Source organism: Aspergillus costaricaensis (genome assembly GCF_003184835.1).
Source record: "Aspergillus costaricaensis CBS 115574 unplaced genomic scaffold BO79scaffold_21, whole genome shotgun sequence".
Lineage (NCBI taxonomy): Eukaryota > Fungi > Ascomycota > Eurotiomycetes > Eurotiales > Aspergillaceae > Aspergillus > Aspergillus costaricensis.
In genome coordinates, this window is record NW_020291821.1 from 1 (window position 1) to 127,899 (window position 127,899).

General features: G+C 50.8%; 47 protein-coding genes across 47 annotated transcripts; 19 read left to right on the top strand and 28 right to left on the bottom strand.

Moving 5' to 3' along the window:
* Nucleotides 1-1,417: 1,417 nt before the first annotated feature.
* On the bottom strand, nucleotides 1,418-2,884 carry BO79DRAFT_229635 (uncharacterized protein; the record flags this gene model as incomplete). Its single annotated transcript, XM_025684053.1, has 8 exons — nucleotides 1,418-1,618; nucleotides 1,671-1,781; nucleotides 1,829-2,107; nucleotides 2,159-2,436; nucleotides 2,488-2,630; nucleotides 2,684-2,706; nucleotides 2,754-2,806; nucleotides 2,854-2,884. 8 exons carry the CDS (start codon nucleotides 2,882-2,884, stop codon nucleotides 1,418-1,420), a joined length of 1,119 nt encoding a protein of 372 aa, XP_025538104.1.
* Nucleotides 2,885-3,452: 568 nt separating this feature from the next.
* BO79DRAFT_246228 (putative C6 transcription factor) lies at nucleotides 3,453-5,968 on the bottom strand. Its single transcript, XM_025685543.1, has 6 exons — nucleotides 5,666-5,968; nucleotides 5,016-5,600; nucleotides 4,817-4,968; nucleotides 4,597-4,770; nucleotides 4,203-4,544; nucleotides 3,453-4,153 (listed from the first exon to the last, which is right to left on the bottom strand). The coding sequence occupies exons 1-6, from the start codon at nucleotides 5,789-5,791 to the stop codon at nucleotides 3,694-3,696; spliced, it is 1,839 nt and encodes a 612-aa protein (XP_025538105.1). The 5' UTR covers nucleotides 5,792-5,968; the 3' UTR covers nucleotides 3,453-3,693.
* Nucleotides 5,969-6,885: 917 nt separating this feature from the next.
* On the bottom strand, nucleotides 6,886-8,906 carry BO79DRAFT_175502 (NCS2 family permease). The gene is made up of 4 exons (XM_025679806.1): nucleotides 8,782-8,906; nucleotides 7,813-8,733; nucleotides 7,660-7,764; nucleotides 6,886-7,613 (listed from the first exon to the last, which is right to left on the bottom strand). Exons 1-4 carry the CDS (start codon nucleotides 8,869-8,871, stop codon nucleotides 7,005-7,007), a joined length of 1,725 nt encoding a protein of 574 aa, XP_025538106.1. The 5' UTR covers nucleotides 8,872-8,906; the 3' UTR covers nucleotides 6,886-7,004.
* A 454-nt stretch (nucleotides 8,907-9,360) lies between these two features.
* Nucleotides 9,361-11,220, bottom strand: BO79DRAFT_269001 (MFS transporter; the record flags this gene model as incomplete). The annotated part of the gene is made up of 4 exons (XM_025687154.1): nucleotides 9,361-9,598; nucleotides 9,647-9,778; nucleotides 9,824-10,810; nucleotides 10,907-11,220. The coding sequence occupies 4 exons, from the start codon at nucleotides 11,218-11,220 to the stop codon at nucleotides 9,361-9,363; spliced, it is 1,671 nt and encodes a 556-aa protein (XP_025538107.1).
* Nucleotides 11,221-12,034: 814 nt separating this feature from the next.
* BO79DRAFT_197242 (uncharacterized protein) lies at nucleotides 12,035-13,236 on the top strand (the record flags this gene model as incomplete). Its single annotated transcript, XM_025681249.1, has 2 exons — nucleotides 12,035-12,372; nucleotides 12,423-13,236. 2 exons carry the CDS (start codon nucleotides 12,035-12,037, stop codon nucleotides 13,234-13,236), a joined length of 1,152 nt encoding a protein of 383 aa, XP_025538108.1.
* A 763-nt stretch (nucleotides 13,237-13,999) lies between these two features.
* On the top strand, nucleotides 14,000-15,997 carry BO79DRAFT_197246 (C-x8-C-x5-C-x3-H type zinc finger protein). Its single transcript, XM_025681250.1, has 5 exons — nucleotides 14,000-14,334; nucleotides 14,389-14,436; nucleotides 14,489-14,789; nucleotides 14,834-15,123; nucleotides 15,175-15,997. Exons 1-5 carry the CDS (start codon nucleotides 14,137-14,139, stop codon nucleotides 15,805-15,807), a joined length of 1,470 nt encoding a protein of 489 aa, XP_025538109.1. The 5' UTR covers nucleotides 14,000-14,136; the 3' UTR covers nucleotides 15,808-15,997.
* A 452-nt stretch (nucleotides 15,998-16,449) lies between these two features.
* Nucleotides 16,450-18,406, top strand: BO79DRAFT_269005 (uncharacterized protein; the record flags this gene model as incomplete). Its single annotated transcript, XM_025687155.1, has 1 exon — nucleotides 16,450-18,406. A coding segment is annotated over one exon (1,957 nt), but the record flags the coding sequence as incomplete, so codon positions are not given.
* Nucleotides 18,407-19,009: 603 nt separating this feature from the next.
* BO79DRAFT_197248 (putative aquaglyceroporin) lies at nucleotides 19,010-20,705 on the bottom strand (the record flags this gene model as incomplete). Its single annotated transcript, XM_025681251.1, has 4 exons — nucleotides 20,661-20,705; nucleotides 19,975-20,612; nucleotides 19,379-19,920; nucleotides 19,010-19,322 (listed from the first exon to the last, which is right to left on the bottom strand). The coding sequence occupies exons 1-4, from the start codon at nucleotides 20,698-20,700 to the stop codon at nucleotides 19,010-19,012; spliced, it is 1,533 nt and encodes a 510-aa protein (XP_025538111.1). The 5' UTR covers nucleotides 20,701-20,705.
* A 459-nt stretch (nucleotides 20,706-21,164) lies between these two features.
* BO79DRAFT_29662 (uncharacterized protein) lies at nucleotides 21,165-21,692 on the bottom strand. Its single transcript, XM_025689032.1, has one exon. It carries the CDS (start codon nucleotides 21,492-21,494, stop codon nucleotides 21,216-21,218), a length of 279 nt encoding a protein of 92 aa, XP_025538112.1. The 5' UTR covers nucleotides 21,495-21,692; the 3' UTR covers nucleotides 21,165-21,215.
* A 219-nt stretch (nucleotides 21,693-21,911) lies between these two features.
* BO79DRAFT_246233 (short-chain dehydrogenases/reductase) lies at nucleotides 21,912-23,018 on the bottom strand (the record flags this gene model as incomplete). The annotated part of the gene is made up of 2 exons (XM_025685544.1): nucleotides 21,912-22,567; nucleotides 22,667-23,018. The coding sequence occupies 2 exons, from the start codon at nucleotides 23,016-23,018 to the stop codon at nucleotides 21,912-21,914; spliced, it is 1,008 nt and encodes a 335-aa protein (XP_025538113.1).
* Nucleotides 23,019-23,973: 955 nt separating this feature from the next.
* Nucleotides 23,974-28,704, top strand: BO79DRAFT_288421 (ABC transporter family protein; the record flags this gene model as incomplete). The annotated part of the gene is made up of 2 exons (XM_025688681.1): nucleotides 23,974-28,549; nucleotides 28,646-28,704. The coding sequence occupies exons 1-2, from the start codon at nucleotides 24,031-24,033 to the stop codon at nucleotides 28,702-28,704; spliced, it is 4,578 nt and encodes a 1,525-aa protein (XP_025538114.1). The 5' UTR covers nucleotides 23,974-24,030.
* A 365-nt stretch (nucleotides 28,705-29,069) lies between these two features.
* On the top strand, nucleotides 29,070-29,987 carry BO79DRAFT_175520 (putative short-chain dehydrogenase/oxidoreductase; the record flags this gene model as incomplete). Its single annotated transcript, XM_025679807.1, has 2 exons — nucleotides 29,070-29,312; nucleotides 29,379-29,987. The coding sequence occupies exons 1-2, from the start codon at nucleotides 29,115-29,117 to the stop codon at nucleotides 29,985-29,987; spliced, it is 807 nt and encodes a 268-aa protein (XP_025538115.1). The 5' UTR covers nucleotides 29,070-29,114.
* Nucleotides 29,988-30,110: 123 nt separating this feature from the next.
* Nucleotides 30,111-31,202, bottom strand: BO79DRAFT_288423 (uncharacterized protein; the record flags this gene model as incomplete). The annotated part of the gene is made up of 1 exon (XM_025688682.1): nucleotides 30,111-31,202. One exon carries the CDS (start codon nucleotides 31,200-31,202, stop codon nucleotides 30,111-30,113), a length of 1,092 nt encoding a protein of 363 aa, XP_025538116.1.
* Nucleotides 31,203-31,488: 286 nt separating this feature from the next.
* On the bottom strand, nucleotides 31,489-32,490 carry BO79DRAFT_256338 (sugar phosphate isomerase/epimerase family protein; the record flags this gene model as incomplete). The annotated part of the gene is made up of 1 exon (XM_025686186.1): nucleotides 31,489-32,490. One exon carries the CDS (start codon nucleotides 32,488-32,490, stop codon nucleotides 31,489-31,491), a length of 1,002 nt encoding a protein of 333 aa, XP_025538117.1.
* A 589-nt stretch (nucleotides 32,491-33,079) lies between these two features.
* Nucleotides 33,080-33,577, bottom strand: BO79DRAFT_269019 (uncharacterized protein; the record flags this gene model as incomplete). Its single annotated transcript, XM_025687156.1, has 1 exon — nucleotides 33,080-33,577. One exon carries the CDS (start codon nucleotides 33,575-33,577, stop codon nucleotides 33,080-33,082), a length of 498 nt encoding a protein of 165 aa, XP_025538118.1.
* A 1,815-nt stretch (nucleotides 33,578-35,392) lies between these two features.
* BO79DRAFT_269020 (X-Pro dipeptidyl-peptidase C-terminal non-catalytic domain-containing protein) lies at nucleotides 35,393-37,232 on the bottom strand (the record flags this gene model as incomplete). The annotated part of the gene is made up of 2 exons (XM_025687157.1): nucleotides 35,393-35,548; nucleotides 35,604-37,232. The coding sequence occupies 2 exons, from the start codon at nucleotides 37,230-37,232 to the stop codon at nucleotides 35,411-35,413; spliced, it is 1,767 nt and encodes a 588-aa protein (XP_025538119.1). The 3' UTR covers nucleotides 35,393-35,410.
* A 404-nt stretch (nucleotides 37,233-37,636) lies between these two features.
* Nucleotides 37,637-38,820, top strand: BO79DRAFT_269022 (Clavaminate synthase-like protein; the record flags this gene model as incomplete). The annotated part of the gene is made up of 4 exons (XM_025687158.1): nucleotides 37,637-37,914; nucleotides 37,963-38,166; nucleotides 38,219-38,641; nucleotides 38,691-38,820. The coding sequence occupies 4 exons, from the start codon at nucleotides 37,637-37,639 to the stop codon at nucleotides 38,818-38,820; spliced, it is 1,035 nt and encodes a 344-aa protein (XP_025538120.1).
* A 556-nt stretch (nucleotides 38,821-39,376) lies between these two features.
* BO79DRAFT_269029 (MFS transporter) lies at nucleotides 39,377-41,377 on the top strand (the record flags this gene model as incomplete). The annotated part of the gene is made up of 6 exons (XM_025687159.1): nucleotides 39,377-39,524; nucleotides 39,573-39,629; nucleotides 39,685-39,814; nucleotides 39,862-40,060; nucleotides 40,114-40,512; nucleotides 40,565-41,377. The coding sequence occupies 6 exons, from the start codon at nucleotides 39,377-39,379 to the stop codon at nucleotides 41,240-41,242; spliced, it is 1,611 nt and encodes a 536-aa protein (XP_025538121.1). The 3' UTR covers nucleotides 41,243-41,377.
* A 389-nt stretch (nucleotides 41,378-41,766) lies between these two features.
* Nucleotides 41,767-43,523, bottom strand: BO79DRAFT_29682 (F-box domain protein). Its single transcript, XM_025689033.1, has 6 exons — nucleotides 42,987-43,523; nucleotides 42,896-42,932; nucleotides 42,816-42,843; nucleotides 42,727-42,763; nucleotides 42,432-42,669; nucleotides 41,767-42,379 (listed from the first exon to the last, which is right to left on the bottom strand). Exons 1-6 carry the CDS (start codon nucleotides 43,268-43,270, stop codon nucleotides 41,864-41,866), a joined length of 1,140 nt encoding a protein of 379 aa, XP_025538122.1. The 5' UTR covers nucleotides 43,271-43,523; the 3' UTR covers nucleotides 41,767-41,863.
* A 4,069-nt stretch (nucleotides 43,524-47,592) lies between these two features.
* On the top strand, nucleotides 47,593-50,081 carry BO79DRAFT_269038 (ferric reductase family protein; the record flags this gene model as incomplete). Its single annotated transcript, XM_025687160.1, has 6 exons — nucleotides 47,593-48,087; nucleotides 48,140-48,525; nucleotides 48,570-48,802; nucleotides 48,847-48,899; nucleotides 48,945-49,066; nucleotides 49,112-50,081. The coding sequence occupies 6 exons, from the start codon at nucleotides 47,593-47,595 to the stop codon at nucleotides 50,079-50,081; spliced, it is 2,259 nt and encodes a 752-aa protein (XP_025538123.1).
* Nucleotides 50,082-50,315: 234 nt separating this feature from the next.
* Nucleotides 50,316-51,941, bottom strand: BO79DRAFT_229654 (carboxylesterase; the record flags this gene model as incomplete). Its single annotated transcript, XM_025684054.1, has 4 exons — nucleotides 50,316-50,382; nucleotides 50,412-50,786; nucleotides 50,816-50,987; nucleotides 51,062-51,941. The coding sequence occupies 4 exons, from the start codon at nucleotides 51,939-51,941 to the stop codon at nucleotides 50,316-50,318; spliced, it is 1,494 nt and encodes a 497-aa protein (XP_025538124.1).
* An 873-nt stretch (nucleotides 51,942-52,814) lies between these two features.
* BO79DRAFT_197266 (MFS transporter) lies at nucleotides 52,815-54,698 on the bottom strand (the record flags this gene model as incomplete). The annotated part of the gene is made up of 5 exons (XM_025681252.1): nucleotides 54,209-54,698; nucleotides 53,830-54,159; nucleotides 53,574-53,781; nucleotides 53,161-53,522; nucleotides 52,815-53,107 (listed from the first exon to the last, which is right to left on the bottom strand). Exons 1-5 carry the CDS (start codon nucleotides 54,540-54,542, stop codon nucleotides 52,815-52,817), a joined length of 1,527 nt encoding a protein of 508 aa, XP_025538125.1. The 5' UTR covers nucleotides 54,543-54,698.
* A 248-nt stretch (nucleotides 54,699-54,946) lies between these two features.
* BO79DRAFT_29764 (Zn(II)2Cys6 transcription factor) lies at nucleotides 54,947-56,879 on the top strand. Its single transcript, XM_025689034.1, has 4 exons — nucleotides 54,947-54,988; nucleotides 55,078-55,929; nucleotides 55,979-56,341; nucleotides 56,439-56,879. The coding sequence occupies exons 2-4, from the start codon at nucleotides 55,157-55,159 to the stop codon at nucleotides 56,752-56,754; spliced, it is 1,452 nt and encodes a 483-aa protein (XP_025538126.1). The 5' UTR covers nucleotides 54,947-54,988; nucleotides 55,078-55,156; the 3' UTR covers nucleotides 56,755-56,879.
* Nucleotides 56,880-57,018: 139 nt separating this feature from the next.
* Nucleotides 57,019-58,983, top strand: BO79DRAFT_175535 (pepsin-like aspartic protease). Its single transcript, XM_025679808.1, has 3 exons — nucleotides 57,019-57,529; nucleotides 57,580-57,898; nucleotides 57,948-58,983. Exons 1-3 carry the CDS (start codon nucleotides 57,362-57,364, stop codon nucleotides 58,937-58,939), a joined length of 1,479 nt encoding a protein of 492 aa, XP_025538127.1. The 5' UTR covers nucleotides 57,019-57,361; the 3' UTR covers nucleotides 58,940-58,983.
* Nucleotides 58,984-59,036: 53 nt separating this feature from the next.
* BO79DRAFT_197274 (uncharacterized protein) lies at nucleotides 59,037-60,857 on the bottom strand (the record flags this gene model as incomplete). The annotated part of the gene is made up of 3 exons (XM_025681253.1): nucleotides 59,037-60,115; nucleotides 60,170-60,699; nucleotides 60,745-60,857. 3 exons carry the CDS (start codon nucleotides 60,855-60,857, stop codon nucleotides 59,037-59,039), a joined length of 1,722 nt encoding a protein of 573 aa, XP_025538128.1.
* A 398-nt stretch (nucleotides 60,858-61,255) lies between these two features.
* On the top strand, nucleotides 61,256-63,733 carry BO79DRAFT_197277 (alpha-L-fucosidase; the record flags this gene model as incomplete). Its single annotated transcript, XM_025681254.1, has 3 exons — nucleotides 61,256-61,321; nucleotides 61,365-62,392; nucleotides 62,458-63,733. The coding sequence occupies 3 exons, from the start codon at nucleotides 61,256-61,258 to the stop codon at nucleotides 63,731-63,733; spliced, it is 2,370 nt and encodes a 789-aa protein (XP_025538129.1).
* A 17-nt stretch (nucleotides 63,734-63,750) lies between these two features.
* On the bottom strand, nucleotides 63,751-65,713 carry BO79DRAFT_175543 (Zn(II)2Cys6 transcription factor). Its single transcript, XM_025679810.1, has 6 exons — nucleotides 65,593-65,713; nucleotides 65,412-65,537; nucleotides 64,796-65,349; nucleotides 64,526-64,741; nucleotides 64,390-64,476; nucleotides 63,751-64,334 (listed from the first exon to the last, which is right to left on the bottom strand). The coding sequence occupies exons 1-6, from the start codon at nucleotides 65,654-65,656 to the stop codon at nucleotides 63,843-63,845; spliced, it is 1,539 nt and encodes a 512-aa protein (XP_025538130.1). The 5' UTR covers nucleotides 65,657-65,713; the 3' UTR covers nucleotides 63,751-63,842.
* A 358-nt stretch (nucleotides 65,714-66,071) lies between these two features.
* On the bottom strand, nucleotides 66,072-68,077 carry BO79DRAFT_151140 (allantoate permease; the record flags this gene model as incomplete). The annotated part of the gene is made up of 10 exons (XM_025678639.1): nucleotides 66,072-66,319; nucleotides 66,399-66,482; nucleotides 66,537-66,567; nucleotides 66,615-66,865; nucleotides 66,912-67,145; nucleotides 67,192-67,389; nucleotides 67,470-67,623; nucleotides 67,673-67,728; nucleotides 67,775-67,850; nucleotides 67,901-68,077. 10 exons carry the CDS (start codon nucleotides 68,075-68,077, stop codon nucleotides 66,072-66,074), a joined length of 1,509 nt encoding a protein of 502 aa, XP_025538131.1.
* A 769-nt stretch (nucleotides 68,078-68,846) lies between these two features.
* On the top strand, nucleotides 68,847-73,233 carry BO79DRAFT_229661 (5-oxoprolinase; the record flags this gene model as incomplete). The annotated part of the gene is made up of 9 exons (XM_025684055.1): nucleotides 68,847-68,883; nucleotides 68,949-69,059; nucleotides 69,108-69,872; nucleotides 69,920-70,468; nucleotides 70,518-70,637; nucleotides 70,689-71,122; nucleotides 71,174-71,531; nucleotides 71,580-73,081; nucleotides 73,114-73,233. The coding sequence occupies 9 exons, from the start codon at nucleotides 68,847-68,849 to the stop codon at nucleotides 73,231-73,233; spliced, it is 3,996 nt and encodes a 1,331-aa protein (XP_025538132.1).
* Nucleotides 73,234-73,565: 332 nt separating this feature from the next.
* Nucleotides 73,566-74,345, top strand: BO79DRAFT_269059 (uncharacterized protein; the record flags this gene model as incomplete). Its single annotated transcript, XM_025687161.1, has 3 exons — nucleotides 73,566-73,855; nucleotides 73,937-74,218; nucleotides 74,303-74,345. Exons 1-3 carry the CDS (start codon nucleotides 73,608-73,610, stop codon nucleotides 74,343-74,345), a joined length of 573 nt encoding a protein of 190 aa, XP_025538133.1. The 5' UTR covers nucleotides 73,566-73,607.
* Nucleotides 74,346-75,627: 1,282 nt separating this feature from the next.
* Nucleotides 75,628-77,421, bottom strand: BO79DRAFT_269065 (cytochrome P450; the record flags this gene model as incomplete). The annotated part of the gene is made up of 4 exons (XM_025687162.1): nucleotides 77,128-77,421; nucleotides 76,513-77,054; nucleotides 76,121-76,460; nucleotides 75,628-76,052 (listed from the first exon to the last, which is right to left on the bottom strand). Exons 1-4 carry the CDS (start codon nucleotides 77,384-77,386, stop codon nucleotides 75,628-75,630), a joined length of 1,566 nt encoding a protein of 521 aa, XP_025538134.1. The 5' UTR covers nucleotides 77,387-77,421.
* A 2,582-nt stretch (nucleotides 77,422-80,003) lies between these two features.
* On the bottom strand, nucleotides 80,004-80,976 carry BO79DRAFT_288434 (phytanoyl-CoA dioxygenase family protein; the record flags this gene model as incomplete). The annotated part of the gene is made up of 2 exons (XM_025688683.1): nucleotides 80,004-80,756; nucleotides 80,803-80,976. The coding sequence occupies 2 exons, from the start codon at nucleotides 80,974-80,976 to the stop codon at nucleotides 80,004-80,006; spliced, it is 927 nt and encodes a 308-aa protein (XP_025538135.1).
* Nucleotides 80,977-82,405: 1,429 nt separating this feature from the next.
* BO79DRAFT_269075 (proline-specific permease) lies at nucleotides 82,406-84,469 on the top strand. The gene is made up of 7 exons (XM_025687163.1): nucleotides 82,406-82,584; nucleotides 82,634-82,877; nucleotides 82,932-83,021; nucleotides 83,070-83,281; nucleotides 83,335-83,809; nucleotides 83,873-84,114; nucleotides 84,183-84,469. The coding sequence occupies exons 1-7, from the start codon at nucleotides 82,417-82,419 to the stop codon at nucleotides 84,414-84,416; spliced, it is 1,665 nt and encodes a 554-aa protein (XP_025538136.1). The 5' UTR covers nucleotides 82,406-82,416; the 3' UTR covers nucleotides 84,417-84,469.
* Nucleotides 84,470-84,858: 389 nt separating this feature from the next.
* On the bottom strand, nucleotides 84,859-86,145 carry BO79DRAFT_288435 (acetate uptake transporter family protein; the record flags this gene model as incomplete). Its single annotated transcript, XM_025688684.1, has 3 exons — nucleotides 85,491-86,145; nucleotides 85,255-85,429; nucleotides 84,859-85,185 (listed from the first exon to the last, which is right to left on the bottom strand). Exons 1-3 carry the CDS (start codon nucleotides 85,889-85,891, stop codon nucleotides 84,859-84,861), a joined length of 903 nt encoding a protein of 300 aa, XP_025538137.1. The 5' UTR covers nucleotides 85,892-86,145.
* A 3,267-nt stretch (nucleotides 86,146-89,412) lies between these two features.
* BO79DRAFT_197292 (putative catechol dioxygenase) lies at nucleotides 89,413-90,533 on the top strand. The gene is made up of 2 exons (XM_025681255.1): nucleotides 89,413-89,734; nucleotides 89,799-90,533. Exons 1-2 carry the CDS (start codon nucleotides 89,484-89,486, stop codon nucleotides 90,493-90,495), a joined length of 948 nt encoding a protein of 315 aa, XP_025538138.1. The 5' UTR covers nucleotides 89,413-89,483; the 3' UTR covers nucleotides 90,496-90,533.
* A 668-nt stretch (nucleotides 90,534-91,201) lies between these two features.
* BO79DRAFT_229668 (uncharacterized protein) lies at nucleotides 91,202-92,071 on the bottom strand (the record flags this gene model as incomplete). Its single annotated transcript, XM_025684056.1, has 4 exons — nucleotides 91,202-91,372; nucleotides 91,438-91,742; nucleotides 91,823-91,956; nucleotides 91,986-92,071. The coding sequence occupies 4 exons, from the start codon at nucleotides 92,069-92,071 to the stop codon at nucleotides 91,202-91,204; spliced, it is 696 nt and encodes a 231-aa protein (XP_025538139.1).
* A 665-nt stretch (nucleotides 92,072-92,736) lies between these two features.
* Nucleotides 92,737-94,038, bottom strand: BO79DRAFT_151385 (uncharacterized protein; the record flags this gene model as incomplete). The annotated part of the gene is made up of 2 exons (XM_025678644.1): nucleotides 92,737-93,742; nucleotides 93,800-94,038. 2 exons carry the CDS (start codon nucleotides 94,036-94,038, stop codon nucleotides 92,737-92,739), a joined length of 1,245 nt encoding a protein of 414 aa, XP_025538140.1.
* Nucleotides 94,039-97,105: 3,067 nt separating this feature from the next.
* Nucleotides 97,106-100,581, bottom strand: BO79DRAFT_175562 (EstA precursor). Its single transcript, XM_025679811.1, has 6 exons — nucleotides 100,316-100,581; nucleotides 99,910-100,257; nucleotides 98,839-99,861; nucleotides 98,322-98,412; nucleotides 98,115-98,231; nucleotides 97,106-98,058 (listed from the first exon to the last, which is right to left on the bottom strand). The coding sequence occupies exons 1-6, from the start codon at nucleotides 100,553-100,555 to the stop codon at nucleotides 97,322-97,324; spliced, it is 2,556 nt and encodes an 851-aa protein (XP_025538141.1). The 5' UTR covers nucleotides 100,556-100,581; the 3' UTR covers nucleotides 97,106-97,321.
* A 713-nt stretch (nucleotides 100,582-101,294) lies between these two features.
* On the bottom strand, nucleotides 101,295-103,121 carry BO79DRAFT_197302 (uncharacterized protein; the record flags this gene model as incomplete). Its single annotated transcript, XM_025681256.1, has 5 exons — nucleotides 101,295-102,055; nucleotides 102,119-102,480; nucleotides 102,528-102,632; nucleotides 102,694-102,924; nucleotides 102,975-103,121. The coding sequence occupies 5 exons, from the start codon at nucleotides 103,119-103,121 to the stop codon at nucleotides 101,584-101,586; spliced, it is 1,317 nt and encodes a 438-aa protein (XP_025538142.1). The 3' UTR covers nucleotides 101,295-101,583.
* Nucleotides 103,122-103,628: 507 nt separating this feature from the next.
* Nucleotides 103,629-104,208, bottom strand: BO79DRAFT_256366 (uncharacterized protein; the record flags this gene model as incomplete). The annotated part of the gene is made up of 2 exons (XM_025686187.1): nucleotides 103,629-103,706; nucleotides 103,972-104,208. 2 exons carry the CDS (start codon nucleotides 104,206-104,208, stop codon nucleotides 103,629-103,631), a joined length of 315 nt encoding a protein of 104 aa, XP_025538143.1.
* BO79DRAFT_197305 (GABA permease) lies at nucleotides 103,996-106,187 on the top strand. The gene is made up of 3 exons (XM_025681257.1): nucleotides 103,996-104,607; nucleotides 104,678-104,748; nucleotides 104,820-106,187. Exons 1-3 carry the CDS (start codon nucleotides 104,440-104,442, stop codon nucleotides 106,180-106,182), a joined length of 1,602 nt encoding a protein of 533 aa, XP_025538144.1. The 5' UTR covers nucleotides 103,996-104,439; the 3' UTR covers nucleotides 106,183-106,187.
* A 2,326-nt stretch (nucleotides 106,188-108,513) lies between these two features.
* BO79DRAFT_209750 (aromatic prenyltransferase) lies at nucleotides 108,514-110,512 on the bottom strand. The gene is made up of 3 exons (XM_025682659.1): nucleotides 110,305-110,512; nucleotides 108,762-110,200; nucleotides 108,514-108,708 (listed from the first exon to the last, which is right to left on the bottom strand). Exons 2-3 carry the CDS (start codon nucleotides 110,033-110,035, stop codon nucleotides 108,585-108,587), a joined length of 1,398 nt encoding a protein of 465 aa, XP_025538145.1. The 5' UTR covers nucleotides 110,036-110,200; nucleotides 110,305-110,512; the 3' UTR covers nucleotides 108,514-108,584.
* A 4,345-nt stretch (nucleotides 110,513-114,857) lies between these two features.
* Nucleotides 114,858-117,036, top strand: BO79DRAFT_29911 (flavin-containing monooxygenase). Its single transcript, XM_025689035.1, has 4 exons — nucleotides 114,858-115,091; nucleotides 115,154-115,814; nucleotides 115,868-116,028; nucleotides 116,081-117,036. Exons 1-4 carry the CDS (start codon nucleotides 114,963-114,965, stop codon nucleotides 116,924-116,926), a joined length of 1,797 nt encoding a protein of 598 aa, XP_025538146.1. The 5' UTR covers nucleotides 114,858-114,962; the 3' UTR covers nucleotides 116,927-117,036.
* Nucleotides 117,037-118,226: 1,190 nt separating this feature from the next.
* On the top strand, nucleotides 118,227-119,598 carry BO79DRAFT_209752 (uncharacterized protein). Its single transcript, XM_025682660.1, has one exon. It carries the CDS (start codon nucleotides 118,387-118,389, stop codon nucleotides 119,422-119,424), a length of 1,038 nt encoding a protein of 345 aa, XP_025538147.1. The 5' UTR covers nucleotides 118,227-118,386; the 3' UTR covers nucleotides 119,425-119,598.
* A 1,944-nt stretch (nucleotides 119,599-121,542) lies between these two features.
* Nucleotides 121,543-122,520, bottom strand: BO79DRAFT_29935 (gamma-glutamylcyclotransferase family protein). Its single transcript, XM_025689037.1, has 4 exons — nucleotides 122,462-122,520; nucleotides 122,268-122,401; nucleotides 122,173-122,183; nucleotides 121,543-122,086 (listed from the first exon to the last, which is right to left on the bottom strand). The coding sequence occupies exon 4, from the start codon at nucleotides 122,083-122,085 to the stop codon at nucleotides 121,561-121,563; it is 525 nt and encodes a 174-aa protein (XP_025538148.1). The 5' UTR covers nucleotide 122,086; nucleotides 122,173-122,183; nucleotides 122,268-122,401; nucleotides 122,462-122,520; the 3' UTR covers nucleotides 121,543-121,560.
* On the bottom strand, nucleotides 122,179-122,973 carry BO79DRAFT_29920 (uncharacterized protein). Its single transcript, XM_025689036.1, has 4 exons — nucleotides 122,744-122,973; nucleotides 122,462-122,506; nucleotides 122,268-122,401; nucleotides 122,179-122,183 (listed from the first exon to the last, which is right to left on the bottom strand). Exons 1-3 carry the CDS (start codon nucleotides 122,894-122,896, stop codon nucleotides 122,339-122,341), a joined length of 261 nt encoding a protein of 86 aa, XP_025538149.1. The 5' UTR covers nucleotides 122,897-122,973; the 3' UTR covers nucleotides 122,179-122,183; nucleotides 122,268-122,338.
* Nucleotides 122,974-124,108: 1,135 nt separating this feature from the next.
* On the top strand, nucleotides 124,109-126,928 carry BO79DRAFT_197318 (sexual differentiation process protein Isp4; the record flags this gene model as incomplete). The annotated part of the gene is made up of 10 exons (XM_025681258.1): nucleotides 124,109-124,231; nucleotides 124,294-124,592; nucleotides 124,658-124,932; nucleotides 124,984-125,186; nucleotides 125,237-125,395; nucleotides 125,452-125,549; nucleotides 125,607-125,936; nucleotides 125,987-126,169; nucleotides 126,228-126,803; nucleotides 126,863-126,928. The coding sequence occupies exons 1-10, from the start codon at nucleotides 124,165-124,167 to the stop codon at nucleotides 126,926-126,928; spliced, it is 2,256 nt and encodes a 751-aa protein (XP_025538150.1). The 5' UTR covers nucleotides 124,109-124,164.
* Nucleotides 126,929-127,899: the final 971 nt, after the last annotated feature.

The following is a 127,899-nucleotide window of genomic DNA, read 5'->3' on the forward strand; positions in this document are numbered from 1 at the left end:
TAAATTTATATATATATATTTAATTAAATTATATTAATAATATATAGATTTACTAATATTTACTAGAAATAATTAGATATAATTAATATATTTATAGAATTAATAAATTCCAATACTTATACAGTAATATATAACCAGAATTCCCCAGGTCGTAATTTCAATCATTTATTTAATTCTAATTAGAATTTCTAGTAAAAATCAGTAAAAATACTGTAAATACAAGACCTCGCCAGGTTTACCACCTGGTGAGACAGTGTATTTTTACAGCTTAGTTTTTCCGATAGTCAGTATTAGTAATAACTAGGTCCCATACTGGTAAGAACCAAAAATACGTACGACCTGGCGACCTGGGGACCTACACACCCATTTTCTCCCTTTTCTGATTCATTAATATACTGGGTTATGTTCATGTATTTTATTCTTTTCTTCATACATGTATTTTCCCAATAATTTCACTTTGTTCTGTTTCTCGATATATCTCTTTCTTGATGGTTTTATAACTGGCGTTAGTATCTGCCTGTCGATGGTGAGAAAAGTAGAATATGCTAAACTGTGTTGGGTACATGTTGGTATAAGATGATCGAATGCGATACTCTACATAATTAATAATAGTTGTCGTTAGCTGCGAACTACTCGAGAAGAGTGTCTTCATAAAGCAGAAACTGCACGAAAAGAAAGAAATGATACCGGCATTACATATATTCCCCGCTGTGTAGATGATTTATATGGTCAGTAACTATCCATGATGATTCTGTAGACCAAGGATACTCCTCAGAGAATCAATTCTTCATAAGTAGTTTATAACTTACTCATTATACTACGGTTTCTCTAGTATAGGGGTATATTTTGAAATTGATTCATTCTTCACTAATATATATAATACTATTATATGTAACACTAATATACATAATATGTATAATATACATAATATATATAATATCTATAAGATTATATAGTAAAGGCTGTTCTCTAATGCGGCCTTTGTGGTAGAGTATACTTAGTATCTTAGATCTGTTCTGGTAGTAGATATCTCAGAGTAGAATTGTATATCCATAATGGGACCCAGAATCTTGTCTTGTGATGTTCTACCACTACGCCACCTACAAGTATTGAAAGTCTGTATAGCCAGCCAAGTATACTATCGGAGACTTGAACGGACTATGATAGAACTAACCAATCAATCGATGGCCAGCCAGTCGATGCATTCTGCACTAGTAAGGGGGTTTACGGAAACATGGAGGACCATTGTCAAGAAGGGCAGTGTGCTTTGACTTGGCGGAGGACACGAGAAAATTTCCGTCCTACAATTTAATCAGAGTGGCCAATAATCTCATCATGATTTTTCATAACCTCATCCAACATACTCGTAAGTCATATCACATCTACACATAAACCATGCCCAAGATAGACAAGATCATCAGACCTGTGACCCATTAAACGTCATCATTCGTTGTCTTTCTTCCCCCACCACCCTCTTCCTCGGATAATAATGCCAACACGCCCAGACAAACATCGTGATCAAAGTCAATGGGATAGTAATGGCCCAGTAGATCCAGAATGAACTGGTCATGACTTCCTTGCCATTTTCGTAATCAAAGAAGTTCGTCCCGAATAGGCCCTACACTTCTTAGCATCGAGGTATTCCATGGAGCTTCAAGGTTGGAACATACCGATACAAATGTTCCCGGTAGATATACCATACTGACAATGGCAACCGTTCTCATCATTGCGCTGTCAGACTTGGCGTCGTGGCCGAATCGTTGGGAGACGAGGTTGAATCCCTAATACATTAGATTTTATCCGAACAAAGGGATATGTTGATACTTACCAAGTTAATCTCGTTGTGTAACCGCTCCGAGAGCGATCGGCTTCGGATCTTCAGTGAGTGAAAATCCTTGGCCCGTCGGAGCAGGTTCCGTTTATTTTGGAGCCATTCGCCCTTGTTGATATCTGGGTACAGCTCGTAGGAGCGCGCCTGCTCTTCCACCAGGCATTGCATGGTATGTTCTGCGACCTCGAGGGTCTCGTTTGAGTGAAAGACATGTCGTGCGATATCGTGCAAATGAGGGAAGAAGTCAGGGGTCAGGCTCTTTACATCAACTCTCGACTGTATTTAATTTAGTAAACTGCATAGTGATCTTGATCGGAATAATCTTACCTTCTCAGTGGCCCGGACTAGATCTCGAAGCGCCCAGAAAGAATGATCATAGACACCGACCATGGTGTTGGCAATTACAGCGTGCCAAACATACGGGTTACTGTTTGCCTGAGTCGTGGGTAGGATGGCAACCAGCTTACTGGGCGGGTCAGGATGGTCGACAATAAATACGACCTGGATCTGGGTTTCTGGATACCAGGTCACAAAGACGGTAGTTTGGACCCATTCGTATGTATGAGGATCGCGGACATGCTTTATCTTATAACAAGCCCAGGAGACTAATGAACTCATCAACGACACATTCATCCGACCCTGGGGTGGAAACAAACCGTGCTTGATAGGCTTGTCATTCTCGTCGAGAACATCGTCACAAAACAAGGACCCGTTGATGTCCTTACTAATAAGAGGCTGAAATTCATCCGTAAAGAGGCGCAGATACTTCGTCTCATTCAGAGTTTGGCGTTTTGAGAATCTACACGCATTAACGAAAACAAAATTCATTCCGAGAGGACTGGTATATCCTACATAAGGAAGGATTTTGTCGGGTGCTGCTATCGTCAATGCCAGCCATCTAAGGGCACCGCAGAATGCATACCTCAAGATCCAAATCTAGTAAGGATGCCCCAGTTTCCATCCATGGTCCGGTTCCTGAGCTTATCAGCGCTATGGCCACGGCTAAGCAGATACGAACCCACCTCGCTCATAGATGGTAATGCCCTCGGGCATTGTACTCGTGGAGCTCGTGGGAAGCTTCTCCATTTACCGTGTCAGACGGGCCGGAAAGATGGCCCAGATACTAGCATAATCGGCGAATGTCAGACTAACAGGTTGCTTGCTTGCAGCTGACGGTCGACGGAGGATTTATAGCTGGCGATCGACGAGGCTGGATTTAGTGGCGCTGGCTAGCCGCCGCGGGTGGGCACGTAGTCACATCTGTCAAACCATGATGCCCAACCGCTGTGGTGAGGCTTGTGGGAGAGATGTTTGAGTCGCACGGCTGTCTGGTTGATGTCACAGACATTTGATAGGATGTGAGTTGCAGTGCGGACTGACTGCACAGCCCATCTATCTACAGGGGGGAGGAGAGGGAAAGCATCAACATGAGTGGTTGTGTTTGTCTGCCCGGCGGCCTAAGCGGCAGCCCGCAGGCCACGTGATCAGACTGAATTGTGTAGCAAGGGGAGTCTGGATGGCATTGCACGCTTAGTACTGGTGAAGTGTCGGGCGCATCGGTCACCTCGCCTATTCTACACATCGTGGGAGGCTGCATCAACTTGCAGGTTCTATGGGTATTATATTCTATTACGGATATGAACCAATTCCGTCGGCCCGGATCGTGCCTCAAGACGAGTAACATGAGGCTGGCAGGCCGCATGTCACACATCTCAGCCACGCTGGGGTCATCACAATAAGCGTAATGTCACTAAGTACCAGTCCACCCCTCCAGACATCCCTGAGGGTCTATATAGCGCCGTAAGTCAAGAGACAGTGCCAGTTCTGGGTGCCTAACTTGTCCTATGGCATCAACCCTGGTCCTACGCCTCCTCACTGTCATCAAGGAGGTCAACGCTGTCGCGCACGCCAAGCGGCGGCGGTGCAACCGTAATGGTAAACAGCGAGTCGGTTTCCGTGGGCAGTGCCAGCCTCTTCGCCTGGGCGGTCGTGCGGAGCGTGCCCAGGATGGTCCGGCTCGACTCCCATCGTCGCGAAAATGCCTTGGCCGCGATACTGAGGGTGATAAATGCCTCCCGGTTGTTGGGCTCCTCCAAGTCATCCAGCAACGTGAACAAAGCCTCGGTGATACACTGGATGTTGCTGACGGGCATGCGGTCGAGACCCCAGCAAGAACGGTGGATCCGCATCAGGTGGGCGATATTACGCGCCGACGAGAAGCACATCTCACGGGCGCGCACAGGCGAAATAGTCGGAACGGGCAGTGTAGAATATTCTTTCAACGGCTCGTAAATTCTCATGATGATCGCATGGTGATACATACTGGTCCGGTTAGCGGGGGGGTTCTGGCGGATTGGCAATCTAGACGTACTGTAAACAGAGGATATGCGGAGCCTCGAGTTTAGTCTTCAGACACGTGGGCCACCGATCGGAGCAGAGACGAAGACGCTCATAAAGGTCTGCCACTTTGCTTTCCGTCTCCGCCCGTGGGCGCGATGGCGCCTCGCGGTGGAAGAAGGTCGCTACATCGTAGGCAATCAAATTCAAGCCGCACAGCGCGCTGAACAGACAGACAGAATGCCCTTCAGTTCCTTCTGCGTGATCCGGATACGGTCGCCATTCGTCCGAGTCGCCTTCATGGCTGACGAGGGGCAGACTGTGGCGCTGCGGTGGCTTGATCAAAGGGCGGCTCTTGTCGGCCAAGGCGTGACTCCTAGTCCCGGGTTAGTTGCACGATCCCCCTGGAGGGTTGCGCGAAAGCTTACGTGGCCACGTTAAACAGTCCCCATACGGTCCCATTGATAACTCGAACCATGCGGAGCGTATCTTCATCGGCATCGGACGCCAGAACGGAATTCTTCTGCGAAAGTTCCTGGATAGCATAGGCAAGTTGGCCGCGGTGAATCCACCCTTGGCGATCCCGCCCGGTCATCGAAGCACTAGGCAGTCAGTATCATAAGCATCATGGAGTGACATGGAACATACCATGCCCACAATACACCTAGTCCCTGGACGGTTGGAAGCGTAATCCGCCCCTCTTCCTTGTCCAGTAAACGCTTGGCCTCCTCGTAGAAGCGGGCTCCTTTCGAAGCCGCATCTCCCGGTCTCTGATATGCCTCGGGATAATCAGAGTATGCCTGGGACTGTTAGATGAGCCCGGCTAGGATATATAGAAATCACATACGCAAGCTTCCGCTAGGATAATGTTGACCAAGAACGGTGAGCAAAATCGAGCCGACAGCGATCCTGCCTGCATGTCCCGCACAAACAATTCCTTATCGATCCAGTTTCGAAACGGATGCGACCATGTGAGCCATAGCGAGATGAGATGGGAAACGAAATCATTATCGGAGACGACGGTCGTCCAAGGTCGAGCGGGGACCTGAAAGCGAGGAATGTCGGATAACCGTTTGGCGTCGAGAATCCGCCGCATGGACCGCGACTCAGACGGCTGGAGTTGCTTCACCTCCTGGCATACTTCGACTAATTCCGGAGTTTGGGCGAGGTCCAAGCGAGGCAGCTGGTGGTTGATGTAGTAACGGATCTCGTCCAACGAGGCATCACTGCGGATGAGGTTGATCAAGGGAACAGCGCGACGGTTGCCACTCTCGCGGAGAACGCTGACGAGCCGGACAAGAAGATCCTCCTGGTCGGCGAGCTGATCGATTTTGCGTTTGAGGGCGCCCCGACGACGCTTATCGGCACTCCGGTCGAGGGTACATTCGACTTTGCTCTTGACGCAGTTGGCACAGGGCACGGAACCTGTGCACTGGGGGAAATCAGTATTGGATGTGGCAATGGAAGCAACTCATGGGGGCCATGTGCAAAGATTACCTTGAGCTTTCGAGTCTTGCAGGCCGCACAGGCGGTGCCTACATTTTTCCTGCGTTGTTGGGCATCGAGAGCGGCGTTGGCACCCGGCGGGGCGGGAGCCAAAGGGCGCGACTTAGTATCGGCCATGGTGCTCACCCATGGTGGAGGGATGGGGCGAGTTTTGGGGGGGAGGACGAACAAGGGGTGATAAAAGAGAGGGGAATGGTCGAAGGGGGGGAGAGTGGAAGAGGAGGGGGGAGAGAGAGGAGAGAAGAGAAGAGGAGAGGGGGAAAAGGACAGACGAAGGGGCGAAGGGAAGCTAGGAGATGATGAAGCATGGGAACCATGATTGAACTGGGAAGGAGGAACAAGTAAGTAGGTACTTGCTTGCTAGTTAGTAACCACCACTACTGTACTTAGTAGATACCATACCAAACTGGGTCATTGGGGATTTGCTGCCAGGGCTGGAACTTTCTTTGGAGAGAGAAAAAAAAAGGAAGGCAGGGAAGAAAAGATAAACTGTGAGTGGTTGGAAGTCACTTCCAGCTCCAGTGGTGGTGGAAGTATCAAGGCTAATTGGTTGCCGGGTATGCACCGATCTTTCCCCGCCCGGAATTACCGTATCAAGACACTGATTGGCCTGGTTCACCAGGTACCTTCCATGGCTTGACTGGTATTCCAGTGGTATTTCCACCAGTACACAGTGACACACACTCACTTCTCTCCTCTACCACCACTGCTATCTACTTACTAGCACTGAGCTAGTCCCTCTGATCCACTCTTCCCCCCCCCCAATCATCTACCATCTGCCATCTGCCATCTCTCTTCTTCTTCTTTCCCCCTCCACTCATCTCCCCTACATTCTTCTTCCAAGCGTCGCCATTCCCGCTCACCATCCGCACGGTGGCTTGAGTGTCTCCCGGAGGCGAGAACCATTCCAACTCCATTCTAGCTTAGACTGCTCCCTCCCGCAGCATCGCCTTCCCGCCAACCCTGTGCGACCGGAATTCAATTCCTTCGGGTAAGCCGTCCAATACCCTGGTCTATTATAGCATCCTCTTACTAACTCATTTTGTTCGACATGGTTCCCAGTAGACCGTCAGTCAGTCAGTCAGTCAGTCAGTCAGTCCAAGTCCCAACTTCCAATTGCCAGTTCCCAACCCCAACCCCCTCCCGGCCACGTTGTCCCATCGGCCAGCGACAAACAACAATCCACCTCCCCCCGGGCGCTTAGTATCATTGGTGTCCTTACAATCCTCTCCTCAACCCTCCCCGAACGTCATCCGGTCACGCGCGGCAATTGATTCCGGTATATATTACAGCTAGCTTGCGATGAGATCGAATCACGATTAATTACACTTTACATATCCTTGCCCCCCGCCGCCACGTCTTGCTTTTCCGGTCGATCCTGTGACTCAACCGATCCCCCATCCATCACGCTGCGATCCCGTTCGTCCTCCCGCCAAAAGTCCTTCTTTCCCCGAACGGCGCGGCGCAGCCACGGCGGGAAGAACCCCCCAGGTATCCTCCACGACCAGGGCTCCTTTTCATCCTTATTGGGGGGCACGATGCGTCCCCGAGTCACTTTCTCGATCGCCCAGATGATACCGTTCAGTGTGATGTAGCTCAAGATACCCGCGATTAACCCATACGCGATACTGTACGTGAACGGCATGATGGCAATGGTCAGGAAGGCAGGCACCGCGTCCCCAAGGTAGCGCCAGTTGATTTCGGCCGCCGCCTTGACCATCAACGCCCCCACGATCACCAGGGTGCAGCCAGTGGCCCAGGGGGGAATGGAGGCGAAGATCGGGGCGAAGAATACCGCAATGAAGAAGCAGATGCCCGTCATGCAGGAGGTGAGGCCGGTCTTACCGCCTTCGGAGATTCCGGCGCCGCTTTCGACAAATGCTGTGACAGGAGACGTGCCAAAGAGGGATCCGATCGAGACGGAAATGGCGTCCACCATCTGACTAGTCAGTCAAGTTCGGGCAATACACAGGGAAGTCACTTACGTAGGCCAGAGCACTGCCTTCGAAATCCTGCGTGCGAGGATCGACCGTCCCGGCAAATCGCGCCATGGAATACAGCGTACCAGTGGTGTCGAGGATATCCACATACTGCATGGGTTAGCTGCCGTGTTAAGCGAGTGACATCATGCAACCAACCAGGAAGGTAATGAAGGCCAGCCCAAACTGCGACCCGTGTCCTGTGATATCCCAGTCCTGTGCAACCAAGGTGTGCTTGATCGGGTGAAAGGTGACGACTTGTTTGAAGAAGTCAAACATGCTATTACCCAGTTCGGTGTGCGGGAAGTACGTCACCGGGGTCGGTCGCGGCCACGAAATGATGGACACCAGCAAGATTCCGATAATAACGGCGCCTTTCACCCGATACAGCATCAGCAGAGCTGTCAGGACTCCACCGCAGAATATCCCGATCCACATGGTCGGATTGCGCATCTTTGCATCCGACGGACAGAGGCCGGTCGTCGCATCGCGAAGACTATCCACGCAGCCGGCCAGTTCAATAGGCGAGTCCGTGGCGCCTGTTACCAACCCGATTCCCGCACTGTAGGTAAGCCCAATCAACGTAAGATACAGCCCAATGCCCGTGCCGGTTGCCAGCTTGATCGACGCGGGCAGCGCGCGGGCCAACCACTGGCGGATTCCCAGTAGCGTCAAGGCCAGAAAGACCCATCCTTCGACAAAGACGGCAGTCAGAGCCACTCTGTAGGGAATCATGCCAAAGCCGTGGTGTCCGACCACGGTGTAGGCGAAGTATGCATTGAGCCCCATGCCTGGTGCCAGCGCCACGGGCAAGTTCGAGAAGACACCCATAAAGAAGGTGGAGAGGGCAGCAATGGCGGCGGTCGCCGTGACAATATCGCGCTTGACCTCCTGCACGCACAGCAAATATTCGGTGTTGGTGTCGCATTGGTCGGCATAGCTTTCGGGTGGGCAGACGCAGGTTCCGCCCGTGTCGGAGGTAATGGTGGCATTCACGCTAATGATGTAGGCCATGGCGAAGAACGTCGCTAAGCCGGCGCGCATCTCGGTAAAGAAAAAGCTGCCTTTCCGTTCATTAGGCTGCGCAGGATTAGTTCACCGTGTCGTGTGCGCAGCAAGCAAACCTACATGACCCGAGTTTTCCAGACGAAACCACCACCCGACAGGGCTACGAGCCACTGCCAGGTTGACGCGGTGTACCCAGTCAAGATAGCGCATGGTGCTACTACTCTTTGTAGTATGCAAAGTGGGTTGACAGCAGGGAAGAAAAAGGGTCCCCGCGGGCACCCCGGGTTTTATCTGTCAGGGACTTCAGTATGACTGGCAGATAAACCGCAACGAAAAAAATTTACATTAGCGAGCGATAAGCAGCAGGCGTCCGTCATAAATTGACTCAAGCAGTTTCCAATCCTTCGCCAGGATTTCTGAACGCGGACAGCTTGGCAGCTTGGCAGAGCCAGTACCGAGAGTCATTCCGTGGATGGTGCCCTTGGCAGCACCAGCACGAGGCAATCACCATCGAGCACCCAGAGGCCCCAGCGGATTCCCACGACTCACAGCGTCCAGTCGCCAAATGCTTATCAGTCAGAACCAGATGCCTCCCTTGGCACCCTTGGCTTTATTTGTCATCACCACTGACTTATCTACAGCTATCTAAGATTGATATGATGGTGAGTGTCTATCTAACGGACAGTGTTCAGACCCTGACTAGGCCGACTTCTCCTGGAACACCGCTGCGGCCGGGGCAAACTTGCTCCTCCGTCGTAGGGCGGGTCCAAACATGATGAACCCCACGGGGATAGGGATCATAATCGCCGCGAGACACCCTAGCAATGTGCCTGCCCACTGCACCCCCAGGTTGACAAACATCTGTCGCGCAAAGAGAGGGAAGCATGCCCCAACTGCAGACCGCAGGATGGTGTTGGCAGCAAAAACAGACGCGGCGCTGTTCGGTCAGAAGCTTCCAACAAATTGCATCCTGGAAGGCACTCACAATTGCAGATACGAATCAATCAGATAGTTGAAACACTGCAGAAAGATGCAGTAGATGCCGAACCCGGTGAACAGCCCGGACGCCGTCGGGGCCATCCAATGGATCGATCGCGTCCATCCGGTCCAGCCATACCTAATCGCATCAGCCAGGTATTCGCCCAACAGACAGACGCCTTACCAGAAGAGTCCAATGGTGAAAGAGATGCCCCCGACAATGGCCGGGGGCAAACGCCACTCGGGGATGGGAATGTCGTTATTCGCCCTCAACTTCTTGGTATACGAGCCCTGACTCGACAAGACAAACACTCCTCCCAGAATCTCCCCAATAATTAGCCCAATAAACGGTAAGCTGCCCACCCCAAGATTCATGCCATGAATATCCTGAAACACCACCGGATATGCCGCCAGCAAGGCATACATGAGGCCATAAATGAACGACATGTACAGCGTAACGAGAAACACAATCGGCTCCGTAAACAACATCCGAAACGGCCGACTAAAATTCACCGTAATCAGCTCCCGAAAATCAATCTCCACCTCATCCTGCTTCGCGTGAATTCCCCAATTCCTCGTCTGCCTCCTCACCGTCGCCGCCTTCGCCATCAACAACGCTGGCGCATACGTCTCCTTATAAAACAACAGCAACAGCGCCGACCCCAAAAACCCCATAATCGCGGCAATATACATCGTCCACCTCCACCCCAGATAACTCATGACAATGAAACCTCCCGTAAACGGCGACGCAAACGGCCCCACAAACACCGCCATCGCAAACATCGCGATCGCAATCCCCCGCGTCCGATTATTGTAAATATCCGAAAACGCCGCCGGCACAATCGACAACGGACTCGCCGCGAACAAACCCGCAAAGAACCGGGTGAGCATAATCGTCTGCACATCCTTGGCTGTAGCCGTCGCCACCGTAAAGATACTATACCCAAACACCCCAGCAGTAATGGGCCACCGCCGCCCAGACAGCTCCGACGCAGGCGCCCAGAACGTCGGCCCGGCCGCGAACCCGAGCACATACAGCGTCACGCCGAGCGTCGCGACCTCGGTACTAATCCCGTAGTGTATACTAACCGCCCCGACAGTCGAAGAAAAGATCGCACTAGCGAAAGACGCAGTAAACGTCACGTAGGCTAGGATGCTTGAAAGGAGAATCCTACATCATCACCACCAATACCCCCGTTAGCCCTTCTTCCTCACACACAGACACACATACACCCAACCGAGCAAATATACATAGAAAAATACATACTTCGTCCCAATGGGCCAATTATGCGGATGCATCGGATCCTCCTCACCCGTAAACTCAACCACATAGCGATCCGGATCCGGTAGTAACGGGGGAAACTCTTTGCCCCCGCCCATAGGTAACCATTCATCCCGGGGTGTCTGCGGCGCCTTTGATCCGACTGTGGATTCGTGCGTTAGACGGAGTGTCTCGATGCGCGAGACTTCGATGTTGGTTTGCGGCCGGCTTAGGGTTTGGGTGCGGCTCGCGTGGGCGGTTGGGATGGTAGATAGGGAAGAGGTGCTTGAGGGGGAGGGGGATGGTGATGGGGAGGGCATTTTGAGGTGGTAGATGAGGGAGGTGGAGGGTTTTGCATAGGTGTAGAAATGGCATTGTAGCTGGTGGTGAAGGGGTGTATTTATTGTTTCGGTGGTGTAGAGTGATGGTGTCATGGGGAGTGCGATCCATGGTTGGATGGGTAGGGTTCGGTGGGCGGCGGATAGGTTGTTAATAGGGTAGCTGAGTTGCTTGGATGATGTAAATAAAGGAAATGTATAGAGCAGGGAGGCTTTGAGTTTGGGGGTGGACGGATGAGGTGAGATGCTTCGGGGTTCTTTGTCCTTGTTTAGAGGAGATGTGTAGTTGATAGGGGTGTGGTATGTGAGGTGATGTTGGGGTTCCGTGGGAATTTGTAGATGCAGTCATGTTTCTCTTCGTGCACTTTAACTTCGTTTTGTTTTGGAGAGTGATAAGCTTTTTGCTAGTATTAACTAAGCTATCTATTCACTCGTATAGCCGGGGCATACATAATAGTATAGATAGCGTTCGGAAGAATGTATGGGGTCGGAATCCGGCATTGATCACGAGCACCATGTGTCGAGGATTAGATTCATAATTGAACCACTGTGTAGTACAGAGATTAGCTGCCTTGTGGACAATCAAAATCGGTGTGATACACTACCATGTGAAGCCCCGGATCTGGTTCCCGATGACAGCCTCGGTAGACGCAGATCTACGATCGGCTGCTCGCAACGGCTACCCTTTCGGTCTGCGATCTACATGTCGTACAAAAAGTAATAACAGTATCAGAGACGCATATAAGGACGACTAGATCCCACTTTCTTCTTCCAGGCACATCAACACCCACGCACCATGTCTGCCAAGCTGATCCTTCCCGCCCTCAGTCTCTTCACCCTCTATGCCATTTGGTACTACGCCGACGCCAATGGCCTCCTCGAACTAGCAAGACAAAGCATCGAGCGCAAAACACTCCCAGGCAGCGATGCACCTCTACGAACCGTCTACACCGGTCTCCCTCGACTGGACCACCTGCTCACCACCTTGACCACCTTTTTCTGGCCCACCACTGATGGAAGCCACCCCGCCTTGACTCTCCATACGCTCGGATTCGCAGGGACATTCGGCTCCGCCTGGATCCTGATAACCCTAGAATCATGGCGACAAGGAAATGCCTGGACACTGGCAGCATAGTATGTTCACAACAATGTACCCAAGTGCATCAAGCTAACCTCACCACCAGTCCCTTAATATTCGGCCTCTCTGCCCAAACCCTAACCTTCGCCTTCGCAGCCCCTCTCTACTGCGCCCTACAACTCACTACTTCCACAACCTCCACCTCTCCCACAGCAACCAACATCCACATACCCAAAACAATCCTCACCACCCTCCCCTTGATATTCACCGTCTCCTACATCATCCCCAGCGCCCTCATGGTCCTCCCCCTCTCCTCAACCATAACAACCGACCTAAAACAACTCTTCATCGCCCTCTGGCAACCCTTCCCAGCATACATCTCCATCCTTCTCACCCTCTCCCACACCCTCTTCTCCCCATTCACATCCACCCCTAAACCCACCCAGAAGAACCACAACCTCTCCTCCCTCCGATTCATCTACGCCTTTGCCTTCTTCAACACCCTAATCCCCCACCTCGTCACCCTGACCGTCTCACTATCTACTATCCTCGCACCTGCTATTCTCTCCCCAGAATACAGGACCTCGTTGCACCCCAGTCTTGTCTTCGGGATTCCCACGCCGTGGACATCGCCTGTTATACAGGTGGCTAGTTTTGGAGACGGAGTGCATGCGTTCCTGAGGTGGGATTACTTGATTGGGTCGGCGGGAATGGTGATTTGGGCGTGGAGGTTGTATGGGAATGCGGTTAGGATGGATAAAGGTGGTGCAATGGGGTGGTGTGAGTGGGTGTCGTTGGTGGTGAGGGTCGGGTTGTTGGGGGTTGTTGCTGGGCCGGTAGGGGCGGCGGTGGTGTTGGTCTGGGGGAGGGATGAGATGGTTTTTGGGAGGGGCAAGAAGGGGGGTGAGAAGGCGAGGTAGAGACAGAGATATTGAGACATGTGTCGATCTATTTGTTGGTATTTGTCTGAGTACATAGCCATTTGCGGTTGTTGTCTTGACGTGGTAAGCTTGTGGCTTTGTTACCGTAGATCGGTGATAATGACACCAGGGTAATTCAGGGTTATGTACTTGGAAGAGCCATACCAGTGAGAGACTAGCATGCATGCGTGTAAATATAAAATCGGGATCTCCATGAGAGTACTAGTATACCTGTTGTACAAAGCATGTTGGGTAGATAATTGGTGAAATGGTCAATAGAGTCGGATGGCTGCAGAGAACGCCCGCAAGCGTTGGATATCTTTCACCTTCCAACCACAATGATTGGCATGGCTGCTTTCACTGCTCACTGGACTATTCAATTCTTCGACTCTGGAAATTCCAAATGAATGTGTTGTAGACATGTAAGCATGTGCGCATAAGTGGATTATGGTAGCAATGCTTGACATTATACCCAAAGAGGGATAGTCTTCTACCCCGCTCCGATAGCAGCTCCCTCCCACCGCCTGCTATAAACAGATAACCGCTTATCGATAAGCGCAGGTACCGCAGCGGGTAAGCGACGGCCAACACAACAAATCCAAACTAGTTTCCAACTAGTTCCGCTGCTTTGCTTTGCTTTGCTTCTCCTCTTTTCGCTCGTCGACACTTGCCCATTCCTTTGGAGTCTTCACCACCTACCTATCATTACCGTCCCTTACTCGTATTGAGTGAATGTTAGTCGACCCATCCATTCTTATCTTTCGGGATACGCAGCCACCCACCCATGGTGGTCTCCGCAAATCCCTCGACATTATTCCTTAGCGACAGTGTCCCATTCGAGAAAAAAGAAAACAGACGATCCTGCTCCTTCAGCATATTACCATATTACAATAGAACAATATGCTTGGTGATGCCGAGATCCACGCTCTAGATAGCAATCTATCAAGCATTGTGCAGCAGAACCAGCAACACCATGCCGATGTACAGAACCTCCTGGATAAGTTCCGCCAGCTCTTAGACAACTACAACAACCTTAAGAGTGACTATGAGGAGGAGAAAGAGGCTAGAGAGAAGTACAAGCGGATGGCTAGGGGTCAGGTACGCAGAATGATCCGTCAGTATGTACATTGTCCAGCTCTGACGGTGACTTAGGAGCGGAATCCTTTCGTGCTGGTCCTCGTTGATGGAGATGGCTATCTCGTAGGTACATCTGAATCCTTAGGAAAGATCATACTGATCAACTCCGCGGTAGTTCAAAGAGCATCTGCTAAAAGCCGGAGCCGATGGTGGCATTACGGCTGCCCGGATCCTTAACGATTCCATCCGCGAACTACTCCATGATCGACTAGGCCATCAGGCTGACCAGTGCCGTGTGATGGTACGCATTTATGCAAACGTGCTTGGATTGTCAAAGTCATTGGCCCGCTCCGGGATTGTGGGACAGGAAGCCCGCTCTCTGTCGCCTTTTACAGCAAGCTTCACCCGGGCTGAGGATCTTTTCGATTTCGTGGATGCGGGAGATAAGAAAGAGGGAGCGGACTATAAGATTAGGGGTATGAATAGCTCTTTATTTTGGAGGGGCTCGAGCTAACCTCAGTAGAAATGTTCCGCTTATTTGCCGACAACAGCCAGTGCAGACACATCTTCTTCGCTGGTTGTCACGACTCCGGGTATTCTAATCTACTGACACCTTATCGTGGCCGGACTGATCGCATCACCCTTCTCAAAGCTGCCAACTTTCACAGCGAATATGAAAGATTAGGCCTCCCCGTGCGGGAGCTTCCCGCCCTCTTCATGTCTACACCTATTGGTGGAACTGGGAGTCCCTCCAACCATACGCCTTCGATGTCCACAACCTCTAGACCGATTTGCAAACATTTCCAAAAGGTGCGTGGAAATGCATTTGCCATACTTTGACTTTCAACTAATGTTCTTCAGGGCATTTGCCGATACGGCAGCTCCTGCAACAAGGCCCACATACCGCAAGGTCAACAACTCTCTAGATCCGACAATACCCCCTCTCCTCCAGGAAGGGAATCTCCTACGAGTGCTCGCACTCAAGAGTTTTATGCCTCACAACTTGTCACCCAACTTGATTCTAAGTGGCAAGATTATATCCCGATAAACTTGGCCGGAGATCGCATTGACACCTACTGTCCGATCCCCGGCCACGACGCCTGGGAACTCTATACCCGTCGCGCCAAAATCCATAAGCCATGCAATAATTTCCATCTTGGCGGCGAGTGCAGCAACATTGGCTGTGAATACGACCACGGCCGTCTTGATCCAAGCTCGCTGGACGTTATGAAATACATACTCCGTCAGCACCCATGTCAGACGGGCCCTTCATGCCGATCCACTAAGTGCTTCCTCGGCCATCTCTGCCAGAAGGACGGATGCCGAGGCCTCAAGCCGTGCCGCTTTAATCGTCACGCACACACACTTGATTTGCATATTGCAAAATACACGCCGTCCATCAAAAGGGACACTGGTCACTCGCGTGCTCCAAGCGCCGAGGGGGCATATCTCCCAGATACTCCCGAAGAGCCGCAGGGCCTCATTGTATTGTGAACGTCCAGTAGGACTATATTCAAGGCCAACACATACTATTATGTTGTCTTATATTAAGGCAGACCGACTTGTTGGTAGGGTAGGGCCTTAACAATTGGTTATCAATTGTTAGAGAAGAAGATGAAATAGAAAGGAGCCACATCGGAAGGGAGGGAGGAAGCAAGCAAATCGTTTGGATTCTGAAATCACGATACAGGTTAAGGCTATCACTTAACCAGGCGCAAAGCGCGCAATAGTTACTGACGAGGATGACTGAATTTATATGAAGGTATTTCCGCCTCTTTCGTAATACACGTCTCATCTAGGACATACCTGTGACCGGATAATTCCATTCAATGCTGGTGAGACCCATCCAAGTCTCGGTTTATTCCTCTCCATAAGGCGAGCCACCAGCAGATCGGTAGATAGCGACAGCAACATGAGGGAACAACCGATGCCAGGATTGCAACTGCGATCCACCAAAGGTAGCAAAAAGTAGTATATAAACCTCAGTGACAGGTACATCCACTGCTGTCCTCTCCACCATCAGTCACGACAACATCCTTCCAACTGATCTATCTGTTCTCAATCACACCAGAATTACAGCAACTCTAAACCAAATCAAAAAGATAAAAAAAAATAATCAATTCCAAGCTCAGCAATCATGAGTCAGCAGGGGAATCCTATTAACCCTCACTGCATTTTCTGCAACCAGGGACACCCTGAGCCCGCCGGGGACGCTATCTACGAGCACATCGAACAGCATCTCGATGAGCTGAACAGACGTTTCAGGGAGAAAAGAGCCGACAACGAGGAAAACTCTACGATCATTGACTGCGAAGAGTGGCCTGGTTGCCGTCACAGGCCTCTGACCTCAGTAGAGGGGGATGCCCATGCTTTTCATTGGGTATTCGTGGAGATGGCACGTTTGAAGAGGCAGGATCCCGATGAAGAATATATCTCTTGCGATTTATGCGGCACCCGTCATCCCACCTTGGCCAGAGAAGATCTGGAATATCACATCCGCGACTTCCATAACTTATTGTTCAATAATCCCATGGTGGCGCACCCTTCGCCATCTGAATTGTCTGAACTTCCACCGGCGGCGATGACTGGCTCCGAAGCCATGGAGCTTGACGCGGCAGAGGAGGATCAGGATGGCGACTTTGAAATTGACGCGGCAGAGGAGGATCAGGATGGCGACTTTGAAATTGATGATGATGAAACGGAGGAGGTTAGAGCGCAGGGGTCCAGAGAGGAGGCCGCCGCCGAAGCCCAGTACGACTCTGAAGAGGAAGAACCCAAAGACCTACCTCATGACCTCAGACCAGTCATCAGGAGTCTTGAGCAAGCCCTTTCGAATAACATCATGAATATCAACAACTTCCTTCAGGTTATATGCAATATATGCCGTGATCATCGCTTTCCCGTCGAACACCTTCCCCAGCTTGAGATCCATAATGCTCTCCGAGCTAGACTTGCTCCGCTTGTACATCAATTGATGTACATACCCGGGGTCTCCCCATCCCTTCGAGTGTCCCCCCACCATGTTTCGTTGAGACTCCGTGGGTCCACCATTGGCGAAGCCCTCCTTGCAAAGAAGGTCAGGCCGATCCGGGTTCTCTGTGATCTAGGGTTCCCCATTAACGTTGTTATGGAGAGCAACTTGACCGTGCTGGGTGCGGCCATCCTACTCCGGCATAACAAACTCGCCCAATACCTCCTAAACCCTGAAATCAAGGAAAAGTACGGCGTCGACCCTTTCGCTGTCGTGACTACGGACAATAGATATGGCAACGGCTTCACTCCGATTGCTCTATGCGTGTGGAGACGCGAGCACAACACCCTAAGGACCATCCTCAGCTACGAGACGCCCCCTCACGTCATGCGAACCGGGGAGGTAAACCGGCTCTTCCGCTCGCAGACCTGGGCAAACATCAGCAAGACACTGGGCGACCCATACTTCAGAAACGCCATCTTCGCCCCACGCAACCCTCCCATCTCCCCGATCCACTCCGCCGCTGTCAACAGTGACACCGAAGTTCTGCGACGCCTCGTCCAGTACGACAGTTGTCGCGGGGGCCGAATTCCTAATCTATCCTCTTACATCAACTCCGAGAGCAGCGCCATAGCCGCTAACACAACTCCTCTCCTTGTCGCCATGCACTACCGCAATGAACACGCCACGTATGATCTCCTCGCAAGTGCCGACATCGACCTCTCAAAGCAAACCTCCCGCATGGTCACTCCCCTATATTACGCTGCCCGCGTAGTCAATATCGAACTAGTTCAGGCCCTGATAGGCCAAGGTGCTGATCCGAAACAGGTTACAGGCCTGGGCACGCCTATTCATGCACTGGTTCATAATTATAAGGATGCCAAGGATGCGGAGGAGGATTTGCGAAATCCCCGGGCGTTCGAGGCCCTCAAACAGCGGATTTACGAACTTCTGCATCTGTTCTTGGATAGAGGCGTCAACCCAAATGTTAGGGCTACGGCTGGTACACAGGGACCCAGGACGGCTATCGAGGAGGCTAGGAGCGTGGGGTTTTTGGAGTTTTTGGAAGTGATTCAGGCTCGCGGAACTGCTGCTGCTGCTGCCGCCGGCGCCGCGTCGTGAGATGGGCACGATGGTACTCTGATACTGTGGTACTTTGCTTAGGTACTCTTGCTTTGAAATCGTAAAAGATAAAATAAATAAATACACTTTGCTTGCTCATGCTTCCTTTGACACATATCAAACCGTAGTCGGTTAATCCGGCTTCAATAATTATGTCCATGAGCCATCACCGTTCCTACTGACTGGATTTTGTAGATAACGAGGTAGTGAGAACCTTTTAGATTATGCGTTGTAGAGGTAGTTCAGATCCCCCTTTTTGCTATGCTCATCTGGTCGATGATGAATAATGTCGTTAAAGTGCATGATTCAGCTGGCCTCAGATATTGCTGGTCTGGCATTCATTGCCTGCGGTACTGGGATAGGGTTATCTAGAGGTGCGAAAAATCCTATTCTTATTACTACTAGTACTTAGGTATGATTAAGATGACGATAAACGCTATCCCCAACATCAAACACATTGAAAAAAGACATTTTCCTATTTAACTCCAAATACGAAACGAAACAAAAGAAACTCCAGGCTAATGCGACGCTACCGTATACTGCATGCAAACCACACCATAATACACAAACAAGTCCTTCCTTCCCAGATATCCAGTACTAACATCAATCCTGATTCTCCTCCACCGCCCTCTCGATATCCCCGATCTTCCGCCTCCCAAGGCGCAACTTAGTCCGCAAGTTCTTCTCCTTGATCAGCAGAGCACGCTTACGTCTCCTCGGTGGGTAATTGATCGGGCTTTCGCCGCCGGTGAACACCACTAAGTCGTAGATGAACGCGCCGAATAATCCTCCGAAGATGTCGGCGACCCAGGGGCCCCAGATCCACCAGGCATGGTACTCTTTGAAGAGATGTCCGCCCCAGCCGGCCATTACGGCGACGAGACGGGGGCCGAAGTCGCGGGGACCGTTGAATGCTCTGGGTGTTTGTTAGTTGCTGTGTTATGAGGCGGAGAGGGAGATGGGTGTACGTACCCGCCTGTGTTGTAGCCTAATGCTAGGACTAGAACGGTGATGATAATGCCGATGATGAAGGCTTGCATACCTGCTCCGGGGGGAGCGTTGGTGTCGTCTCCCAGTGCCATGATGGTTCCGACGAGGATGGCGGTACCTAAGAACTCGTTGAAAAATGCAGTAGCTGGACTGACGAATTGTTTTGGTAGAGTGAGAAATGCTTGGCTGGCTGTTGTTTCGCTTTGTGGTAAGTTGCTCTCAACGGAGAGGTTGACGATGGCGTCGTGGTAAATGGCGTAGGCGATTCCGCCGGCGGTGATGGCGCCGATCAGCTGAGCAAGGATGTAGATTATGCATCGGCGGGCGGGAAATCCTCGCCAGACAGACATGGAGATTGTGATGGCAGGGTTGAGGTGGCCACCAGAGATGCCACCGACGATGTAGATGCCGATCATAAAACTGAAGCCCCAGCACGCGGCTTGGCTCATCCATGAGCCGGCTTGTTGGTCCGATGTGTAGGTTGCTAGCCCGCCGCAGAGACCGAGGGTGATGGCTAAGGTTGTCTGGTGATTGTGTTAGTTGCTGGATTAAGAGAGATAGTCTAGGTAACTACTCACACCCAGCCATTCGCCTAATGGCTCTCTCAGATAATACCGGATTTTGGACCATTTGTTGAAGAACCCCATCTCGTTCTGCGGCTCCTCGCCATTATGTCTAGCTTCATCCGTCTGCGGGATATCTGTAGGAGGCTCTTCTGCCGCTGGAGGCGGGCGTTCTCGTCCCCTTTCTTCTCTTTCTTCCTTTCGATCCTCTGGCAAGGCTCCATACCGCATTCCGTCTCGGACAACATGGGGCAGCGGCTGCGCTAAACTCCATACAGGCTTGTCCCCTTGCGTGTTTCCATACTGAGGATTGTAAGACTGATACTCCGGATGCATGTAGGCGCCCTGGTGAGGAAGTGATCCGTAATACGCATTCGGACCTGCTAAGGAGAATTGTGCCTGACTCCCATAGCTCTGGTTTCTCAGTGTAGCGGGAGGTTGACTCCGATAACTCTGATTTTGGGATACGCCAGTGCGGTGACTAGCATGACTTTTCTTTCGCGAAACATTGGTACTCTGGGTTCCTTGGCTTTTGTTTCGCGAGACGCCCTTTCTGGGCTCCCTATGGGGAGACTCTTCATCCTGGTCTGCTTTGGAGGATTCTCCCTCCGTTGAGTCGGAAGATCGATAGTCTTTCGACTCGGTGTCGACCTCTACGAGCTGTTAGCGGAATAGTCTGTCTGAAAACATTTCACACTTACGATCGAGTTCCTTGTTGAGAGACCTAATTGGGTGCACCATGGCAGTAGGTAATTAAGGTGTGCAGTCGGAAAATTGTACAATTGCAGTTTTATGAGCCTGCTGTAGAAGAAAAGAACTATCTTATATTTAAGGTGTCTCGTTGGGGATATATTATACGGTGCGCCAAGATTGCGTCACAGAAGCAGACCAGGGAACAGCCGACTACAACCATTGGTGGCTTCACACCCAAACCCTCGAATTTTCCACGCCACACCTAAGTAGCCTATTTGGTAGATTTTGCACGTTTCATCCATAGTTCCTGCTGATAGATCTAGCCGGGTTCCGTAGAGTAGGTGAGAGTTATTCTACCGAGACTGATACCAGCAAGAGCCAGCCACGTTGAGACGATCATTGAGAGACCGCCTTGTTAGTGAGACGCCAGAACCGGGATGATTGCCATCCAGTCAACCACCATGCCATGGCAGAGAATAGAGTAACTTGTTGCCCGCCCCACAGACTTGCGTGAAACTTATGAAGGTGGTGCTCTGCCAAAGGCATAAAGAAGTGGCAGGTCCTCACGGACAACGCAGCCCTCCTCCGATTCTAATTGGCGGGTTGCATAACCTCACGCTGTGCGACCTGGATGGGTGGAAACGGATCCGTTCCTTGCACGATCTCTTCCAGTCACCGATGGCGGCGTTTGATCGGCGGCTTCGGGCCCACCCGTGACATGCTGGCCCAACAGCCTTTGTTGTACTGAGTAAATAGGTTAAAAATGAGCCGCGAGTGACCAACTCAACCTCTGATAAGCCGGGTTTGAGGCCGACACTTCCAGGGGAGTATGGTGAGACCATGTGTCAAGAGGAGGCTATGGTCGTGGTTCAGCTAGGTCGGCGTGGAAAATTGTGCCTGCAGACGTCATTGGGTCGATACAGGTGCCACCAGCTGCGACCTGTCTCTACATTATAGCCTACTCTCAAAGGAGTGAGAAGTGAAGCCATTATGGGAGATACAGAACAAGAAGCAGAATAAAGTTGACGACAGAGAAAGAGCGGAATTGCCTGATCCGGCAAGTGACACACATGACGTCATCACGTGGTCCTGCCTGATCGAGACTCTGCACGTGATTTGAAGATACACTCTTTTGGCTACCGTCAATGACTTCATTTTGAAGTCATCAATTCATGCCATTGGAACTGTTATCTTCACTAACAGTTCGGGAATGATATAAAGCCAATCTCTGCTACATTTCCGACGCAACCCAGCTTACACTATACGGCATTCACCCCCGTGATCCGCTTAAACTGACTCTCCGTATACCTCCAGACAATCTCTCCAATGCCCATCTCTCGCAGGCCTTTCAGAACCTCAATCGCATTATCTGAGCTCTCCCCATCCGAAGTGACAGAATAAACACCCTCTCCCACCTCCCCATCAACGCCCCGCGCAACCGCAACCCCCTCCGACAGCGGCACCCCATCATCCCCATCTCGCGCCAGATACTTCGCACTTGTAGCCACAAAGAGATGTCTCTCTCCGCTCTCTATGGCAGGAATACAGATCCAACGGCCGAAAAGCAGAAGAGCAAGCCACACAATCCACATACGGAGATTATCCACCTCTCGAGTTATCCCGGTCCGGACAGCTCCAGGGTGAGTATTAATGAACGACACGGTTGGGGCCTTTTCAGCTAGCGTTTCCAAAGCCACTGTGGTCAGTGAAGTAATATGCCCGCGGAACAATGGGGCTGACAGCTTTCTGCCCTCGAAGTCGGCGGTGTCAATGGGACCTTCAGATCCGGCTGCCCCGACGGTTATGACGCGGCGGAGGCTGGTGGCTTGTTGGAGGAGAGGGAGGAGGTTTACAATGAAACGCATGCGGGCGAAGTAGAGGAGGGATGTGATCTTGCGGAGTCCTTCGGGTGTTTCTGCAGTATGATAGAAATCAGTCGTTTATTTTGTAACATTACGTAGTTCTAGTCATGGTGCGGCAAGAGATATATATATCCGAACCGGCGACCACCCACCGTTGTGTATAGTCGCTATACCAGGTGTGAGAACGAGGAGATTGAGAGCTCGCTCCTTGTCCTTGATGTGGCGGCAAACCTCATCGACATTGCAGAGCAAGCTAACGTCTGCAGATATGAAGATATACTTCCCCTCGGGGTTCAGGGTTTCGCATTCGGCGATGATGCGGTTGGCTGCTTCTTGTTTGCGACCGACAAAATAGACACGGGGCCGTGCAGCATGCATAGCGAACTGCTTGAGTGTTGCTTCGCCAATGCCACTTGTTGCTCCCACGAAGAGAGCTACCATGCCCTCAGGTAGGGAGGTAGCAATCTGGACATTGGAGGATTGGATGTCGGCGAGGACTACCATTTTGTTAATGTTAAATGATGTGGAAGTTACAGTGAAATGACGGACTCTGAAGTATAAGGGTGGCGACTACACCATGGTTACGGAAAGATTCATTCTTTATATACTTGCAAACGAGGGATTCCATCGTCAGTTTCTTTGCAAGTTCATCCAATCGACATTGGTAATCCGAACAGGATGCTTATGCGATTAACGCTCGGGTTCATCCGTATCCGGCACGGATCACACTTTCCGGGGACCCGGTTGGGCGAGTCGACCCCGGATCATGGAGATTCTAGATACGAGCTTCAGCACGGACATTACATTATTTATTTGCTCGAAGGGAGAAAATATGGATAGGGTTTGCATAGTAGCCTCGTGTTCTCCAGTAACATGCATCCCTGTGCAACAATCCAATCTTCGTGGTACTTTGCCCGTTCGAGTACTGAAGGCCGATGCTCGGTTTTTCGGGCTTGGCGCTTCTGGATTTTATCGCCGACCAGTAAATAGCCCTCCTTACAGTTTCCTGCTCAATCACACAGATTTCGTGTTATCTATGATGTTGAGATATATCGGTGCATGATATTCTGGATGCCTGGCATGTCGTCGCCATTGCCTGTTTCCTCCATATCCAGCAAATCACAATGGTAGCCCCCACTACCTAACTTTGAACTCACACTTGCCACATGCAGAACTAGCCTCAGCCCTAGTAGCAATCGCAAAATGCCCCCAAATCAGATAAAACTATGAAGACAAGCCTGGTTTGCCTGCACCAACCACAGACACAACCATAGCCAAAGTGGGGGGCATTGCGCTGAGTGGTACGTCAGCCGGGCAGCCAAATCAAACCCGACCTCCGACTTTAGATCCACTGTAGCGCTTCCGCCGACGCGACGACCACGAGTCGGCCATCCTATATTAATCCTGCAGCCTGCCATCACCGCACGAGAGACGCTCCGGCGTCTAATCTTCGATTCTTCAACGATGCTCGCTCGGGTAACTGCTACCGAGTTCTTCTCGGTAGTCTCTCAGCAAAATGTCTTCTCAGACGACAAGCGAGGGGCTCCCCCTCGCGGCCAACATATTCGGATTCGGTGTGGCGGCCTTGGTGGGAGGGAGGGCCTTCATCGCCATCGTGAATCGACTGCGACATCGACAATTAACCCTCGACACAATGATTCAAACGGATGGGTATGAAGATTGCGATGGAATTGCACAACCACACTCATTCAAGAAATTTTCGGACAAACCCCCACGCGTCGCACTTGCAATTGGTACCGGCATTGGTGTCTGGCTATCGCTATCGGAAGTTGTCGTGTTTCACATTGTGTCTGCATCCACCGGTGATTTTACACGATGGATGCGACTAGGGGCCTGGGGGACTCTGGCCCTCAGTACAGTCGCAGTCTGGATGGAAGACGAATGCACGCTTCGGTTTAGACACGGTCTCCAAACAAGCATCGGCTGCGTCGCAATGATGGTACTTCTAGTTGAGGATCAGTACAGATGTTATGAGGCGTTGGATTTCTCCTTTCTGCCCTGGTTCTTTCTACTTGGCCAGTGTTGCGCCGCTTTGGGCGCCTGCATGGCCGGCGCAACATTGCCACGTCGACCGGACGTTTTTCGAAATGGAACAGTGGTGGATCGCAAAGGATCGACAACCTTCTTGGACCAATTGTTCTTTGGATGGGTAGGCCAGCTGCTTTCTGCGGGTCAGAAAGATGAGCTGGAGATCAGCCATCTGCCTGAGCTGGAGTACAATAGCCGTTCACCTCAGCTATTTCAAACTTTCAGCCAACAATATACGGCTTCCAGTAAAAGCCTTTGGAAGGTCCTCTTTTTCAGTCATCGGAAAGCGCTATTCATTCAACTTGTTTTGACCTTCTTGAATGGGACCATGGCATTTGTGCCCCAGTTTTTTATCTTGGGAATCTTGCAGCGTCTGGAAACCGACCCTGATGATCCTTGGCTATGGCTATTTGTTCTCGGGCTCGGCGCGTCGACTATCGTATCTGCTCTTATCGAAAATTGGAATCTCTATGTATCGTCAAATCTGATTGCAGTGAGGCTGCAGGAACAACTATCAACAGTGATATATGACAAAGCGTTACGTTGTCGTGCAGTGAACAATGTCGGAATGGATTCGCAGAGTGCCAGTACCACCAGCCCATCCAGTCAGGGTACCATGAATCTGGTGGCAGTGGATGCAAAGAAAGTGGCTGACTTTTCAGCTGTCGGCTTTCATCTTTACGAGGCACCGTTGAAACTCATTATTGCTGCTCTCTCTATCGGCCGGTTGCTTGGACCGCAGTGCCTACTAGTCGGTGGCTTAGTTCTTCTTTTTGTATCTGCAGGAAACTTTTACTCCGTCAGTCAGTTTTCGAAGCAACAAAGAGGTCTCTTGAGATCACGCGACAGCAAGATGGGAATCATTAACGAGGTTCTCCAAGGTATCCGCCAAGTCAAATTATCAGCTTTGGAGGAAAAATGGGAAGACCGCATTAACGAGTCAAGAGGGAAGGAGCTGCACAACCAGTGGCAAGTTTTCAAGTGGGAGCTTCTCATGTTCGTCGCCTATAACATTACACCCGTTGCTGTTTCCGCCGCTTGCTTAGGCACATATGCCCTTTTACATAACGACATGCCGGCGTCTCTCGCTTTCACCTCAGTCTCGCTCCTCGGTGCACTTGAAACCCCCCTTGCAGTTCTTCCCCAGATCCTGTTGAATGCAACGGGAGCACAGATCAGTCTGCGGCGAATCGAACGTTTCCTTCGAACTCCAGACAGGGATGTCGATATTGCGCCCGCTGATGGGGTTGTGCTGGACCAGGCCACAATTTGCTGGAACGAAAATCAATACACTAAATGTTTTTCTCTTAAAGACATGTCTTTGACATTCCCATACGGCGCTTTGAGTATCATTACGGGGCCGTCTGGCTCTGGCAAAAGTCTCGTTCTTGCAGCAATACTTGGTGAATGCGAGTTCCTGCATGGCAGTGTACGACGGTCCCCAAGCCTGGCGGTTGCCTACGTTGCCCAGGAACCGTGCTTGAAAGATGGGACAATCAGGGACAACATCCTTTATGGCCTGCCGTTTCAGCAGGAGCGCTACCGGCGCGTTCTTTTCGCCTGCTCCCTTAATAGCGACATAGATAGTCTAGTGCTGAAAGATGAAACTCCGATGGACGACCAAGGGAGCAATCTCAGTGGTGGCCAGAAATGGCGTATCTCCCTTGCGCGCGCACTCTATTCCGACGCCGAGATAATTGTACTGGATGATATTTTCAGCTCCATTGATTCTCATACGGCGCAGCATCTATATCAATATGCTCTGACGGGGAGTCTCGCCGAGGGACGCACACGCATACTGGCAACTTACCACCTAGAACTGTGCTTACCAAGAGCCGAATACGTGGTTGCTCTTGACGCCAACGGACTGCAATATGCTGGCCCGAGACAAAACCTTAGGGACATGGGGATATTCATGCATATGGCCCAGGCTGCAGCAGGAGTGGAGAGGGCTTCTCACATGAAGAAAGGCTCTCTGGTATCGAATGTTCAGTCTTCGGAAAACTGGATAGGAACGCTATTACCCAGTGAGCAAGAGCAACTAGAAGACTCAGCAAGGCAAGATGATTTGCATGGTGTGGCCAATACACGAAACCAAAAATGGCGAAATCGTCAACGAGTTTTCCGTTTAACTGACGCCAAGTATCTTTGCTTGCTTGTCTTGTTCCTGCATCTGAGCTATGGCGGACTAGCAGTTGGGCGAGGTCTGTGGATGATGATCTGGAGTAACAGCACGAACAAGAGCAGGAGCACAGAAGACATGGATACAAAAGGAGCCCAGTCTACCGGGGTGAATATTATGTGGTTCTTATCTATATACCTATTGTTGTCGATCTGCTCATGCATCGTCGCGATCAGTCGGAGCTTCCTGGCAGTGCGCATTACCTTGAAGATGTCACGAAGACTTTTTGAAAAGTTCCTCTCTTCGGTACTGCGCGCTCCCTTGCAGTGGCTCGACCAGATCCCAGCTGGAAACATTCTGAACAACTTTTCTGCCGACTTCAGCTTGATCGACTCGCGCCTTCCATATGACCTCAACTACGCACTCGGTGTTGTGTTTGATCTCCTCTCCATCGTGTTGGCTGCCTCCCTGGTGAATGTCTGGCTGAACCTCCTCTCCGCCTGTTCGCTCTTACTGGCGTTTTACTACGGACAATTGTTTATTAAGAAGATCCGCGCCATCAAGGAACTTGAAAGTACCATGCGAAGCCCAGTACTTCACCATCTTTGTGCCACCATGGATGGAATAATGACCGTTCGTGCCTACCGTCAAGAGGAGACCTACCGGAAGGAAATGTATGCCAAGATTGACCGGCATTGCCGGGCATCCTGGTGTCTCTGGCTGCTTACACGTTGGATCGCCGTTCGCGCAAGCACCATTGGCGCCGCTTTTACCACCGCGGCCTCTATACTCGTGCTCTCTTCTAACGGCATTACAGCTTCTACTGCTGGATTTGCTATCACGTTCATCATGCGGTATAGTGGCGTTATGTCTCAAGTGATCAGGCAATACGCGAACCTCGAGATCTCTCTGAACAGCGTCGAACGTGTCTCGTGGTCTCTCGACATCCCTGCAGAAAAATACGACTCAACCGACCAGATGCCTGAGTCCTGGCCCGCGGATGGCCAAGTGGATGTATCAGAGTTGACCGTCTGTTATTCGCCCGATTTTCCACCCGTTCTGTCTGATCTATCCTTTTCCGTCCCGCCAAACTCCCGAGTTGGAGTGGTCGGTCGTACCGGTGCAGGTAAGTCATCGCTGGCAATGGCCCTATTTCGCTTCCTGGAAGCCCAGCAGGGAAGTATTCATGTGGCGGGGGTGGACATTTCGACCATTCCGCTTCGCCAGCTACGGACGCGCTTGGCAATCGTACCACAAGACCCGATCCTGTTCTCTGGCACGATTCGCTCCAACCTCGATCCCTTTGACGAGCACTCAGACCAAGAGCTCTTGTCTGCATTGCGACGCGTGCACTGGACTATTCCTGATGCTGACCATGACGGAAATCGTCCTGGATCGCCGTTGATAAAATTAGATGAGGATGATGATTCCAGAGAAGATCTGCTTGACTTTCTGGAACTGCAATACCAGCACCCACCAAGCATTCTAAACACCGCAGTCACCGAAAGAGGCGCGAACTTTTCCCAAGGCCAAAGACAGTGTCTCTGCCTCGCGCGGGCCATCCTCCGCCGGCCTAAAGTCCTAGTTCTAGATGAGGCCACCTCAGCTATTGATAAGGCCACAGATGCAGTGATTCAGAGATCCATCCGGTCTGAGTTTGGGCACAACGACTCATCGTTACTGGTCATCGCGCATCGCATCAGCACCATTGTCGACTTTGATCGCGTGCTTGTGCTGGACGCCGGCCGAGTCATTGAATATGGGACACCTCAGGAACTGGTATCGAATCAAAACGGGGTCTTTCGCAGCCTAGTAGAGAGCAGTGTTGAGAGAGACGAGTTGTTAGAGACTATGCATGCTGCCGGTCCGTGCACCTGACACCGTCATAGCCCCGAGTCACTACATCGATATAGAGGAATACAACCGACGCCGATCTTCAGGGGCTAATGCAAGCCGTTAGCGCGCATGCACTTTATCGGAGGTATCTACGCAGCTGAGACCTACCTTGCGAAGAGATAATCCAGATGCCGAATCGCCGAATACTGCTTAGAGTCCGCTGATCGAAGGTGACAAATATCCCTCAACGTCAATCCGACAAGCCACGGTATATCGCTCGGTGTTTAATAAGCTTTTTCTTACAAATCCGGTGTTTCCGGATGCTTCTCTCGCCTTCAAGTCCTGGGGATGATCCCAGGGTTGTCGCGAAAAAGAAGCGAAAATCCAGATGGATTTCCTAATGCGGCCTAGTCTCCGCGAGGGAGTCTCGCCAAGAGTGGGATCGTATCGGGCTTAGTCTCCGCGGGTGGGACGTCATTCAGCTTCATGCATACAAGATAAATAGCTCCCAGTCTGCCTCGTTTTCATGCTCAATTCTCAATTATCTACTTGACTCATATACCCTTGTCCATATATACACACAATCAATCAACATGTCGTTTCCCTACAAGAAAGTCCTCATCATCGGCGCCACCTCGGGCATCGGCAAGGCCCTCGCCGTGAAGCTGGTCGAGAACGGCACTCAGATCGTCATCGCCGGCAGAAGAAAGGAGAACCTGGACGAGTTCGTCCAGCAATATGGCAGTGACAAGGTCGCATCGAAGGTTTTTGACGTGATGCAGCTGGACCAGGTACGTCCCCCTCATATACTCCCACCCCCACTCCCGCACTCTACTCACAAGTTAACCACTATATAGATCCCTCAATTCGCCACCGAGATCACAACCGCCCACCCCGACCTGGACTGCATCTTCGTCAACTCCGGCATCCAGCGCCCCTTCGACTTCTCCAACCCCAACGCCGTCGACCTCACCACCTTCGACACCGAGCTCACCATTAACTACACTGCCCCCGTCTACCTCACCAAGGCCTTCCTCCCCCACCTGCAATCCCTCCCCACCCAGACCGCCCTCGCCTACACCACCTCCCAAATGGCCCTCGTGCCCATGATGCGCTGCCCCAACTACGGCGCCTCCAAGGCCGCCCTGCACCACTTCATCCTTGCCCTGCGGACGCAGGTCGCCGAGGGTCCCGGAAACGTCAAGGTGCTCGAGATCTACCCGCCTGCGGTGCAGACCGAGCTGCACGATGCCAAGCACCAGCCTGATTTGAAGAATGGACACTTGATTGGTATGCCGTTGAATGAGTTTGTCGGTGAGGTCTGGAGCCGGTTGCAGAATGGTGAGGATCAGATTGCTGTGGGATCGGCAAATGATATCTATCAGGCGTTCGAGACGAAGAGGCAGAGCTTGTATGCGGATATGACGGCGATGTTGAATGCGGTCTTGAAGCAGTTTTTGGTGTGATTATACTTGTCATTTTCTAGAGTTCGTCGTTAGATAGACGATTAAATAGACTTAAGACTTCAACTTACCCGTTTTTCTTATAAGTAAAGAAAAGTAGACGATACCATGAAATGGTTCAAGAAATCAGTACCCCGCATACGCAGTAACAGAAGGATAGGGCAATCCCTGCACCGCCCTCCCTCTACACGCCGCCAGAATCAACCCTCCAAAATCCGAGATCCCATGGACCACACCACTCTCCAACATGCCCGAATACTGATGCAACGAGACCATCGCATCCAACGACTCCCCACCCTCATCCCCATCAACACCAACATCGCGATCCCACAACCCAGTCCTCATATCAAACGGCAACGAATCCACAAACGGCGTTCGGACGGAATAATTCCGCATCTTGAGCGAGTACACGCTCCTTAGCATGAACCCTACAATGATCGTCCTCCGCACACTCTCCGCGAATAGCCACGCTCTGCGCGGGCTCAAACTCCCCGGTAATTGGATTGGGGCCTGTTGCCACAGTTTCTGGCCGAGATTGTAGAGCATAGTGCTGATTGATTCGGAGTAGGCTTGTGATGATGTGTCTGTGTCGGGGTCCGAGAGAATGAGCATGCATTGCGCGAGGAGGAGGGCCTGCGCGGTAGCTAGCATTTCCTCGAAGCTGGAGGTGTGGTTGAGGGTGCGGAGGAGGGAGGAGGATTTTTGTTTGAGGAGGGGGATGATGGTTTTGTTTGTGGTGGTGGGTGATGTGGAGTGCAGTTTACACAGGGTGTGAATGTCCTTGATAGGTAAAGGGGGAGAAGATGGGCTGGGCCATAGGTCTGGGTGGATGAAGTGGGTTTTCATGTTCAGGGCGAAGGTGGATGGATATGCACGCATGCCTGAGACTAGGTATGCGATGATGGGTTGAGGGTAGCCCTTTGTAATTTCTAGGGGGAGGGGGAGGGGGATGGAGTGGGTTAGTTGGTAGTGCTGTCTTGGCTTCTTGTGAGGGAGTTTGGGCGAGAGGGTTGATCTGGTGGTGATTGTTGTTGTTGCGGTACTTGTTGAGTCTGTGTCGGATCCCACCGTTAATGGAATATTGATGTATTCGCAGTCGATCTTCCGGGTCTGGCATCGGGTGCAGCGCGGCCAGCGCTGGTCACAGCGGCGTTTGCCGCGCGCGCAGGCTTGGCATGACCGGCGGAGTGTTGGTGGCCTGGGGATGTCGGAGGCCATTTGGATCTAATAAGAGGATGTAAAGGCTAAAAAGAGACTTGAATAAGGGAACAGGCGGTTCAGATGTGCATTAGTTAGGGGATGATGGGATTGGGGACGTTGGAATGGTTCGCCGATGGCAAACCATCGGGCGAGTCACGTGTATCTAGGTTTCGGGGGTAATTGCCTGTTGGGGACTACGGGAGGGTCTGGACCTCGGGTATTGGGAAGTTTCACGGCAGTTTTTATTGCTAGTTCAGGAACGGACTATTTAGGGTGCTGAATTGTGCAAGAGCTTATTCGAAGGTTATATCTTAGAAGGAGTGGGGGATCGGAGGCGGTCTTGTAGTGTTTCCCATGACTTTCTTGCTCTTTTGCCGGCATCCTCGGGATTGAACTCCTCGCTGCGCATCCGTCTGTCAAATACCTCCATCGAGATCCAGCCGGTGTACCCCTTGTCAACTACCCATGCCTTGACGATTTCTAGTACGGGCATATATCCACCTAGCTCAGTTTCGAAAGGGAATGGCCTAGCATGTCTAGACCAGGTGAATTGCGGTGCTTCACCCTCAAGATACCACGGATGTGCCTTTGAGAAAGGTGGGTTGAAGAGCTCGCCGTCCGACAATTGGACGTAAAAGATCTTCTCCAGAGGGCATTGCTTCAGGAAGCGTTCAAGGGAGGCATTCAAGTCCCTATCAGCTGTCGGGTACTTTCCGGACGTCTCGAATGGGCTCGCCCAAAGCTTGGTGACTTCGTGGAAGGTGTCCATGCACAGACCAAAATTCTCCCGATCAACAGATTCGACAAGCTCCAGGGCTGTGTCCCAGGTCGAACAGTATGTACCCCAGGAGAGTGGCTCATACGCGACTGAGACAACAGGTTTCTCAGCGCTAGCCAAATCCGCCAATTGCTGCAAATCCGATACAGTGAGGTTTTTGTCTGTGCTGGCATCATGGTTGTAGTTGGATGGTACTTGCAGATATGTCGCATTCAGCTTGCGCGCAATGTCGATCCAGTGCTTTGCGGTGGCCATTCGTTCATTCAATGGGGTGCTGTTTCCTTCAAAATTCTCGAACGCCGCCAATGACAAGATCTCCATGTTGAGGTCGTCGCAGACTTTCTTTATTTTTCCAGCAGCCTCTAGCATTGATACACCAAGGGCGTCTGAGTACCTCTTGAGGTCGGAGTAAACAACTTCAACTGCGGTAAAGCCATGCTGGGAGGCAACACGGATCTTTTGGTCCAGCGTGTGAGAGGGATGCTGGCCCAGGGAGAGGGTGCCAATTGCTTGTTTATTCGACAGCATTATGTATTCTATTGAGTATAGTCAGGAAGGATGATAATGTGTCTCGGCAGATAATGATGGAATGGAATCGATCATTTATAAATTAATCCGGATCCCCGCATTGTCGGGATTCAAATTCCGGTCGGAATTGATCCTGCGAATTTCATGAAAGTTGGCCTCCTGGCAAAATCATTCTATTCACTCTGTTACCATAGCGAGAAGTGTCTGAACACTTAAGCCGAGAAGCTTATATTGCAGAGCATCAGACTTGAAGTCATCCCCAGCTCCAGGCTTTCGACTGGAGTACCTCGCCAAGTACCGGGTTAGAAACCCCGAAAGTCAGTGAGCCGTTTTCCGGCCAATTAGACAGATACATTAGACCATGGCTCTCCTACAATAAAATCTTCTTGTAAGTACTATAAGAACTACTTGTGTTGGTCTTCTATTGTCATGCTGTATATCACTGTATTCCCAGCCACTCACACAGCCAATTCTCGAAGCCACGACCCTGTTCCCTCGCGAGAATCATTGAAATCTACCATATGAGAGGTGCAGTTGTGGCATTCATCATGACCAATGATCAATGTCCCAGCTAGGATATCATAATACCCTACAACCCCAACCTAGCAAGTCTCTCCTGCCCCTTATCCGTAAACAAAAGCAGTCCATTCCAGTACCCAACAACCCAAATCATCGGATACCGCCAATGAAACCACATCGGATGCTCATTGGCCCCGAACCACCCAAAATGCCTGTCCAAATTGTAGCAGAGATAGTTACAAGTGCTCAAAACTAACAACGACAAAATACCCGTAAATTGAGCCCCCTTCTTTCCATAATAGTGATCGACAATAAAGCAATTGGTCAGTGCCCCCATAGCACCGCCCATACCGAGTGGACAGAAGACGAGCGTCCACATGACTTTGTAGAAGAGGTCGCGAGTGCCGGTCATGATGAAGACGCCGACAGCGAGGAAGATGATTTCTGCGATGAGGGAGTTGAGGTAGAAGAGGATGAACGGGCGGATGTAGATGTTGCGGCGCTTTTGAGCCATTGGGAGATCTTTGTCCATTATTATGATCGGTTGAAAGGTGCTTGGGAGGGACATTTTAGGTGGTGGGTTCGGAAACAGATAGGATAATATGTTGTTCAAGGTATTCTGTGTGATTTATCCGCACTACCTCTGTCAATGTTTTATCCTCAGTTTATATTTCTCGCGTTTAACTAGGATAAGCTAGGTGATATTGCACGTCAGGAACCGAGGTTGGATTACTTTACCTCATCCCCGCTGTTATATTGGTGTTGCTGGTTACAAATCAGGATTACTGATCACTCCGTCGGCATCTCGCCATCAGAGAGCAGGAGGGGGTGGATCTCCGCTGCCTGATGTTTTATCAGCTCAACTCAGGGAGGGGGATAATAGATAAGGCATTGTTTTGAAAGTAATGTTCGGAGACTGCGACGGATCCTTCTGCGCAGTATGCAATCGGCCATCTAACAGTGAGTGATTTCCGATCTTCTGCTCGGTATGCGTTACTTTTATGCATTCGACGACATTGAATCGAACCAGTGACTACCACTGGCGTATGTATTCCCATATTCCTTCGAGTATCTTATATTGCGTTATTTCATCATAAGCGCTACTGTGCTGGGGATGACCAGTACACGTATACTGGCCAGTTACTTCATAGTAAAGTGATGCCGAACCAGTGGAACCGTGGCCACGGGCGATGTAATATTCCGAAGGGCTTTACCTCTGACGATTTCCTTGATTCATGAGGCTAGGTATTTGGTTTGAGGAATTGAGAAGAATGTATAGACGAGAATGACCTTGGAGTGTCCGATTATTAGAATTTCAGCCTGATAATGGACACCTCACACTTCCTTCGGCAGTTTGCCCTCATTTCTATCTGCTGCAATACTTTTCCAAATCCCGTTTAGTACTTCCGTGATTGAACCCGTGACCACTAATATGACCTTGGCAGTCAACGAGTCGCCTTGCGGAGTCCCTCGGGCCCAATCGGCGCAGAGTGTATTAATATTTGGTAGCATCCAAGCGGTCGACTGTCAAGGAAGGTTCCGACCGAGTTCTCTAACTACAAGCATGCAGATTATAGTGTAACTTGGCACTCATACGGTTGAATTGTGCTAATCAGCTTAATTATTCATTATTCAGAGGTAACTTCTGACTTGTGTTATAATATACGCGCCGGAATAAGTACCTGTCTTACCACATGAGCCTCCTTCATGAATTCCGAATCTGTAGCAGAGATATACAAAGATTAATTTGGGAGATAAAGACAGCTTACCACTACCATATACCCTGCATACCTAGCAAGCATGGCAACACTCGCAAAGCTGGCCATATCGGGCTACCTGACTGTGGGGGTGTGTGTGCCCTTCTACGTGCCGTACTTCAGATCCAGAAGTAAAAATCAACGGAGAATCATCATGCATGAGAGGTGAAGGCTCATTCAGCTCGAGAAGTAATTTTCCGTACTGACATTGAGCAGACCTCGAAAGTATCCGGCTATTGGACCTTTCTTTCAATTATATTGACTTGTCACGTGGGACTACGTAGTTCTGAAAGAATGGGATTGAATGATAGCCCTCGGGTACCAATGGCCTATTTCGATGAAGCTGGGATAGCATTGATGTGATACACTTACCATGCCCGTGAAGGGGGCCTGGTTCTCTAACACAAGATATCAGGAGATATCGAGAGTATCATGGTCAGATCAAATAAAATACATATTGAGGCTTAAGTTATGAAGTTTGTAGAGAGTCTATATTTACTATGTTACGGTTAGAGTGGCTACTCTTGCTAGTCACATTACGTCCGACATCTTCTTCCCGTTACCTCAAATACATTACTCATTTATGTAATATGGTTCGAAAGCCAACTCTGACATTCTCCTAGCTAGATATTTGTCATACACCTCTAGATAAACGGCAAAATGACAGAACTGGGATACTCTCCACCACAGTGAATGAAGTGCTTCCCACCATTAAGCTCCTCCTCCGGGCGCGGCTGTGACCAAGTTTTATACTCCGCGATGCTGGGGTATTGACCAGAAACCTTGCTCACTGTTAGCACAAGATTGTTTCTATGGAAATTCAACATGGTAACTCACCCGTACGCTGATCGTCTCACCAGCGTCAAAGTCCACGCCCATCGCCCAAATTCCAATCTCAAGTCGCACAATCTCTCCAGGACGGACCTTCTCCTGACGCGTGTGAGGGTGGAAGGGGAATTGTGGGTGAATGCTTTTATCTGCATCGATCGCACGGTGCGAAGCTCTAAGTATACCATTAGACCCCAAATGAAGGTTTGTGCTGGACTGTTCCTTCTCAGATATCTCGTCAATCGATTTGACCGGCGTCGCGTGGAATGGGAAATTGAGATGCATCAATGCTTTCCCGTTCTTGTCCTTCTTTCTTAAGATGACAAAAACAGTGAAGTCATCTCGATCTTCGCAAGACATGTACAAGACCGCCTTCGGTAGACCAATCAGTCTTGCTGGTTTGTCGAAGGTGTATGAGAACTCGGCGAAGCTGGATGTAAGCTCCGAGTCGTAGGAGATCTTTTCGTAAGGCCCAATCAAAGTTGGGTGGAGCTTCTCCGAAGAGAGGAAGAACTCTCGGTATTCAGTGGTAGGCGATGGGAAGTCCTCGAGCACGATGTCGTCGATGGCCTCTCGATCCCCGAACTGTAGCGCAGACCAACGCACCTTGGGAGTTTTCTCCCAGTCATTCTCAACTCCCTTGAGATAGCGATCAAAGAAATCGAAGAGCTCATCCATGGACTCCGGACAGCTATACAGCTCATACCACTCCTGTTTGCTTCCCCAGCGAATCCACTTTTTATCATGTGGAAGCTCTAGCCAGGCTCGAACGGAACCCATAGTGTGAATAGAGCTCACATCCGAGCCTCGGATATAGACGGGACAAAGCACTTTGGTCATATCTGCCCGCTTATCCTCCCAGAAGGGGCTAGAAACAGGCGAGCGGCGGTACATCTCCTCGAAATCCTCAATGCCGGAGTTGGCTGGTCCACGAACAATTTCGTTGGTGATAAGATCGAAGTTGCTCATCGAGAACCACCCACCGCGACAAAACTGTTCACGATAGATATCTCCCGATCCTTCCCATGGTGCAATAGCCTTGAGTGACGGCGGCTGCTGAGAAGCAATGAACCACTGAGAGATCGCTAGGGCCGAGTTCCCTGCCATGCCGATGCACCCATTGCACCAGTCCATCTTCGCAATGGCCTCAACGACGTCGTATCCGTCTTCCGCATCTTGAGAGCCCATAACGGTGATAAGACCGTCACTATTTCCTGCTCCGCGCGTGTCAACACTGACAATTGCATACCCGCGCGGACACCATGTCGCCGGATCGAGGCCCTCAAATTTCTCGAGACCGCTCAAGTCAGAGCGCGGCACGCAGCAGTTCCACACGCACATGGGGAGCATGTCGAGTGCACTATACTTTTTGCCGTAGAAGGACCAGCTCAGTACGGCAGGAATCTTCTCCGCAGAGCCAGCTGGTCGGTAAATGTCGACGTATAGCCTTGCGCCATCACGGACAACGATCTCGACGTCGTGGTCGATGCGAATATCGCTCTGTATGGGCTTGGCATTGAAGCCATTCCATCCTGCCGGTAGGACTTCTGATTTGCCTTTTCGGGGTCGTACGTAGCCGTTTTCACCCTCTTTCGGGGCTTTGATACGCTTGTAAGCGACTTGGACCGGAGGAGGCATATTCGATGTAGCACGTGATGTTAGTGTACTGCTTTGGAAGCTTTCACAGATTCTAGCAAATCAAATCATACTGCAATTTCTTCACATTTAAGTTGTCTATCCAGCATCATCTTCCCCGCCTTCCGGTGTCTATAATGCACATGTCTCGGGGCTTTAGTGACCGAAGCTCGGGCTGCCCCGAAGTCAGCACCTCCCCCGAAGCCAAGGGCGGGGTGCTCGGCGCTCCCCGCATTTCCTCCAGACTGATGAAGGCCCCGAGCTTCGGGGCAGGATGTTAGCCCTTCGGAGCTTGAGGCTGCTGGATGTTTAAGTGAATTTTGAACACCCACTTGAAGACTCGACGAGAAGACCGGTGTTCAATTCTAATCCATTGATCAAGTTGGGTATCGATTGAAGAAAGCACTATGTCAACAACCACTGTCATTCAGGAGATCGCCGAAGCGACCAACGAGTCCTACACAGTGAAGGACCTAATTGACTTCAGCGACCGTCACTACGGCGATTGGCGCGATGAGTTTCACAAAAACGGCTGCGTCGTTATCAAGAACGTGATTAGTCCCGAACGGGCGAAGTACTACTGCGACAAGCAGATCGAGTGGCTGAAGAGTTTTGACCTTGGATTCGACGAGAATGACGAGAGTACCTGGACTACTGATCATCTTCCTATCAGCTTCAAGGGAGGGTAAGTTCCCTTGTTCCCGAGGGCTGACTACTACTAACAGAAGATCAGCATGTACTATGGCTACGCAGCACCCCATGAAAAGATAGCCTGGGAAGCTCGCACAGAGCCAGCCGTCATTGAGATCTTTGAGAAGCTCTGGGAGACCAAGGAGCTTCTTAGCTCTTTCGACGGCATGAACATCTCGCTCCCACGTCGGAAGGATGTCAACTGGAGTCCCTGGCCACACTGCGATCAGAACCCCAACCGGAAGGGGTAAGTCACCGAAGTGCTTAGACTAGACAGAAGGATACTAATGTTGCTATAGCATGCAAGCAGTGCAGGGCCTTGTCAATTTTGCCCCCAACGGCCCCAAAGACGGTGGCCTCATGCTCATGAAGGGCTCTGCCAAACTCTTCGATGAGTTCTTCGCTCAGGACCGTGATCCCTATGACCACGAGGATGCTCCCCCACCGGAGATCAAGTACATGGACCTGTTCCTTTTCCACCAAAGGGACCTCAAGTGGTTCGAGGACCGCGGTTGCGAACTCATCAAGGTTAATATGGACCCCGGTGACTTGGTCCTCTGGGATTCTCGGACCATGCACTATGCTTGTCTGCCCGAAGGTGACCAAATCCGCCACGTCCAGTATGTCTGCATGACGCCCAGGCGATTTGCGACCGAAAAGGCCTTGGAGCTGAAGAAATACTGTTTTGAAAATTACATGGGTACTACCCACTGGCCTCACTGGTATGTAATCCTTCGCTGCCTGTATTGATGTACATGCTAATTTTCGCAGCAATATCCGCCCGTCTACCGACAAGCCGATGAGGAATGGAAAGGTGTGCCCTAAGGATCGTACGGAGCCTTATGAGAAGCCCGAATTGACCGATACGGTCCTCAAGCTCGCGGGTGTCAAGGATTACTAGGTAGTTTTGCGTATTTGTATACAGACTGTCAGATAATTGTTCAATATTACATACTTTATTCTCCATACTGCTGCTTTGTAGCCTGTACACTGTTCAAGTAACCTAAGTTATCAGATACACGAGTACAGATGCTAGTTCCTACATCAACTTAGACTTGCCAGACTTGACTCGTTACATTGATATTAGCTTTTGCCCCTGCTAGTTGACTTAACCCCGCCGAAGTATCTTCCATACTAGCTTTCGGAGCACTAGACCTCGGCGAGGCCCCGAGCCAGCTCTTCCCCGAGGCCATTGGTGGCGACTTGGCTATCGGAATGCGGGGAAGATTTGGTGGCTTCGAAGCTATACTCGTCACAGTCAAGGTTCGGCACGGTTATGGTGGTGGTCCAGCGAGACAATCTGCCTTTCTTGTGTCTGCCATCAGTCACACGGGTACTAACTGATACTATGGCGAATATATTTATACGATCAGCTGGGCCATGACCCGTACTACCACCGCTCACACCCATTGCGGGTAAACAGGACCTACGCACCAACATTCCTCCCGTCTTCCACAATGGATGACACCACAAAGAAAGACGTGGTCTACGTGGAAGACATCGAGGAGGGAGGGATTATGAGGGCTAAGGGGAAGGTGATGGGCACTGTGAAGATCACGGAGGGAACGGTGGTGTATATACCTACTCCCACCGCTGACCCGCAAGGCGAGTACATCTGCTATTCAAAAGATATGGAAGAATAACAATGAACAGATCCTCTGAATATGTCTGTTTGGCAGAAGTCCATTATACTTATCGTCATCTCTATGTGTATGTGGTGGATCACCCCGGATTTGATTTTCTTGGCCATCCTGATCGTTTGCAGTCTCATGTTTGGGTCTGGCTTTGGTCAGTGGGTTCGGAGGACTACTGCAATTCTACATTCCAGGATATACAGCCGTAGGAAAGGACTATGATGACATTTCAAACTTGATGACATACCCGACGTTGTTCATGTGAGTTATGAAGTACCACATCGAGGGCAGAGCTGATTTCGAACCAGGGGCATCGGGAACCTCATCGGTATGCCAATAGCGATCGGTGTGGGAAGGAGAATCGTCCTCCTAGTCTCGACTGTCGTGCTCGTCCTTGGATCAGTACTATGCGCAACTGCGAAGACATACGAATGGCATCTGGGTGCTCGAATGGTGCTTGGCTTAGCAGCCGGACAGAGCGAGGCATTGATTCCAATGATTACCCAGGTAGGTGATCCACGCAACCATTCTAGACCAACGTCCTGACTTGCTTCCCCCAGGAGATCTTCTTCCTCCATGAGCGCAGCAAGGCCCTCATGGTACAACTAGCTATCCAAGTTTCCTTAACATCTGTATGGACACTATTCGCAGGCCCAATCGCCCAGTCCATCACACCAGAGGGGTGGTACGGTCTTGGAGCCGGCCTTGCTGGAGCGCTGCTCTTAGTTGCTCTTGTCCTCCTACCAGAGACGAAATACAACCGCCCTCTCACATCCTACCAGGAAACCAACTCCGACCCAACAAGCACCTCTCCTGACCTCAAAAAGGACCTAGGAGCCGAGGTATGCACGGTCCGCCCCGCCTTAGACTTCGAGAGATACGCACGGCGCACATGGACATCCGACATGCGACTCTGGGTCGGGACGCCCCAGTGGACAGAAACCTGGGACGTGCTAAGAGTAAGTACATGTGCAAAGAGAACTGTCTCTGCATTTCTCTAACAGCAGCCAGCAAACCTTCGAACTCCTCTTCTTCCCAAACGTCCTCTGGGCACTGCTTCTCAACGGCCTCACAATCGGCGTCAACGTCGCCATCGGCACCACATACAGCACCATCCTCGCCAACCCACCCTACAACTGGCCCGACAGCAGCGCAAGCTACATCAACTGCGGCCAGATCATCGTCGCCATCGTTGCCCTGCCCCTCCTCGGCCACGGCTCTGACTACCTAGTGAAGTACTTTGCCAAACGCAACAACGGTATCCACGAGCCCGAAATCCGCATCATCCCTCTCATCTTCCCCATCATAGTCGGCACCTTCACGGCAGCACTATATGGCCAAGGTGGCGCCCACCCTTACCAATACCACTGGTTCATATATGCCTGGACGGTAGCAGCGTACTACTTTTGCTTCGTTGGGGCGAATATCGTTGGCATTACATACCTGCTTGATAGTTATCCGGGGAGGTCGGGGCCGTTGTTGGTTATCATTTGCGCCTTTCGGGGGTTCATCTCCTTCGGAACGAGTTATGCTGTGTCGCCGTTCATTGAGCTTCATGGGTATGATGGCGCTTTTGGGACTTATGCGGCCTTGACGGCGGCGTTTGGACTGTTGGGGATTCCAGTGTTTATCTGGGGGAAGCAGATTCGGAGGTTTACAGGGCGGTTTGCGAAGAACAAGGCGGATTAATTGGAGGTGGATGTGCTTGTGTGGTTCACACCTATGTGGGATATTCTGATTGAGCTGTTGTTTATTTGTGGTCATCCCCGGGGCAGGAGAATAGTGAAATTGGAAGTATGAGTTCGGTGGCAATGCATGGATGTTTGAGCTGTGGATTGATATGTAGCTGGCTGTAGACTCCCGAAGAACAACAATCCCTTGGAGGATTAAACTATTAGTAAAGGGGGGGGGGTGGTGTCCATGAGATACATGTCTACAACACTTGGTAATCAAGAGTAACTAAGTATTAGTGCTAAGGTATCGAGTGAAAGTACTCCGCAGCACATGACCTGATCGCCCAAATCTCGTGCCCAACTTTGGTCTCTCCACCTTTCTGACGAACCTGATCGAAGGATCAAAACTGTTTCCAGTCTCCCTATCACTTTCACCCTGCACATCCAGCAAGCTACTTATGATTGATCCATACCACCAGGTCACACGGGTTACGAGATCCCCATAAATGGTCGAAATCGAAACGACGTGTCGTACGCTCAGGTTGAAGCGCGTCGTGGGGAGCCTTTGGTCGGGCATCTCGCCAGACTGTCGGGCGGGAATATTTCTCCATCTTATTACAGCATAGAGTACTGTCCCTCAGCCACTTCCCCACTGCATTGCGCTAACTGTGGGCTGATTCAGGCTCTTGTTGTACCGATCCGCAAGATCCTCGCAAACACCCCAGATGCGTCTCCGGTTGGCGACACCAATTAGCTTCACGTCGTCCATGCCGTACCGAGGAGCAGTCATCTTTTCGAGCCACATGTACATCCTCTTATAATTGAGATCCGCCGGGACCTTCTGGTTCTTTGCTGCCTGAAGCTCCCAGAACCATGGCATGTTCTGCTGCATATACTGCTTCCAGAATAGATTATCCTGGGTGACGAGGTGAATGTGCAAGGAGGCTTCAGTCAGTGCCTTTAGCGAATCGCTAGGCAAGAATTTGCAGATCTGATAAACGATCTCAAGGGGCAGTTTGCCGAATGGGCTGACGGGCTTCCGGTCGCGGAGATCCAGCTCCACAAACGGGGTCTTCAAGCCGCTGTTCGTCTCCATGTTGCTTTGGAGGTGTTCATCGAGTCCGGGTGTTTCCACCGGGTGGGCGGCACAGTACTGCTCCGATTGTTAACATGGTTTAGACGCAGCTCGGTGACGATATGCTTGCCTCTGCGCCCGGGATACATTCCCAGTAGCGGCCTTGCGAGCGCTGGATGTCGTCTCCGTAGCTCAATTGCAGGGCGGACCCGGACATGTTGCACAACGGCGTCATGATATTGTACAACACGTCCAGATTGACGTTTTTAGTGTCAGTCGTACCCGTCAGTGCGCGAGTTAAGATCTCAAAACAGCACCAGTGGAACGGTAAGACGGGACCGGGCGCTTCCTCCGAGCCATGGCCATAGCTTTGAACGGTCAGAATGGGGTCAACAAGACGGGCCTACGAAGTGGGTTTGTCACACCATGAATAAACGCGCTGAGAACGCGACCGAGAACCATCTGCAGGAAGGTTAATAACGTGTACCGAAGCACATTCGCTCAATCAGCATACCAGATTTGGCCTTGACGACAAACTCGCCCTAATACGTAGTTAGCTTTGATCGCATGGATTCGCACTCAGTGAGCGCCTACAATATCGGCATAGTATCCTTCATCCGAGAGAAACGCTCTAAAAGATTGTTAAACGGGTCCCTCCGACCGCGCAAATTGCAGCAGCACCTACTTTGGCGAACCCGGTTTAGCGTTTTCATCCACCCCCAGGCAGTGTGCCTTATACAACCAGGAGATATTGTCCCAGCCAACAATGCGGGGATCGTAGCTGCGGACGGGCTCCTCATTTTCCTCTCCCTCGTGGGACACCTGCCTGAAGTCTTTACCGGCCTGCAGCGCCCGGCATCGCTTTTCGATCCACCGCCTGCGGCGCTCGAGGGCTGTCTCAGACGGGGCCTCGATGTGCATGCCACAGAAACCAACACCGCAGATTGCGCAGTAGCAATCGAAAGCCATGGTGGTGAGGGGGAAATCAGTATCCTGAATTGGAACTGAGGTGAAAGAGTGGAATGGTATGGCTATTCTGGCGAGCTGATGGGGATAAAAAAGGATCGCCCCCCAAGGCGTGCCAGAATAAATACCGAAAGCGAAGGGGGTGTGGGAGGGCCCACCGCGATGGATGGAGTGGAACGCCGGAAGCAATCCATTCAGGGGGCGAGCATCAACTCTTCGCCCGCACACTAAAGGATTGGGGAAAACTCTTCGCGGCGATCAGGCGACCTAAAAATATGACACCGACATTTTACCAGCGACCAACTTGATAGACGCCATGTCATGGCCTCGCTGAGTTGGCAGGGAAGATCTCCTGAGGTCTTTTTTGTTACAGTTGATAGAGCTGTCTTGGTACTACATTTTAAGCCTTAGGGTGGGTAGGGAACTGGGGGCAATCGCAACTTGCCTGAATGATAGCAAGCCACGCTCACCCCCAGAAGATGTACGACAGACTTTACTAGAAAAAGTTAACCTTAAAATCCTAGCCTGAGGCTGTCGCCAACTCGAAAAGGCGGTGTTTCTTCCCTCCATTTCAATCGAGCTGGAAAGCCAAGCGCCGATCTCCGGAATTGGGGTTACCGCATGTATCCCTTGCCCTGTGTGGCATGACTGCTGCTGCTCTTGCTAGTTGCTACTGCTGCTGATGTGGCAGGAAGGGACAACAACGACATTGTCAACTACGGGATGACCTGATCGGGCGAATTCAGGAACACGAGGCAAATTTTTTTTCTTTTTCCCTGGGCCACGCCTTGCCCGGGCCGATGAAATGGAATGGATGGAATTGTTGGTTCAGGAACGATTTCTGATTGTGGCACAACCCCGTGACCAAACCTTGCCACTGGCTAACTAATCAACTAAACTGCTATCACATTGGTCCAGCCGGGCCCAGAAGCCCGCCTCCCCCTTCTTCGCCTTCTTCGCCTTCTCCTCGGCTGTCGGATCTGGGCCGGATTCCCGTCCAACTGCTGACTGCACTGCACAATTGCTGGCTGGACCGCAATAATACCCTGTTTTATGATCCGTGATCGTGTTGTGCTCTGCACGGATCGAAGCTTTTCGAAGCTCCAGCTTCGTAGTTAAGTTGGCAGGTCACAAGACCTTGTCTAGCTTAGCTATATTTATCTACGTTAATTTCGGACCCGCCACGTTTTGCTACAGTCACGCGGACAGATGTAGTGGTGTTTTTGCCTTAGACAAGGCTTTGCTATCGCATTGTAGCCTGTTCCCTGCTCTTCTCGGTCCTTCTAGCTACTTTCAAGTGCCTAACCTTTCGTACAATGTTCTATAGCTCGGGTCTGGCGGCAAGGCAGGGAACACAGGAAACCTGGTGGGTAGTGAGCGCCACCTAAGTTCTACTGTACCTACATAGGATAACTAACCACTTGCGGGGGCGCGGCATTTCGCCCGCCTTAGTGCTCGGCAGTTAGCTACTTCAACAACAACAACTTGCACGTATTCACCATCAACAGAAGACGCTCCGGGCACAACCAAATGACACTCCCTTATCCCCCCCGAATGGCTCGTCTGCCTTTGAACGGGCTGATCTCCGAAGATAGCATGCATTTCTGGAAGGTTCGGACTGACAAGCTCTGGCTCAACAGGCTTCATCAGGTCAGATTTGACTAGTAATGATCTTGATTCCACGGTCACAGAGCACATTGTGCTTTCCAGAATCAATGTCTATAAATGAAAGTTCTGGGCAAACCTCAATGGCTCTGTACCTTTCGAAATCGATATAAAGGTTTGTACTAGCGGGAAGTGTACTCCACCACGAGGATAGGCGTTTGCCTTGGACTTTAGAATTATCAAAGATGTATCCCTTCGGGGGCTGGGAAGAATAATGAGTTTAGCCATAGCTCAATATATAATCGGTGGCCCTGACGTCTTCTGCTTTCGAGTTTAACATGGACAAATGTTTCTTGAGCATAACTATGTAATCACACTCTCGGGCTGCTTCCCCTGATATACTGGCTGCCAGCTCCGAGTTGGCGCCTGCATTCGCCCATTGATGGTCGTTTATCCTGCCAACCAGTTCAAAAGCGATTGCCATCGGCCCTTTTTAAATCCTAGGGCTCAGAGGTAAGCAGGCTAGCCTCGCGGCGTCTCAAAGTAGCCTTCAATTGCGACTGGGAATTACTTCGAAGCTTGTGATAAACCTGGTGATCAGCTTCTGGTCGAGAGCGACAAGCTTAGGATGAGGATGGCGCTTTGGATCATCCCTTATGTACGGAATGATGCACAATATTACTCCTGAGACTGTAATATAGTACCTCGTCCTCATTATCACATTCTCATGGGTAATATTCGTTGGCCCATCAGTGTTCGCCACCACACACGCGTCTTCGCAGCTGAAGGCTATCTCTCGCCGCGAAAGGCTGCGAAATGTATGTTTTGACTGGGGATGCTAAGCTTTTCAAGGAATCTGTTTTAGAGGGTTTTCTTCAAAGTTATCATGATAGAGATGATGTGAGGAAAGTATAATTCCTTTCTTTCTTGATACAACGCGATATATATATTTATATATCCATTACTAGTATGTCTAAGGTCACTAAATACCTGCCTGTTTGGGATATTAAGTAGAGAGTTGGGAGATGTAGGATAGATATAAGTGAAGGATGGTGGGTTTTATATATTAAATGGCAGAGTTGATATTTCCTCTCGAAGGTTGATATCAGTCACAACTTCGGGAGACTAGCCAATGACCAGTGACTGAGATATGATTCACCTTCAAAGTTGCTCATATCATCTAATCTGCGTGTTCATGTAGAAACGAATACTTTTTACCGCATTATCTAGTTATGATCTTTCTGGTAATAAGCCCGATATCCGAACCCCCACCCCAAAACAGATCTTGAAATTCTAGCATTATTCTATACCTTGTCTGCAAATATCCATGTTTGGACTCTTTGCCAACCGTGTTTCGTCGTCCTTCTGCTCATCTTCGTCTCACCCATCTCTGTTCAATTTAACTTTCCCAGATAGCCTACTCTCATTTCCTGGCCTCGTGAGTAGACTGTTATATATGTTTGGGGGTAATACCAGCGCCTCGGTTATGGAAATTCCCACCAAACATCATACACAATGCGATGATGTCATACATGCAGATTCCCATGTCCGATGACTAGATTTAAATGGCCCAGCCATTCATGAAGGGTGGACGGGGCGATGGCTTGCAGGTGGAATGCGGGGTTGCGGTTCAGTCGGATGTGGCATCATTGTAATACCTTGCTGGAGAGCCTCCGGAAAAAGAATTGGAGAGATAATATCTCAAGTGGGATGAGGAGAAGCATTTGCGGGGAAGTGTGTCTGACGCATTCGATGCAGTGATGATGCCTCCCTACGAAAATAACAAAACTTATACTGTGTGGATGTGTAGATTGGCGCTTCAGCATTTAGGGCTGGAGACGAAAGCATCATGTAGACTGGTCCCCATTGGGGTCACTGTTTCGGACAACTTTGTGTCCCTGGCAAGACGAAAATGATTCTCTACAGTAATCTTGCCTCTTTAGTAGTGATGGCATCTATCACTAAAGCAATATTATGAACTGTCATAGTGGAAGAAACCTCCAAGGTCCCTAATTGGAGACGTGTGAAACAAATTCCCGGTCGTGTCGCCTTTCTACACGTGTCCGACCGACCCAAAATGACGGGACATTCAGAAATATTCTAAATTAGTCTCATTACATCATGCATCCTGTCCCGTCCATAACCATCGCGCAGAACGGCCAAGAGTTGACGGAAGGCTTGTTTTTGTGCTGCCTACCACTTGCAGATCCGTGGACATTTCAAACTTTTATTTGCTTTTTCCAATTCCATTTTTATCTTTTGACTACAGTGTTAATTGTCAGGGCTAGGATCTAGTGGTTAGCAAAAGAAGCAAGCAATGTCGATATCGTGGTGCCTTCCACTGCCTACGTTGTGAGTGTGCCTTGCAACAGCCACAGTATCTTTCTATCCCCATTCATCCCCTCATGGTGCCCCTCCCCCTCATGCGGACCAAAGACCGCCTGAGCACCTTGTTACGGGCCTCCTTCCGTGGTCATCTGCAAGATCTTCATAGCCACCGTTTCCAAGCCTATGCCCCGCTCCCGCACGTTGGGTTGATGCATACACACGCTGTTCCAGGCAACGGCATGATGTTAATATAGTGGGCTAAAGTGCGGGCAGTTCTGCACATGAAGGACCTTGATGAAAGTCAAAATGACTTTATCCGGGAGTCTCATTTATAATTGGCCTTGTGGCGTAACAGGCTGTTGTCAATTACACAATCAATATTGACAAGCGAAATGCTTTTGCGAACTTCCTTCTTTGCTATCTTAGTCCCAGCCCTGGCGGAGCAGAAACGCTCTCCCGATGTCATCAGTAGCCTCGATGCGGACTGTCTTTGTCCGATATACACCGCTCTATCACAATACACATTTGCTAGTGGCCCTGCCGAAGGCAGTTACAATCACTCAATATCAGTGACAACCTTCTTTGCTGAGGAAAGCTATATAGAGACAACAACAAACTTTGAGGGCATCTGCAACAAAACGGTGGAAGTTGCTTCCATGTATGCGAGTGCAAGAGCGAGATGTGATGGAAGTAGTCCAGCGGCTACCATTTCGTTCTGGCAGGAATTGTGCGATGTCAATCTTTCATCTATCGATCCCAATGGATCAAGATCGTACGACTCAATTCCAATTCTTGATCCGGATGTCAATACGACTGCCTCTACTGGAATCATCAAATCACCTGTCCTGTTGAGTGAGTCATATTACAAGCGGGCGTACAAAACATGCGTATGTACATTCTATCCTCAGTAAACGCAAAGACGCCTAATTTATGCCCCAGGTCATTCATGAAAAAGCACTGGGCCAGGATATCCGGTTTGGCTGGGCGTTAATGGGTTACTGGGGAGCTATCCTGGGTCTCGGGACAGTGCAGAAAATCCTAAGCTTCTGGACGATTAGGCGGACTATAGACCCACGCAGGGATACTGAAGCCAATGCAAACTCTGGACCTATCGAACACAAGCAGATCTCTCGTCCCTTATCGTCAACCATCCATGCTCTGCGTACCCATATTGTTGTTCCAGCAAGCTTCACACCAAAATTGCCTCATCACCAGCGACTTCTTTACGGACATTGTATTCCCAAGCGACTTGATTTAATAATCGTTTTCGGGTTCTGGCTCCTCTGTGTCCTCTTAGCCTGTGTCAACTACAATGGAGATACTCGGTAAGCATCTCATATCTTCCTATGTCCAACGCTAACAGCACTAGGACGTCGACCATGCCCCAGCGCAACTGGCATTACTCATCCGATAGAACGGGTATTCTTGCCTATGCTTGTCTACCGTTCTTATGGCTCTTTAGCGGACGCAACAACATCTTCCTCTGGGTAACCAACTTTGACATTCAATCCTTCAACACATTCCATCGGCATATTGCATGGGCCTGCACACTCCTTGCCATTGTTCACTCGATTGGGTACAGCCTAATTTTAGCAGACTATGGTAAGTCTTTCGTCCTCACTTCAAGTCCACTATTAACAATTCAGAGGACGCATATCACGAAGCGTGGAGCCATAAACCGTGGTACATGGGCGTAATTGTAAGTCTGTTTGCATCCTCTGCTGACCTATGCTAACATCTTCAGGCGGTTGTTGCCATGTCAGTTTTGTTAATCCACTCCATCACGTGGCTACGACGCAAGTGGTACGAGATATTCCTGATTTCCCATATCGTACTGGCCATCGTCATAATCTATGCTCTATTCCAGTAAGTCGGTTCCTTCACTTCTTCACTTCCCTACTAACCCACCAGACATACCCGCCCCGACGGACCGCAGTGGAACCCATACCTCTGGACTGTAGTAGCTATATGGACCTTCGATCGCATCCTCCGCATACTTCGCCTCGCATACTGCAACCTCCACATAAAATCCAGCGAAAGCAAAATCTCCCTGCCATCATCAACGGTTACATACGCTCCCGACAGCGACCTAATGACGATAAAAATAGAGGCACCCTCCCATCTCACACCCAAGGCAGGCCAACACTACTTCCTCTCCCAGCCACTGAGCGTGCATTGTTTTGAAAACCATCCTTTTGCACTGGGTGCATATTCCGAAGCACCATCGCATTCACCGAAGGAGGAAAGCAAATTGACCTTCTACGTCCGTCCTTACAATGGTTGGACAAAATCGCTTCGTGATCGCTGCATCAAAGCAAATAATAGCATACACCCACTCCTCCTCCTAGAAGGACCCTATGGCCACACGGCACCGCTGCATACCTTTGACACGGTGTTGTTAATTGCCGGGGGGACAGGCATCGCAGCTACGCTGCCATATATACTCGACTATGCCGCCAGGTTGAGAAGACAAACTACGAAGACGACCAGTATACATCTATTATGGTCTGCTCGTCAGAAGACTATGTTCTCCACTGTATTCGAAGAAGAGCTGAGCCACGTTTTAGAGTGTGAGGGGGTTCAAGTCAGCTTTTTCTGTACTGGAAGTGCTCCAGTGTCGCTAATTGAGAGCGACAAAGAGGTCGCTGTTAGGCCTGTAACTAATGCAGTAGGGTCAAATATGTGCTACTACGACGGCCGTCCTGATATTCGTGGAGCCGTTGGGACAGGGGCTGAAATGGCTCATGAGTGCAGCACGAGGCTGGCGGTGCTTTGCTCTGGACCTGGAATGATGGCAGATGAGTGTCGGTTAGCGGTGTATGAGGCGATGAGAAGGGGGTGTCAGGGTATACGGTACTTCGAGGAGGCATTTACTTGGTAAATGTTTCTGCTTTGTTCAGTAAAACAATAGTTTGGATATCACGACGCCCTCCATGCTCGCGGACGAATGACAGACAAAATATTTTTCGTGTATCTTTTGCGATATAACGAACACTCCGTTACTGCTTATGAGGCACAGGATTTCCAGAGAAGTGCTTGCTGTATTTAAAACTACTGTAGAGTACAGAATTCTTTCCCATTCTCCCTGCAACCAACTGTATCTTCTACACCATGTTCACCAAACCTCCGACTCTGCCAACCACTGTAACATCAACTCCCTCCTCTCCACCCCATCCGTCAACCTACCCTTTTCAAACTCATCCCCAAATACATCGTCTCCTTCTCCTCCCCACTAGGCTCCCATCTCACCAACCCCTCCCCATTCGAATCCCCGTACTTGATGAAATTCGACCAATACGCCACCATCACCCTCTCAATCTCAAAGTCACGCTCCGTCCACGGCATATCCGGATAGTTATACGGCAAATACCCAAAGACATAATACATCTCACTCCCATGGAACGCACCCAGACTCTGTCCCGGCGGCGCATGGTCCCAGGAATACGTGTACACGGGGGCTGTAGCGCCGCCAGCGTACCAATCTAGGGCCCAGGACCAGGTACTTACTCTGCCGAGGTCTGCCCAGAAGGCGTTATTGGCTGGGGTGGTTGATTCTGTGTCGTTGGCTGGGTATAGGAGAAGAATTCTTCGGCGAGATGGGGAAAGGGAGCAAACATGATGGGAAAGTTGGAGCGGAAGGTGGAGAATCCTGGGTCTGTAGCGGCGCCAGACTCGTCTTTGTTGTTGCCGGTGAGGATGGGGATGTTGGGGTGGGTGTTGTCTGAGAGGGTGGAGGCGTAGGTGTGTGGGAGGACGTAGCCGTCCAGGACGAGGCGCCATTCTGGAGCTTCCATGAAAGTGCTGACGTTTTAGTAGTTTGTGTTGTCGAAGATGGTGGCGTTGAGGAGGTCGGTGGTTAACAGGGGGTTGAGACGGAGAGAGCACGCATTTCGGAGAGGGTTGATGCGTTGAGTGAGGTCATCACGGAGAGGCCAGAGGATTCGGCTTCGTCTTTCTGACGGTAGCTTGTTGCCAGACTGCCTGTTAGGGGGTCTCGAGGAGATCGCGAGCAGCTTTCGGCGATGATTCCTGATGCTAGACCGTTGGCAAGAGGGGAGTACATCATGTCGAGGGAGCAGGACGAGCCAGAGGATTGGCCGCCCACGGTAACGCGAGCGGGATCGCCGCCGAACGAGGCAATGTTGGCTTGCACCCATTCCAGGGCGGCGATGATGTCGAGGATGCCGTAGTTGCCGAAGCTGTTGTGAGGGGATTCGGCGGAGAGGAGAGGGTGGGCGAGGAAGCCGAGAGGGCCGAGGCGGAAGTTGAAGGTGATGGTTATAATGTCTTGCGAGGCAAGGCCGCTGCCGTCGTAGGTTACAACGTCGCCGGAGCCGTCAATGACGCGGCCGCTGTAGGCCCAGATATAGACGGGGAGTGGGGTGGAAGGTGTCGTAGTAGGGGTCCAGATGTTCATGTAGAGACAGTCTTCACTTTGGTCGGCTGGGCCGGTCGTCCATAGGCCGGTGCCCATGTTTAGGGCCTGGGGGCATTGGGCGCTGAACTCTGTTGCGTTGTATGTGCCGCTCCATGGCTCGGGCTTGACCGGGGGCTTCCAGCGGAGTTCGCCTGTGGGAGGTGCCGCATAGGGAATGCCTTTGAAGAATTTGATGTTGGGCCGGTAGGGGGATGTTGTGCTCAAGATGTCACCATAGTTTCTGTGGACAATGGGGAAGGTGGAGGCATTGTTAATGGGAGAAGATGCCGCTACTGCAACGGGGAGGAAGAGAATGAGAAGCATGAGGTGGCTGGGCCACTGAGGCCGATTCTATGCTTAGTACTAGTAATATGTTTGAGAATGAGGGTTTTGGAATGAGAGCTGTGCAGGTTTATATGTCTACGACGGGCGTATTAGTTACAACTCCACGAATATCTGCTTTCTTCAATTCTCATACCCCGCATAATCCCCACATCTAATCCCTTCTCCACAGAATGCAGTGAGTAGTAGGCCCGAATATGTTTGTTTATTGTGCTGGTATTGTGCCGAAACGAGATGCAGTAGCCGGGGTACGATGAGCACAGACGGCCAATATTGCAGATCATGTCCTCGGCAATTGGGCCGTTCTGGCACTGCGGTCATTCTGCACATCCTTGGGTCCTTACTGTAGTAAAAACACATTTGCCTGTCCTCGTTTCGTTGTGTGGTAGGCATCAGTGATGCCCTTATATGTGTACAACATTGGCAGAAGTTGTGCTTGACGGCTTTGTAAATCCCAGCATTGTACTGTTTGTCCCTCTCCATTATAAAAGTCTGTCTGGGGTCAAATCTACGACCCGTCTTAACGCCGAGCTATGCGGGGTCTCGCAAGGATATGCTGCTTTCGTTGATTATGACCGAAAGGGCTCGGGACATTTATTTTAACTATAGTATATCATATAGAGCGATCGGCTTGAGCAATGGTCTGTTCTCGCTCGGCTGACAAATTATATATGACTGATATTGTAAAGTTATATTACATCTGTGAGTAAGCATAATCTAATATCACAACACTAAGTGTTGAGTTTCTATATGTGGTATATCGATGGCGTCTATTCAGACGTCGGACGTCACATCATCACCGACGCGGGGTTGCGGGGATATTGCTATCTTCGCCAGTGACAGAATGTAAGAGAACTAGTCCGAACTGGCTGGTGCGAAATTTGACTTTTCGCGCAGGGTGCGTCCATATTTCATGAAAACGAATGGGATCGGAAATGCAAGGCAAGCGATGCCTCCCATTAAACTAGCAGCAGGTCCCACGCCCAGATTGTGGAACATTGGCTTCGCCGCCAATGGCAACCCCGCGGCCACAAAGGATCTCAGCATGGTGTTTGCTGAAATTGCACTGGCGGCATACGGCCCGTACGTGTCGATCAAATAGTTAATACATTGCTGGAAGATGATATTATGTCCGGCGCCGACGAATACTGCATAGATGTCAGTCTGTCTTTTGACATCGTGGGAGAATCTTATGGCATACCTCCTCCAACCGTGGGCAGTACCCACGAAAACTTTGGTGCTGCGGTCCATCCAAGCCAGAATAGTCCCGTGGGCAGAAATATCACCCCGAGCACCAGGGGAGGAAGTCGTGCTTCAGGAACAGCCTTTCCACCGTTATCCATAACCGCTTTGGCATACCGTGTTCGATACGCAAAGGTGATTCCGACAGCACAAGCTGTGCCGACAAGGATCCCGAGGAATGGCAAGGAAGCAATCACTGGACTGTATCCACGTACTTCTTCAAATACAATTGGGTATACCTGGAGACATAGATAGATTAAACCATACGAGAAAGATGCGTACGCTGCAACACAGGCCATGATGCTCTCGGTTGTCAACATGCTGGGGAAAGTCAGAGATTGTTCACGACAAGAGCGACGCGCGAAGACACACCGTATCGGACGAAGGAAATGTTTCGTAACTGCATTTTCGAGGCTGATGCTCTCATGCTCGTGAGGATGCCAGTATCGTTCTTCTCCTGTCGTCCTGCGCATATTCTGTGCCCTGTTTCTCAACAAGACAGGAGAATATGTTTCTGACAGAGTCACGGTAGCAAGGGCAAATAAGGCAAAACAACAGATGGCTTCGATATACATGGTCCCTAAATTCATCAGCTTGGACAATTAAGATTAGTTGTGCCAATTCTTACAACGCCACCCAAGCTTCGGATTTGAAACCACTGCAGAGCCTATGAGAGGTCCAACAGATGGCCCTCCTGTGATGCACAGCATCATGAACGCCACTGCGATTCCTCGCTCTTTCGGTGCGTAAATGTCGCTTAACGCTGCATTGGCATTGCTAATTGGTGCAGAGCCAAAGATCCCACCAATGAACCTGGTGATGAAGATGCTGGCGGCGTTCTGGCTTACTGCCGTTCCGATACTGAACAAGCCTAAGCAAAGGAGAGCTGGAAGCATCCCCCATTTGCGGCCATAAACCTCGCTTATTGGGCCCCATAACGTTGGACCGACCGCCCAGCCTGCAATAGTGAGCGATTGAAACTGAATTTGAGTGGCGTATAGGCAAACCAAGGATATACATCGAAGTCGCGAGCACCGCAACCTCGGAGCTAATGTTGGTATACTCCGCTACATCTGACTGTCCCGGGGACAAGATAGATGAGCCCAATGCCGCAACAAAGGTGAGCATGCTCAGCTGGCAGGTGATATAGACCTTGTGCCAGTTGCCAAAGTTGCGTGGGTCGTCAGGATCATCCTTTCCGAATGTCACTGTGAAATCAGGATCCGACAGGGGCGTTTCTCGGTGGTTGATTCGGGTGTGCATATCATTTTGCTGCCCTGGCTTACTTTTTGACTGTGGTAGTTGCTTCTCAACCTGATTCAGATCGTTGGTGCGTGCCATGATAAGCTATTGAACCGAGCATAGAACGATGTATATGTTGTGGCAGAATGGAAAGAACAAACGAAGATGACTGCCCAAAGACAGGGAGCTTCAGCTGAGTGTAATTGCATTGTGAAGATCCGCGACAAAACGCAAGGGCATTTATTATAAATGAAGATCTCAGCATACTGGAGAGAGGTGACGGAAGCAACACTCATCCATGCAGCGGTTGTGTTCCCTCCGGAGTCGTAATGGCATTCCAGCTGGCTGATCAGCCAATGACAGCGCTGCTTCGGGGATAATCAGATGGCCAGAACGGGATTAGTGGCGGCCGCCGGTCCCATCAGGCAGCTGGTTCATCACGTGATGTATTCCCTGGCATGGCAAGTTGTCGATCCATCTATAAGACACCTTCATCATCCACGCCGCGATCGGCCACAATGGTCTAGCGGCGGCCGACAGTCCCAGTGAGTGAATTGATTGGACCCCTTGCTAATATTTGCTCTCTTGCGTCCTTCTCATCACCTTATGTCCGATACTAACAGATGAATGATAGACCGACCGGCACCAATAGATACACGCTCCCTTGTTTCGACCGGCCGATCGAGAAACCTAAAGTGAGAAGAACAGGAAGGATGAAGGTACCGGTGATAGAGCGGGCGTCGCAAGTGTGCTCGACCTGCAAATCAAGGAAGAAGGGATGCGACAAGAAACTTCCAACCTGCGGTTACTGTGCCAAACGGAACCTGCCATGTCGATACCAAGGATCCCCTGTCGCTGAAGAGCCCGTTGCGGATGCAATTACTCAGATAGAAACAAATGCGATATTGTTACAGATGGTTTCCCTGTTTGGCCTACCGTCGGAAAACATGCCAACGGCACCCAGAAGGACATGGTGCCATGTATGCCGCATCATTCAATTGGCAGACCTCTCACTGCAGGAAATCAGTCGCCGGTATTTCAGCAACTTTCATAACTGGCTTCCAGTAGTATCGTACGAATTGTTTCAAGAGCGCTTGGCTCGCTCCAATAGCCCGTCTCACTCACCACCGGTGGACTTCTCTGTCCTTGTGCTGGGTATGTGCCTGGTGACGCTGCAGCCGTCGAAACTCAATACACACATAACACCACATAGCCTATATGCCACTATGAAGATGCTATTTGCGGAAGCCCAAGCCATAGTGTGTGTATCGACATATCTTATTCAGGCTGGACTGCTTATCGCTGCGTACGAGTATGCCAACGGACGGCCTGAGGCAGCGCACATTACGATGGGGAGTTTAGCCAGAAGTGCCTTTGCGATTGGACTAGCAGATTCCAGCTCCTGGCAGACCAATGAAGCTAGTATTGACTCATCTGAAAGACTGGAGCGTCTGAATTTGTGGTGGGGTGTAATCATTCTCGAGAGGTAGGTCAACTACAAGTAGGTCTAGGAAACACAGGCTCACCCAGCCTAGGCTTATTTTATGCGAAATCAAAGACAAGACGCAACGACCTACGACAGATTGTCCGTCTTTCGAGTTCCCTCTACCAAGTGACCTCCAGCCTGTCCAAACCAATCTTCATGCAATCGGAAGCTGCCGACATGAGTGTCTGCCTTCGAACCAGGAGAGGAAACGCTCCGTTTTTGGCCATCAGGCACGAGCTGTGCTCCTTCTCGACCGGGTGTTGGCTGTACGAAGGCACCCCCAAACCGATAGTGGTAGGCTGGTAGAGATCCATCAACTCGACGAGCAGCTCCAAGGCTTTCTTTCAGAACGAATGAATAAAGGTACCGCAGAAATCGGCCATGATTGCAATCCTATAGCATCTGCAGTGAGGTATGCCAGCCGTAATACCCATGCCTTGTGACCTGAACCCCATGAGTATTAGTCTAAATAACCACGCCACTCGGCTGCAGCTAACTGAATCGGCTAGAGCCCTCTGCTTACTACACCAGGAAATCCTAAGCTACCCTTCCAACACCGTCGACTTTCAAGGGCTGCAACACTCACAGGCGGCCCTAGAGATGGTTTCTAATGTAGTGGTGGATGTCGCGCGCCACCACAAGGCGCAAATTGCCTGCCAAAATTCCCACGCCGATTTACTGCCCCTGAGTTGCTCGTACACCCTGCACATGGCAATGAGACATATTCAGGATTGCACGAAGCTAGTCTGCTCGCACAGGCGCTCTAGCGACCTGAATTGTCTAGCGCAGCTGGATCAAGAATTTTCCGACAGATGGAAAGCCTGATCCCCGCTTCCTGTAGGCAGCATGAGCGATTTTCGTGATAGGAAAGCGGCTACGGAGTTGGCCCACCGCCAAGCGAATGGCCGCAAAACCCGTCCGCAACAGCCCAATGAAGGTGCATCGCCGTTATGTCTTAAATTGCGATGGAGACGGATTAGATTGCTCAAATCAGAATGGAGGCCCGACGGCCATCAACCGCCGAACATCCGGCTGCTCGACCGAATTCGGAGAATTGGTCGGAGCTAGGCGGAACTAGCCGTCCAAGCTCACGATAGCTCGCTTGTACTGTGTAGAAGTCAGACCCTTTGGATCCAGCGTTCGTTGTGAAAGGCTCCACGCTGCCTTTGCTTTGACCAAATTTGGGGCTGAGTCACTTCGTTGATGATGACTGGCTATACCAGTGCATAGTGTGAGCACCATGCTCACACTATTGCCTTAGCCTCGCCGTTGAAGCTGACATGAGAACAGGCAGAAAAGAATTGCGGCCTTGCCTCTTGGGGGCCGATTTAATCTCCCTGGACTGCGGCATATCCGGCTTGGACTTGTGCTTCTTTGCAAGTTACGTTATAACGTGTCTGTGAACAGGAAAGCAGACGCCCGGTCAGTCAAGATGAGAGGTGCGCTACTAATTTCTCTTGCGGCGGGCATTCCGTTTGCCCATGGCCTGTCTCTCCATAAACGCGATGAGCCTGCCGTCGTTCGAATGCCCATTGAGCGCAGGAGCGACCAGTCCTTGCAGAAAAGAGATTCTACTGTCGCCGTGACTTTGCAGAACTGGGTATGTTAGCTATAAGGCCGTGAAGGAGAAATCATGCTGACAATCGCTAGGATGCGACTTACTACGCAGTGAACCTGACGTTAGGAACACCCGCGCAAAAGGTGTCATTGGCTCTGGACACTGGCAGTAGCGACCTCTGGGTGAACACCGGCAACTCGACCTACTGCTCTATCGACAATCTATGCACCCCTTATGGCTTGTACAATGCCAGCGAATCGACCACCGTGAAAACCGTCGGCACACACCTCAACGATACATATGCGGACGGCACAAATCTCTACGGACCTTATGTGACTGATAAGCTCACGATCGGCAACACGACAATCGATGACATGCAGTTTGGGATCGCCGAATCTACGACTAGTAAACGTGGGTGAGCCGTTTTCTCCATGATGATCGTCGCTGACTCGTACTATAGGCGGGATCGCCGGTGTCGGTTACAAAATTTCGACCTACCAGGCCGAGCACGACGACAAGGTCTATGCCAACCTCCCTCAGGCCCTCGTCGACAGCGGTGCCATCAAGTCTGCTGCATACAGCATCTGGCTAGATAGTTTGGAGGCGTCGACCGGTTCGCTCCTTTTTGGAGGTGTCAATACAGCGAAATACAAGGGCGATCTCCAGACTCTTCCGATTATTCCTGTCTATGGCAAATACTACTCCCTCGCCATCGCCCTTACGGAGCTCAGCGTTGCGACCGACTCCAAATCCAGTAGCTTTACCGACAGTCTTCCCCTCTCCGTGTCCCTCGATACTGGCACCACCTTGACGGCGCTGCCCAGCGATCTCGTCAACAAGGTCTATGATGCGCTCAACGCAACCTACGACAAGACATACGATATGGCCTACATCGATTGCGACACCCGAGAGTCCGACTACAACGTGACCTATAGTTTCTCCGGTGCAACGGTCACGGTCAGTATGAGCGAGCTGATTATCCCCGCAACAGAGCCGGGGTGGCCCGACAACACCTGTGTGTTGGGCCTCGTGCCGAGCCAGCCCGGTGTGAACCTGCTCGGTGATACATTCCTGCGTAGTGCATACGTTGTATACGATCTCGAGAACAACGAGATCTCCCTCGCCAACACGAACTTCAACCCGGGTGACGATGATATCCTTGAGATCGGAACGGGAACGTCGGCTGTGCCGGGAGCGACACCGGTTCCCTCTGCCGTCTCTTCCGCTACTGGAAATGGATTGGTCTCGACTGGCACTGCAGTGCCCACACTGTCGGGTGTCACCATCACTGCTACGGCCACAGCAACCGGGGCGACGGGTACTGCTTCGAGCGGCGGCTCATCGGCCGAAGCTACGAGCACTTCCTCGGAGGGTGCTGCAGCGCAGGCTACAAGCAACCCGATGAAGCTGCTTTCAGGACTTGCGGGCGTGGGATTGCTTCTTGCATTGTAGCCCCATGTTACCTACTAGTTTGAATATCACGGCGAGAAAGTAATGTAGTAATGTGATATATGATAATCATATTTACAATATCAATCTTTAATAGTATCTACACCAAATCCACCACCAATATGCCCACCTCCAACCTTCCCAACCCCTCGCTAACCAACTCCCCATCCTTGACATCCCATCCCTCCCCACCCCAAAGCACCTTCTCCACCCCAGCCACCCTCACACCCTCCAAACCCACCCTGACCTCCCCAGTGCCCCGATAATTCAAATTCACCACACTCATCAACGCCCTCCCCTCCTCTTCCACCACCCACCACGCAACATCCACCCTCCCTGCCCCCTTCACCACCCCCACCCTTCTAACCCCCTCCTCCAAAAACCCCACAAACACCTCCCCAGTAACCACAGGCGCTAACCCCCGCGTAACCTTCTCAATCCCATCACTACTCGGATAATCCCACATAACAATGCCCATCGCTCCATGATTGACACTCAACATAACCATAACCACCTCCTCCGCCGCAGTAGGATACCTCGTCCAAAACGTCTCCTCCCCAAACGCCTGCGGCGCGCCCCAATGCACCTTTTCCCAACCAACAACCGCATCAAACTCATAGAACTGATTCAACCTATCACTTATATCCTCGAACTCACCCCTGCAATCATCACACCCACAACACCCATACGTAGCATTACACGGCGTGTCATACACAGTCGACCAGGAAGTATTCGTCGCGACGGGATACACATCCGACAGGATGATATCTGCCCCGGCGGCATACTCCTCATAATAGAAGTCCTTACAGTTCAGAGCTAGAGAAACAGGATGGTACGGGTCCATGGAGCGGATGAGGTCGTACGCCAGACGGGTTGAGTTCAGGGGGTTGCCTTTTCCGTCTGGTTCGTCGGCTGTGTAGTATAGGAGGAGGGAGGGGTGGGTGTGGATGTGTGTGACTTGGTCGGTGAGTTTGGTGAGGTTGGTAGGGTCGAAGAGGACGTCGTATTGGAGGTGGAGGTTTTGTTTGTCGGAGGAGGTGAGGTAGGGGTCGAAGGTGGTCCAGGGGAAGGGCGTGTCGCTGAGGGTGCCTGTGGGCACGATGTGGATTACGTTGTAGCCTTGGGAGGCGAAGGTTTCTAGGGTGGTGGTGTTGTTGTCCCAGTAGAGGGACCATTGGGCTGGTTTGGGGTTAGATTGGGTGTAAGGAGAGGTGTAGGGGATGGGGGAGGTACCGTAGTAGGTGTAGGGGAAGATTGGGGTCCAGGTTATGGATTGGTCCTGGATGTAGGAGAGCATGCCCGTGCGATGGTCGATGCGGGTGGCGCTGCCGCCGTCGGTGCGTTGGGGGAGGTAGAATAGTTCGGAGGAGGTGGTGAAAGTGGTGTTGGAGACGCTGTTGATGAGGGTAGAGGTGGTGGTGATGGTGTAGGGGGATAGTTTTGGGGTGAGGCCGTCAAAGAAGAGGGGAATTTCGGCTTTGGTGGTGTCGAGTGGGAGGGTATAGTTGGTGATAGAGGCAATTGGGGTCTCGTTGCTGAGGATGTGGATGTCTAGATGGAGGTACTGGTCTGTGTAGTTTGTCTGGGTCTGAACCGGTAGAGGATCGCCGACAAGGTGAGAGACGGTCGTGTCGACGAGAAGACTGCCCGATGCATCTGTCTCGAGGTAGATGCTCATTCGTGGCCGGACTTTAAGGTCGAGCAGGGGAGTGGAGGAGTACGAGGGCTGCTCGAACCACCCACCAGGGTTGAATGAAGCATTGCTATCACAGTTAGTCGTGTTATATTGAATGTTAGCTATGACATACCTCGCTCGATAGGCCTTGCCGCACCAGATGTCCACGCCTGGGGGGTTGTTGAAGGCATGAGTCAATGGCAGACTGGCCAGCCTAGCTGCCACAGAAAACAAGGTTGTCCACATTGTGTCGGTGCATCATGCAGGAACATTCTGGGAGTTGTTGCTTCTTATCAATTGGCATATTGCAGGCCTCCACTCGGACATCAGCCGATGTAACAGTGGCGCTGCCATGGTTTAGTGCCCGGCTGGGCCGACCAGGATATTATGAGCCTGATTAGCACTTATCTCCGCGTATCTTTGCCGTAATTGATATCTCCCCGCACGCCGGCCGTTTAATCTACATGATCGGCGTGTTCCAATGACAGTCGGCCACTTGCTGGATTTGCTTCAACGTGCAGGCAGAATGTCACTGTGCCATTTTCCGGTGGGGAGATATGAAGTTGGCATGACTACTTCTGCACCGCTTCCCCGCTTCATCGGCAGGGTGTAGACCTTACGCCGTACAGGGGAGTGTTTGCATCATGAAGCTCATCAACCAGATAGCTCTCGCATGGCATTTAGCTGTCACTGCAGAAGCAGTAACGCAGGTTAGTGCTTCTCATTTCAATTGAACTTAGACTGACGGTACAGTCAAAATTCGTCTCCATCGATTCATACTTCAACAACAAGGCATTCGGCGTATATCCCGGTCAGACGTCCTTTGATGCACTGAATCAGTCCTATCCAGACCCTAGCATCATTGGCATCAATGGAACCTACACATCCGCGCACACTGGCGTGGTCTACGATTTCCCGGGCTATCGCGGGCCCGTCCTCCCTGACAATGTCGTCTGTGAAGGCCAGACAATTATCGTGCCTCGCGAACAGTATTTCTCCGCGTCCATGCTGGTGACGTCCGACGTCCAATTGTCCACCGTCTCCGGGAATGTGACATACACCTATTCAGACAACTCGACACTTGTATCAGAACTGCGCAGTCTACCTTGGTGGGCATTCCTGACAATTAACCGTGGCGAAATCATCTTCCCCTACCGGTATACTCACAACGACACCAATTTCAACACCTCCCACATCTTCGAATACACTGCAGCACTGGATCCCAACAAGACTTTACATTCCATCACACTGCCAGTCACGACCAACACAACCACAGGCAGACTGCACATCTTCTCCATATCCCTATGGGAGTCCACGGCCCCATCAGCTCAAGTGCAATTCGTGCGCCCGACCCAAAAGTGGACAGAAAGCGGCAACCAAATAGTCGAAGTGGCCATCAACAACCCAGGCACCAGCTGCATTGCAGGGCCAGGCGTTAACGTATCATTATCCATGCCTGGAATCCAAACACTAGAGCCCGGAAACATCAAGCGACTCTGCCCCGGCGACCAAAAACGTGTCAACATCGGCATCAGCGGCACAGCCAACGGAACAGCAACTGTCGTCCTGAACTACACCCACTCCATCCAGCATCAAACCTACCCCCACACCCTCTCCCTCGGCCTAACAGAATGGACGTCCGAGCTATCCAGCCTCTCGCAACACGAAAGCCCCGAATGGTTCGATGACGCCAAATTCGGTATCATGATCCACTGGGGCCCCTACTCCGTCCCCGGCTGGGGCAACTCGACACCCTATGAAAGCTACGCCGAGTGGTTCTGGTACTATCCTCCCCACCCTGTCTCAACTTCCTCCCCAGAACGCATCTAACTTAGCCAACCATCAGGTGGTACACCACGCACCGCGCCGCCGACAAATCCGACACCTACGACTACCGGCTCCGCACCTTCGGCCCTGACTGGAACTACGACGACTCGTTCCCCTCCTTCACAGCCTCCAACTTCTCCCCCAAAGCCTGGGTCGACCTAATCGCGGCCTCCGGCGCCAAATACTTCGTACTAACAACCAAACACCACGACGGCTTCGCCCTCTTCGACACACAAAATACCACGAACCGCTCCTCCCTCCACTACGGCCCCCACCGAGACCTCGTCTCGGAACTCTTCACCGCATCCTCCCTCCACCACCCATCCCTAAAACGCGGCACCTACTTCTCCCTCCCGGAATGGTTCAACCCAGACTTCGGGCCCTACGGATTCGCCGAACTACCCGGCAACACCTCAACAAGCTGGCCGGGCATCATCGCACGCAACCCCTACACGGGGCTCAACGAGCCCTACACCGGCCGCATCCCCGTCAGCGACTTCATCACCGACGTAATGGTGCCCCAAATGACCATCCTCGCACACAACTACAGCACCGACATCATGTGGTGTGACTGCGGAGCCGCGAACGGGACCGCGTCATTCGCCAGCGAATGGTTCAATTCCGCGCGCGCAGATAACCGGCAAGTGACGATTAATTCGCGATGCGGGGTGGCGGAGGTCTCGGACTTCGATACGCCCGAGTATGCGACGTTTAGTTCGGCGCAGTTGCGCAAGTGGGAGAGTAATATGGGGATGGATCCGTATAGTTATGGGTTTAATCGGGCGACCGGGTGGCAGGGGTATATGAATGCGAGTACGGTGGTGAGGGATTTGGTGGATATGGTGAGTAAGAATGGGAATTTTTTGTTGGATGTTGGGCCGCGCGCGGATGGGAGTATTGTTGAGAGAGAGGAGAGGGAGTTGAGGAGGGCTGGGGAGTGGATTCGAGGGCATGGGGAGGCGGTGTTTGGGACGAGGGTTTGGTGGGTGAGAAGTGAGGGGGTGGGTGTGAGAGTTGGGAGTGGTGATGCGGAGGAGGTGGAGGTGAGGTTTACGCAGACGAATGAGGCGTTTTATTTGTTGTTTCTTGGGGAGCCTGGGAAGAAGGTGTTTGTGGATGCGCCGGTGCCGTTGTTGGAGGGGGATAGGGTTGTGGTGGTGCGTGGTGATGGGGCTGGGGAGAGGGAGGTTGAGTGGGAGGGGAGTGTGGCGGAGGGGTTTACGTTCACGGTGCCTGAGGGAGCGTGGGATGGAGAGGAGTTTTGCTGGGTGTTGAAGGTTGTGTATGTTGCTTAGTTGTGCCCATGATGGGTAAAGCTATGTAGTACATGTGGATGTGGAATGAGGGAGTCAGCATGCATGGAAGGTTCAAATAGCCTCGCCTCATATATCGCCCATGGAACGGTCAAGCCAAACTAATATTACCAAACCTCCCGTCCCTCCTTTGAACCGAGTATCGCATGTCCATAATCCGAAACGTATCCTTCATCGCTGTCCTGGCTCGTCGCACACTCCCTAGGTTCCGTGTCCGTTCTATCCGCTCTAGCCGATCCATAACAAACCGGCGATGATCCTGATTATCCAGTGCGGTCTGTCCGAGAACGTATAACGGCCACAGTAAGGTCGCAGAATCAGGAAGGCTCGAGATGAGATCTATCATTTTGCTCACTAGCGTTCCTTTATCCGTTCTTGGGATGAATTGCCTGCGATAGGTAGTGGAGCTCACCCGCTCGATCAGGTACAGGAATGCTGCTAGACGCTTCGTTTCGGCGATCACAGCTATATCTTCTCTGTGTTGGAGGTGGGCCGGGAGAGTCTGGGTGAGGTTGATCAGGTCGCAACTAAGGCGATGTGCTCTTAATATGTAGGTATCGGCTGGTCCGGCGTTTCTCATAATCTGTGACATTTTAGAGGTGCGTCGAGAGGCTGAGTTAAGAATTGAGGAGGTATACATTTACCGTATTGCCGTCAGAGGGTAAATCAGAAATATCATCGATGATGCCCATGAGTCGTCGTGAGCAACCCATTATTGTATCGATCTAAAATTAAAGTAAGACCGGGAAGGGAAGAAGTCAATGGGATGCAAACCTCGTCAAGATTGTCGTATTCTGACCAACCATATCGCCCATTTCCATTGATCATTCCTGGCGTTGCCGTCCGACGCATGATATCGTGGGCGACGAAATACATTTGGAAAAACTTGCGCAATCCCTGGCTTGACGAGGCAGTCAAAGGCAAGCAGTTTAGAAGGTCCAGACCTGCTTCGAGGTGTTGCACCCAGGATGAATCGCACTTATCCGAAATCTATACGTGGCCATGTCAGCATTCATCAAAGCTGATGTTCACCATACCACGTACGTCGTAGAAGCAGAGCATCAGAATAGTGCCTATTATGCCATCATCTATATTTCGAAGCTCGACTGCCTGCTGCAATCCCTGTATCGCTCGATTCTTGTATAATACCGCCTCATTGGCATATCGTGCATCACCAAGCAAGCGAAGCTGATTAGCTGCCACAGACACCATAGCATTCAGGAGAGCGGGATGGCAGAAAGCAAGTGGTGTCAGCAAGTTGATGTATGGGTTGTCATTGCTGCTGAGAGAACAATCCGGCCCAATGCTCTGGATAAAGTACTGGAGAAGATAACTTTCAGAGTGAGAGTATTCCGACAGCGGATGGCTTAGAATGGAGCGTAGTTGGAGCGCATCATCTGGTTCTCCAGATACATCCTTCATGGCTATGTCTTCGTCGGAATCATAGTCTACCTCACCCGTGTCCTCGAGATAATTCTTCGTGGTGAGATTGAGGAATACCCACCGCCCACTGTACGCATCTAGCGATATCATCTTTCGATGGGTAGGCTTAAAATTGCTTAGGCTGAGGATACCTCTTTGCTGTTTTGAACATGTTCCTATACACATTCATCAGCCATATCCATGGTAATACCAACAATGGTGATCTGGCGAAACCCACCTCTACGGCCTAGACTAACTCCTTGTTCCACGGGTTCCTCCACGAAGGAAAACTCCTCACACGTCAGATCCAGTGTCCTACATCGAGTGCAGCGAGGCACATCCCCAATGCAGCGCAGGCTAACGGCTTCATCCGGCGTCAATATGCCCGAATCGATAATTCTTCATGTCCAGATCCGTACCTTTACACTGAAAGCAGCCAGAGCGACGATGAGTTTCAGCCGACATGTTCGGAGCAGATGCCATGCATGTATGTGGTAGGTACAACGAAATGAGGGGTGGTTACAGGTGGAAGTGAGTCCCGGCCGTCCTGGCTTGCGTCTGTTCGGGGGAATTGGACGGAAGGAGGCAGCCCGCCGGAGGAGCGGGGAACGAGCCGGCGCTTATATTAACAGCACCAAGCTATGACTAGCTGCAGCCCTTAGAGCGACGCGGCCACAGCACATCCCTGTCACACATTCTACCTATCCGGAATGTTACGGAAGTGAGAATCCGGCCCTACAGATGGAACATCGAGTAGATTGCGTGGCAGTTTGACCCATTAGGTTTCCAGATTACGAAGCCAAAAATTGAGACATGGAAATTCCTACTTTCTACTGGCCCCTCTTAAGGAAGCGTGGATAGCCAAACGTCATGATAGGCCAATATAGACCAAGTCCTATCATGTAGTATATCTAAAATTCGCTTGCTGAAAGTCTGTTCGATCGGCAAAAGCTTCTGTTAAATCTTCGTTTGTAATTTGTGAATTCGGGTCAATGTTGGCAAGTCGCCGGTTGTATTTCGAGACCAACACCCAGTAAAGCCCCATCAGCCCGACACATACACAGTAGCATATCAACATAGCGATGAATCCGCCTGTGTAGGCGGGCGCTTGACTAGCACGGAAGGTTTGGGGTCCGATGAGATTTCCTTCCAATTACATTAGTAAGAGGAACAGATGCAAAGATCACGGAACCTAGTGAGTAGAGGGTATGTAACATAGACTCACCAAGTGCATATCCAATATATAGAATAGAGTACTGCACAGTCTTTTTCGTGTGTCCAGCTGTATTAGCTTGCGCCATGGAGATTCCTTGCTTGTCAGCTTGCTGAATAGGCAATAATTCGCATGACACGTAGCACTTACCGACTACGTACGGTCCAAAATAAGTGTAAAGCTATAGCTCTGTGAGCATAAATACTAATTAACGGCCGGAAGACTTACGAGGTAAATTCCAACTATCTGCCCTGCTACATTTGTTCGTGGGAGAGAGTACACCAAGGCCGAGCCGACAATGGGCAAACAGCATGCCATCATAGTAACGAGGCACCTTCGATTTGACCAGCGTGCAGCTAGCCAGGAGAAGAAAAATGCAGATACAGTGGACATTACTCCAGTCGGCATGTTCAGAAGGGAGGTCTTAACCGCAGTGAAGCCAAGATTGTTGATGAGGATACCACTAAATGTAGTCAGGCCTGTATCGTAAGCGATAGTAGAGCTACAAACGAGAAGACAGTTTACCTCCATTAGGAATATTAATAGCAATGTTGAAGGAAAACAGGATCCACGTTTTTACATCCAAAACCGCTTCAAGAGCCTGTTCCCTTTTCCATTCTTTATTTATGATGCCAGTTTGATTTTCCGCTAGACGCTGGGTTGCATAGAATCGTTCCCTATCGGTGAAGAAGAAGGCAGTCATTGGGGATTCCGGTAGGATCACGAACGCTGTTATGGACCACACTGCGGAAAGAGAGCCTGAGCAATTAGCAAACTGCATTATTGCGATATATGGTTTACATACCGACAATCAGATACAAATATTGCCAGATAGCAAGAGGTGCAGAATCGGGAATATGCCCTACGGCCCAAGATAAGAAGCCGTTGATCACGGAGCTAAAAGCCGCGAACACGATTGCATTTCGTGGAGGTTGTTCCGTCTTTTTATAGAATCCGGCGACTATGAGGCTGATTGTAGGGACAATAATTGCTTCAAGGTAGCCTAGTGAAGGATATCAATTCGATGCCATTCTTACCGGAGTTGCTAGTGGGTGTATCTTAACGGGCCAAAACAGAACATACCCATGAAAAACCTCAGCGCCATCAGTCCATTCCAGTTTCTCGATGCGGGTATCAGCAGAGCTAAGCACGACCAGCCTAGGGAGCACGAAGAGAGATACTTTGCGGATGGCAGTCGCTGTACGAGGAAGGAGGAAGGGCACATCCCGATGATAGCCTTATTCGGTGTCAGCTTTGAACCATGGACAATATTTACAAACACGTACACCTATAGATAGGATTGATCCAGCCCAGGAGTATTGTTGACTAACGAGGTGAAGATCTGGATACATGTCAGGACGATTTGCGATACGGATGACCATCAATACCCTTTTCCAATCCGTAGATTGCTGCGGTGCTGAGAGCAACCTTATCCACTGCCCCGAGAGTAGCGGTGAGCAGAAGCTAGCATTTATCAGTAAATTCTGATGCTTATTGTCCGGTGAGCAGCCTACCATGGGAACCAGGATGCAGTCGATTTTGCGCAACAATTTCCTTTCCATTTCCAACGTCATGGGAGGATGAGTTGTGCTATGAGCAAGATAGGCAGCAGCTCCATCCACTTGCTTTTCCATCTCCATCTTTCCTGATGATAATGCCGACATCTCTACTGGCGTGTTCGTCTCTCCCATGGCCATCTATTAGGGTCGGTGAATCACGGGATGGGCTCACGTGCCATCCTAACGACTCGATGTCCCCGATTTGTGCGCGGTGGAGACCATTATGGGTGAGAGATATATATTCGACTATCATTCCCCGCTATGCTGGTTGTATCACCCTCGTCCGTGATTGTCTGCGAAGACCACTGCACCGGGCGCTGGAAGGCAACTCTCGGGTAGGAAGCGCTTGCAGGGGTCTAATCAGTGTCACACTAATGATCTGACACATTCATTGGTGCCCCCAACGCGGCCATGTCCGATGCATAAGCCAGTCAAGTTGAAGCACTGGCAATCACATCATCTTGATGAGGGGGTGTTAATTTCCAATGCCCGACAGTGGAGCTGCTGGGCGGCAGGTTATCAGATTATTGATGGAAAATCATCGGTCGACCAGGGATGCTGCCTTAGAGGGCACCGGCGCCTGAGGCCCTGGTTCCTTCCCCTCTCTCTAAGCCCAATACGGTACCGATATTGCAGCTGGAAGTGACAATCTCCTCCTGCCATGGACTCGCGTCGAGTCATTCACCCACAAACAGCTGACAATGACGGGGTTTGGGCCGAGAATCATGGGATGTCGGCGGATGGATCCGTTGAAAACTCGTTTGGACCTTCCTCGCTCCCAGGATGGCCTGTCCAGGAAGTGCAGCGGTGTTCTGTCCGATCTGTGAAGCCAGGCTATAAAAGACAGTAGCCTACAGTGCCGGAAAAGAATTTACGTAGCAGATTGACCACATTTTCCACTATGAATACAAGCGTGGGAAAGGTGAAAATTGCGATCGGTGCGAGTTCCTCGTTTCCATAGCCCCACGAAAGGTTTTGCTAATATGGCTTGGCTTCTCCTTAGACCGAGGAGGCACTTTTACTGATGTCTGGGCCGGCCTGCCTGGACGGTCGGACGTTGTCTTCAAGCTCCTTTCGGTTGATCCCGCCAATTATGATGATGCACCCACAGAAGGTATTGCGTTTTGGTACGATACCATTAGATAGAAGCTAACCATGTCAGGTATACGTCGCGTACTATCTACATACTACGGCAAGGAGATCCCTCGCAGCCATCCACTCCCAAAGACAGATCTAGAGTTCATTCGTATGGGAACAACAGTTGCAACAAATGCCCTGCTGGAGCGGAAAGGCACACGGCATGCATTTCTTGTTACCAAGGGATTCCGCGACTTACTCAACATCGGATATCAGTCGCGACCTCGACTCTTCGACCTCGACATTGTCAAGCCGGCTGTTTTGTACGACGAGGTTCATGAAATTGATGCTAGAGTAACGATTGAAGGATTCGATGAAGACGTCGATGGGCTCTTTAATGCCACCGAAGAAATACCTGGTGTCCTGGTCCGCGGCACAAGCGGTGATATGGTGCGTATTTTGAAGCCAATAGACGAAGAACAAGTCCGTCATGTACTCAGGGAGCTCCGTGGTAAGGGCTTCGACACACTTGCCGTCTGCTTCACCCACTCCCATATATTTCCAGACCACGAGGTCAGAGTTCATCAGTTAGCCATAGAGGAGGGCTTTAACCATGTATCATTATCCTCTGTCGTGGCAGCCAACATGATAAAGATGGTACCACGAGGCAGTTCAGCATCGGCAGATGCATATGTCACCCCTGAAATAAGAAGGTATTTGGCCGGGTTCATGAGGGGTTTCGAGGGTGGAAATCTTGACGGTGTGAGGTGCGAGTTCATGCAGTCCGACGGAGGACTCGTTAGCCACCACCAATTCAGCGGGATAAGAGGCCTCTTGAGCGGTCCTGCAGGTAAGAACTACCCTTATCTCTATTCTTCTATGATGCTAATTCTATAGGGGGTGTTGTTGGATACGCTCAGACCACTTACGATGAGATCTCCAAAATTCCGGTGGTGGGTTTCGACATGGGCGGGACGTCAACGGATGTGTCACGATACGGAGGGCAATTTGAGCATATATTTGAGACCACCACTGCTGGCGTGGCGATACAGGGTCCTCAACTAGATATAAACACAGTCGCCGCGGGCGGCGGCTCGATGTTGGCCTGGAAAAAGCGTCTTTTCGCAGTTGGCCCGGAGAGTGCATCGTCACACCCTGGACCTGCATGCTATCGAAAACGCGGGCCTCTTACAGTGACTGATGCGAATCTCTTCCTCGGGAGGTTACTTCCGGATTATTTCCCGAAAATATTTGGCGAAAACGAAAATGAGGCTCTGGATTCGGACACAGTACAGCGAATGTTTGAAAATCTGACGGCGACGATTTACTCCGACACGGGAAATAAAATGAGCCCGGAAGAGGTAGCCTGGGGGTTTCTTGACGTTGCTAACGAATCAATGTGCCGGCCAATCCGGGCTTTGACTGAAGGAAAGGGATATGACATCGGTAAGTGCATGACTGGTAAATCTGTACATTGTCGTTGACTTTGTCCCAGCAAACCATTATTTGAGTGTTTTTGGGGGTGCTGGAGGGCAGCATGCTTGCGACGTCGCACGCAAACTCGGTATATCCACCGTCATCATCCACAAATATTCAAGCATCCTTTCCGCATACGGTATGTAGCAAAATCTCCCGGATGTGGACACGAGCTGACCCAGTAAAACAGGAATGGCGCTCGCGGACTTTGTGCAAGAAGCTCAAGAACCAGTTAATGAAGTTTATGGAGATGAATCCCGTACCAGGCTTCTCGGTCGGCTATCACTGCTGCGAGATAAGGTTCGCCGCCAGCTAAACGGCCAAGGTATCTCAGATGGCGACGTATCCTACCAGCAGTATCTCAACATGAGATATCAGGGAACGGAGACAGCGATAATGGTTCTGCAGCCAGCAGATGGCGATTTTAAGCAGGAATTCAAAAGAATGCATCTGCGGGAATTCGCCTTTTTGTCTCCTGACGAAAGGCCTATCATTGTGGATGACGTGCGCGTCCGAGGCGTTGGGTCTTGCGGCGGGCTTGAGAAATCAGATGGAAAGAGACTGGGGCAAAAGCTCAAGTACGCCTCTTTCAATGTTGCACGGCCGGAGTTTGTGGAGCGAACGGTACGAGGCCCGGCGTTTGTTGTCCGATCGTGCCAATGCTAATGGTCACAGACCAAAATCTACTTTCCAGGAACTGGAAAGATTTCCGCTCCCGTCTTTCTACTGCCTAAGCTAGAGCCGCTAACTCTCATCACCGGACCAGCTATTATTATCGACCAGACACAGACCTTGGTAATCACGCCCGGAGCAGAAGCCAAAGTGTTGAGTAACCACGTGGTTATCCATATCAACGACTCATCCAGCCAGATTATACGAAGTCCTGTCTCAATGCACAGAGTTCAGCTTTCGCTATTCGCACATCGCTTCATGAGTATTGCCGAGCAGATGGGTCGAGCTCTACAGAAGACGGCCGTGTCACTCAACATCAAGGAGCGGCTGGATTTCTCATGCGCACTATTTGGCCCAGATGGTATGTTTACAGATTGTGAATAACATAGTTTGGACTAATATGACATAGGAGGACTGGTTGCCAATGCACCTCATGTCCCAGTACATCTTGGTTCCATGAGCTACGCGGTCAAGTACCAGCACGAGCTCCACGAAGGAAAGCTTGCCCCCGGGGATGTACTGGTGTCCAATCATCCTGAGGCAGGTGGTACGCATCTGCCAGACATCACGGTGATAACTCCGGTTTTCGAGAAGACGGGGAAGCAGATCGCATTTTACGTAGCTTCCCGCGGCCACCACACTGATATTGGTGGCCTTGGGGGAACGTCCATGCCACCGAACTCCACAGAGCTGTGGCAGGAGGGTGCTGCGATCAGATCTTTTAAGCTCATTCATGCTGGAAAATTCGATGAATCCGGTATCACCGAAATCCTTCTTCGTCCGGGTCAATACCCGGGTTGCACGGGGAGCCGACATGTGTCGGACAACATCTCCGACCTCAAAGCGCAGGTTGCGGCAAACCACAAGGGCATGATCTTGGTGCAGGATTTTATCAAGGAATACACCCTACCAGTGGTGCAGATGTACATGAAAGGCATCCAATCGAACGCTGAATGGGCGGTGCGGGACTTTCTTCGCGCCGCTATTATTACGAAGGGCACCCACCTCGTTGCTGAAGACCAAATGGATAACGGTTCAGTGATCAAGCTCACAGTCATAATTTGCCGGGATGGATCTGCTGTGTTTGATTTTACTGGGACTGATTGTGAGCTGCTCAGTAATATCAACGCGCCCCCAGCAATCACCTACTCTGCCATTATATACAGCCTACGTGTTCTCATCGGCACTGACATCCCATTGAACCAGGGCTGCCTCACACCGATCGATGTCGTCCTACCAAAGGGCACATTCCTAAATCCATCCGCAGGCCCCGCTGTTTGCGCTGGGAATACCCAGACATCGCAGCGACTCGTGGATGTCATCCTCAAGGCATTTCGAGCCGGTGCCGCCTCTCACGGCTGCATGAACTGTATTGGCTTTTTTGGCGAGGGCGGCAAGGATGCCGAGGGTAAGAAGCTAAATGGATACGCTTACGCGTTCGGAGAGACAATCGGCGGTGGCTCTGGAGCAACATCCTCCCGGCCGGGGGCATCCGGTGTACATACGCATATGACCAACACGAGGATCACCGATCCGGAGAGCCTGGAAAAGCGCTACCCGGTCATCCTGCGAGAGTTTGCCATCCGCCCAAACTCGGGAGGAAAGGGCGTGAACAGGGGCGGAGACGGTGTGGTGCGAGACATTGAGTGCCGTGTTCCGCTAAGCTTCAGTGTCATCACTGAGCGCCGCACTGTTGCGCCCTATGGAATGAACGGAGGTGAACCGGGACAGTGTGGAGCAAATTACTGGGTTAGAAAGATGAATGGGGTAGAAGGGGAGGAGTGGCGCTGGATAAATATGGGAGCGAAGAACATGGTGAAAATGGAGGCAGGTGATCGCGCTGTCATTCATACCCCTGGAGGAGGGGGTTGGGGGTCGCCTGAGTTGAGTGGAGATTATGGTGCCATCGGAGTCGTTACCCAGTACCCTCGGGCGGCAGGAAGCGTCGCGGCCCGTATGACGGCGCAGGAGAGTTCTTCATAATATGCAGGTTACTGCACCGGCAGATGCCCAGTTTCCACATATTGGGAGGCTATTTGATATTTTGTTGGGAGGCTATCTGATATTTCTTTCGGCGGTTATCTGATGTTTTTTGGGCGGCGATTTGATATTGTATTGGGAGGCTATCTGATATTTTGTTCGGGCTACGAGCGCGCAGGCGACGACCAACCCAGCCTACGCACTTCCTTACTAGTTATATAGACTGAGTCGATCAATTTCAAGCAAAGGTTTTAAAGCAACTGGACGTTCCAAACTTTATATCGAATTGACTTTGAACAACTCCCTGACACTTTGATGACGTCACATCCAACCCTACTATCGTCTCCCTGTATATTCTCCATCGCAATTCCACGCAATCACACTAACCTCCTCGTCCACATCTCCTATACATATTCCCAGATTCCATATTTATACCCAGTACAAAATCACCACCAAAATGCCCCCAACCACCGCCCCTCACCCTGACCAACGCGGCATCGAACCGCACCCCGACCTCCCCCACAACTCCGCCCACGAAGTCGACTACACCCCCCACCCAGAGAACTCCGTGCCCCTGCCCCCATCCCGCCAATCCATCCAAGACCACATCATAGCCCTATACTGCGGTAGTGCCTCCGCCGAAGACATGAGCGTCTACGCAGAGCAAGCCGTCTACGACGATCCATTCAGTTACTGTGACACGCGGTAGTAACCCACCCCCCCTCCCCCCACATTACCCATCCCCATAAAACCCTATACTGACAACTAGGGGGATCCGGTACTTAGGTACAAAATCGCCGGCCAATGGTACGGCATCCCGAAGCTGTTCAGCAAGAGTGAGAATCTAGGGACGGAGGTGGTATTGAATACGGACGATGAGATGGTCTGGAAGCAGAGACAGAGGTATACGTTTCGGGGGATTGGAGCGTCCCGCACGGAGGATAGTTTGGTGAGTTTGAGATTGCAGGGTGGGGAGGATGGGGAGAGAGTGGTTTATCATAAGGATATGTGGAGTGAGAAGGATTATGATCATCAGGGGTTTGGGGCGCTGATGAAGAAGGTTAATGGGTATGTTCTGCGGATTGTTTCTTTGGCTGGTGCTTTGGGGAGGTGGGGTGGAGAGGAATTGGGCTAATGCTTTGGCTTGCTTAGGGATAAGTTGACGGGGATTACGAGGCCGCCGGAGGAGCTTTAGGGGGATTTTTCTTGATAGTGGGATGGGATGGTGTTGGTGTTGGGGTCTGGAGTATGGGTGGGGAGGTCTGTGTTTTGATATTCGAGCTGTTGGGCCATGGCATTGAGGTATATTTGTGCTTTTGGGTTGGTGACATGGTGTTCGGTAAGTGGGTATTCTGGAAAAAATGTATAGTAGAGGAGTATAATGTTCACTGTTACATCTGTTAAAGATACAATCCTCCTAGACACTGTAGCCATCAAATTCACGGGTTGGTTGGATTCAATGAGCCCAATTAATCGAACATATGTGGATATATAATCGGTATCATACGCTCAAAAATTAACATAAACATTGCAGGGAACACATCATACACCCTTGCAAGTTATGCATAGTTACATTATGATGTGCAAAACTCCACATAAGCTATACTGTAGAGGAATCATGCTGGTCACCACACTCAGACGCCGGGCCACCGGAAGCGATGCATGTATGTCACCATTATACTATTTCTTTAAGAAACCAGCGCACCTATTACCACTACCAAAGTACTTGGCATGCATCCCTACAGACTCATACCCCCCCTCACCCATAACAGCACATAGATCCCTCCCAACAACTTCTATCTCCCGCGGAGATACACCCGAATATTCCCATTAATTAAGTAAGTAATAATGACCCACCTGCACAGCACGAAATCAGACAAAGAAAGCCCAGAATGAACTTGATCAAAGGCTGGGCGGACGTAAGGTTCGGCGCTATATCCCGCCTTCGAAAAAGCAAACAAGGATATATATTGACTGTGGCGTTCCGCAGTATGCAGGATGGGCCATCATGATGTAATCTGGTCGGTGTTGTGGGTTGAGTTGCGTTCGGCTGTTCTCGGGAACATACAGGTACTTTGATTTATGATGTAGGAAAGATGGGCAAGGTATGTACGAAGACGTGGTTGTTCATTTTAGTGGGTTGTAATTGTGTATGGTTGGGGTTGATGTGTTGATGAAGTTCGGCATCCATAGATTAGAGTATAGAGTAGGGATAGAGGCTAATTGCACGGTCGCATGACATGTTTCTTCGCCCTATATTGGTATAGTCTCATGCTGTATGTCTAGTGATGTGTGCGCGCTAGACATGTTCGGATCTCTTCGTCCTGCATGCGACTTGTACAATGGACTACTATAGTAGTCCGAAGAAATAGAATAGTTGTAGTATGAACAAATTGCGCGAAACATGCACTTATGATGGTATATTGCAAAATATTTATACCCCTGCCATCACTGCATCACTATTTCTATACATCTCCCTACAACACCTTCACTCTCACCCCCTGAGTCCCCGGCTTCGGATGCGGAAGAAACATGTCCCGATAGACATCCACCGATTCACGCCCCGTCTCGAACAGCTCAAACTCAAAGTTCCGATACACATTCGCCAGCGAAATGTACATTTCCGCGTAGGCGAGGTTGATACCAAGGCACGAGCGGGTCCCACGACCGAACGAGACGAGATATCGTGTGAGTTTCCGCCCGTCTGGCGCGACGGGGTCGTCGAGCCAGCGCTCGGGTTTAAAGGTGAACGAGTCGGGGAAGATCGCTTCGTCGTGCGAGACCGAGTAGTTGTCCATGCTGATGATGGTGCCTGCGGGGATGGTCCAGGTTTTGTAGATGAGAGGAAATTTGTCGCTGACGCGGGGTGAGCGTTGCACGATGCCGTAGGACATGCGGATGCCTGTTTGTAGGTGTTGTGGTTAGTTGTGGTACTAGTATGCAGCAAGTCGGAAGGGAGAAAATGCGCACATTCTTGGATACATCCGGTCAGGTAGGGGAGCTTTTCTAGCTCACTCAGGGGAGGGAAGTTGGTCGGATCGGGGATCGCTGTTATCAACTCTTCGCGCAGACGCTTGTATACTGACGGTGTGCTGAGAATGTGGTAGCTGGCGACGGCCAGAGCATATCGCGTGGTTTCGAAGCCAGCTCCGATAACGGTAAAGGCTTCCTCGCGGAGTCGTCGCAGGGTCAGCTCTTCAGGTGGCAAGCCGCCTTCAAGCAGAGCGTTGAAGACGGTTTTGCGTTGAGATTCCTTCATCGTCCCGTATTCTTTGCTTCGGAGGATATCCGTGATCTGGGATGCCATTTCCTGTGACAGTTAGTAGTGACCCTGGGCCTTGGTGATATGTATAGGGACTTACTCTATTGTAATGGTTGATGGACTTCAAGCCAGGATTCATTGTCTCCACAAACTTCTGAGGAAGTGCATTCATAATAACTCCCACCCAAGGAAACTGGACCAGAACGTGCACCATGTCGAGTAGATCAAACATAGCTTGAATAAAGACGGATCGAAAGTCCGGTGCATTTATGAAGCCATAACCGTCGTTGAAGCAGTAATGGACAATGATATCAGACGCAATACAACCCCACATCCAGTCAAGACGCAGAACCTTCCCAGTGCCTTGGTATTCGCGGCGAAGCCGGTCGCAGAGCTTGTACAGCTTATCCTGCATCATGGGGGTAGCATTGGTAATGGCCCGCTTGGAGAAGAACGGGTTGAGCGCAGCACGTCTGGGCTTATGAGCTTCATGCTTTGGGGTCGAGAAGGTACCCTTGGCATTGTCGAAGCGATACTGGAGATGTTCTGGCTTATTCCATGGGAGGGAATTGGAGAACATCTCCTCGAAGAACGGCGAGTCCCTGATGTGAATCTCATTCGGGCTGATGCGAATGATGGGTCCTACAGAACGTAGTGACCATGTCAGCTTGCTAAGTTTGCTTGCTATGGCATTGCCCATGATCTCGTGACTCACCGTACTTGTCGTGCAGTTTGTGGTACTGGAACAAGAACTGCCCCCCAGGCGACTTGAAAACCTCATAGTAGGTTTCATACCAGTATGTCAAAGCAGCCAGCTTGGGACCAGGAAACTTGGCCAAAGGATGGAAAGTGATTCGATAAATTCCCAATCCGACGGAGTAGACAATCAAGGTGGCCGTCAAGACAGCACACAAGGCAATAGGGGAGTCAGCGACCGATAAGAGGCCGGCCACCAGGCCTTGGATCAAGCCCATGATGCCAAAGGAGATACATGAGGAAGGAGGAGATCCCCAAACGGTAGGGATCCTGGCGGGACGTGCAGATATATCTAGATAGGCGTTTGTGGGTAGCAGGGGGACCGACAGACAGACAGAGAGACAGCCAACATAGTTGTCCCGAGGGCTTGGGTCCGCGCCAGAAATCCCGGTCACGGATTCTGCAGTGGAGTTTGACAGGCCCCCTTTAGTGGACCGGGCCCGTGCGAACTATGCCCTCTAGTTGGAGCGTCAATTGGTAACCATCCAGGGCTGGACGGACGGCAGCGGCAATGATTCGAGCACAATTGAAGAATGGACCCCGCTGATAGACAGTCGCTGCCTTTTCTGCAACGCGAGGAGCAAGAATCCAAAGTTGGTGGTTGGCCAGGCTGAAGGGGACGATGGGGCGGATCGGCCGCCCGGCTGCTGTAAGCCCTTGGGTCAAGTACTTTGTGCATGATTCACGCATCGCCATGACAAATCTACGTTGAGTCTACTCAATAACGAGGATGAACCTTAAAACTCAAGGTCGAGGCCACTGTGGGCAAGGCATCCAAAGGTACTCCAAGGCACCATGACGGGAATCCGGTTTTGAGCCAACTTTGGGCCTTTCCCGCGACGGTGCGGGCCCGGGAATTTTGCCCTCCACTGACCCTGGGCTGTCATACAGCAGACAGTGGTACCTCTCGCCTATAGACTCTCGCTAGAGCCTTTGAAAGGATATTAGAGTTTTGCTGCTTTGACGTGCGGCCGTCCAAGCTGAAAGTTACTTCATACTTGGGCGGACCCAATTACTATTCCCTATCCAGACTAAGATAGCCGGGGTGTTCGCAATTCCGAAGTCAGTCTGTGTCTCTCTCACACCCTCAGACTCAGCCGGGGATCCACCATTCTGCAGCGATACGAAGTGGATCCCCTCCCAACATCTCACCAACAGGGGCTGTCCATTCTGCTGGTTTTCTCTAATTTTCTCCCCTAAATGGCTTCTTCCCTCCATCACAGTGGAGACGCCTGCGACTTGGGGTTCCTACTCTTTTAGGGTAAGTCCCGGGGTTTCCGTCCCGCGTTGACTGTTTACTGATTTTGTATGTTGCGCTTCACGGTGATGCGAATGATGTGCCAACCTCCTACCTGCATAGGGGATGTACTACCCACATCCGACGCACTTCTGCACGGCCCAAAAGAATCATCATGCACTCCCTAATTCGTCATCCCCATCCCCCCCCCCAGGACAACACCGCCAGCCTGGGAGAGGCCGGGCTTAGACCCCGACCAGTCACACTCGATAATAAGCTTCACCGGCATAATAGCTAGTCAGTGGGGAGAATCTGTTCTCCCATTCCGAGGCTGAGACCGGAGACCTTCAGGCTCGTCTTAATCAAAGAAAGTCCGATGGGTCCACTCCCCACCCTTCGTCGGGATTGACCTTCTGCTGCATTCCTCCAAATCCCGTCAATGGACAGAGTGGTGCCATTAAGTCTGACCGCCAGCGTCCACCCATAATGTTGGCGGACGGATGGCTGACCCATCCTATCCTGGCACAGCAGGCCAATGCTCTACCACTGATTATGCTAGCACAGATGGAGCTGTTACATGCAATTTCCTTTCCGTGTCTGCACTAACAATCTGTGGCACACCTCTTCCAAAGTTGCCTACTCATCGTCCTTGCAATAGGGGCATCTGACAAGAGTCACAGCGACATCGAATTCTCCTTTAATGACCTGCAGGTATATCACATTTGGAGCCTTGCAGGTTGCGATTGTCAGATCAAGAGGCCACCATGGACTGGTAGAAGCGTCTCTCACGAAAGTACTCGAGTCCAGAACAATCTACTTGACTAGCGTGGTAACCTAAAACTCGCAGCAGGCCAATGAACGCTACAACCCCTCATCTTCATGCGTAACGGATGCATTCCCCACTGCTCGTCTCTGCAGAGCAGTCATACCATGTGCCCTCCTGTAGATTTCCCGTTCACCCGTTGCACGTTGGGACGCATGTGTACGGATCGTTCCGATGTGCGAATGTCGGTCATGCGGCGGTTGCCTACCCACCGAGCCGGAGACCGGCAAAGCCATTGAGGACGTTCCCATGACATGTGGAAGGATGCCTTGACTTGATGCTACGTATGACGACCGCCTGACTCATGGGGTTTGTTGCCTCGCACATGTCGACATGGCATCACAGAGCCAAGTATTTCCAGCTACCCGGTGCCCGGCTACCTGAGGTTCTTGGGTTTCACTGACATTTTGCGAGAGCAAGGCGTGACTAGGAGTTGCTGTGTCGTCTGTTGTGACACTAGTCGGGAACGCAGCTGTCGTGGAATGATCTCACGCCTTCTAAGATTCTCTACTCGCTAGCCTATGCTAATTTAACTGGGACTACATTCCCCGACGAATGATTTAAGTCTACTAACGCTCAACGCTGCCTACTGTTTCGAATGCTGTTGCTTTCCGTGACGGCGACCTGTTCGAAAAGCGCTATACCTAAAGCCGATCGAGGATAATTTCAAATCTCTTCATTCAGGTTTAGATCGGAGACTAACTTCACTTCGGGGAAAGACTGCTTGTAATAATGGCTGTGGTGAAACGACACGACGCAGTTGGGATCCGTGGCCTCATTTAGGCTGCTCCTGGGAAGGATCAAAGTCCCCGAATGCATCGCCGACTCCCTCTCCGCGCAAATACTGCAGCGGGGTCTGGAAGCCCACAAACCCAATATTGGGACTGGATACCTCGTATCCCATTACTTTCTGAGCCTCCGGAGACCAGGACAGTACTTCTTCAGCTGTGTTGGCAAGATAAATGTTTTCCTCCTGTCGATGGAATCCGCGCGTGAAAAACATGCCATGTACTACCCGTCGCTCATTTTGTGTGACGTTCGCGCCCCCTGCATGGTACAGTCCTCCCAGCATCACCCAGCAGTCGGTCACATCCAACTCCGCCGCGACGGCCTCGTCCAGCTTGGGTGCCCGGTCGGAACCCCACAGGTGACTACCGGGGATGGCGATGGTGGCACCATTCTCGACTGTTGTCTTGACCCCGGGGACCATGAAGGCCATCATTACATCCGAGCCCACCCGATAGCCCGTAGTGCTCTGGTCTTCATGATCTACATGAAAGTTCTTGTCGTCACGATGAAGCCGCTGTGCCTTGGCACCAGGCCCTATGTCAAATGTCATCGCGATCGAGCAGATCGCCTCGCTGGTATATGTATGCTTTGTTTCTCCATAGAAGTTGGAAGTTGTCTTATCAACAAACCTCGCTGTCAGAGCACGAATGAGCGGATCGACCAGCCAGTTTTCCCGGGCAGTTTTGCTACGGCCTGCGAGGTTCGCACAGCGGCGTGTTTCAGGTGGAAAGAGGTCACCCTGATATAGTTAGACGTGCAAGGTCCGAAAGGGTCTGTCCACCCACCTTCCAGGGCTTGTCGGCATCAAGGTAAGGCTGCACTTCCTCATTGACCTGCTTTATAGTTGCCGCATCCGTGAAATCCTTGATGATACAGCAGCCATCCTTGATGATGGCTTGGATGATGGCCTCCACGTCGGCCCGGTCGATGCGTTGAATCGGGAGCTGCTCGACAGCCATAACAGCAAGAGAAGTCTTTCGTGGTGATGTAGCACGATGGCAGTCTGCATATCGAGCGGTAGGACGGCTTCTTATCTGTTCTAGTGGCAGCTTGCTTCAAGTATGTGACCCCGAAGCGGAGTATCTCCAGGCTGTTTTGGCAGGTGGAGCCGCAGTTGCCAATCATCCTAAAGCGCTTCTCCGCATCTGGCTGTCTTGTGACGACGAGAATGGCAAATCGATCCCTAGGTATCTCAAGGCGATAACACATCATAGGCAAACCCCGCATGAACAGCCAATCATCATGTTTTAAGTATCAACCATCCTGACTTGTCGAGATAGTCTTGCTCAAGCTTCCTTACAACTCTAGGAGGCTAGATACACCGCATTATGGCATCCAACGGCGCTTGTTTCCACTGACAGGCCAGAAAGGTGAGATGCGACCGAGGCCGGTCCCGTGTTCGATGTGTGTGAGCGCATAACGGACCCACCGCGCTTACTTTGGCTACATCCTTACCCTAGCCTCATCCACGAAACTGCCTAGGAAGAGCTACATGCACGCAGGCGCCCTTTTTTCAACGGTATTACCTTGGGTGGTAGCTTATTTAAGATACATTCACCACATATTAGTGTGGTAGGAAGGCACCCTGCCCCAAATGCCTTGGAGCTGCTGTCACTCACAGACGGTACCCGCTTGCATCCATCTTGGATGAACTGGACAAGCAAGGGGTTCAGTATGGGCACAGCTACATGTTGGGCAACAGGCTGTTCCATATATTCCATCAGGTCCTGGTTTAGAATCCGCGCACCGTCCAACAACAATATAAACCCCAGGGACTGGCATTTCTCACGGCACATACTGGACTCGACTATGTCCCAGGCATCGAGCCGTTGGCATCTTATGACACGGTCCTCCAGGCTGGATATTTAGATTTGCCTTTTCCCATGTATGCCGTGTGTGAAGCAATTGAAACTCAGACCAGGCAGGCCTTCATTAGATGGCTAGAACGATCTGGGGAGAGCACCGGGAACCGTATGTTTACCGTGGCGCTTGAATTTGTCCAGAGGGTATGGCACGTTCGAGACCTCCTTGGAATGCACAACATTTCGTAGACTAGGATCTAGAGAAGACCTGATGAGCTAAGGATGGGGGTTTTGAGTTAGCTCGGAACGAGCACCTGCGAAACCCCTTATCTTGCCAATCGTTTCCGTGCTTTAGCAGCAACCAACTGAGGTCCGAATCCCCGCCTAGCTGATTATTGATAGGTCAGGAGCGAGTCGGATCAACCACTGCTTGCCTCTTATCAGTGCGGAGATCTTAGAACGGGAAGGTGAGAGCGAGTTGACATACCGATAGTTACATACCCTATATGCAACACCTTATTTTAAGATCATTCTATTTCCCTGGCTTTGGCGATCGCTCAATCTTACACCAATTGAATTACTACTCAACTTGCTGTCATGGAATTCCATTTAAAATTTGGCAATGGACCAGAAACCTCCTCAAAATTGTGCAGTGAGAAACCACTGGATCTCACTCCCACACATTCTGTGGACGAAGGTCAGATAGACTCCGACGTGGAAGGATCAGGGACACTGCATCGAACATTAGCTCCACGTCTGATTCACGTATGCACCATCTCACAACCCAAGCTACACAGTATACTGATTACGACAGGTAATCTCTCTGGGTTCCAATGTCGGAAGTGGTTTGTTCATAGCGACGGGGAAGGCTCTAGGCGAGGGAGGCCCAGGAAACATGTTCATAGGCTATTTGATCGTCTGCATCGGAGTCTGGGCCAACTTGCAAACATTGTCCGAGATGACGATTGCGTTTCCCACGTCAGGCAATTACATCGACTACGCCGATCGATGGGTTGACCCAGCATTGGCTTTTGGTGCTGGCGTTGCAGAATGGCTAGGTGAGTGACCGAGCTCAGACATTCCAACGGCCATATGAACTCATCTATTGTTAGGATGGACGACAGTTTTTGCGTCCGAAGGGACCTTCTTCGTGCTTTTAGTCAACTTCTGGGCCGACGGGGCCATTCCTGAAGCAGCTTTGCGTGAGTGTGCCCTCAACGTATACGCACGGTACCTGCTTACAACTGTAGTCACGATATACCTGGTTATCTGTCTGGCGGTCTTCTTGGTGCCGAACAAGTATTTCGGCTGGCTTGAATACTTTGGCTCCTTGGTCAAGGTGCTACTATTCCTCTTTATCACCATAATCTCTCTGGCGATAATCGGCGGTGCCGGTCCGTCAGGATATGTACGAGATGGAAGTACATGGACAGAGCTCCCAGCATTTAAGAATGGTTTCGGAGTGAGTACTCCCATGCAAATCTTGTCCTGATCAGAGCTCAGCCAAGGATGCAGGGCTTTGCCAACGCCGCATTACTCGCTATCTGGGCCACTGGTGACCAGGTCTTCATCGGAGTCATGGGCGGCGAAGCCGAATCTCCTCGCTACTCGATGGCACACGCAGCCAACCTAGTCCCATGGCGAGTAGCGGTCTTCTATCTCGTTTCCGTGGTGCTCGTCTCGATTATTGTTCCCTCAGACGATTCACGCCTCCTAGGCGGATCCAGCGTGACCACGTCCCCCTTTGTGATTGCCGTCGAAGACGCCGGGATCAAGGGTATTCCCAGTCTCATCAACGCGTGTCTAATCATCGGTATCCTGGCCATTGCTCTAGAAGGCATATTCCTTCCGTCTCGCATCCTCCGCACTATGGCACTTCAAAAGCTACTACCTTCGTTCATTGCCAAAGTCGACGATAAGGGTCGTCCAAGATGGGCACTTGCCATTACTGCCATAGTAGGGGTTACAATCACCTACATGAGCTTGAGCGGTGAGCCTCTTCCCCAAAACCCATCCATAACTTCCCAAGCAATACTAACGAAGACAATCATAGCCGGCGGCCTCGAAGTCCTCAACTGGCTCATCGCCATAACCAGCGCCTCCTTCTTCACCAACTGGGCCATCATCGCAATCACCTCGTTCCGCTTCCGCGCCGCCATCAAAGCTCAGAATAGCACCCTCTTAACAAGTCCAGCCTACGCATGGCACTCTCCCCTATGGCCACTAGCCCCAGTCACAGTTCTTATCATATCAACACTACTTCTCGTCTGCATTCTCTACCTGGGAATCAAACCAGTAAGAGACATCCCCCTCTCTACCACACACTATGCTTAACCCCTAACCCCATTACTATTTTATGATAGATCGACGACTCCTTCTCAGCATACAACTTCTTCTCCTACACTATCGGACTCATATTAATTATCGTTGCCACGGTACTGTACAAGATTGTCTTTCGGACCGAGTGGCGCGATCCAAACACTGCTGATTTGAATACGGGAAGGGCGGTGTTGACTGCGGAGGAGATTCGGCGGTTGGATGTGTATTATGGTATGCCACGGTGGAGGCGCGTGGGGGCGTATTTGCGGATGTGGTGATTATGTCTTTGTCTCTGGTGGTTTTTTGAGTGGGGATGTTGGGGTGATGTGTGGTATGCTTGTTTTGATATACGATTAGTGGTTGATCGCATATTCGTATGTTGGGTGTACGTGTCTAGTTTTCTGTTGAATATTCTGGCTTTCTGGGTGGTGGTAGTAGATATATTGGTAATCATATCATCATCTAGCTTGGTGGAGACATATGGTCGTATCTAGTCTAGAATCGCTCCAGTCTAATACCTAGAGAAACTCAAAAGGAAATAAGAAGTCAAGTACTAATCCAAGCGCCTAAGTTCCACCATCCATCCATCCAAATATCGATCCAAGTACCAAAACTAAAAGCACATGGCAAGCAACCCAAACACAAGAACACCATACTCATCACACGTTAAACATACAAAAACCCATAATCCATCCAAAAATCCATGGTATCAAAATCGAATCAAACACTCTCCCCACTCTCCCCCTTCCTCCTCGACTCCCTCCCCTTCTCCGACCAGGGGAAATGAAACACAGGAATAAGAAAGAAACTATTACTATCGTCCGCGATACCCGCAAGTGCAACATACCAGGCCATAAACGCTCCCAGCAGCGCAAACAACCCACCCGCTTTAATGATCTTCGCGTTGGGCACCTCCGGCGCTGTGCGGTGGATATACCCAACTGCTAGGAGAAGGAGGGCGATATCAACGGCTGCGAAGAGGGCGCAGAATACGTAGGTGGATTTGAGCGTGCAGAGCCAGAGGAGGAAAGTGAAGATGAACCAGCCCTGTATGTATTTCATTCCAAATTAGTCTTAGTTGAGGGTATGGGAGTGGGGAGATGGGGGCTGTAGTACCATTAGGAATAACCCGAATGCGTCATAGAACATCGACAAGCTGCCATTATTGGCTGCTTTGTAAGCCCCCTGGATGTCGAATCCGCCGGGGATGAAGACTATGGATAGGGAGATCCAGAAGCCGCCGTAGGAGGAGAGTGCGGTTGCGCCGAAGGTGTTTCCGGCGGCCATTTCCCTGGTTTCGTTGGTTGGTGGTTATGGTTGGGTGGGTGGATAGGTTGGAGGTATGTACGTACCACATGCCCGCGAGAAGCTGGACAAGACCCCCGTATGCGAACGCAGGCCCGACGATGATGTTGGGAGTGGCGATTCCCAGCGTCTGCATGTTGATGCAGCCCAGGAGGAATGTCGTGAGCGCAAACCCGCATAGGCCTAACGGTGCGGGATTGGCCATCTTACGGCGCTTCTGGGGCTTCCATAGACCTGGTTGGAGTTCGCCTGCGAAGGCGGGATAGGTGGTTCCTGCCGTGTTGACGTGGGCGAGGGGCCCGAAGTCGAAGTGGAAGGAGTCATTGGGAGTTGCTGTGGAGGTGTTTGTTCTCACGAGGGTCGGTTCGGTGGTTGGGGGTTTCTCCTGGGAACTGGGGGTGGAAGACATTGATGTTGAGGGGAAGATGGAGAGGTTGTCTGAAGGCATTCTGTCTTCATTGAAATGGTGCAGAATATGAAGATAGGGGTTTATACTGGGGTCTTTGCTATTTAGCTAAATAGGAGATGACTATGGTATCTCCAAGCCAGGGGCCTGCTCGATCGTCTTCCCCAAGCGGGGGATCGACGGGTAGTATCTGGATCGCACATGGCGGCCTGGGGGAATTGAGCTTGATCTTCGATCTAATTGAGTGATGATGCTCGCTGAAGAGATGGGATCTCAAATTTGGGACGAGGTTGATATCATTACTTAGATGCAATGGATGGATGCGCCAGTGGAAATCCGGGGAGGTGCTGGGGCAGTGGAGATTCAGTGCGGAGAAGCTGTCCGTAGGTGGCCAGGATCAGCGTCATAGATGGGAGGGGAGTGCGAATCAGAAAAGTTCTCAGTCACTGTTACGGTCAACCCCGAGGGGGATTAGGCTTTGCTGAATCGATAGTAAATGTAACCATGCACATGACCATCGTACCTTGACGGTGTCCAATGAAATCGCGCGTGGCTGCTGGTAGGACCAAGTCTTTCCGTCGGAGACAAGTGAAGCCGGGGAAGGAACCAAAGAGGAGGAGGATCACGGATGCTGACATTCTTCAACTACCGAGCCTGTAGTGGCCGGGCGTCGCCGGTTAGCGTAACTGCCGCCCCGGGCAGGATCGGGTCTGACCCCAACCGACTCAGCGGAGCGGAGGAACAATGTACCATGCATCGGCAAGGAGGTGACCATGGGAGCACAGCAGCAAAATTGGACTGATTCGTAGATGGGACGATGGAGTGGCCAGAATTGGGAAGTCTATTCTTTATTGCGGCCAATTGATTCCTACGTTTGCAACTGGCCCTTGGTTGAAGGTGCTAGGGTTGCGTACAAAGCATTCATGCCTGAGGCATCGATATCCTCAACAACAATGGTCGCGCAATTCAGTACAGGCCTGATTATGAGACATGAGACTTTCGATCGTAACTACATTCTAGGGTAATCGTTGAATATAATGGAGAATAAGGCTTATAGTTCATTGGCCATTTTCGTCTATTGGAAGGGCCTTTTCCAACTGGTGCTCAGCGTCTAATAAGTACGGTACTAGAATATAGTAAGGTATAAAAATATATATCTACACCATCATCAGAACTAATCAGCCAACGCGACTTTCGACAGTTGGATTTTGGCATACATCAGAAATTAGCTGCTTAGAACAGACTTATTTAACTAGGGCTATAGAAAAAAATATCAAACTTAATAGTCTTATATTACATTGACTGATGAAAAGGTCTATTGGAAGCAAAAACCCATGATGAAGGCTTCCGCAATGAGACATGTCCAAATCTATACAACTTTCGAAAACTGAATCGCGTACAAATGAGTTTCACCTATAAAGAATTTCAACTGGTAAAAAGTCTACTGAATGAATTAGATATATATGAGGAGTTTGCATTATGTTTAATGGTTCGCCTCTGACATGGATTGCCAACAAGTGTCCACGACTACACGGTTCCCCGACGAACGTTGAACCAGGACGAACCACTTGCTGGACCCTCCGACTGCAGGGACTGCACCAATAGACAATTAGCCAGGAACGGGCCGTGCTAATACCGGGGAAAGACTAATCGAACAGCGTACAGAGCCCAGTCTAGACCGTTTTAAGTCCACTTGGTGCCTCAGGCGATGACAACAGGCAGCCAAGAGGCTACTAGGTGGGCTGACTACTGCAACTATGACCTAGCCTGGTCCCTGCCGCAGACGTATCCAAGTATAGAAGGTTTGGGAATATCCGGGGAAGGAACCGGGACGGTCCTGGTGCCCACTCCCGGGGATTTGTTTGTCCCTGGACGGGATCCGCTTGTCAAAGACGGATAGTATGTCGTGGTCTTGGAGCTTTGACGACATGGAAAGTTCCTCGGATGCCTCTTGCGGCTAGCCAGGGGAGAAGAGTCTACCATTCGTGTCTATTTGTGGTGTATTGGTAAGTTTCCGATCCACATCACTAAAGCTGGTTGCACGTGGTTAGGCTCCTTGGTGCATAGATCGCAGGCGGGAATGCGCGCCAATGAGGTTTGACTGACTGAGTCAGGTTAGCCCAGCTTGTGGGAGGCAGGGCTGTCAGTTGGCGTGGACTACCAGGGACAGATGTATGTGAGGTCTCGCGTGGAAAACTGGTCTGACACTGTCTATTACTGCACAGATGCTACTCAACTTGGCTTGGAAGGCGCCAAACTGTGTAAAAAAACCGAATTGTTTCGAGATTGAGTAGAGACTATACTCGTATAGTCACATATGGTCTGATGTGTAAAAGAAGTGTCCTGTCACGGCAGTAGATGGTTGATTCTACCGGTAGCTCATCCGCAATACTCAACTCGACGGAAGAGTGAATCAGAGTCGGCAGCGATGCCGTGTTGAGAGGGAAGAGGGTAGATCCACCCCCCCGGCTTACAATCATACGACATCCAGGGGTAGCCGTGGTTAATCACCACCCCGGATACTGCCCTACAGTGCAGCGTGGTTGACCTGGGGTCATTCTTCCCGGGGCATCGGTATGCCGCCCCGCTTGTCAATCCCGAGATTAAGGATGGCACGTGCCCAACGGCAACGGGGTCCTGCCCGGATGCCGGTCTCATATCGGCTTCGAGACCGGAAAGGGTCAGCGCCAATTAGAACCCGTCAAAAAGTAAAGGCGCACACACCGCTGTCCTCTTTGGGGAAGAGCGCAGGTTTTTGTTTTTCCCCCCGGCAGTCACCCCGCCCCCGCCCCCGGATTGCCAGCCGTCGACTTGCCGGCAGAATTATGAGCAGCATAGAGGGATTGCCAGGACATTGATCGTGACAGGTTCTTCTGTATTCACTATGAGAGACAAAGTCCAATAGATTTGAAGTACCTATTCTGTGTATTTATGATGGTATGTCGTAAGATGCCATTTGAATCGGGGAGAGATCGAAGAGCTGACAAAAGGCTCAGCTACTTCCCCAAGTAGGATTACTACTTGAACCATCTTGATTGGTCCACACCTTGAGAATAGTGGTAGTAGCCCTGAAGTGTAATCAGCCCATTCCAGCAAGGCTGTTGGCCGGTAGGTGAACGGCAGGGCGGAAAAACAGTTCGTCGAGGAGGCGTCAGTCCGGATAGGAAGGCGGAGAGCTGGGGAAGACAGGGAGCACTTACCCGCGGGTAAGAGCAACCCCGGGGATCACCGCGCAGCAATGCAGATTGATATCAGAATCAATTATCGATTTTGATATGCAGGTAATCTTGCTAATTCGGCAAGGCAAATGCAACCTGCCGTCGTTCGGCTGTTCCCACTACGAACTGCGAAAACTGAAACATCGCATCATGCAACCCATCAGATCCGTCGGCATGTGGCAACGGTAACTTTGGGTGTCTGGTACCGTCGCACTGTCCCCACACGGAGTTGTAGCCGATCGATTTGCCGTCGCTCGCCGTTCTATCCAGACTTGCCACGACCAAATTCATCGTGTATATAGACCCTCCAGACCTCGCTGAGTTTTTGTCTCTCATCATTCTACATCTCACTCCTCTCTCAACCTTTACCTTCTACCTTTCTCCTCTTCATACCATACATACACAACACAGACAACATGTCTACCAACCGCCGCTTCGACCCTAACTTCACTCCCTATGTGGTCAACTCCATGGGACCCAAGACCCCCGAGCGTGCTCGTGTGGTCCTTGGCGCCCTGATCAGACACATTCACGACTTCGCTCGTGAGGTTGAGCTTACCTCCGCTGAGTGGATGCTTGGTGTCGAGTTCATCAACTCCATCGGAAAGATCAGCACTCCCATCCGTAACGAGTGCCACCGTATCTGCGATGTTATCGGTCTGGAATCGTAAGTCTACCACACAAAAACAGCGGTCGCAGCAAACTTAAAGCTAACTTTCATCTCCCCACAGCCTTGTCGATGAGATCGCCAACAAGATCATCACTGAGGAGGGTGTCTCCCCCACCTCCAACGTCATTCTCGGTCCCTTCTGGTCTCCCAACGCTCCCTTCCGTGAGCTCGGCGACAGCATCATTCAGGACCCCAACCCCAACGGAAAGGTCACCTTCATGCACGGTGTTCTGAAGGACATGGAGACTGGTGCTCCCATCGTCGGTGCCGTTCTTGACATCTGGCAAGCCTCCGCCAACGGCCAGTACGACTTCCAGGACCCCAACCAGACCGAGAACAACCTTCGCGGCAAGTTCCGCTCCAACGAGAAGGGCGAGTTCTGGTGGTACTGCTACCACCCCACTCCTTACTCTCTCCCCACCGACGGTCCCGCCGGTGTTCTCCTCAACATCATGGACCGCTCTCCCATGCGTCCTGCCCACATTCACTTGATGATCACCCACCCCGACTACGCCACCGTCATCAACCAGATCTACCCCTCCGACGACCCTCACCTCGACATCGACTCCGTCTTCGCCGTCAAGGACGATCTGGTTGTCGACTTCAAGCCCAAGACCGATGACCCCAAGGCCCAGCTCGACCTGGAGTACAACGTCACCATGGCTCTGAAGAAGCACCACCCCAACCCCAACTCCGCTCCCCCGGTCTCCTCTTTCGAGCGGTTCAACAAGGCCAGCAAGACCCAGGAGAAGCTGTAAAAAAACAGAAACACATGCCATGATTTGGTGATACGAAGCATTTGATGTACATAGTTTTGCATTTGTCGAACTTTCAGCGATGACCCTTGGACATACTGTTTGAATACAGATTTTTTTCATACCCTTCACACATGGAACTTCTAGCCTCATCGTAGTTAGTAGACCCACATATGCCTTCGACTGCACTTCGAGAAGATCATAGCACCTGCATAAGCACACTGGGTCCAGTGCGGGGTCCCCAGGCCAAGCCTCCGCAAATCGGATCCTAGTCAATGTCATCGTCCCACGTAGTGGTAGTAAGTAATATCCAGGTTAGGTGCATCCCGTGGACAGAACCCCCGCATTAGTGGTAGCACTCATTACCCACAAAAGTCACATCAGATCCCTTCATAACATCAGATACAAATGTAAGAATGTTGCTTTTTGCACGTCGCACAGTCCATGATTTGTGACGGTGTGGATTATACGTGGCAAATAACGGAAATACGGAAATACTCGTGCCACTACGGAGTACCAATGTCAATCCGTAACACCTCAAGATCAGCCAGACTCTGCCATACGATGCCCGTCGATAGCGGTATGTCATCTGAGCTGGCATTGCAGTTCAACTGGTTGAACCTGGATTCGAATGCACTGATGTGTGTAGAATCCGGTTGGTTTGCAGAGGAAATAATTTTCATGAAACCATCCTGCCGTTTGGGCACACCTATTTCTTACTGTATCTCTCACGCATTGCTGGAGTGATAGTGTGGGCGGTATAAGCAAATTCCGCATCGACCCAGTCTGCCCATTCCCAGTCAATCCAGTCGTCGAATTCAAGCTTCATACCCTTCTTCCATCGCAGGATTGGAGAAATATACTGCCCGAGGAAAAACTCCTACCGGCAAGCAGCGGCTCATCCAGCTTTCGGCCGAAGAGAGCGCCAGCAAAGTCCAGAAATACAAGGTTGCATTGCCGGCGCGAGCCCGGTGGAACCATCATGACATTCCTGGGACTCAAGTCGGTAAGTAGTATATCTCGTCTATAGACCTCAGACTCAAATTCTATCACGGATTTCATGATTTGCTGACGATCCCGTTGGGGGAAATTGCTTGGGCCGGCTTGTAGCATCGATCTTCCAGGGACATGCTCATTCAAGATCAGGCGGACAGTCCGTGAACACATTTCATTTGTCTCCGCATCGTCACCGATATCTTGACAATTGATATCGGTAGAATAAGACCCGTAAAAGCGGGGTATCAGGTCCCCTTGAGATCAGAGCGCACCCGATACGTTTGTGCCTCATGGGTGTAATGCTTATCCACGCAGAGAAATGGATTGAGATAACCGTCATGATCATTGAGGTAGAGTGGATCATACACCTTAGCAACCAAGTCCTCTGTCCCTTGAAATGTCTCGGTGTTGCACTTTGGGTTCAGGACACGGACTTTAAAGACTTGTGCACTATGTCCGTCACCGACTCTTATAGGGTCCAAGACCTCGAGGTCGACAGTTTGTTGCCCAAGATCCCCTGGTAGCGGAGGATGTTTGCAGCATCGAGCCACAGGACCGAGTGCTGCTCTTTCTTCTCTCCCATTGTCGGAGTTGCGACATCCATCTAGGGTCACTGGTGTGGGCGCTGGTGTAGTATGTGATCGGGCACTGTATCTCCATCCCTTGGTATAGGGAATTGGAGGCTTGACGAGATCACTTTCAAAGTAGTCCATGTTTATCAAAGAAGCAGATCCTATTAATAAGAAGGAGATACAGAGATCACGGACCACTGGATTCTGACAGAGCCGTGGCAGAATTGGGCTATATGTAATGGTGAAATTGGTTTCCTCCTGGAGACAAGGGGACTTCGTGATGCGGTCGGTGCAGGGATTTATCCGCCTCCGAAGATGCCCCGTTGCCACTACTTGTATGTACGTAGTGGTTGAAACTGATGGATATTTATATGGCAGATTCCTAGAGAATGCCATCTTGATGCTTTGAATATAATGTTCTTCTCATCGCGTCTGGTATTGTTAGGAGACTATCAACCAGTAGGAGTTTTCCCTTTCGTAGGATGTTTGCGATGTCACTACCTTATTAGGGTTGATTAAGTCCCCATACTTCTCTACTACACCGGATTATTGCATACCGAACTATTTACCCAGGTAAGACAGAGTAATATCAATGGGTAATTCACATTCACATTCACATTTCCATAACTCCACCAACATATATACCCACAGAACTATGCTACTCCATCCACAACCATCAAAAAAACCAACTCCGATGCTTCCTCCAATCCTGCCTCGTGGCCTCCCTCAAATCATCCACATTGATCAAATCCACTCCCTCCCTCACCAAAACATGCCAAACATGGTTCCGCAAACCCCGCGGCCAGCTCGGGGTTCCCCAGTACCGCACCTTCAAACCCCGCGCGTGCGCAGCTTCAACCTGTTTGCGGACCAGCTCCAGCTGTCCCTGCGAGAAGCGGTTGCGGGATAGACTACCGACAGTCTTGCGGAAGTCGACAGAGGCATAGTAGCTGTTCTTGTATGAGTAGGTAGGCTCTGTTTCTGGACCTGGAGGATCGGGTTGTTCGGTACTGGGTGGAAGGAGGGCCAGCTGGTCTAGCGGGGCGTCGTAGAAGATGTCCCGGTATGTTTGGTTCGATGTGATGCGATTGAAGGGCGCATCGCCGGTAACGACGACTGTGAGGGGCCGGGTGATGATGTCTGTGCCGTTGAAATATGTGAGGTAGTCACCGTCACGGAGGGGTTGGAGTTGCTCCATCACCATGGACCAAGTGGCCTCCGACTGCTCTTTGAAATCGATGAGCAGGACCAGGGTCTGTGATGGGTCGCTGGAGAATACTCCGGCCCGGAAGCTTCCGGGATGGTGCGCGGGCTCGAGTTGGCTGGAGCGTGTGTTGTGCTTCTGGAGCAGGTCCAGAAGAGGATTGAGATACAGGCTTTGGAGAGTGACCTCGTGGTGCAAGGTGAAGGGGGTATGTCCGACGAGCAAGTCATTGTTGGATGGCCAGACGTCGGCTTCAACACCGATGCAGCCGGCGGTAAGGGCCGAATGGAGTGGTACATCGCGCCAGTAGTTGTTGTGTGAGTGGCATCGCACGGGGACGACACCGTGGGTGGTCCAATGCGAGAATATGGATGAGCGACCGGCGGGGAAGACCCAAGCGTCCAGACGGGCGTCAAGGTCGTCTGGAAAGAGGTATACTAAGCCAGACCAGAAGAGGGAGGCGATTTTGAGGAGGCCGCTTGATGGGATTAGCGAGCGACCATTGATGCAGCTGCAGGTGACAAGCGATACTCACAGCACGATAACGACACCCCAGAAGGGACGCTTTACGAATCTGCAGAGCATGGCTCTCCGGGAGTACGGGTGAATGTGACAATACAAATGACGGCATTTCCAGGAACTACATAGACTGCGCAGCCTGCCGCGATGTATTCGAGTGATGGTTCGCCGTCGCCGACGTTTAGGACCAAAATTGGCTAGAGGTAGAGTTTCGAAGCTGCTCTCATCCTGATCGGATTCTACCTCAGGAACCATCTCCAAAGGGGAGTGTTTAGCGAAAACGCGAGAAGAGGACGGCTCTCCTTCCTCAGATTGATCGCGTGAGACTTCATATGCCATATTTGCGATGCGCTCTCGTCGACACGGACCGATGCCGCATGGAGTGCAGTGAAAACTTCACGAGCGATCGGGCAATATCCAGGGTCTTCGGCAGAAAAGAGGAGACTAGGCAGCAGCACATTCTCAAAAGTGGCGCAGCAGCGACCAGTCCATTCAGCGTTCATCAGTTGCCTTCAAGGTTGGCACTAGCTGAACGGTGCCAGCCAGCCAGACAGTCTGGCCTTGGTTAGCCAAGAACTTAGCGAAAAGCTTGTCCGGGTCAAGCTTGCATGTCCGGCTATTTTTATTCGGGCCCCAACGCATGATGTCGTGTGCCTCACTGTAGAATTTTATTTGTGCGTTCTTAGAATTCGAATATATGCTACTGGAATATCCTATTGAATGAACTACAGTCCCAGTTATGAAGGATTGGAGTTAGTAAATGTTATCAATCACTCAATGCCAAAACTGTCATTGAAACAACAATTCACAAATTTCCTATTTGTAGCCTTTGATTTAAATATAACCCATAAGAGCATAATGGTTATCATGTAATTGTCGAGGATCAAGACAGCGGGGATTGATAGAACCCCAAACGATTTATGATATGGTATGACAGAACCTAAAGGCTTACTTGACCCCCAGCGCTACAAGCACCAGTTTCTTGCCCTGCAATTGCAAACTGAGATGAGCATGTCCAATAATTCAGTTCATTCCCCGAGCGAGGAACACCAAGTTCGCTATAGGCTTTGCATGTGCTCTTGTGCGCACAATACTCAACCTTCCGGGTATAGATGAAGTGGAGCCAGAAGATTGCTCATAGATAATTTGATTGTTGAAAGACAAGGAGATAAGCAGATAATCATCCTTATATTTACATGCTTCGTGATATCCATTTTCGTCCATTTATCTTCGATAACCATAAAGGTCCCTTTCTACCCGGCGTTGCCATCCCGCTCATCCATGACATTATTATAGTCCCCCAAAGCAAGATCTACGAGATAAATTGCTAATACTTAGTGCTATAATCTTCCGATCTACCATCATAGAACCCAGTCGAAGATAAACCCCTCCTAGCAGTCGAGCAAGTCCAAAGAAACACCCCAAATACCCCACCGAACCACTCAGTAGCGGATAACTAACCCCCACAATCAAGATGAATCCCTCCAATTACAAATCCAACTTGTATTTCCCAAGTAAAAACTCCCCGATCGCACGGCGAATACAATTCCATTGAAAGCAAAGAAAACTCCGGAACGCCGACCCACCCCTCATTTGGCCTTTTCGGTGTTCGGGGTTCGGCGTTGTGCCCGGACTGGGGGGTTCAACTCAAACGCCGAAACGCCGAAAGCCACCGGCAAATGAAAACGCCGATGAAAGCCGAGTCGGGGGGTTTCGGGGGTTCAATGTTCGGAGGGTTCTACCAACGGGGGGATTTAAGTCGGGGGTTTCTATATTAATTCGGGGTTCGATCTTCGGGGTGAGGGGTTGAGTCGGATGGTTTCCCTATTTATTTGGGGGCTTGATTCAGAGGGTTTTTCTATTTGATTGGAGGGGTATATATATGAGGGAGCTTAATTCGGAGGCTTTTCTGAATAGTTCGGGGGTCCAATCTCCGGGGGGAAAAGTCGGGAGATTTCTCTATTTGATTCGGGGATTTAGTCGGTGGCTTGAATCAAGAGGTTTTTATAGTTAATTCAAGGCTTTAATTCGGAGGCTTTACCATTTAATCGGGGTGTTAAGTCCGGAGGTCTTCTACATAATTCGGAGGTTGAGTCATTGGGGGGTTTTGTCGGAGGCTTTTCTATTCAATACGCGGGTTCAAATTTCAGTTGGATAAATCGGGAGGTTTCTCTATTTGATTCAAATTTCAATCCTGGGGGTTAAGTTGGGAGGTTCTTTTATATGATTAGGGATCTAAACTTAAGGTGGCTTAAATCGGAGGCTTTTTTCCATCAATTCCTGGGTTCAATCTTCGGGGGGTTAAGTCGGGATGTTTTCCTTATTCTATTTAATTCGGGGGTTCAAGTCGGGAGGCTTTGCTATTAAAGTCAGGAATTTGAATTTCGGGTGGTCAAGTCGGTGGGTTTTTCTTTTATCTTGAGGGTTCAATCTTCGGAGTGTTAAGTCGGGGGTTCTAAAGTTCGGGTGGTTGAAGTCGTATGGTTTTCTATTTAATTCGGTATTCAGTCGTCGGGGCTTAAGCCGGGAGGATTCTCTATTCAATTTGGAGGGTCCGATCGTGATGTATTTCAATTGATTCGGGACCTTAGTTCGGATGATCTTCTCTTCAATTCGGGAGGTATATTGGAGGCTTTTTATTTAATCAGGGGGTTCAAGTCGGTGGCTTTTCTATATTATTCGGAGGTTCAATCCCCGGGGGGTTAAGTCGGGAGGTTTTCCCACTTAATTAGGAGATTTATAACTATTGACTTATGTTAATTCAAATACTATCCTATCTACTTTGGAGTTCAAATTCGGGGGCCTCAAGTCGGAGGTTTCAATGTCCGGGTGGTTTAAGTCGTATGGTTTTTCAATTTGATTCAGGGATTCAGTCGTCATTGGGTTGAGTCGAGGGCTTAAATCGGGAGGTTCTTCTATTGATATGGGTGATGGTTTACGTTTGAGGGCCATAATTTGGACGCCTTTCTCTTAAACTCGGGGGTTTAATATTCGGGGGCTTAAATCGGGAGGTTTTTCAATTTAATTTGGGGATACATATTTTGGGGCCTTATCCCGACGCTTTTCTCTTTAATTGGGGGGGCGGTTAATTCGGAATGTTTTTTCTAATTTATTCGGGGTTTCAAATTTCGGGTGGTTAGGCCAGGAGGTTTCTCTATTTAATTATAGCCCTCAAGTCGGAGGGTTTATCTTTATTCTTGGGGGTTCAATCTTCGGGGGCTTGAATCGGGGGCTTAAACCGGGAGGTTTTTCTATTTAAAATTCGGGGCCTTGATTCGGACGCTTTTCCATTTAGATCGGAGGTTCAATCCTGGGGGTTTAAGTCGGCAGGTTTTCTAATTCACTCGGGTATCTCGCTCTCAGATAAGATGATTAGGGAGAGTCCGATATTGCTCGGACACTTTGCATCACGCTACAAAGTCCGAGCTCATCCGAGTAATCGAAAGAGAACAATACAGCTTAACAACACGACTGTGCAAACTCCCCGATCAAACGTCGTCTTCACCGCACTCCTATACAACCCCACTTATCATCCAATTTACCCTCTCTTCGTCAAAATTCCCGCAACATACGGCATCGGCGTACTCTCAAACCAGCTCTCCAACTCAACCGACTCCCACCCACTATCCTGATCCGCAGCATGCTTCAACGCCGACGTGGTATCCCGATTCATGCAGCAATTTCCCAAATACCAACTCCAGCCCATGAAGCCATAAAAGGCCTGGAATGCCCTCGCGATCACGGACCCCTTCGGCGTCCGCCACGGGTTAACTACATGCTCGACGACGAGCATTTTCCCGCCTGGTCGGAGGAGGGTGTACAAGTCCTGGACGGTGCGGTGCATATCGGGGACTGAACACAACACGCGCACGCAGACGATGGTGTCGAATACGCCTTCTTTGGTCTTGGATAGGTTCTCAAGGATGGATGGTACATCCGAAGAGTCGGTCTTGAAAAGGCCTTGCCTTTGAAGGGCGGGGATAAGGTCTGCGGATTCTACACCGCACGGGAGGATGTTGTATTTATCCTCGAGACCTTGGGAGGTGGCGCTGGCGCGCAGTTCGGCGTGCAAGCCGTGACAGGGCTCCGCGCCGTAGATGGTCTTGATGGCTGGGGAGCGGAGGAGGGGCATTTGAGTACCTGTGCCTGGGCCGACGTCGAGGACGGTGCCCGAGGCGCGGGCGAGGAGGGGTGGGATTAGGTCTGAGGAGCGGATGATTTGGTCTGGGGGTTGGGTGGGTGGTGGTGATGCTGGGGCGTTTGCTTGGAGGTATGCTGGGGAGAATTAGAGGTATGGTTCCTCCCGGAGAGGAGTAAAGTGGTGCACTAACTGCTGAAAGCTACCCAGAATTTGCCGAATGCTTCATCACGAAGTCTGCTCTGGTGGAGAAGAGGAGCGAGGATTTGTCCTTTGCCGAAGACAGTCTCAAAATTGACCTTGACATAATCTAGTCGGTATGTTAGATATCCGTCGCTTCACTTGATGGGTACTTGCACAAGTGACAGCAATATTCATCGCCAACGGCGGTCACACTTACAGCGCAGGGCCCAGACTAGAAGATAGCCAGGCTCAATGAGAGCATTGATCCATTCCCTCGTCGTCAGGTCCTTGGCAGCCATGTTGACCCGCTTCAAACAAGTATCAGGCTTTCAACGGATTTCTGCAGGGCCACGGCTGACAAGTGTAAGAAGCAGCAGGTGGCTTGACTGGGGGATACTAAATAAATACTTCTAGACCTTATCATTTCTATCGGCGCGGAAAAACCTCTGCGGGGAACCAAATCCTCCTGCGGAGATTGGGGGCGCTGAGTCACCGTGAGATTTGATTGGCCCATCAGCCAAGCTGCCATGGGTGATAAGGCGTGCTCGTATACTGAGTCGTATGAGACACGGGTGGCTTCCGCTGGTCCAGGATGTCAAGGGACATTGTGTCTTACTGCATTGGTGCTATGGTATATAGGCTACATGCAAGCCATCACTCAGGCTCTGTCCAGCACTACGGCTCGTGCCCATGTCCGTCACTATCCACAGCTTGCCCAAGTCCCAGGACTATACCTCCATTGGCACGCTTAGGCTCTTCCAAAACGCACAATCCTGAACCGAGTTCGGCGGCACAGCCTCCATCGCAGTATTATTCGTCTGCAGCCGGAGACGCTGCCCATCCCCCCACGTATTCCACTTTGGCGCTGCTGCATATCGATATGTATTCGGATTCAGTGCCTGGACAAAGCTGATGAAGTAATGCATCGTAACGGGGATTATAGCTGCATTATAACTCAGATACGACGAGTCACTGCTGAGAGTCCCGGTCGATCCTGCTCCGAAGATCGCGGGTAGCTCGAACGTGTGCGGGACACCGATGCCACCAGCGATATTTGATTCATCGATGATGTTGACTCGGTAGTTCCACACTGCATCTGGTAAGTATCTGGCAGCTGATGACGCTACATGGTTTCCTGGACAAGTAAAAGTTGCGTCCCCATATGCTGCGGAGGAAGCACCAAAGTATGCCGCGTGCCGTGGCAGCAGCTTACCGCGAGGATAGACCTGATTAATTGCATCGAGTTGCTGGGAATTGAGATTCGGATAGTTATTCTTGAAAAATTGCGACACATCAGCACTGCTGCTAGCGTTGTAGGCAAAATTAGAGCCTTCGTCGGTATCGTCGCCCACCAAGACGGGAACCTTGATGAAGTTGCCTGCGTCAAACGCGCTGTACAACTCGTCCGGAACAAGATTGCCGTCGGTAACAGGGAGGAAGTACCAATCTGGTAGTGGGGAGCTGCTTCCCCCAGGGAAGGGAGAGGCAGTATTCCCTTTCTGAATGGTTGCAATGTCCTGTGTTCGCAGGCACTCCAGGGGATCACGAGCAGTAGAACAGCCTGTGTCGTTGACGAATCGTTCGAACTGAAACTCCATCTCCGGCACTGTTCGCTGGGTTGGCCAAAAAGATGACTCAACGATCGCGCCGATGAATAGCCCTTCATCCTTACCACCATAGGCGGATAAATGGTAGGCAACGGAGCCAGCACCCGCCGACACTCCATGAATCACGATGTGATCGGGGTCGCCCCCGAACTGTTAACGTCAGCACCACTGCAATATCTGCATGTCTACAATTATTACCTTCTCGATGTATTGTTTAACCCATCTGAGAGCTTTGCGCTGGTCAAGCAGTCCGGCATTCAAGTCCCCGTTCTGCCTAATCTGTTCACTGGCCAGGAAGCCAAGGGCACCAACACGATAATTGAATGTTACAAATACGATCGCGTCACCAGACTGTTGTATCACTTGGGTTCCGTTGTAATTGGCATTGGAATTCTCTGCATAGCCCCCACCCTGTATGAAGAGCCAAACAGGTAACTTGGATTGAGAAGTGGCTGTGGATGGCTTGAAAACGTTGATAAACAGGCAATCTTCGCTAATTTCGCCAGGCGATTCTTCCTCGTCTACGCCGATGCAGATTGGCCCGTACTAGAAACAGTTTTAGAGGGGTAACAGTTGACATGTAGAACGGAAAGCCAAATATTACCTCCGTCGCACTCTGAAGGGTTTGATTCGCAGACGGATCCCGGGGCGCCCGAAATCTCAGATCACCAATGGGCGGAGATGCATAGCGCATCCCAAGAAACTCGTCGACACCCCCTTCAAGACGCACGCCTTGATATTTGGCATACTCGAGATCGACCACGGGCTGTCCATTGTGGTTTGCCTGGGTTGGAAGACCACAGACAGCATAGGAGAACAAAGCTAGGCAGACCAGGCGTATCATTGTCGTGAGAGGCGAATTGAATGCCGATCGTAGGTTCAAAGCGTGCGTGATGACTGGAAGGCGATCTCGGCATACTTTAAGTATGCCATACGCTCAAAACGAAGGCGTCTTCTGCCATTCGTCATGCATGCCGGACACATGGAAAGTGACATCCGCTATAATAACAGCCTGAATTGCACGCCCGCCTGATGTGCAAGTTGAACAAACAAAAACAGTGGGGTCTGCATGCAGGGGAGTAAATAATCCAGGAATGGGAATGTCCGCACGGGCCCGGTCGACTTTAGCCCGAGGCGTTGAAGTGCGGGGACCACTCGGGGCTGGCTGAAGCATTCCATCCACGGATTGCAGTTCTTCTTAGGCTATTGTCCTCCTCACTTGCAAGGGAGGTTTTATCCACCGTCCTTTTGTCTCCAAGCTTTTAACCTCCCATATCGGGTTGGCTCACGACGACGCTGGAGTTACTGTTGTGCTTCAGAACCTCATTGCGTTAGATTCTGGGATCGTACCATCACCATTGAATGGGTGGATACTCACAATGCTTGCTGGTAGTCAGACACGACGGCTATGGTCCATAACTGAGTACAATTCATTCGGAAGGAACACGCACGAAAGGCCTTCCGGTATCAGACACCTCGCTGTTGGAAGTCATATGCATACTGAGTCGCAGTGAAGTGCAAATAAGGCCGAATGGAATACATATCACCTTTGTCAAATGCATTGGTACATTGCAATCGTACATGCAACTTCTGCAATGCCATACATTAACGTATTCCCCAGGAAGAATAGTATCGAGGACCGTAGGGCATTGGTCAAGTACCGAACTTCACTAGATCGTCGCTGTCAACCCTTTTTTCCATGTCTAGTAACGTAGTAATGGCAGGTTCAAGATCTTCACGCCCCACTGTTAACGGACAGCACGGATTATATAATGGGATGTGAGGAACCCTTAAAACGACCCAATTCATTAAGATTATCTATTGACAATTGAGACATCCTGAATCATACAATCAACTCACCGATGATGAAACTCATGTTGGCCTGGGTATCGCAGCAGAAGATGGTCCCGCTATTTCGCCCAATTCAATACTCTCCCGGGTGACCGATATCTGTACACTCTTTAATATTGCATTGCTTTGGTGCCCTTCAAGTGGTGGTGACGAAGCCGATGCGGTCGCTTCCGTTCGTAAGATCGGCTCTTCTTCAATACAGCTGCTACCGAACGAGCCCGGATCTTTGACCGGGCGAGAGGATCGCCACGACTTCTGTGGGGTGCGACCGCTGCGACTTTGAGAATTCGAAGCATCTTCCGTGTATGCGAACCCATGATCATCCTCGTAGACTGCCACGAACATCTTCAAACATGAGACTGTCAGAAGAACGATGCTGAGGCTGAGGTGGAGCTCCGCTACCATGGTAGCATAGGTACCGACGAGCGAGGGGTTGGAGGAATATATCTGGGAGTGGATATAGTATAGATGCACGGCGGAAAGGGGAATCAATCTGGAGTGTAGAGAGTGGTGTTAGCATACTGAGCTTCAGCACCTATGTAGATAGGTGACATACATGATCCGGCAATTGAGAATGGATAGGACCTTGAGCTTCTTGCTCATACTTATTTGCACGTTTCGGATTGTTATCGCGGGATAAGCCAGGATTACGGCCTCCAAAACAATATCAAGCGCACAGATGGCTTGCCATCTTGGATAAAGCCCAGTACAGGCGTCATCGATGTCGGTCCAAGGACGGTTGCTGCATCGAATGGCTAGAAGCAATATTGCGACCATGGCCCACAGGCCACATGAGGAAATGATGACATTAACTATCCACTTCGTACGCTGCAAGGAGAGATTTTGATAGAATAGCATGGTGCCTATTTTCGACAAGCCAATGATAAGAACGTAGAACAGATCCGCTGCGTACCCGGCCTAAGGCGATTAGCTCGTTAGTCGGCCGCTGCGCTCGGATAACGTACCTTTTCCATTTGCGTATAGTCACTGGATGAGATCAGCTCCTTTGACTTGCCCCACCCATGGTGAACCTGAAGAAGCACAAGTGATACTTGGGTGCAGGCGCATATCTGGTGGACCCGGGAGATTGTTTAGTGTGTGAACGGGCTCTCCTAGAGGAAGCTGACATACTGCTGCGGCAAACAGAACGTGGTCATCTTGGAGCACGAGGCCTCTTTTAGATGATGCGAATAACCTGATAACCAGCGAGGCAAGAACCAAGAATAAAGCCAGTGAAGTGACGATGACGACGAGCCCGTTATGGTTATGGTCGTTATCCTCCGTTAATGGAGGGGAAACTCCAGGAGGAAGCGACGAGGCCAGGACGGCCATCGCAACAGGGGGCACTGCGACTGAAACCCGCTGTCACTTCTGTTGAAAGGAAACCATCACGACATTGCGGTATTATCTACCGACAGGTTCTTTGAGGATGATCGCGCCGCTGAAATGAAGGAGGTAAGGTGGGTGTGCCGGCTACTTCTGCGGCTGACAGCCTTGACCGACAGGGTTGAGTGACTCCTTGACACCTTAGCCTTTCCGCAGTCGCGTTGGAGACGCATCGATTGTTTGCTATTTTCTGAGCTGGCCGGACAGGGGGTATGCTTATACGAGAAAAGATAGGATATGTGTGTAACCCTAGACAGCACACATGGCCCGGTCGATTGTATTCTGATGAAAGCGATAAGTGAAAAGAACGGTCGGCAACCATTATTGTTGGCACACTCCTCTGTGCCGGACGGTAGGACAAGCAGACAACCACCAAGAAAGTCCGAAGTCTTGACGGTACGCCCCGATCGCATGTCGTTGGTGGATACCGACGCGAATAAGCACAGCAAAACTGGATCCCGGCTGATCAACTGCTAATCGACCCCTCCTCTCCGCATCGCGCGTTGGTAGAATTGGGCTATTTTCGGAGCTGGCCACGCTGACTCGCTGAGAGTGGCCATCCACCACGAGAATGGGCCCCCAAAACCTTAATGCCTATCACCACTGCACCTGATCACATCCAGACATTCCTATCTCATGCCACGCGCCTAGCTGTCCTTGTTAGTCTGGGTTTAACCCGATTAAACAACGTTGGGCCTGCGTTGAGTAGGGCGATCAAAGAAGAGAGCAAGTATCCAGGCAAGGGTTGCAGCCACGCCCTAATTTCGTGCCATGGCAGATGGTCAGTCCAATGACCATCGAGGCTATCCGGAGGTTCCCTATTGGCAATCAAACTTGCCTTCCTTAATGGCCCGATTTCGAATTAGATCATCCTGGTAATCCCGTGTCTCCCTTGTCAACACTATCAATCATCTCGTCACGATGGAAAGAGGGGGGTGAAATTCCCTGCAGGCCAAGAGTGCCGATCGAGTGGCGGGCATGTCAAAAGTGTCGCAGCTGGTGAGCCGTGCTACACACACTCACGTTGTCTGTTGCTCCCGCCGCCAGCACATTGCGAGGGTCTGCGCCTCCTTGGGAAATCAAGGCCGCAGAGATCGACGTCTTGTATCCATGTTGACTGGCCACATTCTCCGGGAGGAGTACCATGGACCATGTGAGTGCGTTCCGACCCTTGCTGCCACGGGCCCCTGGGCCCTGATGGCGGTCGGAGAACAAAGACTGGGGAAACCCCACGCTGGATGCTGCCACAGTTTGAGTCATGATGAGGGAAGAAAATTCCTTCCCATTAACCTGGAAGAAAGCTCAGTGAATTAACGGCCAGTTGCAGGGAAAATAAGGGGATGCTGGCGGAAATGGCCGCCGGTTTCTTTGTTTGATCCCTCACGTCACACAGCTTGACTTCCCGTTTCGTATTTAGTCTGTGGTCGCAGAGTTAGCCTCCACAGCCGCATCTCTCTTCATTTCAATTCAACGCGTTGACAGTGTCCCAAAATGTCGTCCGCAACAGGGGAAGCGGGCAGCATCCAAAAGGGCGACCGGGTGGTGACGACGGGCTGTCATCCGCTGGAAATTGAAGCCGGCGAGCGGAGTAGCGGAGAGGCCGGTACGCGATATGACCATAGCGATATGAATCGCATGGGCAAAGCGCAGGAGTTCAAGGTAAGATATCTGCAAATATTCAGCGACCGGCAAAGTGAAGATGAGTAGCTAACCTCGTATCCAAATTCAGAGAAATCTCCGACCTCTGGCTGCCTTGAGTTTCGCTTCAGTCTTGCAGGCCACCTGGGAGTTTATTCTAATGTACCACATCCCCCCTCTATCACATCCTAACAGCCCACATTCCTTCAGCACTAACGCACCCGAGTCACTAGATCCAACTATGAAGGCCTCGAAGACGGTGGAATGGCTGGCTTGGTGTGGACATACGTGTGGACCTTTGTTGGATTCGGCTTCATCATCGTCTCATTATCGGAGATGGCGTCCATGGCTCCAACATCAGGTGGCCAGTACCACTGGGTGTCCGAATTCGCCTCGCCACGATACCAAAAGTTCCTAAGCTACATCACCGGATGGATGTCCGTTCTCGCATGGCAAGCCGGCGCCGCATCAGGGTCCTTCCTCACCGGCACAATCATCCAAGGGCTTATCAGCGTGCGCAACCCCGATTACGACCCCAAACGATGGCAAGGCACCCTTTTCGTTTTCGCCATGATCCTGATCATCTACTTCTTCAACGTCTATGCCGCCAGCTGGATGCCCCGTATACAGAACGCCCTATTAGCCCTCCACACCATCTGCTGGGTAGTAGTGATCGTCGTCCTCTGGGCCATGGCACCCCGCCAGTCCGCAAAAGCCGTATTCACCGAATTCAGTCTCTACGGCGGCTGGAACAACGTCGGGCTAGCACTAATGATCGGACAAATATCCGCCATCTACGGATCCCTCAGCTCAGACGCCACGGCACACATGTCCGAAGAAGTGCGCGACGCCGGCCGATACGTCCCCATGGCCATCTGCGGCGGCTACTTCAGCAACGGAATTCTAGCCCTTGTACTCATCATCACCCTCATGTTCGCAATGCCCTCGGTCAAAGACGCCCTAGACGACCCGACCGGATTCCCCTTCATCTACGTCTTCAAACAGGCTGTCTCCACCGCCGGCGTCAACGGCCTCACCGCGATAATCCTCATCCCCGTCATCTTCAGCAACATCCTCTTCAACGCCTCCACAGCCCGTCAGACCTACGCATTCGCGCGCGACCGCGGCCTGCCCTTCTCAAACTGGATCTCCAAGGTCAACCAGCACTACAAACTCCCCGTGAACGCCATCGCCCTATCATGCATCATCAGCGGCCTTCTCTCCCTCATCAACATCGGCTCCGACACCGCCTTCAACGCCATCATCTCCCTAAACGTCGCAGCCCTCATGTGGACCTACGCTATCTCCATCAGCTGCGTCATGTATCGCAAGATCGCATGTCCGGAGACATTGCCCCCGAGACGGTGGAGTCTGGGGAAGCACGGGATCTGGATTAATGCGGTAGCGTTGGTATATGTGATCTTCGCGCTGTTCTGGTCCTTCTGGCCGACTGAGATCCCGGTGACATTGAACAATTTCAATTGGAGCGTGGTGCTCTTCGTTGGAGTGTTTGTGATTAGTTTGGCCATGTATGTTGTTCAGGGAAGGAGGGTGTACAAGGGGCCTGTGGTGGATGTTAAAAGGGAATCGTTGTAGTTCGGGATGAAGAAGAATAGCTTCTCATAGCATGACATATTAATCATATCCCTTAGACACTATTCGTATGTCTGTTGGAAGGTAGGTACTATATCAAGTAGGAGTCGCTCGCATAGTTTTTTCATAGTATCATCCCATGTCCATGACACACAAAAGTCACCACCCCCAAACTAGATAATCCTCACAACGTGGTAAGTACTGATACCGTGATTGATATACAAGTTACCTGATCTATACTAACTAGCAAAATTCTAGAATACCAAATATAGATAGATACTAGAACCTGTTTAACACCCATATTTCCCTTTCTCAACGCATAGTATAGTATATGTGGGGAAGTTCGGATCTGTATTGAAAATGCATTATGACTAGGATAGAATAAGGGAGACTCATAGTTCCTTATTGTTTAGCTAGTAGCAAATCAAATCATTTCAGTCTGAAGGTTTCGGTCCGTCTGTGTGAAGGGAAGACTTTATGGTGGTATAGTAAATCTTGCATGTAGAGATCTACTGCAGGTACGTAGTAGGGTAACTAATCAAATGGATGATAGGTTCTTATATCAGGGTGATCACATCACCCCTCGACGTCAGGGAGATGAGATAATCTCGCAGATACCGGTGAGGAACGCATATAATTTGACTATTGCAGGCCATCAAACCGAATACTGGGCAGAAATTCAAGTAAGAAGCTAAGATGTTATTCTAACAAGGTGAATTGATCATGCTCACATAAGTGTCAATATTCCCATTTAGCGGTGTGAGTTAGTTCCTGCTGGTTGTTGCGCTGTAGAATTCTACCTAGTTGAACTGCTGGAAGCCAGACATAGTGGATCCAGTAAGCCATTGAGTTTAGATACGAAAGACCCGAATAGGTAGGAGAGGTGGATCCACCACAGACGGCAGAGCTGAAAGTTTGGCCAGGATGGAGGTGGCGGGGTACGCATTCCTGGCATGTTGCCAAACACGGCAGGACGGATGATGAGAACCCCTCAAGACCTCAGGGTGAAGTTGGCTCCATGATGGTAAGAAACCAGATCAAGGTATACGGTATGGGTAGGGAAAGCCCACATAGATCGTTACGTGGGACTCAATTCAGCTGATCTTTGTTGACTGATTTTTGCGCGGGTAGCATACGAAAGCGCCACATGGGTCGAACTAATATAGCGAGAGTGACAATTCAGGGCTGGCTTGTCGCTGAAGAATTGCCCCTCTGGATCCTGCCAGCTGGGTCTCAACGTCGAGGACGCCAGAAGATTCTTAGTGTGGAAACTATTCGGGCGCCGCGCTGTTCTTCCCGTTGACAGACTGGGTTTATGGAACATTCTGCTGCAGAGAATGGAAGGGTCGTTGTCTGATCTGACTACCTTATCAGCCTTCCCACCGGCACATATACTATTTCTTCTGCAGTTGAATTAGATCAACTGTGATTCCCAGCAAGAATGGTAATAGCCACCTCCGAGTATTACCCGACCTGGCCGGAGAAACTGCAGTAGATAGCATACCTCGCGGCTACGGCGGAATCTCGAAACCGGATAACCGGCGAGGAATGATCCAGAAAAAAAAAAAAAAGAAGCACATGGTGGAATGCCCTCTATGGACTCACACGTGTTGAGCAAAAAAAAAACAGTGAAAGGGTTATGATTAAAAATCTCAACCCCAAGCCGTGGTGCCCCTCCGTCGATCCGACACGTGTTGACAGTAAGGCCTCACGAGGAGTCACTGCAGTGGGTCAAGCACCGACACTAGAGCTGCGCCCGAGGCAGTTCTGGGTATAGTCCTCTGCATGGCATGAGAGGTAATTTCCCGTGTCTTATCCTGTGCCAAGTGAAACCTGCAGGATGATTTCATTCCAGTTGTTCAGGCCGCCTTTCTCAATATTGGATCCTGTATCTGTTGCTGCATGCAGTCGTGGATCATGGAAGAGTTGCATGCCAGAGGCCTGTTCCTCCATCAAGACCATCCATCCATCCATCGATGGTAGATGTAAAATTTCGGAAGACCCCGCTCTCGAGCCGACTCGGGTTTGCGTGGGCCAACGTGATCCGAGGTTATCAGTAAATGACACGAGCTCGGGTGTGGCCCGTTCGAGTGGAGCCCACGCTTAACTTCTCGCTTGTTCGCTACTCGCTGCATCGTGCTGCTTGGACCTCGACGTTTCGCGGTATCTTTACCCAGCGTACCAGAAGGCGTCATCCTACGAATTCTTCTCTACAGGCTGTGACGGTGTGTCTCAAAGGAAGCGTTTTCTCTTTCATCTACTTTAAACCAAAAGTGCGATAAGGTAGGAATATGTTATGTGTTTAGTTACAGTACGAAGTAGAAATATTGTAGGCTGGTTGTGAGGAAAACATATGTTACATACACTAAACGTCTCTCATGATTCATCATGTCATGGCCACATGCTCATGCCGTGGCGAAGTTCTCGCTCTGCACATTCATGTACGACACAACCCGGAGCTCACCACCCGACTGAACTGAGCAGGCGATGTAGGTGTGTAGACCACGTTGCTGGAGAGCGTCGGGGGTACTGCGTGGATTGTTAGCAACATGCACTTGGCTATGTGGACACGGGGTACTCACAATACTTTGCGCAGGGTTTCAGTATAGGTACGCATGGGCAGTTCCGACTTCTTGTTAATTCCGTACATGTATTCGTTCAACGCCGTAACCACATGCCAGTCGCTTGGCGCGTAATGTCGGGCGGGAATATACACCTTGACGTTGGGGGCCGTGCTTCCTGGGCGGAACTCCATGTTATACAGGATGCCCCCTGTGCGATGGTTGGCAGCTGGCAGTGGTGTATCATCAGGCACGCCAGTCTGCGCCAGAACCCCGTCCCACAACTGCCTCAGATTCCGCAGTCCAACTTCTAGTGACGAGGTGGTAATTCGGTTACCCATCGTCATCATCTGACGCACAGAGGCAAAGCTGGTTTCGCGCGTTCGAAAGTATATCTTGAGACGCGAATCAGCCGGTCGGACCAAGTCAATGGCTAGCATGTCCATCTCCAGCGGCGGCGTCGAGGGATCCTGGGCAAAATCCTCAAACATCCGAAATGCGCCAAGCTTCTCATTGTCGGTGCAGTGAGGAGCCGTGCGGATCGCTTGTGCGAGGACCTGTAAATTTGTCTGCTTCGTGGACCTGGCCTTGAACCCGGGGAAGAAGTAGGCCTTTCCGGTGATGTCTTCCTCGCTCAGGTCAAAGGCGTAGAAGATCTTCGACGGATGGCCCTCCATGCAGCCCTTGGGGGGCAGTTCCGGGGCCAGTGCTTGATCAAAATGATCAAACCATTCCCTGTTCGTGTTGGGCAATGCTCTCATCAAGACCTTCCTGAAGAGCGCGTCTGCAGATTGATTGTCGGGATCCACTTGCGTGCCGGCATTGGGGCCCACGGGCTCAATTGAGAAGCGAACCGATGGTGCCTTCTTGCCAGTATGCCAGTCCCAGCTCAACTCGATCGGGTTATGGTTGTCCGTCATGAAACTCGGCCATCTTTTCGCGTCAGGCTCATTTGCGACCCCGAGGTGCGGAGCAATCGAGCGGCCAAAGAAGCTTAGGATGCGTCGTTGCGCATGCTCTGTGTAGCCAGCCTCCTGCAGAAGCAGATTCAACACGTACCCGGTGGTGTGCCACCAATACCGGCCGTGGTGGTTAAGGACGTTACGGATCTCATAGTCAACCTGCTCCCAGCTCGATGACTGGAAGGACTGTGCTCCGCCAGACTTGAGAAGATGAGCTTTTGCATGCTCGGGGATTAGGTTGAAGAGGGAGGAGAACAGCGCATAGAGGACCGAGATAAAGAAATGCGGTAGCATGCGCGGCGATGCTGGAAGCAAAGGAGAAAGACTGCCCATTTTGGCAAGCCAAGTCGGGGAAAGTTCAAGATGTATGTAGTGTACTGGTCACGCGTGGTGGTGATTCTTCGTTGAGCAAGGGATGAGTAGTTGTACCGCCGCAACGCACGTCGACAACCTTATACCTTCTCCCGACAGGAGGAGACCCCGGGACGTGCATGGCTCCTTTATAAGCAATCAGCGGAAATTCACAGACGTTCGGTCGAATGACCAATCCTCGAAATGTCTCCGTCCAGTGGATGAACCCAATCTCCTTCACTCCTACTAACCATGAATGACATGGGCCGTGCGGTTCCGGATGAGCTAGACAGGGAGTTGCCGGGCACGGCGCACCGGTGGTCTCCAAGGGCGCGCTGTTGTCATCATCGAAGCGCAAGCGAGCGATTATTCTGTGGAATGAGTCCAAATCTGCAGAAGCCAAGAGCTGAGTATGGAGCTCCGTACGTAGGTGGTAGAATATCCATTCTTGGAAAGGCGTACCGTGGACCATTTCTCGCATCATGGCAACGGGGGGAGAAGTGGGGACGTGCGTGGGAAGACATCCATGGTTGGGTTGGATAAAAGTAGTAGACTAGAGAGGGTGGAGTTGTTTGGTGGTTGCCCTCCGCCGCGCCGTGCCGGGAACTTACCTGCCTTGGGACTGAAGTCGGTGGCTTGATGGAGTATGTACCGGTATTGTAATGGTAAAAGTGGCCCTGGGAAACCCATGGGATGTTTTCCCCTGGTTTTGTTACTATTCTTTTGTTATTTGTTGCTCTCCCTTTCTTGTGTGCCGAGGAGATACTTTACTTACCAGATGGTATTGAATTACATGCTGCTATCAGTGCCCTCTTCCTCGTCTCTACTTAGTCTCCATCACTAGTCAAGGAAACAGCCAGAATCTTTCGTAAGAATACCTTCCTCGCTTCCAGTGGTGTTACAGTTGCGTCCGACCTTTCAGAATCATCTCGCAACCGATTGTAAGACACCCACAACTACTATTTTCGATTATTCGCCTGGAGACGCCACTCTCGTTACACCGCCACATCGGGGATGACGCTTCTGGTCGGGGTTTGGTTGTATGCATACTTCATTTCCCAGAATACACTATCAGCCCCGGCTATACCATGCTATGACCTAGCTATGATTATTTGAGTGCTAGCTGAACCGTTGGTGCACCGCAACTCTGCTCCATATTGATTTAAAACACTCCAAAGCAATATGCCCATAATCCACTTGAGCCCGAGTGGCGAGACCAGCCCGCGATCATAGTTTGGGTTCCAATCAGCGATGGATGACCCCTGCAGCATCACCGCCGGGCGGCCGAAATGTCCACCTTGGCGCTACACTACGTAGTGACCCTTGTCCAGACTACCTGGATCGTGGAGCAACTACGCTGGGACTCGCCTTCTGGACGCCAGTCAACGTGGTCTGCTGCACGATCCTAGCCCGTGGCGCGGCAACGTGAACCACATGGCCTCATTGAATCAACCTTAATCATCCTTTTGGGGTCGTATCTAGCGTCAACTATGTCAACCACCATATTGAGGGTGCAAATGCCGGGAATGATGGGGCTATGGTTCAGGAAAAATGGTGACAGAGCCGTTCCAGCCGGAGAAGGCCGTCCTCCACTTTTTACCATTGAGTAGCTGGATCCTGACATTCGCGGAGCCCAGTAGTATTCTTCCTAATCGAAGGGGCCATGATACCCTACCACGAATCTAACAATTAATGCAATTTGCGCCAACCCGACACGCAGTCTGGGCCCCTCCCTTTGATCACGCGGAGTCTGTACTCGCAATCAGTGTGGGTCAAACTGTTACGAGTCTACAGCAACACGGTGTCTGGGCGACTAGCAACTACACAGTATCAATTACCTCGGTTCCCCGCACTGGAATTGAGTCTATGTTTTGTCAATGACAACTCCTTCCCTGAAAGCTGCTGTCCACCCTAACTATGCATTATAAGGTTCAAATGCTGTCACTTCTTCTCCGCCAACTCATCGCAGCCACAAGAACATGATGACCAATCCCCCAATTCCTTGACACTCATGAGCTAAGGTTGCCTGTATAGTGGGGTTATGCAATGGCCTATAGATCATCGAGCGGGCAAAGGGTTTACTGAATCCACGACACCGCCGATCCCCGAGCGTCGCTGGACATCGGAGAATTTTAGACTTTTTTTCCCTCTTCCTTCGCGACCATCATACCATCCGCAATACAGGAACCGCGATCGACACCACCACTACCAAAGCCGGAAGATATCGGAAAAAGGACGCGGCAACGGAAAAAGTCCCTGGGTTTACAGCCAACTCTCAACCCACGTTATCAGGCAGATCTCTACCCAGCAATCAAACCAACCTTGGTACGATCCGTCCCAGGTCCTCGGACCCAGTCCGCTTCGATCGCAGCAAACTCTATTTCGCTTCGTGCCGATATCGCGTATGACGTGTTTTCTTTTTGGGGAAGCCACCCTCGTAAAAGGGAAATACGGTATATTGTGGCTGGAGTCGTAATCAACCACGGGGTTACTCTAAGACCTCGTTGCCGGTTATGCATGCCTGTCGATCCTATCGCCTCCAGGTGCAAGACCTTATAATTACCACTATACTTCTTTAGGAAGTATGTGCGTTGAGGTCCGGGCCCGCTATTCTGCAGTACTCAGCCTGGACCATTCACTGACCCTACGGGGTGTTTAACAATTCGTAGCGAATTTATGCACACTGGTATTGAATAATTACCATTGTGCTATTATTAGTCGCGTCTTGACAAGAAGACCGATCTAGCTCCATTGCGTCAATCATCTACTTACGATAGTCAACAGCTACTCCTTCTGCCACATCGTGAGATGATCAAAAGCCTATCAAACGGGCCTAGATTCCACTAACCGCACCTCCACATCTTCAGACCCCCGCCTCTACAACGTCCCAAAGACACGAAGGCCTCGTAATCGATGATCTTGCTCGCGCCACAGACAAAGACCATCGGTGTCTCCGAGTTCCATCTCTGCTCTAGAACCATCAATATGGAAAAGACAATGGTTTGACAGATTGTCTCCATGACGAGTTCATTGTCCAAGGACTCCTTTGTGCTCTGAACCTTGGCTTGCATCTTGGACTATGTGCAATGGCGCCAGGGACGCAAGTACCTTGGTATGAACATTGGAGTGATGGCGTCTACCATCCTTCTGGCAATAGGGGCGTAGTTGTTGGCAAAGGAGACCTGTGGAAGACCCTTTCAGGCTCAACAATGGATGAAGATAGAGTCCAGACTTCGGTCTTTCGCCATTGAGCCCAAGATCTTAGTATCGGGGTCGGGGAGGCCGATGTCAATCACGTATCTTTACGTCTGCATTGGAGGAACTCTGGATCTGAATGATGCTTGGAGATGCCGTTTCCGGGAATGACGATCCCGGGGAGGCGATTCCCCGGAAAGAGAGAAAGTCGGGGAGTTGGAGAACACGGAGTTCGCCTTTCCTTTGGACTGGATCTCGATGTGGCACGTCTTGGAGGTATTGTGTCGGGGGTGGAAGCCGGTTAGGACCATGGATAGGCTTGGAGGGAAGGGTCCGGATCGGGATCTTTGTCTCATTGTGGGTTTAGCTGTCGGGATTGGGCGAGTTGGGTGGTGGTGGCTGAGATGGGGTAGACCCTGGGGTATACGAGGTGATGTTTTAGTGCTGACCTGGTACACAAGACGGTGAGAAAAATAGACGGAATGAGTTGTGAGGAATTATATAGGATTGCTACAAACGTGACTATATTGAAGGTAGGTATTGTTTGCTACCTAGTTTACTACTATGTACAACCCTCCTAGACGTGCTAGTCTTGACGACTGTTGTTAATTTGCTACAGGGGTGAGAAATTAGTTCAATGGTAAGTACTAAAAACTACTAGTCTACTGACAGATGCACTGGCAATCCTGATAGGCAAGCCATCCAATCACGATCTGGCCATTCCTTGTCCTTCAGGAAGCGGAGTGGAGATTGTGGAATAACTCAATACGTGAAGTATCCCACGCTGTAATATCCCAAGGGATGGCCCATTTCCAATACTTCAACGGACGAGTGTATTGCGCATTACGCATTAGGACCAATTATGCGCGGTGCAGCAAACATAGTAGTACGCAATCGCAGGCCTCACTGCCTCAGGCTTTGTGTAACGTTCGGAAGAGGTCCGGGTTCTCCGACATCCGTTTATTCCCGTTCCATAAAGAAAAAAAAGGGGCACAGCGCCACTGTGGAAGAACCCTGTTTTATGCTGTGTTTTTATTTTTTTTTTTTATGTGGAAACTCAAAATCTATCTGAATGATTGCCACAGCTGGACCTCACCTGGTAGATTTTCTTATTTTTATTTTCGGAGAGTGGAAGTGTAAATCTATCGAAAATTACAGCGTAAATGCAATCGTGGCTGTCCGTTTCGGTATTTTTTCTCGAGCGGTGAACATACCCATTGTAGCCCGTTTCAAGATGTAACACCACCGGGGCCACGCTAACACTGCCTCGTTGGCTTTAGCGCACCCCACCAAAACCAGGGTGATTGTGGTGGTTGGAGTATCCGTGAGTACCGGTCAGCATCAACGGCTGGAAACGGAGATAGTACATACCTCCTAGTCTCCTACTCTATGCTTTGTTTGTGGCATGCTCAGCTCGCTCCCGTCTGGCCAGCTCGGGATTTAGCGACTAGCTTCATATGCATGTGGAGCTGGAAGTCTTCGCTCCAAATGTCTGAACTCTGAAGACCGTGACGGCATGGCCGACTTGCCCCCACCTAATGAGCTTGTCGACATCATACTAATCCAACGGTCTTAGTTGTCGCAATGATCTCGCTTTGCCCCTCGGCTAAACATCAGTCATCTGCAGCTTTTGTTTCGCTCTTCTCCTGACTGTTTCGCTCTTCCTCTTGTGTTGGGGTCACTGACACTGACAAGGAAGAAAAGCCTACTCACAATGGATCCTATTCGAGCGGAAGCTATTCACAACGAGAGACATGTCAAGGTGGTCTGCGTGGGTGCAGGTGCTTCTGGGTTGTGTCTGGCATACAAGCTGCAGAGGTCTTTCCAGAACTACGATCTCACTGTACGTTACCTATAGTATTATTCCCTGTTTCTCTATACCTGCTCTTCTAACCTTGAATGCAGATCTACGAGAAGAACCCTGAGGTCTCTGGCACCTGGTACGAAAACCGCTACCCAGGCTGCGCCTGTGATGTTCCCTCCCACAACTATGTCTACTCCTTTGAACCCAAAGCAGACTGGTCATCTGTATACGCGGGGTCCAGCGAAATTAGAGGGTACTTTAATGATTTTGCGAACAAGTACGGCCTGCGGAAATACATCCACACTTCGCACATCGTCACCGAAACCACCTGGATCGAGGAGTCCGGCCAGTGGCAAGTGACGGCGACTGACCTGAAAACGGGTCGCACAGTACATGACTGGTGTCACATTCTGATTCATGCGACGGGCTATCTCAATAAGCCTGCTTGGCCCGAAATTCCGGGATTGGGCGATTTCAAGGGCATTAAGCTACACAGTGCGATGTACGATGAGAGCGTATCGCTCGGAGGGAAGAATGTTTTGCTGATCGGGGCGGGTTCATCAGCTGTTCAGATTCTCCCTGCCATTCAACCTATTGTTAACAATGTGAAAATCTTTATCCGCTCGCCAACGTGGCTGCTGCCGGATATTAGCACCGAGGCGGGCAAGTTCCCCGAGGAGCAGATTGAGCACTTTGTGAACAATCCAGAGAGTGTGACAGAACTGCGCAGGGATAATGAACGGACGATGAATAGTATCTTCAGTACGTTGACAGTACCCGTATTGACAGTGACTGTTGCTGACTATTACGAACAGCCATGTATCTCAAGGATACTATACTTCAGGAGCAGGCCAAAGGTCTCCTGACATCGGTGATGAAGAACGCCTTTCAAGATCAAGAAATGGAAGACCGTTTGATACCGAACTTCTCTGTTGGTTGCAAGCGTGTGGTGCCATCGGGCTTCAGGTATCTAAATGTGAGGACTCCACACCCCTGATTGTTCAAGGTGATACTAACACGCGTGGTAGACCCTCAAAAAAGAGAACGTCGACGTGGTCTACGGTGGTGTGACATCCGTAACACCATCTGGGTGCGTCAGCGAAGACGGGATGGAGCATCAAGGCGACATCATCATCTGTGCCACCGGGTTTGACACTTCCTACATACCGCGCTACCCTGTCATTGGACCCAATGGTCGCAACCTGCAGACAGAATGGGCCGAGTCGATCATGGGCTACATGGGAATAGGTATTGCCGAGTTCCCCAACACCTTTACCATGCTTGGCCCCTACACGCCTGTTTCCAATGGTCCGACCATGGTCGCGATTGAAGCTCAAGCAGACTACATCTGTTCCTTTATCGACCGTTACCAAACGGAGCCCATTCATAGCATGGCTCTTAAGCGGGATGTCTGCGCTGAGTTCAAGGAGCATGTCGGCTCCTTCATGCAAAAAGCCGTTTGGACGGATAATTGCCGCAACTCCCACAACAACCATACCATCGGCGGTCGCGTTCCCACGACTTGGCCTGGAAGCACTCTACACTATCTTGAGGCAATGAGAGAGCCACGTGCTGATGACTGGGATATCAAGTACAATGGAAATCGATTCTCATGGTTGGGAATTGGCGTTTCCCAGACAGAGTGGGATCCGACTGCTGATCTAGGATATTATATCCGGCAATCGGATGATGGACCCTGGCACAGTCGGCGCAAGCGGAATTTGGCCATTGCCAAAACAGGTAGCATGGCTCCGCGTGCTCTTCATAGACAGGCAAAGCTTGCAGCCAAAGAGAAATCCCAAGGCACCAAAGCTGATGTGCCGGACCAGATGCTGAAAGCACAGGCCGAGCCAGTGTCTGAAGCGACAGCGTGATGTGAGACTGAACAACAATAAGGGTTTATGGAGGTCAATCGATCCACCACTCCTTTCTCTGCATTTCGGAACCAAAAGCTTGTCTTCTTCATTGACATGGTGCCGTCATCTGAGTTTGACAGTCAAGGTAATATGCCTTACATTCTCGTCAACACTCGGAATTCCACGACTTAGCAAACGTGGTCACCACCATATAAAGTACCTTTATGGTGCACACTCATGAGAGCCGAATCTGGATTTTTACTTGAGTCACGATCCGGGATCCGGGATCGACAGGCAGCCCAGGCTTCGATTATACTGAGGCCACACCCGACTCAATATCCCCAATCACGGAGTGTCAACGTATCACATGCCGACTATGTTAGGACCTCTTCATAGCCTTTATGAATATGCTAGGCGGAATCTAAATTTACATTCAAGCTATACTCCGCATTTCACCACATGAAGTGGAAATACTACATGACTGAAACATCATTCCTCCGTACATTGCCATTGCACCTCACACGAGTACTTATTCCTATAGTTACTTAAGTTGTCAAGTAATGCGTCTCTACTATTTGTGCCTCTCACTTGTTATTGCAGAGATCTTCCAGCAATTGGGCCAGCTACTGCGATCAGTATGCCCTGGCAGTTATCGGGCTCCGGAATACCTGAATGAATCCCATACGACGAGCCATCATTATACGAGCATGCAAGGCTTCATCTAAGGTAATGTATATTGATCATTGCATGATGCATATCTTCTAGCAGCCAGATACTAGGCAGTTTATTGAAATCCTCGGAGTTGTTTGGACCGACTCTTTCGAGTAAGTGCTTATCCAGCTTCCAGCACGCAACCGTCAAGCTCGGGTTTCTTATGTCCGGAGGTTCAACTGCTAACGATCAACTTCCAGCTGAACGGAGTCAAAGCCGCCACCACAAATGGCGAGACCTGGAACAAATCGGCAGCAAATCCCTTTTTACTCAATCGGCACCTGCTGTCTCCACTCCAACGGTGATCTGCGGCTTGTCATACTACAATCGTCCCGGACCGGGATTTGTCCATTATTATCGGCTGGGGATTCTATCCACATAGCATACTCTACTATACCCCATTTTTCACTGACAGCAGGTTTTCGGACGTTCCTAAAGCCGAAATCCGTACTCTCCCCATGTCTGCATCCCGGCTTTACCTCTCAGGGCTAGTCCAATGCGACGCTGTCTTGGGGCCTCCACTTCTCGGAGCTTTGAAAGGCGCGAAGCTCCGCTGCAGGTTGTTGCAACGGTCCAGGGTAGATCCCCTGGCAGCTATTCAAGCTAACATATATATAGTACGTACCTGATCACGCCATATAGCTCCAAAATGAGCCAATATTCTAAGCTTCCAATTGCTCTGTCCGCAGCCAATCTAGACACCAGAGAATAAGGAACGGCCCTGGTATAACCTAGATTGAACTTATCAATCAATCGATTCGACAATCATGGAAAGCCACAACTCACCTCGCCGTCTTCTCTTGGTCAGCGTTCCCCGCACTGCGTCCAATCTGCTTCTGAAGATCCTCAACATCCCCGGCCAACCCAACGCATTCGCAGCCGATCGGGGCGGCTATTTCTTCTACAACGCCTTTCACGCCGTTGCTAAAGACGGACGCCTCACACAGGCCCCCTCTGAATGGACCGATGAAGCGAAACACGAGGTCCAATCAACCTTCCAAGAATGCTTTGACCATCTAGAGGAGACCTGCGCTCTAGCTGAGCGGGAGAACAAGACCATGTTCGCCAAGGAGCACTCCTTCTGGCTCTCCAACCCCATGGCCTTCATGCAAGCTATACACGGACCCGAGAAGGGCCCTTATGACTTTTCCACCTTCCACGTCAACGTCCCTAGCTCGTATGGTACGACGAGGACGTTTTCCACCAACAACAAAACCGTCCTTCCGGACGAGTACCTCCGCACATGGACAATGGCATTCATCATCCGCCATCCAGCCATAGTATTTCCCTCTTTCTGTCGTGCCATGAATAAGATCTCCGATATGGGTGTCATGGACACCAAGATACTACCCGGAACTCTACTCACCAACATGACCCTCCACTGGACCCGGTCACTCTTCGACTGGTCCCTCGAGCAAACCGGCTCAACTCCGCTCCTTCTGGACGCCTACGATGTGGTCCACAACCCGGATGCTATCACCAAGTTCTGTCGATTGGCAGGACTCGACCCTAGCAAGCTTCAATTCCAATGGGAGAGCGGGGTGCATGCGGATAGCGTCGCACGACCGAATGGGGCCTCCCAGGGCGTGTTTGACTGGGATACAGGAAAGTCTGTTATGTTGTCGACATTGAATGAATCGTCAGGTGTCATGAAGAGCAAAGAGCCAGCCGTAGTGGATATACCCACTGAGGTTAAGAAGTGGCAATTGGAGTTTGGGGAGGAAATGGCGCAGTTGATCGAGAAGGCGGTCAGTGATGCGATGCCGGATTATGAGTATCTTCGAGCGAGGAGAGTGACTGTTTAGATAATTTTAGCCAGAGTGGCTACTTAGTGGGTCTATGTTACTGTGAATAGTCCCAACTATCCTTTGGTTGACAGCTACATACAAGTAGTACAATGAATTGGCATTTGGCAGGATCTACACAGCCCCGCCAACGCCCAGGCTTGGCTCGGCGTAATGACAATCAATCTTTTCTTTCCCGTCTTCAAGCTGCTCTTTCTGCTCATGATCCTCTCTTCACTCTTACCTACCACAGGCTCCAGAGCATCTCCCCTAAACGAACATCACCTACACCCATAATCCAATCCATGGCATCTGCCGTGGAACCCAGCAGCACCAGCGGGTCTGTGGACCCCGCGACCGCAGCTGCCCGCCATGTCCCTGACCATGACGTCACCGAGAAGCAAGCGAGGGCGGCGCAAACCATCCAGGTCGGCCTCTACTCTCGCTACATTCTGCAATACTCTTAACAATAACTTCATGATATAGAGGATATATCGCGGCTATCGCACGCGACGGGAACTTCACGGACTAGATCTCTCTGCGTCGACGTCACGATGGAAAGATGTAGGCTCTTCCCGGACCCTGCGCTTTCTATGAACCATGCTAAATGATGTTGTCTTGTCGCTGTACCAGGCCGTGAAAGAAGCAGAATGGCGACAACTACACCGACCATCTGCGCCAGCTGAAGATGTGGATAGCACCGCGAACGCACGTCGGAATTGGCTCCGCGCTGTGAGTGTCGCGAAGCGAGCTGGGGGGGATGACGATGAGGATCTCGAGTCGAAGACAGCTAGGACGGGTAGTCATACTATGGGAGAAAATGTCTCAAGGACGGAGGGCTCCTCGCCCAGTATTCTCCACCATGATCTCCCGGCTGGCACTACGGCCAAGATGATGGATTTGCAATACTTTCTGGAGATGGTGGACTTGAAACATCGACATGGGAGTAATTTGCGGGTTTATCATATCTATTGGAAGAATTCGCCTACGAATCAGAATTTCTTTTACTGGTTGGATTATGGGGAGGGAAGTGGGTTGGATTTGCCTCAGTGTCCGAGAGAGAAATTGGAGAGACAGCAGGTGAGGTATTTGTCGCGAGAGGAGCGGATGAATTATCTGGTTGAGGTGGATGAGGCGGGGAAGCTTCGGTGGGCGAAGAATGGGGAGCTTATTTGGACGGATAATGCCCGGTTCAAGGATAGTTTGAGGGGTGTTGTCCATGTTGAAGAGGACGCGCCGAGGTTTAGGGGGAATACGGACGATGGAAGTCCGGTGTTGTCGGAGATGAGTGACTCGTTGGAGTCATCGTCAGGATATAGCTCGCTTAGTGAACATGAGGATGCTTTGGGGAAGCAGGAGAAGGATGATTATCAGGCGACAAAGGTGGGACAGAAGTTAGCGCATGTCAGTCCGGGAACGATCCTCAAGACCCTGAAGGGCAAGTCGTCGAAGAAGGAGGATATGTGGATCTTTGTAAGTCTGTCGCTGTTGCTTCGTTATTCTGCGCTATGTTCTGGGCCGTGCAGCTAACAAGGCAGGTTGCTGATACTACCTTCCGGCTGTTTGTGGGCATCAAAGAGTCCGGGGCCTTTCAGCACTCTTCATTTCTGCGAGGGGCTCGCATCGCAGCTGCTGGGTTGATTAGAATAAGAAACGGACAGCTACGTAGTCTAGCGCCCTTGAGGTATATACCCTCGTTATGCTCTAGTGCCTCAGCTGACATCAACAGTGGCCATTATCGTCCCCCTGCCGCCAACTTCCGCGCCTTCATCCATTCGCTACAAGATCAAGGTGTCGACATGTCACACGTCTCAATCAGCAAGTCATACGCTGTCTTGGCAGGTATAGAAGGTTACACGCGAGCGAAGCGAAAGGTGCGCGCATTGCAAGAGAAGGTGGACGGTGCGAAGCACAGGTTACACCAGAGACATGAGGGAGACGAGAGTCATCAGCGCGGCGAGAGTACCATCAATAAAAACGAAGCGAATGATGCGGCCGAGCAGGCTACGTCTGGAGGAAACGATACTCGTACAAAAAGGAGCTTCGATCTTCCATTTCGTCAGAAACCGATCTGAGACAGCATTAGTACAGGATGCTAAAAGAAGCTCAATCATCATTTGACGAGATATCACAGAGGAACACCCACATCCAAATTCTTCATATTCCCACCTCACCCTCCCCACGACTGTCCTTCTGCTCCAACAACCAGTCCTTCATATCAAAGCCCTCCTCTTTCAAGAGCCCCGGATCCGCATTCCACACAAATGTCACCCCAGGGACCTTCGACCCATCCCTAAACTCAATAAGACACCCTTTCTTCCGATACATATCCGTCTCATACTCTGCCAAGCGATCCTCCTCCACCTGCGAACGCACCTTATACCCGACCCCGTAAATCGGCTTTTCGGGACATCCGTCCAACAGCGCCGGAAATTCACCCCACATTCTCATTCCGTGTTCCATTATCATCGCTGGCCGGACGGCCGGTTTATCTTGACGATTGAGCACCTTTGCTAAGAAGGAAGGGTCGCTGAGGCTGCCATAGAAGAAGAAATAATGCGGTTGGAAAAGTTGGGGGTCATGCTGTGTATCTGTAGCGGAGCGATCTGATGCCGTTGTTTCTGATGTTGCGGAGGGGAACGGGGTGGATTGTTGTTGTGTGTTTGTTGCTGCTGAAGACATTCTTCTTCACGATGTATATTATATTCCCGATTAATAGTTATTATGAGCTCTGATATTTTCAAAAGACAACTGCACCGAGAGACGAACAATTAAAACCCCTTTAGTACATAGACAGAGTGATGTCAGCATGTCGAACATGTGATAGTCCTCCTCATAACAAGCTTTCCATATTCGTGGCTCACCCGCTTTTGTTGGAAAGGTTATCTTGCCCGGGGTCGCTTAATCTGGCTTCTTTCGGCGCTGGAATGATTACTCATTCCACCCGGCGATATGAAGAACATGATAGACTGGCAAGCAGTACATCCCGATTATATAGCTAAATAAAGTCATGTTACTCTATATTAGTGAGCTTGGATAGAGAAATATCGTTACATACAAATGATTCACTGTGAAACCAGTCCCTGGTCCACATGGCACAAATCTGTTATATCAACCGCATCTTAGCGTTAGCAGCAGTTGTCGGTATGACCAGTTTCGTGGGAAGGTATTAACCCCAGGGCATGATAGTGCGACTAGCTAGTTGCCATTAACGAAGATGTGATCTTTTACATCAACTTCACAACCCTGGCTGCTCGGAAAGCTGCTTTCCGAATCGCATTTATCATCACTCAACGATGGACTGGCCAGCCCCGGTCGTCAGTTAAGAGCAGACACATACTATTACGCAATCAATGCTTGATCTGTCAGCCTTGCCGTAAGGCTGAAGGGAATGATCGAGTTGTCCAAGACCGTTCGTCGAGTGGGACGACGGATCAGAAGGCCCGAGGCATGATACCACACATCCGGTGGAAAGGCCTGCTCGCAGTCCCATCCAGGAATACCAGGGAATCAAGAACTTTCAACAATATCCCCGAAGCCTGGACTTAACGCCGACAAAACAAGTAAAAGACGATGAAGTTGTGGACTCGTCCGAAATTACTCTACGGCGTGACTAACCTTCTTTGAGCGACCGGCAATTCTGATACCCGCCTGCTTGCTACCTACTAAGCTCCAACCTCGCCTTTCTATCAGTAACCCCTCTCCAACTGAATGCCAAGATCACTCGGGAGGTTCGGCTTCGCTCTCGTTGGTTGGGGCAAAGTGACCAGCGAAGGAGCCCACAGGTCTGTCTGGAGACAGGCATCACGCCAGATGCAGGATGATAGGAGTGTTAGTGTTACATTAGCCTTGAACAGGATATTACTGGAGGGACTGCATTTGTCGGCCCGTTATGAATGCCACCTGTGGAAGGATTTCCGACTTGTTGCGTCTGTCGGCTCATGATATGAGCGCGATGAGGACGTGAGTAAGCTACTGGGGGTTGGTTGACGCAGCAATTGAGATCAGCTATGACACCAATCCTGTAGGACACCTCCAGAGGCATACTTGGGACACCGAATGACGCGGAAACCGCGGAAATGCAACTACCTTACGTGCTGTGCCGAGCAGTCACAATCATCCGGGCAAAAGGGATCAGATAAGACGCCTTGTCTCAGTTGATTCGCTAATATGGCCAGTGATTTGACGTTCATTACCCGCTAAGCCTGCGAGTACCACGCTAGCGCGGTATGAACCACGGGAGAAATGCAATCTCCTCACGATGCCCCTTTTTTTCATTTGCGCGCTGGGCAGAAGTGCTTACACCCTAGTCAATTGAGACATTGCACCTGCTAGATAGTAGACAGTTTATACAGGCACTCAAAAAAAATCTTCCTTTCATGTCATCACCATGGATCAATATCTTCCCAGGTTGCAACATTCGTTCGATTCGATCACGGCCAAGTCGCCAAGAAAGCTTTTGCGCGGGCACACGAAACCCGAAGGGTCCACCGGAACCACAGGCACCCATTCGCCTTATAGGGCTGGGGTGTTTTCGTCCAAACACGGCCCACTAAGGCTTAGGTTAGTCCGAGGGAGATTTGTGGGTGCCGACAACCCGTGGCAGAATAATCCCTCACCCGATGACCTGGCTTGTTGGCAGGTTTTGTTGGATATATTTAAGACACGCCGGCCCGGGATCGATCTTATCTGATGCCACCTATCTGATCTGATAACTTTCCATGGTCCTGGTCTTATTCAGCTATTGATTTTGGTGCGGAAATGGCCACCGACACCAAAGATGGTCTCGACAAGGAGAGTGTCTACCCTGTCGAGGATACCGACCGTGGTGAGTTTGAGTTTTTCTGCTTCACCCCCTGCCCCTGTTGTCGCTGCTAACACAATCACAAGCCGAGGTAGATTCCCAGACCGAAGTACTACGGGCGGCAGGCATCGGTATCCACGAAGATGACCCAACAGAACCTATCCTGACGCTGAGAATGTGGGTTCTCGGTATAGGATTCTGTATTGTGGCCAGTGGGCTGAACACACTTTACACTCTTCGGAAACCATCCATCACAATATCCTCTTCCGTGACTTTGCTGCTGGCGTACCCGCTAGGCAAGCTGTGGGAGAAGACCCTTCCGAGCTGGGATGTCAATCTCGGCGTGTGCCGATTCAACTTGAATCCTGGGCCGTTTAACCAGAAGGTGAGCAATGAATAGCCGTACGCCTGACTTGTCGTGCAACATGTGCTAATAGGTACTCGATATAGGAGCACGTTTTAGTCTACATCATGTCGAACCTCAGTATCTACGTCCGACTAGGAGCAGACGTCTTGACGGAACAACAGATGTTTTACGGATACAAAGCTGGCTGGGGCTTCCAGATCTTGATCACGTTAGGAACATTCCTGGTCGGCTTCTGCCTGGCTGGCTTCTTTCGGTCCGTGGTAGTGGCCCCTAAGGAACTTATCTGGCCGGGTGTGCTGAGCACGACTTCGCTCACGACAACGTTGCACAACTTGGCTCAAGGAGATCTACAAGGGGTGTAAGTATACTGCTATACCTGGGAAGAAGTCAAAGGTCTAATGAGAAGTAGTAAGGATACGTGGAGAATGTCTCGTTACGCATTCTTCAGTCTTGCCTTCTGCATCTCCTTCTGCTGGTACTGGTTCCCGGATTTCATCTTCCCAGCGCTAAGCTATTTCACTTTTCCGTGCTGGATCAACCCCAAGAGCACGGTGGTCAATCAGCTTTTCGGCATGGAGAGTGGTATGGGCTTGCTGCCTATCACGTTTGACTGTAAGTGCCCGGCCCATGACTGTGCCACAGCTAGGCTAATAACTCGCCAGGGAGTCAGATCTCCTACGTCGGATCACCACTGCTGATTCCGTCGTGGGCAATCATCAATGTCTTCTCCTCCCTGGTGTTCTGGATCTGGATTGTCGCTGTTGCTTGCTACTACCGCAATGTATGGTATACAGGCTACCTTCCCTTTCAGAGCTCGTCAGGTATGTAGCTTGCCGTCTGTCTGGACATGCCCTCATACTAATCATTACCTCCTCAGTCTATGATAACACCGGTGCCACGTACAAAGCATCCAAAGTGGTCAGCAAAGCGACCGGCTACAAACTGGACATCGAAAAATACAAGGCCTATTCTCCGGTACGCCGTCCTGCTACAGTTACATCCCCACGATCCCTACTGACTCAAATACTCCAGGTCTACATGCCCGTAACCTACGCCTTGAACATGTTCGGCCTATCATTCGCGACCTTGAGTTCTCTCCTAGTCTGGGTGATCCTCGAGAACCGTCACGACATAGCCGCCGGCGCTCTGCGGGTCCCTCACGTCGTGCGCAGCTATTTCTCCAAGGACAAGAAACACACCGACACCAACTCGGGACACCGCGATGTCCCGTTCCTGTGGTACCTCGGTGCAGCGGTACTGGCACTATTTATCTGCATATTCAGCGTGGAATACTGGAACGTCGAACTGCGATGGTACGGCGTCTTACTAGCTTGCGCAGTAGCTATGGTCTTTTACGGCCCGGTAAGTGTACTCCCACACCACACCCAGTTATGTCAAATCTAACATCTCAGCTCGCAATCGTATACGCGACATCCAACCTAAAAATCAACATCGACATCTTCTGCCGCATCGTCGCCGGGTTCGTCTTCGAAGGCAAAGTCCTGGCTAACATCTGGTTCTTCGACATCGGCTATATCACCACCATCAAGGGCCTCTACTTTGCAGAGGACATGAAACTTTGCGATTACTGCAAGGTACGCCTGCCACTACACACACCTCCCCCATCCCGCTATCATTGCTAACAAATCACAGATCCCACCACGCAAAGTCTTCATCGTCCAATGCGTCGGCATGATCTTCGGAACCCTCAGCTCCGTCGCCGTCCTAAACTGGAGTCTGGGCAACATCAGCAACGTGTGCACCAGCGACGCCGTCAACGGGTTCAGCTGTCCCTTCTCGAGGACAAAATTCAACACGAGTCTTATCTGGGGCGCCATCGGCCCCCGCCACTACTTCACCAACGGCATCGGCTACAGCTCCTTACTCTACTTCTTCATCATTGGCGCCGTCCTGCCCATCCCCGTTTACTTCCTCAAACGCCGCTACCCGAATTCCCTCTGGCGGAGGGTTCATATCCCGCTGTTTTTGGGTGGGTTGAATTACCTCCCTCCGGCGACGGGGACGAGTTATGGTAGTTGGGCTGTTGTGGGATTGACGTTTGGGTGGTGGATTCGGAGGAGGGTGTGGGGGTGGTGGTATAAGTATAATTTTGTGTTGAGTTCGGCGTTGGATTCGTCGGTTTCTATTGCGGGTGTGGTGATTTTCTTTGCGATTTATTTTAGTGGTGCGAGTAAGGGGTTTAGTTGGTGGGGGACGGAGGTTTATAAGGTATGTTTGTTTTCGATTCCTTTTTGGAGGGTAATGGTGGCTAATGAGGGCTGTGATAGGATACGTGCGATTATAAGGGGTGCTCGTATTTGGCTGTGCCGGAGGGGGGGAAGTTTGGGGTTTGAGGGGTTGAGGGGTTGTATATATGTAGTAGGTGAGAGAGTTGGGGTTGGTGGAGGATTAGTGGTTGCGCGTATTATATAGGGCTGGTTGAGGTAGCTGTACATATTCAAGATGCCTTATTCATTGATTATAAGTGATCCTATAAGTAAACTTGGGGTTCAGTGCTGATAAAGGTTGAAATGCTCTTGCGGGATGGGAAACATTTAGTAGAGATTAGATTCAACCGAACACCGTCTTATTACTTCACCGAATTTATTGTATTTGGTGTTGTCCATGCGCGATGTGCAAAATAATCAATTTGGTTTCTTGTTTAGGCATCATATGTACTGGTCGCGTGTCTGTTTAGGTGATACAAGTTGATCAACGTCGCTGTGGACTTGGCGTGCAGGTGCAGGGTCAATAGGGTTAAACGTGGAAATGTATTCATCTGTTCTCGTCGCTGAATTGCTTGTTAGACTATTGGGTGTCTTAGGCTCCGTTAGTAGTTGTAAGCTTATATGCAAGAAGGAAATGCCTTGTTGGCGAGTGGTGAGGTAATCTTTCTTTTGATTCCTATGTGTAGCATAACACAGAACATAGACTAGGTGTCTTATGCTCACACGTGCTCAAAGCCTGGTCGTATCCCTGTCAGCCCTGTCGTGTGTTAGCAAGATCTGGTAGCTTTCGGGAGGACGTCATGTCCACCATCTTATCAGTCCAGTCAGGCACCACGTGCGCCAGGTAGTGGAAGACCTTGGTTCACATGATTATAAGCATTTCGCGAAGTGTGTATGGAAACCGGGCATGCGTACCAGCTTAGTATTGAGCATTGCTTAGAATTGCCTGGATCCAATGCGGAGAAGAGAGTTGGAAAAAGGAAGAATCTCATTGCTGACCAACCCCTCAACACGTGCCGGGATGCTGCTGGGTGAATATCAGCGACCAGCCAATCATATTGCTAGCAGTCAGCAGGCCCCACTGGGATGGGAATGTC

Bases quoted from the DNA above. Each gene is read 5' to 3' on its own strand.
- BO79DRAFT_29682 (XM_025689033.1), bottom strand. From the start codon at position 43,270: ATGGCTTTCGATTGCTACTGCGCAATCTGCGGTGTTGGTTTCTGTGGC. The intron at 42,844-42,895 runs GTAGGCGCTCAC...ACTACGTATTAG, and splicing joins AAGGATACTATGCCGATATT to GGCGAGTTTGTCGTCAAGGC. The intron at 42,764-42,815 runs GTATGCTGATTG...ACCTTCCTGCAG, and splicing joins TGTCGTCAAGGCCAAATCTG to ATGGTTCTCGGTCGCGTTCT.
- BO79DRAFT_175543 (XM_025679810.1), bottom strand. From the start codon at position 65,656: ATGGCATCTGCTCCGAACATGTCGGCTGAAACTCATCGTCGCTCTGGC. The intron at 65,350-65,411 runs GTGGGTTTCGCC...GAATGTGTATAG, and splicing joins AGTTAGTCTAGGCCGTAGAG to GAACATGTTCAAAACAGCAA. The intron at 64,742-64,795 runs GTACGTGGTATG...GGCCACGTATAG, and splicing joins TGATGCTCTGCTTCTACGAC to ATTTCGGATAAGTGCGATTC.
- BO79DRAFT_29764 (XM_025689034.1), top strand. From the start codon at position 55,157: ATGAAGGTACCGGTGATAGAGCGGGCGTCGCAAGTGTGCTCGACCTGC. The intron at 55,930-55,978 runs GTAGGTCAACTA...CACCCAGCCTAG, and splicing joins GGTGTAATCATTCTCGAGAG to GCTTATTTTATGCGAAATCA. The intron at 56,342-56,438 runs GTATGCCAGCCG...TGAATCGGCTAG, and splicing joins CCTATAGCATCTGCAGTGAG to AGCCCTCTGCTTACTACACC.
- BO79DRAFT_175562 (XM_025679811.1), bottom strand. From the start codon at position 100,555: ATGATACGCCTGGTCTGCCTAGCTTTGTTCTCCTATGCTGTCTGTGGT. The intron at 98,413-98,838 runs GTATAGTCCTGG...ACTTGTTTGAAG, and splicing joins GCCTAAGCGTGCCAATGGAG to CGGGTCAACATGGCTGCCAA. The intron at 98,232-98,321 runs GTAAGTGTGACC...CATACCGACTAG, and splicing joins TCTAGTCTGGGCCCTGCGCT to ATTATGTCAAGGTCAATTTT.
- BO79DRAFT_175535 (XM_025679808.1), top strand. From the start codon at position 57,362: ATGAGAGGTGCGCTACTAATTTCTCTTGCGGCGGGCATTCCGTTTGCC. The intron at 57,530-57,579 runs GTATGTTAGCTA...GACAATCGCTAG, and splicing joins CCGTGACTTTGCAGAACTGG to GATGCGACTTACTACGCAGT. The intron at 57,899-57,947 runs GTGGGTGAGCCG...CTCGTACTATAG, and splicing joins CGAATCTACGACTAGTAAAC to GCGGGATCGCCGGTGTCGGT.
- BO79DRAFT_197246 (XM_025681250.1), top strand. From the start codon at position 14,137: ATGCTTGGTGATGCCGAGATCCACGCTCTAGATAGCAATCTATCAAGC. The intron at 14,335-14,388 runs GTACGCAGAATG...ACGGTGACTTAG, and splicing joins AGCGGATGGCTAGGGGTCAG to GAGCGGAATCCTTTCGTGCT. The intron at 14,437-14,488 runs GTAGGTACATCT...ACTCCGCGGTAG, and splicing joins TTGATGGAGATGGCTATCTC to TTCAAAGAGCATCTGCTAAA.
- BO79DRAFT_209752 (XM_025682660.1), top strand. From the start codon at position 118,387: ATGGAAAGCCACAACTCACCTCGCCGTCTTCTCTTGGTCAGCGTTCCC.
- BO79DRAFT_175502 (XM_025679806.1), bottom strand. From the start codon at position 8,871: ATGCGCTATCTTGACTGGGTACACCGCGTCAACCTGGCAGTGGCTCGT. The intron at 7,765-7,812 runs GTTGGTTGCATG...TAACCCATGCAG, and splicing joins TGGCCTTCATTACCTTCCTG to TATGTGGATATCCTCGACAC. The intron at 7,614-7,659 runs GTAAGTGACTTC...CTGACTAGTCAG, and splicing joins AAGGCAGTGCTCTGGCCTAC to ATGGTGGACGCCATTTCCGT.
- BO79DRAFT_29935 (XM_025689037.1), bottom strand. From the start codon at position 122,085: ATGTCTTCAGCAGCAACAAACACACAACAACAATCCACCCCGTTCCCC.
- BO79DRAFT_246228 (XM_025685543.1), bottom strand. From the start codon at position 5,791: ATGGCCGATACTAAGTCGCGCCCTTTGGCTCCCGCCCCGCCGGGTGCC. The intron at 5,601-5,665 runs GTAATCTTTGCA...GATTTCCCCCAG, and splicing joins GCAAGACTCGAAAGCTCAAG to TGCACAGGTTCCGTGCCCTG. The intron at 4,545-4,596 runs GTAAGCTTTCGC...ACCCGGGACTAG, and splicing joins GGACTGTTTAACGTGGCCAC to GAGTCACGCCTTGGCCGACA.
- BO79DRAFT_197305 (XM_025681257.1), top strand. From the start codon at position 104,440: ATGTCGTCCGCAACAGGGGAAGCGGGCAGCATCCAAAAGGGCGACCGG. The intron at 104,608-104,677 runs GTAAGATATCTG...ATCCAAATTCAG, and splicing joins GCAAAGCGCAGGAGTTCAAG to AGAAATCTCCGACCTCTGGC. The intron at 104,749-104,819 runs GTACCACATCCC...CCGAGTCACTAG, and splicing joins ACCTGGGAGTTTATTCTAAT to ATCCAACTATGAAGGCCTCG.
- BO79DRAFT_209750 (XM_025682659.1), bottom strand. From the start codon at position 110,035: ATGGGCAGTCTTTCTCCTTTGCTTCCAGCATCGCCGCGCATGCTACCG. The intron at 108,709-108,761 runs GTGAGTACCCCG...CAATCCACGCAG, and splicing joins GAAACCCTGCGCAAAGTATT to TACCCCCGACGCTCTCCAGC.
- BO79DRAFT_29911 (XM_025689035.1), top strand. From the start codon at position 114,963: ATGGATCCTATTCGAGCGGAAGCTATTCACAACGAGAGACATGTCAAG. The intron at 115,092-115,153 runs GTACGTTACCTA...CCTTGAATGCAG, and splicing joins TCCAGAACTACGATCTCACT to ATCTACGAGAAGAACCCTGA. The intron at 115,815-115,867 runs GTACGTTGACAG...TATTACGAACAG, and splicing joins GACGATGAATAGTATCTTCA to CCATGTATCTCAAGGATACT.
- BO79DRAFT_29662 (XM_025689032.1), bottom strand. From the start codon at position 21,494: ATGGTCTCACCATACTCCCCTGGAAGTGTCGGCCTCAAACCCGGCTTA.
- BO79DRAFT_269075 (XM_025687163.1), top strand. From the start codon at position 82,417: ATGGAATTCCATTTAAAATTTGGCAATGGACCAGAAACCTCCTCAAAA. The intron at 83,022-83,069 runs GTGAGTGTGCCC...TTACAACTGTAG, and splicing joins CATTCCTGAAGCAGCTTTGC to TCACGATATACCTGGTTATC. The intron at 84,115-84,182 runs GTAAGAGACATC...ATTTTATGATAG, and splicing joins TCTACCTGGGAATCAAACCA to ATCGACGACTCCTTCTCAGC.
- BO79DRAFT_29920 (XM_025689036.1), bottom strand. From the start codon at position 122,896: ATGGGACTGCGAGCAGGCCTTTCCACCGGATGTGTGGTATCATGCCTC. The intron at 122,507-122,743 runs GTATGTGTCTGC...TTGATATAACAG, and splicing joins CAAGCATTGATTGCGTAATA to ATTTGTGCCATGTGGACCAG. The intron at 122,402-122,461 runs GTATGTAACGAT...GACTTTATTTAG, and splicing joins GGTTTCACAGTGAATCATTT to CTATATAATCGGGATGTACT.
- BO79DRAFT_197292 (XM_025681255.1), top strand. From the start codon at position 89,484: ATGTCTACCAACCGCCGCTTCGACCCTAACTTCACTCCCTATGTGGTC. The intron at 89,735-89,798 runs GTAAGTCTACCA...ATCTCCCCACAG, and splicing joins GATGTTATCGGTCTGGAATC to CCTTGTCGATGAGATCGCCA.